Genomic DNA, 120,788 nt, shown 5'->3' on the forward strand with positions numbered 1-120,788 from the left:
CTGTGTAGTTGGTTTTCAGTCACTAATAGAAGGGATATTTATAACCCACAACTGGTTTAAATTACTCCATAACTTCTCCTTGATCTGTCTGCTTTGTGACTTCTTTGTGATGCGTTTGGTTGTTCAGTTGTCTCCAATAAACTCCCTAAGCCTTCACAGAACAGAAGGGTTAATACTTTAATTTAAATACTAGTTTAAATTACACAAATGAACTCTGTAGAGATCTCTATTGATTTCAGAAGGGAATGTGTTACATATGTCATTTATTTAGGGGTGTCAAGGTAATGGCTGAATAGAAATTCAGGTTACAGATTTCAGAATTTTATTTGAAAACATCTTAAGTACATTGCATCATTTTATCTTCACAAGATATATCCCAGATATGCACTCCTTTGTTGTAATCTGTCACATAATCCCAATAAAATACACTGAAGTTCAAATGGCAAAAAGTGGTTAAAGAAGAGTAAAAAAAAAAATAATGGAAACTTTTGCAAGGTATCGTTGATAATTCAGCAAATAAAAACAGGAGAAAAATTAGTTCTTCTAAATTAAGTAGGTTTTGTCAGATCAGTGTTTAATTCAAAGTCTGTTCTCAGAAGTAATCAACTTCTTATATTGCACTTTCCAGAAACAAATGAGTGTGTTCAGTGAATTCTGAATTCACGGTGATGATTTTTATTCTACTTAGCCAACATATAGGCAGCCAGATATTTTGCCAGAGCAATGCCGTTTAGAAGAAACATCGTACCTGTCAATTTCCCTGCGAAACATCGTTCAGGGCTCAATTTAGCAACTGCACTTAGAAGAGAAACCACGTGGTTACCGCTCACGTGACCTAAGGTTTGGTCACGTGACTAACGCTCACAGTGAAAGGCATTTTAATCGCTCTGGTAGTACATTCCTTTAGTTGAAGCTGACATTTGCCTCGTTTCTTTAGAGACGGCGAGAGAATGAGGTGAGTGGTGACCAGCTCTCCTTTGGCCTACAGCAGGAAGCGTCATGGTTCCTCTGCGGTGGGACTCTGGTGAAATCCGACTCGGTGCGGCGTTTGAGACTCACAACGGAAAGAGGACGCGACGGTCTGGTATGAAATTGATATAAAGTCTCATATGAAACCTGTACCTGTTTTCAGGATGCTGAGGGAAACTCTGGCTCTCCTGTTCCTCTGGGCCTGCCTGGGCCCTGCAGCCGCCGCACGGAGCTGCTCGTCGTTTTTCTGCAGGAAATCTCACAGAGTCAGCGGTCTGAATGGAGTGGACCCCGGGGCTCCTCTGTTTATCACTCCCTATCTGGAGAAGGGCGCCATAGATGAAGGTAAGAGCAAGTTCTTACGTTGCATAAATGCATAGCACATAAACAACACGACGTTTTTCTGCGACATTAACTTTGTTTTTGCACTGATACGTCTTGTTAACAGCCAGGAAACTAAGTATGGTTGGAAAAATGCCTGGGGCGAATGTCAAGAGTTACTCTGGATACTTCACAGTCAACAAGACCTTCAACAGCAACCTCTTTTTCTGGTTCTTCCCTGCACAAATGGTGAGCTCAGCTGCTTCCTCTACAGCATGACACTCACTCATCCTGTTGTGCTCAACAGTTTCAAAAATATCGTGTTTTTTGTTGTTGTTGTTGTTGAGGAACTAAAGTCTTCTCCACACTATTCACCTTTAATCTTTCAGTCAACAGTGATCGTCAGGAATCCCTTTCATGACAATTACCGCTGCAAAACAAGTCGAGACCATTTTGAAAGCTCGCAGTGGTTGTCTGCTGCATCTAGTAATCAGTAACTTTTAGTTTTGATCAAAAACTTTACCAGTGCACTAAGAGTCACATGCCAACTCCTGACAGTCAATAAAAGACAAACTTCTTCAATTTGCAATTTCAGCTGCACTTTGTTTTACAAGAGCTATAATTGAGTCTGGTCAGACATTTGCACTCGCATGAGGACTCTGGCAGTTTAAATGTTGGTGAAAATAAATGCAAGTTACAATTGGAAAACTTAAAGAAGAACAAAATCACTTTAAGAAGCTCAAATATATTTGAGCAATATATATATTTTTACTGGTTCAAGTTTCCTTTTCTAACTTGAGGTGTGAGTTAGTCAACCCATGAACCGTCTGGATGATTTTCAGAATGTTATCTTCCACTTTCTGTGTGTAGTGAGAAGCATTAACTGTGTGTGTGTGTGAAGCATTTACACTATTCTGACATCCAGTTGTTACTGAATCGATCTTCTGCAAACTAAAATCAATAAGAAATGGGTTCACATGTTTGAATTTATTATGCAAGTTGCTTGTTTGTAAAATTATACAATCCAAAGAAAAATAAAGTTAAATAGTTGAAAGCTCTAATGAGATTCATGGCAATGAGGAATGCATAGAAACTTCAGACCTTAGTAATTCCACATATTTCCATGCAAAATTACTAACAAAAGTACTTTATGCTAATCATACTGTAAGAATCATACTAATATAATCTATAACTCTACCAGAGTGCAACAAAAAGATGTTCAACCTTTGGCTTCTACTTTTTAAAATTCACCTCACCACTAGGTGGTGCTGATTTATTAATTTTATGACCTGTCCTATCCCTGATTTCCAGACAAGGCAGAACAAAGCCCCAGTACTGCTCTGGCTGCAAGGTGGACCAGGCGGCACCTCCATGTTCGGTCTCTTTGTGGAACACGGACCTTATGTGGTGTACAAGAACATGACTGGTAATGCATGATCTGCCAGAGACGAGCAGCAGATGTGGTAATGCTCTGTTTGACACAGTTTTTGTTAGTCTCAGTCTTTCTCTGTCTTTGCAGTCGGTTTAAGGGATTACTCATGGACGAGCAGATATTCAGTTTTGTACATTGACAATCCGGTATTTATTTTCCTTCACTTCAAAAATTAAATAATGAAACGAATACATAATTGAAACAGATCTTTTACTATAGTGTATTAATTTTTTTTAGGTTGGAACAGGTTTCAGCTTTACTGATGATGACAGAGGCTTTGCTCAGAACCAAGATGATGTTGGCAGAGATCTGTACAGGTCTGCTTTCCTGCTCAGCTACTGATTCCCATTTCTTTGAGGTTTTTGTGCTTTATTTGCATCTAACTTATCACTTTCTCTTCCTTTTTAAAAGTGCTTTAACACAGTTCTTCCAACTCTTTCCTGAGTATCAGTCCAATGAGTTTTATGCAACTGGGGAGGTAAGTTTTTTTCTTTCAATCTTTTCACATTAAAACCCTTGAATTAGTTTTATTATGCAAATATCTATGAATCCAGATTGCAACTACCACTGTACAGTTTCAGTAAGCTGTAAATACACTCATTATTTTCAAACTAGAATATGCATTCATATATATATATATATATATATATATATATATATATATATATATATATATATATATATATATATATATATATATATATATATATATATATATATATATATATACAGAAAACACTTGAATATGTGTGCCTTACCAAGTTGCAGAAAACTTCTGGCATATTTCTAACTGGCTGTTTAAATACTTTTTTTGTTGTTGCTGCCTAAACTGGATTGGATAAAGCTGGCATAGTGTAAATACATAAGCGTCTCAGACTCTAAGGTTAGATGTGGTCTTCACTTTGTATTTTTGCTTTTATTTCTGCAGTCATACGCAGGAAAATATGTTCCTGCCATTTCCTATTACATCCACAAAAACAACCCCACGGCAAAGGTGAAGATCAACTTTAAGGGCATGGCTATTGGTGACGGACTCTGTGATCCAGAACTGGTTGGTATCATGCAAAAATTTAAATCTGTGATGTCCCTTCAGATGTGGCATGCTACGTTTTATTTCCCTGTAGCTACGTATTCCAGATGTATTGACGTTGTATGTTCGCTCTCAACTCTCTGTTCTCTCGCCATCAGATGCTGGGTGGTTATGGAGAGTTTCTGTATCAGACAGGAATGATAGACAAACTCCAAAAACAGTACGTGGACAAGCAGACGGACCTCGGCGTGGAACTCATCCAGCAGCAGAAATGGGTGGAGGCTTTTAAGGTAGAACCCAGGATACTTTATGTTGGTCGTCATTGATTTGGATTAACTATTAATCATCCCTTTATGGTAAACCATTTCCTTTTCTAACTTTAGGTTTTTGACTCTTTGCTGAATGGAGACGTGGATCCGTATCCGTCCTTTTTCCAAAATGCTACAGGCTGCACCAACTATTATAACTACATGACATGCCAGGTAGTCTGAAATCAGAGCTGCTGTCAGGTTTTTGAAAACTTTTCAATGCTTTCATACATCACTGCATTCTCCATGTTTTTTTTTTGGTTGGTTTTTTTTTCATAGGAACCTGAAGACCAGGAGTACTTCTCCCAGTTTGTGACTTTGCCTGATGTGCGGAAAGCCATCCATGTGGGTAACCTGACCTTCCATGACGGCTCCGAGGTGGAGAAGCACCTAGTGCAGGATGTCATGAAGAGCATCAAACCATGGTTGGGGATTCTGATGGACAACTATAGGGTAATACACAACAGAGATTTCATTCAAAAGAATTTAGCAATTTCTCAAATAAAATTTTTAATAAAAAAAAATACAAAAACAAATGTGGAACATTTGTACAGGTCCTAATCTACAGCGGTCAGCTGGATGTGATTGTAGCAGCTCCTCTGACCGAGAGGTTTCTACCAACTGTCAACTGGAGCGGAGCCGCCGAGTATAAAACCGCTCCCCGGTTCCACTGGAAGCTCCAGCCCGGCGACACGGAGGTGGCAGGTTATGTCAGACAAGTCGGAGAGTTTTTCCAGGTGAGCAGATGTGGAGGACAGACGCCACAAATGCTACATGCAGATGAGCCGACATTTTGAATAATCCTCTTAACCCGTCCAGGTCATCATCAGAGGAGGAGGCCACATCCTGCCTTACGACCAGCCGGCAAGGTCCTTTGATATGATCGACAGATTCTTGTCAACACAGGGATGGGTGTGAAATGGTGTTAATATATAGAACACACTGATTGACTTGTGTTGATTTTAAAGACCTTTGATTGTCAAAACAAATGTAAATGAACTGTTTCTGTATATAGTTTTGCAACAGTTTAAAAGAAAAGTATTTTATTTCTTTAAATTGGTCACCACTAATGAATTTATACAATTTCTCAATGACTTGAATTCAGTTGACAATTTTGTTTTTCTTATTTTTACACAGATCGATTTGAAATGGTTTTTGTGTGTGTTTTAAAAAGTGGCTTGTTTTATTAGTTTTCAATGTTTTGGTTTAGAATTTTACATGATCTTGCTTTTACAAGTATTGGTAATTTTGAAAATGCACACAAGGGGTCGCTGTAATTCAGTGAACTGCAACTGCAGACAAAAAAAAATAGATTCTGATCACATCATGGTCAATGATGGTGACATTTTGTGAAAACAGTTAAATCTTTGATTAATTTTAATTTGAGAGATTGTTGAATAAATCCCTAAAATATGTAACATGTTTGACAGATGAATCTGCTACATCATGAATATTTTCAGCCTGCCTTCTTTTCACAATTATTTGAAAAAGCAGTATGAATTTCTAATTTAAAACATAAAAGATTAGAAGATTCATTGTTCATTGAAACTTTAACTGATAACACTGAAAGAAAAACATGTCTATAATGGTTACAAATATCACACCATATCTGATGAGACAGATTTCCTTCTAAAGCATTCTTGTAGAAAACAAGTTGTGATATTTTTGGAGAGTTTGTGTTTCCAGCTTTTAGGCTTGCCAGATCTTAAACTTTTCATCCTTTTGAATTGGTACAAATTTATAGATGGATAGACTTTATTTTGGTTTGAAACATTCTTAACAGTTTTTCTTTCAAGAAAAATGTAAATATTTGGTAATCAAAATAAGCCTACACATCCAGGTTTGACCAACTCATTTGTGTTATTTTAAAAAAAAAAAAAACATTTTTTTTTTTACATTAATTATTCTTTGAGGTAAAGTAAACAAAATATTTCTAAATGAAGAGTCGGTTCAATTTAGAGAGTAGTGTATTTTCAAAAATTCAAAAATTGGTCATGGATGATTTTCTGAAACAAAGATATATTTAAGAGATTAAATTCATCCAGCGTTTTTAAAAATCAGCAACATAGCCTTTTATTTATTGCTGTAAATAGGATCAAATACCAACTTAAAGATCATGCAAATGGGATCTGCAATTTTGTTTTACAAAGCTTACATTGTGCACAACACAGTCGCTAAGTCTTCACATCCCCATAAGAAACAGACAAATAATTTCGACAAAACTTATTTTGCCTTTACTTGCTTCTGCCAGTCCTTAAGGGAACATGACTGTGGGTGGTGAGCCATATTGTCCTTATATATATATATATATATACTGCTCAAAAAAATAAAGGGAACACTTTAAGTGTTAAACACCTATTTAAGTGTTCCCTTTATTTTTTGAGCAGTGTATATAAAAACACCATAACTATTCATTTTCATTTGAGCCATTGCTTTCCAAACTTGTAGATGTAGAAGTGCTATTCAGATTTTCTACAATGCTAGTTTAAAAGTATTAAAAATTCCTGATATTTTTGAATAAGTTGTTTTGATTTGTTTAGTCGTTTGAATTAAATTTTATATATTTAAGAGGTTTATCCTCTGGTGATCGTATTTTTCTAAATGATACTTTTTTAAAGTGCAAAAGGAAGCCACCTGGAGCATTTCTTGAACAAATAAGTTCAAAAATGGAAACATTTCTGCAGGGATGTTAATGTGGTTGTATGTGATTGTAACTGGCAAACTGCATCTACTGTATCTGCATGAATCTGGCATGCATGCACTGACGTTAACTGCCATGTTATTTCATCAGGCATCTATCAAGCTGTCTAGACAGCTTAATAATTAATGAGCATTCTAAACCTTTAAAGCATCTAACTATTTAATGAGCTGTTATTTTTTTTCAAGGACAGTTGATCATATCACCTTTAACAGGATTACGTGCACACACACACACCAAAAATCCATTTCCACACAAGTGAATCTAAACCACAGAAAATACTAAATCGTATGTTACAGAACAAGTGCTTTATTTTCATACCGTAATGTAACTGCAATGATATTAAATGTCTGTACAAATGCAAAATAAAACAAAGGCAACATAATTACAGACACAAACACACAAAATGTTGTACAAAGTTATGCAGGCAAGAATGCATTCATCAGTTCATTTCATATAAACATGTTTTTAAGCGCTGGAACGAGTCTCCATGTTTAGGCGTACAACAAAAGGCAACAAGTGCTATGAAAACATTATTTACAAACGTACCACACATTTTATACTCCCTTCAAAAAGAAAGGTGGTGTCAATACATGTACATGATTATAGAAATTAATGATATGTACAATATTTATATATTTAAATTTCAAATAATACAGTCACAACATCATCAATATGATGCTGCACACAGATATGCACACGTTGTACTTCCATCTGACCGTTTAGTTTGCCGAAAGAGTAACAAATGTTTTTCTCTGTAATAAATTCAAATTCAGAGCCAAAGAGAGTAAAGTTATATACAACTTCAAAGTCTTAATGATTCCAGTTAAAGTATTCTGAGGTCATTAACATTTTATTTTTCTTTTCATGCAAAAGATTACTTCGGAATGGTAATTCAGACATCATCTCCGTCATTAGTTTTACAAACTAAAAATAAGGCAAGCTTCCAGTCAGAGGGGTGGTACAACAAAGCCCTTTTTAAGAGAATTTCTCTCTCTCTTCATCACTCATACTGAGCTGCACATGCAGGCTCCGACATCAAGAGACTACATAAAAGCTACAATTCCCCAAACCCTTCAACAGCCTAGCATGAATGGGAAGAGAAACTTTTTGAAAACAAGAGCACAAGTTAAACGGTGTGACATCCATACCGATACTTTAGGTCTCCTTGTGATGCAAGGCAGGTATGGCCTCTCGGAAAAAAAAAAAAAAAGGCAAAACACGCTACGTTTTTCTCGCTGGTGTGTGAAGATGGGAGATCGCTGAGAATTACTCTGACCTTTTAATATGGCTATTCTACCCTCTGTCACATCAGAGGACAAAAGTGCATAGACAACTCTGTGATCACTCCACCTGCCAGTGGAATGTATTTCACCCATGTTGCTGCAAAACACAGTGCATCATGGTCTGCATGCAATTCAACTGACATTTCTGGTCATTCAGGAGAGGAGATAAAGACAAGATGTGGTTGATATGAGAAGATATGAGAAGTTTTGAGGACGCAGGGGGGGACAGAAAAGGGCAAAAATAGAGAATTGGAAACAACTATTTAACACATCAATGTTTTTCTCAGTACATAGATTTCTAGTGAGGCTACTGCCCTGAAATGAATGCCACATATCAGTCACAAACTAAGTAACATAAAAAAAAATCAAACAAATGTGTCACAGGAAATAAGTATTGAACACTTAAAAAGTATTTAAAAAGATCAAGAAAGAGAAGAACAACCACTAAAATCTGGCAGTATTTAGAAAAAACAAATCCTGCACCCCATTAGCTGACTAATAGTATTTAATTGTTGGGTTAAAAGAAATGTTTCTTATTAGCAGGAAATCACGCATTAAGTATCTTATGATGAGTAAAAGCAAAGAAATCTCTCATAACCGTCACAAAGTGATTGCAGCAAAAGATGCTGGTAGTTTTGGTTAAAGAGAGGTTTCTGGATTTCTGTGAGCACAGTCAGGGGAACAAACAGGTGTTCTGTTCTGTCAAAGTCTCTGACAGATGAGACAAGAAAAATTGCTTAAAAGAGCCTAGGACTACTTGCAGAGTTCTTAAGAAACACCTGGAATTAGGCTCTATGCATTCACTGCACAAGACTCCACTGCTGAAGTGAAATCAATATAAACACAGGGAAATATAGTCTGTTCAGCTTAAGAACAAAATAACACTGTTTGAGTGTCATTGTCCACACCATATTAGGGGAACGAATTAAGAATTATACTATCCCAAAACACAACACTAACATTGAGATTAGAAAGTAATTTAATACTGGCAGGCTTAATGCAATAGAAAGATGAGTAGAAATATGTAAAGGGACATATTTATAACTAATCTGAAGGTGAAATGAAGATAAGTTTTTAGACAAGACACTGATCCCAAACAAACAGCCAAGGAAACTGACTTAGTTTTAGAAAAAGAAAATACAGTGGAATGGCCCAGTCAATCATCTGACTGGAATCCAATTAACAATCTTTGGAAGGAACTAAAGCTCATAGTGCACGGAGGAAAGTTGCAGAGAAATCAAGAACTGGAACAGGTATGTAGACGGACAGATCAGGATCAAATCTAACCAACTAATGAACTCAATTTCCTTATGTCTGTTCTGAAACGGTTCAAAAAGGCTTTTTTTCCCTTTTCATATTAGATCACATACATTTTAGTAAGCATCTTCAATACTCATTCCCTGTGACATTCCACATCCTTACACAATATCTGGCATAACTTGGATTTATTTTCTCTATGTGTAGGTACTACCTGGGCAGTTACAGACATGCAGTATGACTGTCATGAGAAAAACATAAATATGCTCAATACTTATTTACCTATGGAAAAGTAAATCTCTAATATGCATCAAATATAAACAAAGTAGTAACACACTATAAAAAATTTTCAAAGTTGTTTTACGTAAGCAAACAAAGATAAAAAAAAAAAGATTCAGGCACATTGTGATAACTTGGAAAGTACATCAAGAAAGAAATGCTTAAATGTCTGTTCCCCAAAGGAAAGAAATTTCCCAAATTCTCCTGTTTTCTCACGAGCTTCTCTCTTTTTCTGCTCTAACTGAACTTTGTTCTGCACAGAAAAGAAGGAAAAAGATGACTATACAGTACTCACATGCATTCACACAATCAAACATAAATTTAATTTGGAATTTAAATCCAAACACTCGACACAGACAAATAAAAGTCTTCAACGATTAAAGCTTGAGTTGGTCCTGCAGAGCATAGGAGTTGGTCTCAACCCCTGAGCTGCCTCACCGGGATCACAGTGTTCAGTTCTGTAGCTGACACAACATCAAATGTTTTGGTCACTCTGATCATAATGCGGGGATACAGTAAAGACGATAATCAACACTGCTATGTATTGCTTCCGTTTGTTTGCAAGGTATCATCACTGTCATGCAGATTATTATAAAGCTCATTAAGACTTATAGTGACAGGGTGAATGCTAACAGTCATACCAGCTTTAAGTCTTTACAAAGGTATAGCGCCAGTTTGACTCGGATTCTGTGTCAAACACACGATACCGAAGTCCACCTGTCTGTCTTGCACAGGTAATGATTTGACTTCTTATTCAGTCCATTATGCATACAAAATCTAAGACATGATTCTGGTGAAGATAATCAGATGCTTTTTGGCTCCTTTCTCTGGTTCCATAGCCACCTTAGTCAGCTTTGTACCAGAACAAAATAGAAAAACTTCCAAAACTGCTGTTGGTGATCGGCAACAACCCTTCTCTCAGCCAATTGCACAAAAAAAGCAGAGAAAAAAACAAGACTGAGCAAACCACAGAGCTACTGCGCGTTAACAGGGTTGGTCTATAAAAATATACTGTAGCTACTGTATATAGAGCAGCCGCGCTGGTCTTTTCAGGTTTTTCTCCTAGTAGAGGGGGGCAGCGTGTGCAGCTGGTAACCCTCAGAAAAGAAGAGGGGGAGCTGAAAACATTATACTCTCCAGTACCTAGTGGATGGGGTTAATGTCTGTGCGGTGGTTAGCCTGTCCGTGCACAGTGCCGCCCCCTACAGTCGTGGTGGAGGTGGTGATGGTGTTGTGCTGGATGACTTGCTGCTGCTGGGAGCATGCTGGGGTTGGACTGCCTGCCGGACTGCTCTCTGGACCTGAGGACACAGCAGAGACATCACTAAGGATAGTTATATGTGTAAGTTTTACAACAAAAAACCTTGCTAAAACACAAAAATAAACACAAACCATTTCATAATAGTAAAGAAAGAAGCAATTTATTGGTAAAAAAAATAGCTTTTAATTTACAAATATTTCTTTAGTACACGTAACATTCCAAAAACAAAAATAGGACAGATACTGTAAATTGGATCAGTTAAGCCCGTAAACATGCTGATGAGTTGTAGACACATTGAAGATGACATCTGCACACAAGCTAGACTCATCAATGAAAGCCATTCCTGCCCTGTCTGGGATGCGGCTTTCGCCTGCATAAAAGAGCCATTCAGCCATTGGGGATGTGAGCCTTATTTTCCTCTGCTAGCACAGGGAGGTGCCTCATCCCATTTACATGAAAACGTCACTTGAGTCCGTATCAAAGGGTGGAGCTCTGATGTCATGTGAAGCTGAGCTGAAGCGCAATCCAAAAAGTCACAATGGTTGTGGGCATTGGTAAGATTTTGCCAATTTGTAGACTGTCAGGGTTTTCTCACGTTGACTCCCTGTGCAAAGTGCAGCTGTTGAATGGAAAATTTTGTCTCTCAGAAGATTTAGACGACCAACTCCCAATCCGGGCCGGCTACCAAAGTGTGCAACACCCTGGTGCGAAAGAAAGAGTCCTGCGGCGACCGTGGGACCTGGATACCAGCACATCAGAGCGAAGAGTCCTGGCAGACACCTTAGAGTTACGTCTGCAGGGCTAAGGCTCTTCAGGGAAGGTGTAGTTTTGGTCATATTCCAAAATGTGTGTGTGCATGGGGTTCATCTGTGTTTATGTTTTGGGCTACTCACTGAGGTAACCTTGGGACTCTTTCTGCATAGTGGTGATGGGGCAGTCCTTGTGTGTGAGCAGAAGCTGCTTGAGTTGGGTCACCTCATTCTTTAGCATGGTCACTTCATTCTGAAAAAAAAGGCAGTTTTTAGTAGTGGTAAACAAGGAATACAATTTACTACTATTTAGAGTGCCTTGCAAAAGTATTAATATGTATCTGACAGACCAACACAAAGTGCCTATCAGATAAGTTATCTATTAGCCATTAAATCATCAAGTCTGGGCTTAATGAAGGAGTGGCAAGAAAATGGAAATTCTTGCAAACAAAAAGTAATGTTCACTGTTTGGCACAAACCACACAAATAACATGCATAACAAGATTATCATATAAAATGAGATCTTTTTGACCTCAAAAAGTTACATTTGGCGCTGTGCATGTGTCATGGAATAACACTCCAAGTTACTCTGAACACACAATTTCCACTGTGGAACATGGAGGAGGCTGAATCATGCTGTGAGGATACTTTTCATCAACCGGCACATGAAATTCAGTGTGATGGTCAGAGTTACAACTTCAGAAGATGGATGGAGCTTATTACAAGGCAGCCCGGCGGAAAGAGCTTTAGAGACTACAAAGGATTTGGAACTGGTAGCAGGACAACAACCCCGATCATATAACCAGAGCTATGACGGACTGGTTTAGATCACAGCATGTTCATGTGTTTGAGTGACCTTACCACAACTTGAAAATTGCTTCCCGCAGATGCTCACCATCCAAGCTGACTGAGATTCAGTTGTTTAACAAAGAAGAATGCACACGTCTGTGTCTGTAAAGCTAGGTCCACAAGATGGTTCTACGAAGTGCAGATCTGCTGCATATCACACCTTTCAGGTCTTATTTAAACAAATTCATGGCTATGTACAGTTTTCCTTCCACTCCATGGTTGCATTTTACTTTGTGTTGGTCTTCCACATAAAATAACAAATGAATGAAATTAAGTTTGTGCTTGTATCATGAAAAATGTTTTAAAAAAAAGTTCAAGGGATGTGAATATTTTGCAAGGCACACAGCTTAGAATTTCACACTGCAACATGAATAAATGAAGAGTTTCATCTTTATACCTGAAGCTGCATGTTAGTCTGAGTGAGCTCTTCAGCCTTTTTCTCCAAGGACATCACCCACACTTTTCTCTTCTGCCTGCACCTAGTCGCAGCCGCTCTGTTTCGCTCTAGAAACTTTCGCCGCCGTTCATCCGGATCCTCGTCCACTACCCGTCTGCGCCGCCCGCCACTGGCTGGCGGGGACTGCAGCGTCTGCGTGGGCTGCATCTGCTGGGTTGCAGGTGACATCTGAAACAGACGGCACATAGGATGATCATTATTGGGATCTCCGGGATGACACAGCGTCTGTCTGCGTAATGTGCAACCTCTCTGGCATCTGGAAAACAGCCCGTAAGCTGTCTGCTGTCACCACTGCGCTGGCCTCAAAGCAGCTTGTGTGTAAACATCTATACATTATCTCCCCCTTGTTTTTTAATGCCTAGCACCTTCCCCAAAAACAACATCTGTTTGCAGCACGTGCCTCAGGAGCCGCGCTGCGTGCGTCAGAAGTGAAAGACTGAGTGGGTGACTGGGTTGATTCACCAGAGTTGCCCACCTTGTTAAAGAGGTGTCAGGAGGCAGTTTTCCAACGCCCACTTCCACTCAGACTAACACCAGCAGACATAGTGAAAAGGCCCGTTTCTAAAAACGTACGTGCTCTGACAGATCTTGACGTCTCCTTGGCAAAGTCAAGTGTTTTCAGTGTTCAGATCATTACCATTTTTATGAGAACCATGGAAAACACACAAGCTGCTTTAATGGCAGCTGTGCATACAGAACGGGTTGCTTTAATGCCTTAATGCTACATCTGGAACATACAATGAGTTGCAATTCTTCTAGTCTGACTGTGCTTTATCCAAAATGATTGACACTGCAAATAATGGCAACAATAAGAGGAGAAAGTCATAATGCTGTAAGCATCAGTTTTAAATTAAACCACATCCATTCACAGATAACAACGTCCAGGATTCTGATCAGTGGTTGCAGCGCAACATTGGGACTAACGTCTGTAGCACTCCTCTTGGACCAGAAGTTCTCATGTCGCCGCATGTCTACAGCTCATTGGTGCAAGATGAGGTGAGAGTAAATTTCCAAAAGACATTTGTGAGCATCTTTAATAACCACCACTTTATGACTTCCACTCTAAGCAATGCCCTCATGACAGGCATCAAGCTCTGACCTGCGGCTGACCAACCTGAGAAGAAAAGCGTTTTCTGAAAAGCGTGCCAGGAAACTAGCTGGCATTGAGGATGCAAGAGGGGGGGAAATGGGTTTGTCCACTAACCTTCTAATTTTAAGCATCATTTCAGCAATGCTTGAGCATTAAACCACTAATAGCTTCTTCCAAAACTACACAAAGGGCTACTGAAGCATAGCCCTCTATTAGTCAGTGACTTCTCACTGAGTGTGAGATTTAATGTGTTATGAAACATGCGGCTTTGCCTTGGAGCTCAAACCCTGGGAATTGGCTTCTCTTACCTGTGAGTGCATAGGAGGGTGCGGTGATGTCTGGTGTGGGTGCCCGGGCAGAAGGTGAGGATTGTGGGAGTTGTGATGAGGGTTGTGTCCCTGTGGGTGGTGGTGTGTGCCCTGCCCGTGGCCCTGGCTGTGGTGGTGGTGTCCGTGGTGCTGGTACGTGTGGGGAGGTGCTTGGAGGTGCTGGTGCGGGTGCGAGTGCATGTGATGATGGTTGCCCTGCTCCTGCCTTGTTGACATCATCTCCATCATGTGGCCCATGGAGTTCATGTTGCCGTTGGGGATGGCACCAGGGTGGTGGGAGAGGGCAGCTTTCAGCCTCTGCGTGGAGAAAAGAGATATACACAACATTTAATTTTGTGTTTTCAGTGTGGCTGAAAGGTGCCGCAGTGTTGCATTGTAGCAAGAAAATCTCAGATCTGAAAACCAGCTTGGGCCCTTTCTGCATTTTTTTTTTTTTTTTGCATTATTTTGTACAAATGCCTTCTGTCCACAGGGCAATTTGCAAACCCAGTTCTTGGTTGGACCTTTTTTTAAAACTAGAATTATGCTACCATCACAGATGCAAGTCTGGAGTATTTCTCTTCATTTTTACCCATTCTTCTTTGCAATACAGCTCACTATGACTGGGTGGAAAATTATTTGTAAATATACATTTTTCAATCCTTTGTCATAGATTCCTGGAATACTATTTTATAGCTTATAAAAATGTACAACCTTTCATGAGGTACAAATCTCTTTCTCAAGCACTGTTTTGTTGTGTATCTCCAGTGAGCTGATTAAGACGTGGAGAGCATTTGCTGAAGATGACAAGACAAGTGGCTTCATAAATCCATGTCAGGTGAACAAATCAAAACCACTTAGCCTGTCCTCGCTCTCCCCTTCACTCCTGTCATTCCTGCTCTGCACCTTTCCCAACTATCCTCATACCAATCCTTCCTCTTCATATTCCCAATAGACTATTTTTTCATGAGCCTGCATGCTGCCTGCTGAGATGAACCTGCTGGTGAGGTGTGAATGTCAGACTGTTGACCCAGCTAAAGGAAGGTTTGTTGCTTTAGCTGTGAGGTCTACTTAGCCCTGGCTGAGTCTGAGTCCTCTATGAGCGAGACCTGAGGGAGACTCAGTAAAGGTTCAGTTGTGTTCCTCATGTTTACCAAATGCCCCGTCTGCTCCGCTCTGTTTTTCTGGGCATCACATGAGGGAAAAAGCACAGATGCAGATATATATATATATACATACATATACACTGCTCAAAAAAATAAAGGGAACACTCAAATAACACATCCTAGATCTGAATGAAAGAAATATTCTCATTGAATACTTTGTTCTGTACAAAGTTCCATTTGCATAACAGCAGGTGAAATTGATTGTCAATCAGTGTTGCTTCCTAAGTGGACAGTTTGATTTCACAGAAGTTTGATTTACTTGGAGTGATATTGTGTTGTTTAAGTGTTCCCTTTATTTTTTTGAGCAGTATATATATATATATATATATATATATATATATATATATATATATATATATATATATATATGTAAAGTGACATATGTAGATTTGAATGGCATCTAAACTTTAAGAAATATTTATAATGATACACTATGTCCCAGTCACAATGTTACCAGCAAAAATGCAGCAAAAGACATTCCTTCCAAGGCTACTGTTATGAATTCCACTTTTTTTCTTCTTTTTTTTTAAAACTCTTTCCCAGTGCTCTCATTTCTTTCAGTGCTCCCTTCCCCCCGCCAACCAGCTGCTGCTAGTGAGTCCATGCTTGGTGCAAGGCTCCATATCTTTTAACAACCTTCACATTCATGATTCCCATCGGGAATGGCATCCAGCTGGCTCCGCTCACGATGCTAAGACATGGCCGAAGCAAAAACATCAGCTTTGCGCTCCTCGCTCACACCGCCTTATGACCAGAGGCAGAGTCAAGTAAATCACTTTTTAAAAGACAAAAAAAAAAGAAATAGCAAAGAAGAGCACATCTGTAGGGTTGCATTATCTTAAGTCCATTTATGTATTTTTAAGAACATGTACAATTAGTTTAGTTCTTATTACCTTGTTTCTGATGAAGGGAGAGATACAGAGGGTTGCACATGAAACCAGCAGAGTGAAATTATGACCTTGCAGAGCCTGTTTCAGCTAACTATAGTTTCTGTTTGGCATACCAGGAGATGTCACACATTGTGACACAAGTTTCATTTCTGCAGCTTTATCTTTTGCACCTTATAAGTGTTTGTTTTAAAAAGGGCTTATGCAGAGATAACAAATCCAAACCCTATCTCAGACTCACACTTTGTTAACTCCCGTCAACGCAGCCTTATGAGCCTTAAGTATCACGCGCCACAGCCCTTCCTTTTTGTGACCAATGAGATAGGTGTCAAAATAACACAAAAGCTAAACACACACGGGATGTACACAAAGCCTGCAGCTCGCTGCAGCAGTACAGTCATACTGAGAATCTCAGTGGTGTAGTAATAGAAAGACCTTCATCCCACACCCTACATGTGTTAATAGTGAGTAGTGATCCAAATATAAGATAAAAAAAAATACAGGAGAAACAGAAAGGAAGTTGAAATCCAACTTGAACAAAAGTTAAAAGGCTTCCATATCAGTTGAAGTCATCATCATTGTGACACATAATGAATTCACAGCTTGGACTAAACACCTTGTCGGTGTGCGTCCAAAAGTGGAAATGAACTCCCTGTGTTCAAAAAGAAAAACAATCAGGTTTATACAAAGTTTCGCCACTCAAAGAGCAGGAAACCAGTTCATTGCACATTGTCCTTATAGTCCACACAAAGTTACCCAGAAGATGCTCATTCAGGCAAGAGTAAAAGAGGGAAGTGAAATGCAACAGTGGAAGAGAAAGAGACCAGAGGTAAGGAGAGATTAGATGGGTTCCCATGTCTCTTCCTCGAACACGATCAGTCCGGGACAACGGGTTGCTCATTTATCAGCGTCTCCGGGAGGTTTCCAGCTGGCAGTGGAGCACTGTGTGCTTGTTAACTGAATTAGCCTAAATTCAGAGAGGCCAGCGGGTGTCAAAGTACAGAGGCGCGGCAGAGAACCGAGGGGCGGCTGCGGAAGTTTTAGGACGCATTACGAACACAAAGCACAAAACTGACCAAAAATATTGCTGAAAGTAAAATATTTATAGGGTGCAGTGAAATGAAGAAATAACTACTTCAAAATATAACTACATGAAATAAAATCATTCTTGTTTCATGGAAAGAGTAGGCGCTCTGGCAAAAAAAAAAAAAATTAAGTAAAAATTACAATCCTAGTAATCCTATGTTAAAACACAACTATTAAAGGGATAGTGCAAGATGTTTTTGAAGAAAGGTGATTTTAGAAGCAGTTAAAATCCTACTTGAAATAGATCATTCTCTTACTGTCTATATTTTAACATTAATACAAGTTAATTTCTGAAGCTTCACAGTTAGTTTGAGAAGGGTTAAGACCAATTATGTCCTAAACAACCACGGTCTCAAAAAACATGTTAAAAGTTGATCCGAAAGTTATTTTATTAAAATTTTAAGGGTTTGACTAGTTTGTATTGCATGACTTTTTTGCTGGGAAATGCTGATGGTTGGAGGTAGAACACCCCTATTTCTATGTGGAACACATACTGAGAATGTACAACAAACAAAACTGTGCTCATTTAATAAGATTTTAATGACAAAATAACCCTGTAAAGAAAAACACAGAGAATGCAAGCTAAAGGAAAATTTCTGACGCTGTGATGCTTTCATTCAGACCATTAGACCCAATGCCAACTCTAATATTATCATATTATCATATCAACCTTTTCTGTTTCAGGGCATATTTTTGCACAAATTATCAACGTGAGAAATTGAGTCGTGCAATCATCATTATTGTCATTTTTGAGGCAGACTTCACAGACTTCACTGTTAATGTAACATCTAACAACAGATAAGAAGTAGAATTTAAGAATAATGGCAAAGTCGCAAATTGAGCTAAAAGAAGAAGGCCTTACCGTGACAGCAAGTCTACTCCTGAAGCTATCTCTGCACAAGTGTCAGCTCTTCCTCCATCTGGAGTTAAGTCGTGTTCAGCCAAAATTTTAAGCCTTTGTATCCAGAACCACAGTGACGCAACTAAGGGACGTTAGCAGAGCGATGATGAGCAGGCTGTGACTCTCAAACACCTTCATCAGCTCCCTAATGACATTTTAACACAAGGTTGTATTTCCCCAGACTCTGCTGAGCACAGGAACTTAACCACTATGTGCATTTTACTTTAATAACACACACACTCGCACACACGCACACGCACCCCCACACGCATGCATACATTTACATTTCTCTTGCAGCAACATAGCCATCCCAGAAAACAGTCATTAAAAGAGTGCAGGTGTTAGCCTGTGGCAGCGCGGACTACTTGCAGGTAAGATGGCATGCAGTGCTTCCCACCACTGTCTGCCAAGCTGCTGCAGGAAAATGAAAAACAAAGCAAAAAGACAAAAATATGGCATTTAGGGGACATCATAAAGACTTGGTCGGCTCTTTTCCTCGTAATTCTATCAGACAGCAGCATAAATACATGTGTGTGACAGAACATTTCATGCATCTGAGTGTGATAAAAGTAGTGGCGGATATTGATTTTTTTTTTTTTTTTTTAATCCCTGATTCAGCTAGCTTTTTGCACAGAAGGAAGCTATCTCCTCGCAGACCTCTGCCCTCTGACCTCCCAGCTCCCACTCTGTTGTTTTAGGCTGCTCACATTTATGTGGTTTGGGTGATACCAGGTGATTGTCCATTAATGATATTTATTAATAGCTGCTTCCACTCTGACACGACAGGCCTCTGAGTGATGTCCCTGGGAGTGCTCTGGGCACCTCCTGAGAACACACCAGGGTTTCTCTTCCACCAGATGACTTCATATCTATTAACCCTCGGAGGAGAAAGCAGGAGCATGGAGCAGGTACAAATAGGGAGGGGACCACACCTATCTGGGGATGGGTAAATCAAAGCTAGTAAGGTCAGGGTGAGCACTTTTATTCCCCTTAAAAGTGGAGCGGTGTGCTATCTGGCGCCTTACAGAAGGTTGGAAAGATTTAACCAGTCTGTGGTGTCACAGTTTAATGACAAAGAGATCAAAGTTTTAAATGGAGATCTTACTCTTCCCATAAAAACAGCCCAGAGATAAATACTGAAGCTTCTGTATATCTCTGTTCGCTCTTTGTTAATGCAAGACTGGTTCAGAATGTGAGCACAAAGTATTTCCAATTGGTTTAGCGAAATCCCATCTATTTCTGATCCCTGAATGCATCATGAAACCTGGTAGCTAAGATCAACAGGTGCAATTTTACCTTCATGCAGCAGCTGTCTCAAGAGTTTTGGCCATGAACAACATACTCCTGGCTTTTATACCTTCGTCTGAGACAGAATTGAGGCGTTTCAGTTTTTAATTTAAACAGCAAGAGGTCCAGCAGAGAAAATCTATCATTGGTAGCAGAAGAATAGTGAACACTTCACCTACATCCCTAAAAATACAAACTTGAGTCTAAAAACAACAGGAAAGTGAAAAGCTTGTGTGAAACATCCTGAAACACTTCAAAGTTTTAATTGAAAATCAGGGATTATTGCACCAAATATTAACCTTTCAACTCTTCTAAGTTCTAAATTACGAAAATAAATATTATGAACATTTTAATTGCATAATATTAAAAACAGAAATAGTATTTCTGTTGTTTTTAAAAAATATATATTTCTGCAATGAAACACTCATAATGTCAACATAATTACTTAAAATTTGGGATTAATAGCAAAAGTACTTATTTCACTCATACCTACAAATAGGGAAATAAGAGGAACTAAAAATGTTGCTGTGGTCTTCTGATTTGCTCCAGAGATGTGTCACATTACGGTTCTCCAAGTCGTAATCTAAACTAAACATGCTATATTCAAACTCAGGGGTTTGGTTTAAGGCTCCTGCTCCATCCTCTTTGCTTTCACCACCATTTACTCACCAGTGCCTGCCAGCAAATCCCACTTTCTATCCCCTAAAATTCCACAACCCCATTAGTTCAATTTTATTAGATTTCCCTCTCGCCCAGAAAGCCAGTAACACCTCCCCTCCCCTGCTCTCCTCTGTCTTTCTCACACACACACATGCACCTCTTCCCTGTTTTGAACCCCCCCTCTGCAGCCTCCCACCCACCCTGTCTGCTTGCCAAGAGCTGGGGACTGTTAAACTGATTTCCTCGGGGAACGTCGAGGCAGACAGTCTGATGGGAGCGTCGGGCTGCACTGTCGCCCTTCCTCTCCTCGCTCAGGGTACTGGGCCAAGCCGAACCGAACAGAGCCTCCTTGTGGTTCCAGACACAGACAGGGGAGATGGACATAGCCTGGCAACCCTGCCAGGGTCAGACGCTCTGGTGGTGCTCTGAGAAACCGGGGCGGTACGGGGCGCGCTGAGACACACACACGCCCTCAGAGGAGGCATGCTCCAAAGCATGCGCTCAACTCCTGGCAGCTTCTGCACCCTGTCAAGTTAATGGATGGGCCTCTGACTCCAGTCTGCATTTCCCCACTGTTCCCTCTCATGTAAAGGCCCTGCGCCAGTGCAGCCCACATGGTTATCACTACACCTCGCTGTCACGCTGCTGAATACAAAGAATGGCCCAAACTGACAGAAAAAGAAAAGCACAAACACATGTCTAAATACTAACATGCTGCGAGATCAGAGAGAATACATCACTCTTGTCACAACTGTCATCTGAAATGTGAAGACTTGAATGAGAGTAACTTCGATGTGCTTAAAGCAATTTTAAAGTTTTCAAGCTTTGTCTTAAAAAAAACTCTTGACGTGCCCTGGGTTCAGTTTTGAGCAATCTTAGATTTAAGAATTGGAATGAAACCCGCGGCTAAAAATACCTTGGTTTCACTTTGTATCCAACATTTTAAACAAAAACCTATAAACAATGACAATTATTTCTACGGCTAGATAATGGCTGAAAATCTTAATTATTGAAGAAATAATGCTTTTACAACTGTATTGTTATTTTTACATACAGACCTGAGAAATAGCACGTCAATTTAATCCTATCTTTCAGGTGCTTAATGCCTAGAACATCCAGGCCTTATATAGCAACATGAGATGGTATTAGGTGTTTAATTAGCTATAGTCTGTCTGCTTGCATTTTAGCTATAAAACTGTAGCTTACCTACTAAGAGGCATGTACTGTATATTGTAGTCAGTTTCCAAGATTTGACTGAAAGTGAAAATATTTCTAAACAGACAGATTTGTCATATATGGTATAAGTTAATTAGCCTTTTTTCAGTCATCTAACCAGGGAGTAAGCAGCAACACATGGGTGGATGCTCAGCACTTCAGTACTTTATGTGCCATACAGTATGGAGCATCTCAATAAAAAGATTTTCAATGGTAGAATCAGTATGTAGACAAACCTTTACATAGCTCTTTAAAACTGTGCTACTCTGCTATACCTTAAAAGAGGTATAGCAAATATTCCTTTAAAACAGAAAAAAGATACCTGAATTTTAAAAATTAATAAAAGTGTCAGATGCGATGGTTCTGCAAACTGACTCAAGTTTATCAGGTTTATATTCTTACACCGAATAGGCGGATCTCTAACAACCCAGGTATTATTCCTCCCATCTACTTTGGAGTCCTGTGAGTATTTTCTTCATTGTCTCCAAAAGAGGGAAGCTGATGTTGGCTGGACCAGTCCAGTCTGGCCTGTGTGTCCATTGCAGTTGGTTTACTCACGGCCATTGATGAGCCCTGAACCATGACGAAATGGCCTTCACATACACTCCTCCCCATCAGCACCCCTAAAACAACACGCGGTCATCCAAAGACAAACAGATGCAACTTTCTGCACCACCGCTGGCTGACTTGTGCTTACACCACAACCCACACACGAGCAGACGCACACACAAAAGGTCACATGTATCTGCTCAAATAAACAGACCCTCGTATAAACAGACCTTAGAAGATTTGAAATGTAGCAGATGTGGATTTGTCTCCAAAATCGCTTTGTGCCTTTTGAGGTGTCGAAGCAAAGGAAAGTAATTTCACCCATTAGTGTGTCAAGGAAGTTTTCTCAGGCTTTTTTTATACATCTATTGGAAAAATGGATTCAGAAAAATGAAGGAATTTCAGATTTTAGGTTGAGTATGTGGTTTAACTTTCAATAAGGCAACCTAAAGCTCCTCAGAAATAAAACAAGAAAACATAGTGACAGTGAAAAGCATCTCTGGGGAGATAAGAAAGACCTTAGCAGCCAATGTTTTCCGTCTTGTCTTGTGCCAGAATCTTTTAAGAAAAGTGATTCAGTGTTTCATAAGTTCTACTGTGCAGGATTACTTGTAACCTCTATTACTCCTAAACAATATGGAACATATGTATGTCCAAATATATTCAACAAATACATGAACACAGTTTAAAATAAACAGTGTTGTTTTCTATTTATTAAGTAAATAGGACACATTTGGGTGGTGGTTGCTCGGTCAGAATGTTGTGAGTTAAATCCCAATTTTCCATGCCGCCAACCAATCTTTATATATGTGTGTAAATGTGTGGCTCGGTGAATGAGATGAACGGTATGAACAAGTATGAACAGAAAAACTCTGCATAAGTACACACCATTTGACCTAAGATCGGGTCAGGAGGAAAACCTGGACGTTTCTTTCAGTCATCAGAACAAAATCAGAACAACCTGTCAATAGAAAACTTTGTGCTAACTCTCATTTTAACAGAGCACAGCAGAACCCATTCTGCTGCAGGCAAGGCCCAAATATGTCTGTGTTTCAAACCTTCTAGCCATCACTTGTCATGAAGTCAAGAACCAAGAATACTTGAGGCAACTCTGCCAAGCTGAGAGCCATGGCAGCAGACTTGAATGGGCTGACTTACACTTGTTATGAAAGGCTAAGAAATTAATCCGGATAGAGGATGGATAACTTGGGTATAAACATTCTTCATTGTAGTCCATAAAACTCCATCTGTATAACTTCTGTATACAGCGTTATTGTTACAGAATTTGACTTGGGAACATTGCGGAAGCATTATCAGTGGAGCTCCTTTATTGTTTATTTCCTGAGCTGAATAAACTTGTAGACATTTTCATCCAGCAGATTTATGACGCTAAGCCTACTTGACTCCATGGCAACAGAAAAAAAAGACATCTGTAAAAAATCCAAGTCAGCATTTTGCAGCTTATTCAACAACAATAAACATTCAACACAAATATGTGCAAAACAGATCTGTATCAAAAACCGATAAGCAAGCATAAGGGTTTGTCTTAAAGGTCTTTTCGCTGTTTGTGTTTTGACTAGCAGGACAATGAGTACCAACAGACGCTGCCAATCCACTGACAAGCATCCTTTTGAACACACAATGTGCATGCGTACAGACATATACAGTGTACATGTTCACTGAGGCAGCATGAAGACTCAGCTGTGGTCTTAGCTGGCACCATCTCTGCTCAGTGACATCACACCCCGACAATACCACCATTCACGCAGACATGGCTTGCAAAAGTTAGCCCGCAATTGTACAATTGTTTCTGATTCTCACAGCAAGACGCGCCGCGAAAGGTGCGGGAGAAAATGAATGGGAGGTGTGATTGGGTTATCATGTATGCTAATGGTTTAGCTACTGGCAAGAGATTTTATTGTAAGCTGAAATGAAACCTGACAGTCGTGATTATGTCACAGCTCACAGTTTTACTTTCTCGGTGCTTTAAGCAAACTGTCTTTACTTGCGCACTCTTTAGAGATTAAGATGATCTTTAATCTGAAGGCCAACTGTATCTGTTCAAATATAAAGAAATATTAGAACGGTAAATTGTTCACAAGTGACTAGATCAATAACCATCCTTTGATTATTGGTTCTCTTGTGTGCTATGAAATGTTTCTTTAAGAGCAGCTCCCTTTTTTTCCCTCCTTCAAGTAAAAAGGAGCATATTTAGAGCATGCCAGGAATTATGTCATCCACTATTCTGGTGCCAGCTCCACAGTGGAGCAGGCTGCACTGAAAGAACATATAGTATTGTTTACCACATAAAAATCTCAGCACCTAGACCAATGCTTAGTGACAAATTTATTGTCCTTAGTAACAATGTAAACAATAGATAATTGGGAGATAATAAATAACACATTTTCATACACCAGCACCAGGGCTGTTTCAAGGCTGCCTTGCCTGAAATTAGAAAGCGAGCCAGGATGTGTGCAAGCACGGCACTTTTTCAAAGGAGACAGAGGAACAATGGGAAAACTCCTCTCTTTGGAAAAAGGTCCTGCTGACATGAGCTGAGTCTGGTGCCATGATGAAGATATGCTTGGCTATTAAACAATACTGATGGTATAAACACAGGTTCACACACAAGCTTCACTTGTCAACAGATATCTATTTTTAAAGGGCTCTTTCTTTTTCTTCTGTTTTTGAAACAAAAACAAAAATCTATGGGCAATAATCAAGCTTTGATGTGTTGATTTATTCAAAGACAATATCTAAAAAACAGAATATACATTTCACAAAATTATTTTTAAAAATCCATGCTCTATCATATTTGTCTCCTTATATGTAAATACCTAAAAACTGAAAAACAAATGAACCTTTTCAGACTTTTCAAACTTGAAGAGTAACCCTGAAGATATCAAACCTTTTACGCATGAATAGAAGGCATGAAGAGAGAAAGAAAACAAGTTAATCAGTTTTTCATCACTTGTCCATGTTCATCACGAATGGGCATTGCTCCCTGCATGCTATTTTAATTTCCTGATTTCCTCCCTCTGTTTGTGTGTTAGTCTGTTGCCATTTAAGCGTCTGTCACTAAGCAAACGACAACAACACAGAGCTGAGGCATGAGATGTATGCGCGAGTGTGCGCGAGCGGTTTGCAAGGCCCCGTGGAGAACTGGCTCTGCGCAGTGATGTAATGCTTTGGCCGGCAAGCTGTGGAACTTGGCCTCGTCTCTACTGTGTTTCCTCCACGCTGCGAGGGTCAACTATCCCACAACCTCCAGCACACAACACGTACTGTTCAATTCCCTGGACCACAACAGAGCAGAATTCAACCACACCCGGCACCATGAGCACCCAGTCCTAAACAAGAAGGAAAAACACACTTGAAACAAGATTAATAAAACATTCCAACCCTTAGAAAGCGACTCGAAGCATTAAGGAAAGGCAGGCGTGTCGATTATTCCACCATCAGGCTGTGCTCTACCACTTAAACGACCGCACTTACAGGCTGAAATCTGGACAACAAAGAATCACAGTGATAGAGTCTTCAGCCCAAAGAGCGCAAACAGAGAGCTCAGAGCAAGATATGAGTCCCCCAGGGGCCACAGCAGTCCTTTGGCTCATTAACTATTTACACCAGAGACAGTCCTGCTCTGCTCTGGCCCACCACAAAATCAATTAGCCTTCATTAGCCCCATGCTCTGGGCATGCTTTCTCTGAGGGGAGGGATAGCCCTGCAACCAGTGCTTCCAGTTTCTGCAGAATATCAAACAGTCACACAGACATGTGTTGTGATGCTTTCACATAGAAAGGACAAAGGAAACTGAAGCAAGGTTTGTTTTAGAAACATAAATCTTTTAACTTTTCACTGTTGAGTGTCACCGAACATCAATACCGTCTCACCTTCCATCTCTTTTGCCTGTCCTGCCTGTGTGTGTATTGCTTACATGCCCGTCAGAATCCCACTCAATCCCTTTCTCCGCTCTCCCAGTGTTAGCGCTGGCAGGAAGAGTCCATCCAGGTCTGCGCCTCTGAGGTGTGGGGTTACAGTACGGAGATTTCCAATTGGCGGAAAGTCAACATGGTCGGGGTAATGTGATTAGAGCCGGATTGAGAACGTCGCAGGGGACACATGGGCCTGATCATGGCCCAGTTATCCGATAGCATGGCCGTATTTATTGACAGGGCCCGGCGAGGATATCATAGACATTAGAGACCCGGTCTATGCTTATGAAACCTGTGCTGGAGATTGCACCCAGATAACACAATTAGTCTCTCACTTTCTGCCCACAATCAGGGAATTCCATCAGTCGTGTTCAGACATCAGGGAGCAGAATCTCAATGGATCCAAATTTGGTTGCTGAACAGCCAACAAACCAGAAAGTTGCATGGTTAAAGGGGCCTGCAGCCATTTAGAGAGCACATGTTTATGGGAGAGCTAACCGAGCATTTACAATTCAATTACACAGATAGTAGGAGGAAAAAAGGGGTAAGATGTGTCTGGATGACGGCCAGAGGAGAGATAAGCCTAATACACTAATATTGTGTTACCTTAGTGTGTTACCATAGGAACGGTTGAGGAGATTCAAAAGACTACAAAGGCGATCAATCTTGAGAGAGCAGGAGGAAGAGGGAGAATTAAATGCCCTGGGACTGCTCTCGCTCTCCTCTATCAGAGCAATAACTCTTCTGATGACCCCTGCTACCTCCTCTTTCCTCTCTACAAGATGTTTCTCCCCTAAAAGACCTGCTATCTGCAAGAGTCTCCAAACATTACGAACTGGCCAAAGCTTTTCATCATAGCTTGGGGTTTTTTTGTTATCAAGGTCTTGACTATGCGCTTATTTATTAAGAAAACAAAGGTTTGCCGTTGGCTACGTTGCTACAGAAAAAAGCAGTTTTGTTCACCTCGAGAGCAACTTTTCAAATATTTAAAAGTGCAATGCAAAAGTCGTCAGACTTATATTTCACCGGCTGTCATATTACAAACAGGAACTTCAATGTATTGTATTAGGACTTGATTTTTTTAAAATTTCAGATCTACATGCAAACCACTATGTGTGATGAAAACTAATACAGCACATTGCCCTGAACCCACAGTTAAGCACATCCCCACAGTTCAGCGTAGTGGTGGCAGCATCATGCTGTTGGGATATTCCAAAAACTGGAGAGATGATTTGAGACTAGCACAGTGTTTCACTTTGCAGCAGAACAACAACCTTTAAAGCCGGACATGTATCAGACGATATAACTTAACCAGAGATTAGAGGTTCAAAGATGCTGTCCATCTAATTTGAAGTTGAGGTTTTGCAAAAAATCAACAATAGAGGCATCCTCCAAAAGACTAGTGGTGAACAGTACAAAGTGTTCCCTCATTGGGAATGACACATTGCACAATTTTGCTAACAATGTATAATTTCCTTCAGCCTCACAAATAAGCACTACTACTACCACATCATATATGCATAAAAAAAACTTTCATTTTACCCTCTTGTGGTAGAAAACCTTTCCAAGTGAATGCACATTAATCATCCAGTCAGTTAAAAGTGTATAAGGTGGTAGACTATGCAGACGAAAGAACAAAACGACACATCAACTTCCCACCAACTCTTTTGCCTTGTCATTTATTCTCCATGCCTCCTTAAACTACAAGCCCAATCATCTTTCAGCCTTTCTTCTTCTTCATACACATCCCATTCCCACTGCCGTAACTGCCTGCTTTGTGAGGGATGAGGTCATTTGATTTTTTTTCCCCACAGCGTTAAACTAGTGCTAACAAGTTGCAGGACCTACAGAACATGTTCTGTACATTAAGATATACATCAGGCAGTCGGTGGGCAAGCTACCCACAACCACATAAAGGGCCCATTATTCCAGCCAGAGTCGCCAGCGCTGCACTGGCAGGTTGAGACTCAGCTTTGATTACCCACCGAATGATGAAATCCACACAAGCCTGAGAGCACAGCGTTGCTGGCACAGCCCAGTGGAAAAGAAAGTTGCAACACTTGTGTGTCTGTGTGTGCAGAAATCAGTATGTATCCTTGTGGATACTTGCACATATACTCACCAGTTTGGCTTCTGAGTGCATTGAGGGAATGTGAGTGGAGCACGAGTTGCTGTGGGCGGGGCTCGGCATGCCCATCATGTTGGAACCCATGGACATTTGCCTCTCCATCTAAAGATAAAAAAAAATAAAATAAAGATACAGACACACTTAATGGTATTTTCCATCAAAACTACTCATACACCGCCAAACCTTTCACTTTCTTTTCGCTCTATAGTTCTATACTTTTATGCTTTTCATTGAGATTTTACGTGACACACCCACGTAAAGTAATGCAAAATTTTGAAGTGGAGGAAATTGCATGGTTGTAACAATTTTATTCAAGTAACAATCTGAAAAAAGTGGCATGCATTTGCTGAAATTATGTTTTTTTGTTTTTTTTAATGTTGGTAAAATACCTTGATTATGTCACAAAATCACCCTCAAGTGTGAGACTCTTACCAACCAGGCTACGTTGGATGAGATGAGAGAGCATGAGAGCCTGATTTCGCATGATGGGCTGACCCTGTTAACAGCTCTGTGTGATGATAACTGGAGCTGACCCAAAACAGGAAGCCAGAACGGAGGGACTTAACACAGGAAGCCAGTGCAAAAGGAGTGTGTGGTGCAAATATATATACATGTATGTATATGTGTGTGTATGTGCTTCTGATAGTGCTGTGACTTTCTGTCAGAGTAAAACATCAAAGCTTGGTCACTCTAGCTACAGTGTGCGTTAATGCAACAAACGGGGATTAAATCAGAATGATTAGTATTTAAGGCTTTCGGTGTGTATCAGTGTGTGATGATGTGCTCTGCCTCTGACTGATACCTGAAACCTGAATGTGAGGAAATCAGCTGGGTAAGCTGACAAGGGTGAAAGGTCACCTGTGCAAGGGCGATAATATGAGTAGCGTTTGCCATGAAATGTAAGCAGGAAAGAAGAAACCTTTGTTTCAGAGTCTAAAAGCATATATATGTATGTGTGGGAGTGAACAGTGCTCTGGCCTCTCAGCTCTCTGGCTGGTGTGGTGGTCTCAAAGAGAAATGACCCCCCCTCAATTTGCCGCAGCCCCTTCCTCCACCCTGTGTCCGCAGAGACTTAGGTCTAGAACCTGACACACAACCTTAATTGCAGTAAGTGTGTTTTGTGTAAAAATATCACCCAAACCTGCACCCCTTTCCTGAACCGTCAATCTTCCCCCAAATCACTTAGCTCCTAATTTAATAAACATGGGAGGGACATTTTCCGTACCATAAACACAGCTTGTCTTGAGTTACAAAGAGAACATATGTTATATCCTGATGCGAGGAGCTTTCTGCACATTGTTATTATTTCTGTTACACACTGTGGTTCTAAATCTCTTAAAGACAAGAGTTTAAAACCTAAACCCGCAGGACGAATCCTTCATTCCTGCAGGAGCTGATTTACTCTGCAGGGCAGTAATTTTAATAGTGATAGAAAACATCCCCAACAGCAAACCCACATGCAGTACACAGAGAGCGTACGGTGGCCTCAATGGGTGAACATGCACTGTAATCTGTTGTTACACTCACGGGCATCAACACAGCAGAGGAGCCAGGCATGGTTGGGTCTGGCAGGGTTCCAGGCATGGAGGCTGGCAGAGGCTGCCTCTGTCTGTTTCGTAGGTGCAATAGTGAGGACAGAGAGCCGGGGACTGGCCTGAAAATACACACAAACACACACACACACACACACACGCACACACACACACACACACACACACGCACACACACACCCACACACACACACACACACATCAAGTTGTACTCTGATACTGACTGTAATCTGGCAGTCTAACATCCTTAACACCAGCTCTGCATCAGCTCTCTGGGTCCCTTCCTATTTTCATTTTGTACCCACAACCAAAGGATTATGTATTTTTCTTTGCAGAGAAGTATTTTTGAGAAGTTTTATATTTTTATATGGAGATATTTAATCCTAAAAAAGTTTAAATCTCATTTATAATTGAATTTATTTGCAAATTGTGTGTTTAAAAATTTATATCACACCCTAATTTAATTTATTTGGGATCTGATCAATGGTTGGGCAGTAAATTCTAATGAAATATGACAGTTTGTGAGCACTGATCAAATCAAATAAACTCCAAGTTACTTCCTGCTGGTAGATAAAGTCAAAGAGATACATTTCCTTACACTACACAAAGAGTCAAATTGAGAAAATTACTTTAAGTAATCTCTTGTCAAAGTGGACACAACATGCCTCTTGTCAGGCAAAAACTGGTGCATGGTTGGTTCTGAAACACTGCACAAAAATTCAGATTTGGTTGACTATATGTATGAATAATTTTTTAAAAACTCCCCAAAAAGGTAATCTTAATATTTGACATTCTAGGATCCAAATTATAAAATCCAAAGGACTTATTTCTAAATGCAATGTTTTGATGAATAAATATAATTAGAAACATAAGCATAAACTTTCTATTCAAACTTTCAGGGTGCAGTTTTGGTTACAAAAAAAAAAAGTAACGGAAAAAAACAATTAGAACAACTACTTCCTCGATACTGTCTAAGTTAAACACACTTATTGGTTCTAATTCTTTTTACGTACATTGATGCACTCCATTGAAGAGTAAAATAAACTAAATGTTCGTAGATGGTGAGCCACAGGAAATAATAGTACTGAATACCACAAGAAAATACTAAAAAAGACATACATGATGAAGAAATAAATAAAAGAGAACATGTGGTGGTCTATATCTGAATTAGTGGTTCCTAATATGTAATCATCATGTAATCAATATGATGCAAGGTTTCATCTTTTAAAGGGGCTCATGTGCATCTAATCCCACTTCCCTAAAAGTTAACCAGCTACAGTTTTTAGCAAATATTACATATACAGCTAAATCATCCTACTTGCAATGGACAGCAGATTTACAAACGTCAAAAAGGGAACAAAAAATATAGAATATCCTCACAAATTACATGCAGTGTCACGTGAAGTTGAATTAAGCACAGAATCGTTAAGATTTCAAATAAAAGGTACACTTTGGCCCTTCATGCCTTTTCGGCACAATTTTAAAGAACTTTTGCTCTCAGCTTGCTCCTGCTGACATCTTTTGAATCCACTTTACACAGCCAATATATATATATATATATTCATGGAATAGATGAAAGTGGTCATCCTTAGTGAGTAATAATTTTTTTCTCAGCTACCACATGCCATCGCATGTGGAAGAGCTGTGGAGAAAATCCTCTTCAGTGACCACGAAAAAGTGCTCCGAACAACTGGCCAATGAATACTGGAGGCCACATCAATAAGTAATATGCAGAGAGGCCTGCGCTAAGCTTCAGCTAATGACAGCAGTCACGTCTCAATTGCATGGCTCAACCATGCTACCTACATTTGCACGCTGTCACATCACTTATACAACTGCCACTAAATCCCCACTTGTCAGAACATCAATTTCCAGCTGCAGGACGCATGCATGCGTAAAGTTACAACCTAAAAACGGCACTCTCTGCATGATTTTTTAATAACCCAGAGCAGTGAAATCAATAATTCTCCAGTTATCAGTAACATCAGGATGGATGCTGCTGCTCGAAGAGTCAATAAAGCTCAGTTTTCTTCAGCATTTAAAAAATAGAACTGGGTAGAAGCATTTAGGCAAGGCGTGTTGAATGAATTAGAGAAATCAATCGACAGCATCGCCTTTTTTTTCTACCGTAATAGTGAGCAGAGAAGGACTGATGTCAAAATAGAGGGGTGCAGTGGAACAGTCCCACACCTGAATAAATACCTGTATTTTTCCAGACCTAAAAATGAGCATTTATGCCTCAGACATTTTTGATTGCTACACACACACGTTCACATACAGGACTATTACCATCTGACTACATGTCAGTCCTGTCTAACATCCCAATTTATCACAATCACACCCATTTAGCAGCACTTATGACACCTGAGCAGCGTGGCGAATCCAAGCATTCCCACATGGGAAAAGTCATGAAAGTACAATGAGCTGTATAGCATGGCTCCACATTTACACTATTTTAACATGAACACTTTGGAAATGTTAGAGAAAAAAGCAACAGTTGAATGGAGAAAAAAACAAACTAGTTTGCATGTTTGTAAAATCTGCCTAATGATTTTTTTTAATACTTTGTAGACGTAAAGCAATAGCTTCAAGAGGTGATTTTTTTGTGCTTCAATTTGAATTTTATGACTGAACAAGTCTCTAAATCTAGAAGCACAATTTTTTATTTACAGTATTCTTATGTGTCCAGCTTTAAATATAATTTTTTCTTTAGCTTTATTGTCCTGCTAACTTGTCAAATTATAACTTTTTTTAAAGATAAGTACAAGTATTCATACCCCTTGAACTTTTCCGCATAACCCACGTCACAACCACAACCTTCAATGTATTTAATTGTAAATTTTGAATTGACCAATTCCAAAAGTGGAATAAAAAGAACTAAAAAAATAATAAATAAATACAATTTCCTTGGCTATACTTAAATAAAATTTGTTGTAGTTTGAATTACCACAGCAGCACTCTACTAAACTGAAAGGCTAGCAGTGCAGCCTGCTCCTGAGCTATCATAGGCCTATGATAGCTCAGGTCTATGATAGCTCAGGAGTACTCTGGCCTTTACAAATAAGGGGAAAGAAGAAAGTCATTGGTGAATGAAAGGAGGCTCAAAGAAAGTCCAGTTTCAACAGTTTTCCTCACCCATGTAGCAGACCTAGCAAATATGTGGGAAAGGTACTCTGTTCTTATTATACACTGAACTTTCTGGCCTAAATTTAAAACAATGTGTGGCAGTAATCTAACAACACACATCTATCTGAATAGCCACAACATGGTGGTGGCAGCATCATGATGCAGGACTGCTACTCCTCAGCAGGGACAGGAAGCTGGTCACAGTAAATAGGAAGATAGGTTGAGCTAAATATAAGGCTGGAAAACCTGCTTGGACTGTTGTCCTGTCCCAGCAGGACAGCAGCTACAAACATATAATCAGAGCTACAATGGAATGGAGGAGATCAGTGTTTCTCAACCCTGGTCCTCAGGGCCCACTGCCCTGCATGTTTTAGGTGTGTCCTTGCTGCCACACACTTTACTTCTGAGTAAAGTGTGTGAATGGGTGATTAACAGGCTTCTGCAGCACTTGATGGTATGCAGAGGAGAAAATGCAATAATTTGAATCAAGTGTGATGGAGCAGAGAGACATCAAAAACATGAAGGACCATCAGCCCTGTTCTGTTAAGAACCACTGGGGCAGATCAAAGCATACTCATGTGTTAGAATGGCCCAGTCAAAGCCCAAGCCTAAATAAAATTGAGAATCATATGCGAGGCCACAGGTGCTCTCCATCCAATCTGACTGACCTTGAGCTATTTTGCAAAGAAGAAGCAAAAATGTAAGTTTCCACATATGCGGCTGGAAGGGTGACACATCAACAGACTTGCAATAGCAGGAAGGACGTATACAAACACACATCACATTTTTATTTTCATTTTTTCTTCTTTAAACATTCTATAAAACAGTCTCTCATTTCCCTTCAACATCACAGTTATGCTCTACTTTGTGCCGGTCCGTCACGTAAACTTTCAACAACACACTGTTCTGTTGGGCTGCAATGTAACACAAGACAAAGGGGAATGAATACTTGCAGGACACTCTAGTTATGCATGAAAGAATATATGCTTCATAGATTATTGATCCTGACTTCAATTTCTTGTGACTCCAGAGAAAGAAAATCACAATAGCACAAATTAAAATGGAGCACAGCGCAGGTACAGTATGTAGCCTCTTGCTTTCTAAAAAAGAAGGTCCTTCTTTGAATTATTTACAAAGGACACACCTAGGAGTTAGCACGGCTAACACCAAGTCTGTGTTTGTCACCACCTCACACAAAAACAGTCTGTTAATTGAACAGAGGGAAAAACAACACTAGCATCTGACAGAACTTCCTCTGTGTATTAAACTCTGTGCTTTTTCAGTTTAAATAATTAGATGTCTCAGGGAGTATAACACATAAAACAATTTATGGCTTTTATTTACAAACCACTTCCTTACTGATCAGGAGATTGTATTTAATGCGATTTGTGGATTTGACTAATCATGCAATCATAAAAGTATTTTTTTAATGAAGTAAATATCCCAGACCCTGTTTTGTTTCTTACGTGGGTTAGCAGGTTCTTGTGCTCATAACACCCTTAAGATAACCAAAAAACAACAACAAAAATACCTTTAAGTTGCAGTCACGCCATACTTTACATTGTGGGAACATGTGTGTATGTATATGAGTGAATAATAACAGTCCCGGCTGAGGGGTTGATAATAGCCTGTGCCGTAGGGCCCTGGGGGGAGCAGGTAGACACTCCACAGTCCTGACCCTGCACTCTCACATTACTGAGTGCCTCGCTCTCCTTCTCAATCCCCGCCCAAGAACCACCACCATACCACCAACGCCGCCCACCTTCACTCCACCATGACATCATTACTGGATCTTCTTCCCTGCCTGAACCCCTCTACTGCTTTTTTGTTCTGCTCTCTCCTTTGACGGTCACTTTTCTGGTACTTTTTTTTCCTAAGTGGAAGAGAAAACTTTTTTTCTTTCGTTTTATTAGTTTGGTATAACTCTTTTCTGGGCCCCTCAGGGTGGTCATACTTGAGCTCAAGTCTCTCTGTTCTAATCAAACCTGCAGTGTGCGCACACCGCCCCAGTCCCCAACTCCAACTCAAGTGTTGGGACTTAAAACACAAGCGGCCTGGCCGTCATCCAAAGCGGCCGAAAGACGGAGAGAGGTTCACTCAGTCCACTGACTCACGTCCTTCCCTTTTTGACTCTGCTCCAGCAATGATGTAATGCTCTTGGCTTTTCTCCCTCCCCCCACCCAGTGCCTCCATACCCCTTGATTTTATCCCTCCCTCCTCTGCTTTCCTCTCTTCTCCTCTGCGCCTCACTTTCCCTCTCTTTCTCTCCTGGACCCTTCCAGCATCGCTGCACTGGCTCCTCGCTGGGTGAAGTCACTGTGAGCTCGGGATAGACGCAGCAGCTAAAAAGTTTTGTACGTAACCAAAACAGCCCAGGGCCAAGTTCCAGACATTTGGGAGATGGTGGTGCAGTCGCCATGGGAACAGCGATAAACAGAAAAAGAAACAAGGGCCTCAAACAGCTTGCAGCTGCCTGGCTCTTAGAGTAAACACTGCGCAGGACCTGCCCGTGATTTACTGCCTTTAATCACTGGTGGGAGGAGAGTGCCATGGGGTTTGGACTGAGGAAATAATACGAATCTGATCAAATAAATCAGCTGTAATGGGTTACAACACAGGCTGACTTTTATTAGCGTGCTAGAGATGAGATGGATGCAGCGAGGGAGCTTCACTGGGAAGGATCTTGGATGGGGTGTCCTCACTTTAGGGGGCCAGAGGCTGAGTCAACCCTTTCCAAAGCACAGTTGATGAACAGCTGTCAATAACACTTTTTACCAATAAGCTTCATTGTTCGGCGCCTTGTAAAAGTATTCCCACGCCTTGAACTTTTTTCAGATTTTGTGGTGTTACAAACAAAATCGTGTATTTTGTTTGATATTTCAATTGTGAAGTGGAAGGAAAAGAAAATAGGTTTCTAAAAAATTTTTTTACAAATAAACTTCGCAAAGGTGCAAATTTTAGTTTGCAGGCATTCAGTGTACTGGTTTAGATCGAAGTATAACTAAGTGTTAGAATGGCCCATTCAAAGTTCAGACCTAATCCAATTGATAATCTGTGGCAGGATGTGAAAATTGGTATTCACAGGCGCAGTCAATCCAGTGTGAATAGGCTTTTGCTATTTTGAAAAGAACAATACACATTCCCCAATAGACTTTCAGCTGTAATTATAACATTGGTTGGATGCACCTATATGACACCTTCCAGATTTTTATGAAAATGTCGAATGCTTTTGTTACAATCCTCTGCTTGCTCTAATCTATATTATAAAATCCTATTATAAAATATATCATAGTACATGCTTATGGGATCCTGTTTGAATTTATGAGCAAGTCACAGTATATCCAAAGTGGAGTTGTTTACATTTAGGCCAAGAAGAGAAAGGATAGGACGGGTTTTTTTTCTTCTTTTTTTTTACTATGAACAAAATTATGTCAGTACAGTTATACCATCAGTGAATCAGAAAAAGTACCCACCAGCCTAAGTCATCTCTGAACAAGTTAACCTGACACCTGTCGTCACTGGTTTTCCAACAGCTGGCAAACGCAGCTCCTTTCACTTTCTCACATTCCACCGCTGCCGCTTTTCATCGGACACAAACATGCAAATAAATCTGATTAGCATTCTGCATATTAGTCCTTCGCTGAACTTTTCTTCTTTTCATTCTGATTCATGTCTTCTCTTGTTGCCTATTATTTCCACCCTCACATTCTTTTTATAATCTTGAAATGTTATTTTCCACACCTTAATTCTTCAAATACTATTATATCCCTTCTTTCATCCAGACATGATGTGTCTTTTCCTTTCCTTGTACAGACATGTGTTCTGTCTGTCCCTCCACCCCCCAACAAGTGACCATCCTCCTGGTATAAAAATGCTGCTCTTCTTCTCTCAGTTTCCTCCACCCACCTGATCTTTCATTTCCCCTCCTCCATCCACCTCCTAATACCCCTCTTCCTCTTCTCCGTCTACCTCTGATCCCATTTTTCCTCCTCCCTGTCCACCTCTGATCCCTCGGTTTCCACACTTCCCCACGCTGTGATCCCTGCACTTACCCTGGGAGAAGCAAGGCACATCCCTATGTGTGAGTTGCATTTGCAGGAGCCTGCATGTGTGGTGGCCCCGGGGCAGAGATGACACAGGCCCGCTGGAATGAGAGGGGAACAGAGTCTGGGCGTTCCTCTACAAACGCACTATTAAACCCGCTGAAGTACACAATGAGCTCATCTTAATTCAGGTCAGATGTACATCCTGCTTTCTCGCTGTCTTTTAATTTTTGCAATTTATTACCCTAGATACATCTGTCTGTCTACTGCTTGACTAACGCTGCACTTTATATCCAACGTGCAAATGGAGCCCACATTTTAGATGTAAAGATTTTGTAAAGACCCTACACTTTCACAAAGGATGGGCCATCTTCCTTTACACAATTTTGTGAAACATATCTAATCAAAAACAAGAATGGAATGGTTTGGTTTGAATGGTGAACAACATTAAGTCAACGTTTTCTCTATGAGAAGCATTTCTTTTTACCTGCTATTGTATTTGCATAGGTGAGCTGATGCAGTTTATTTGCATGCATGTAGAAAAAGGGGACTCCAATGCACAAAATATTTAGTACAAGAAAAAAATCAACAAAAGGATCAACTCTATAAAGAATCTTACATTCAAATAACCATAGAAACAGCACAAGCTTAATCACTATAAAAAAAACAAAATGTGCCTTCCAAACCTTTCTTGTATAAATCACACACTTGACAGAAGTCGCTAACCGACAGCAAACCATGGTCCTAAATAATCAGTCGGCGTACCACCAAATCTCTCTGCAAAGGGCTTACAGCAAACCTATTTATCACCCAGGCCTTTGCATGAAGATGAGCATGTGTTTGTGCTACTTCCCTGAAAGGCAAAAAGAAGGACCACAAGTAGCTGGGCGACTAAGGTGTGAAAAATGGTGTGCATTTACAGCAGCATGGGAAACAAAACCACGATATGACTTCCTACAAAGCTCGACATGATGCATGCAGCGCACCCAGAGTGGAGCTAAGTTATAAATGTGACATCTAAAAGAAAGCTCAAAGGTTATCTGCAGAGATGAGGCAAACTCTAAATGAGCATCGTGGATGGCAAGTTCGTATTGATTTTAGATTTGCACATTTCTGCAAATCTAATACAACTATGCTATTTGAATAAAAGTACTAAACAAAATCTTCAAAACCTATTCTGGTTACATGGTCACAAACCAAAGCTGAATGACATATTAATTCAGTGGTTGGAGGATTGCAGCTTGAAATTTCACACACTGATGGTAAATCATGAATCACTGGCTCATACTGAAAAGTTTGGCACCTACTAGCCAACAGGGCCTTGCAAAACTATTCATGCATCTTTATTAGTATTATATCTAATTTAGCTAACTAGATTAATGTTTTAATCAGCATTTTATAAGACCAACACAAACCCTGAGACTAATTGTGAAATGGAAGAAAATCTGAAAAGCGTGGCATTTATTTATACAGAGGTCCTCTGAGGCAACATTTTGTAAAACAACTTTTTACAACAATTACAGTTGCAAATTTTCTGGGCTATCTCTCTACCGGCTTCGGTCATCTAGACACTGGTGTGTAGGTTCAATCTTTATAAAATACCTCAAGTGAATCCAGAGTATCTTTGAACATTAAATTTCATCTCCTGCATCACAGATTCTCAATTGCATTCATTTTCTCACATACTATGAAAACGCTAATTCAAATAGGTTCAGGTCTTTTGCATTTTCTAACAGATTTTACTGCTTTTTTTGCCATGTATTAACCAAGACCAACCCCTTCCCCATGATGATGGTGGCATGATGCTGCCACCATCATGTTCCTCTAGTACGTTTTGCTTGAGTGTCGTCTGACCAGAGAACCTTCTGCTACATGCAGTATTTGTTTCTCACATGACCTGAATTTGTGAAATTCCATTTAAAGAAAACTCAGAAACCATGCATCATTTCCACTTTATAATAATGTCCTTCTTTCTGCTGGTCTGTCAAATAAAATTCAAATAAAATATTAAAAGAACGTATGGTTATGGTGCTTGGTCAACTAAAGCCTTAATCTACATAATTGACATGTTTAGTTTTTTGCCATAGGAAAGCATTAGAAGGAAACACACTGCAGAAAATATTTAAAGATGTCTTTAAATATTGCATAAATAACTGATAGTTTCCCGCACGTGGATGGCAATTTTTTTAATTAAAGTGGCTGTGTTCATCTTGACTGTAATGTGTAATGGAAACAAACAACTGGACTAAATTATTCTGTTGAGCCAAAAAAAAAAAAAGAAGAATGTCACATTTAATAGTTTGTGCCCACACCCATCAATGTTCAGATCTCCACTTATTGTAAGTCAAAAAGTTGAGATTTCCACAAAACCCTGTATCTCACGTTGTTGTCCAGGACTGTCCAACATGGTTAACCGGGACATTACTCAGCACCAGCTGTGTGTGATCAAAAAGGCAGAGGGCATTCAGAGCACTTCCGTATGAACTGACACGAGCTACGACATCAGGATCTGTCGGCTGTTTCTTATGCCTGGTTTTAACACTGTTTTGTGTCAGCGCAGGTCCCCAAAGACCCAGCTTGAGGACTCGGAGCAGAGCAAAGGAGAGAAAAAGAGAAAGAGAGCAGTCCTCGGGTTTCACAGCTGCAGGCTCAACTCAGTCCTGAATTAAATGGTCTTGAGGAAAACCAATCCTAATTGATTCCAAGCCTCAAAGCTCTTTAGTAAACATTGTGAAGCAATGAAAATGACTTGTTATTCTAATTCATTGGATGCTTATTCTGTACGCAGCAAAATGAGGAAGTGGAGTGAAGTGAGATTAAATTTATATCGTTAGTCTCATTTAGTAACAAACAGCTGCTTAAAGTGTGACAGTATTTAAAGCTTTATGACAGAGGTATAGATACACCTCACCATTGTTGACAAGGGTGACTGCTATGTATTTCACAGTTTTTAAAAAATACTTTGGTTGATAAGGAAAAAAGTTCTTTTAAATTTTTGCAAAATCAGTAAAAAAGATAAATAACAATAGAGCAAACCTCATTCATTTTGCATTGTTAGTGGATAACTTGGATATTTAAGCTCATCACAGGGAATCACTGCTGGGATAACTGTTTCAGTTTTTGCAAAGCAACGTTTTTCATGTTGGGTGTCCTTGTAAAGAGATCCTGTGCACAAAGACTTTGGTAAGTCCAAATGTCTTCCTGTGGAAGCACTGATTTACATCCTGCTGATGTAAAACTTTCCAGCTCGCTTTTCTCCTGTGTAGGTCTACTCTTCCTATTCATGTGTCAGGATTCATTAGTCACTGTAAACAAACTGCACTTCCACAGATTCATCACATGGATGAGCAGCAAGGTTTTCTCCAAAATATGTCACAGAAGAAGTGATTTTTTTTGGTTGTCCTCTCTTGCTCCTAGAGCAAAAGTGTGCAAATTTCTCACCAAATTGTTTAAGATTCTGCGGTAACTGCAAGCTGTGATGACAGGTAGAGAAATTGTGCATCACAGAGGTAGGGAGTTCATACTGACAGGTGAACTCAGGTGAAGCAGCGCCTAGCAAGGTCTCTGTTACTGGCAGTGATTTGCTGCTCCTCTGAGGGGATGAAATTCCATCTCTGTGCTCAACAAAGAGCCTGACGAGGTGTCAGTCAGGCTTAGAGATGGGCCTCCCATCCAATATTCAGCAGCTCCTCGAGCTGTAAATCTACACAGGACAACTTGAACACAGGACCAGCTTAACACTGAGCCATCTCAATGTTTAACTAGGTAGCCACAGGCCTGGGGTTACAATGACAAAGCTCTGGCAAAAGTGTCAATGCAGCTGGAGCTACGGCATAAGGACTGGAGTAGGACAGTTAATGGTTGTCAAAGGGCAAATGTATGAAGTTTGAAACAGGATTAGGTGATAAAGCAAAACCCCAAGGTGTGCGCATCTCACAGAATACTGCTTGACCCAAAATCTAGAGAATGAAAAAGAAAAGCATTGCATGGTACGATATGGCATTTTACTAAGTTTACAGGCCACACAAGGAGAGCTTTAAGTAATTAGCAGCCAAGAGACACATGTTAGCGCTGGAGGAATTACGTAGATCCACAGTTCAGGAGTGCAGCTAAATAAAGGGCAAAACCGGATGGAAATTAGTTAGAGGCTGCAAAACCATATGCATGAGATATTCATCTGTTAGAATGGCTCAGTCACAGTCCAGACTGAGATTCTGTGGCGAGACTCGAAAATTTGTCTCCCCAGTTGCTCCACAGCTAACCTCACTGGTTGGACAAGATGGGGAAAACATCTAGGGGTATGAATACCGTTGTGATGTATTGTTAAAAAGACAGGGAAAATGTGGCAAACATTTTTACAAGGTCAGATTATGCCTATACAAAGATTAGCCTGTACTCTAAACAACCAGCTACACAATAAATCCTCAATTAATAATGATTTACTTTAAAGCTACCCTTCCCATTTGCAATTGTGTGATGGTGACCGAAATTCTCACGCAGATTAAAAAAAACCAAACTATATTTTCAAACATGAAATGTTTGACACTCACGACTGTGGCTTGAGAAATAACCTCATCTAATCCTCTGAGACCTTTTGCTCTGAGACAACTTCGAATGAACAGTAAAACATGATTTTCTGGCCCCACATACAGCGCCCGAAATGTAACTAAACACTAACATTACCTCACAGACGACAGAGGAATGACAGCTGGCACGAACACAAAGGCTCAGCCTAAAGCTGTCACTAAACAGGGCCACACTTGAGGTGAGAGGATACAATCTGCCACTTGTTAGATCATTTGTTTTATGGCAAACTTTCTTACTACGCCCTTGTCTGTTGTAGCAAAACATGCTCCACATAAATGCAACAACAACAAAAAAAGAAAGACAAAGAGACTAAATGTAGAGTCTGACTACTTGCTGTTCATGCTAATCTCTTCCTGGATTTTTTTTTTCTTTGGGTTTTGTGTTTCACTCACCCTATCTGTCTGTTGGTGGAGGGAGCCTGAGTGATAACTGAGCTGGACTGGGGAGAGGGAAGGGCCTGCTGGATCACTATGCTGGTATCATGGTTGGCCATCCGTGCGTGGGACTGCTGGTGCTGACCTTGACCTGCTTGTCCATGCAGTGCGATGTTCTGCAAAGAGGAAGCAAGAGAAAGAAAAAAAAAAGCAAAGTGTGCACATGAGGTTAAGAATGAATTTGAAGCACAAGTGTGCAGATTTGCAATCATTGAACTTTTCTTCCTCACACACCCATCTTCAAGCTGTAACAGAGAATTATGTAAACTATGCTCTACAAGGTTTTCCACGTTCCATTTGGGACACGCTGACAGTCTAATGAAGACCAGGTTCCTTGGAAACTCTCTGTAGGCTGAGACATGTATAATAACAGCCATTGCAAAATAACTCTGGGTTAACAACATTTTACATCTTATATGGTGTGTGTTTTTTTTCTCATGTGGTGGTCCCTTCAATGGGTTCGTAAAGTTTTGGAATGTTATGTACTTGCATCATTGGCACAAACGTCACTTTAATTTTTGGCTTTCAAATTCGAACCATTCTTAGAAAGTTACAGAGACACATTTTGGAGCCATTAGCAAGGCCTAGCCTTGCATGAACTCCCTGGCAAAAGCAAATTAATTGTGTCCTGGCATGGACCTATTTAAGCGTAATCCGTTTTCACCAAGTTTGAGGTCAGGGTCATTTTATTTAGAAGCTGTTTATCCTTCCAAAATCATTTTAAAAGTGTGTTTTCAGTCATTATCCGTCTGCTAATACCTGGTTGTCAAAGTATCACAGATCTGTAACATTAAACCTTTGAACTGATCCTGACTTCAACCCTATTGAAACTTCATGGATTATGCCTAAAAATTAGATCATCTCCTGGAATCATGTCAGAAGCTTGTTCATAACTACAAAAACGATGTGGTTTTCCTACAGCTTGCTTAGGGACATTTAAATAAACATGAGTATGTATGTAAACCTTTCAATTTGTTTGGATCAGAGTGAAACTCCTAAAATGAATTTTCAATCTGTTCGTGTTTATGAAACTGATGGACGTTGCTTTAAATCATGACAACCGTAGTTCTATACCACCCCAGCAAAGGAATCATTAAAACAAAGTAAAAGACCCACAATGATCTGTCAATGACACAATGACATTTATGTTATTAATAAATCTATTTAAGCTTCTGAGTGGCTCTATAGATCCAGTTTAATTTAATTATTAAACTAAACAAAAACATAAAACTACCAAAACCAAAAGTTGTTCCTTAGTTTTAGTGAAACGCATAAACAAACATAAGATAACTGTCATTTAAATATTAAAACATGAGAAGAAGAGTAAACTTATGAAACAAAAACACAATAAAATCACTTGCTTAATCAAAATGCACTGTTGCACAACACATACTCATGTGACCTTTTTTCCATTTTGCTGGTTAACTTCAGTGTTTCAGGTGTTTGAGAGCTTTCGCTGCTTATCTCTGCCTATTGTGCATTTTACTCCTACATCGTCTTGCTCCGACTCGCCTCCTGCTGACTTAGCAGAGCCTCCCGTCATAAACCACACAGGCTGGGCAGGCTAGACATGGCTGACCTGAACACAGACAGGCTCCTGAGCCAAACTCTCAGAAAACAGCTTAGCTGCAGCATGCTCCGCACATGTTCCCAGACGTTAAATAAGCAGTCTGTCTTCTGCTGATTTGACTAGTATCCATGTCCCAGGTGAAAATGCCACATTGCAGAGCTATAATGCATAAACAAAGATGTCCTCTGATGAATATAACATTTTGGACCTCTGCTTTCATGCAGGACAGTCAGGCCAGTTTGTCTGGTTTTGCTGTTACAGCCAAGATGTTGCCTCAGTGGTCTGACTTTATTTCTTGGAAGAAATATGACTCCCTCCCCTGAGAGGCAACTGAGGAGCTGCTTGAAGTTACAGGTGAAGAACCTGATCTGAGTTCTCTTCATCAGAGGTGGATGACAAATCTTTATCTGTTAGACCTCGTCTGTCACGACTGACTAATATGTACCTAAAACAACAAGGTGAGAATAGAGGACGGAATAAGATAGTGCACAAACAATTGTGGTCACCGGCTTCTTAAAAGGGAGCAGTGTGGTTAGGTGAGGTTTAGGGTGTTTTTAAAAATCTATTTGGGAGGCTTCATAAGCTCACATGGTGTAGGTATCTATTTGTGACAGATGATTGCACAGATAGTGGTTTAAAACTCAACCCCTGTGGAGGGTTGTGGCTTTGGGTTTTTCTGGGTTTTGGGTCTGAGGCTTTCTCCTCTATTTTGCAGTACCTGCTTACTGTCTTCTTCTTCTTGCGCTTTGCAGAAGTCCTGCTCAATGGAGCAGTCCAGGTCACTGAACAGTCCGACCTCTTCACAGTTCTTCAAGAATCGGGTCGGAGTGGGCGTCTGGTCTGGAAGTCAAAGAACATTTTGTCGAGCTTAAACACTCAACGTCTTAACAGTTGATAAAACTATTAATTTTGTCAGGCTACGAGTGCATACGTATTGGCAAGAAATTGCTCTCAAGCTTTGTCGTGAAGGAAACATTTAGCAATAAAACACGGTGTGTTCTGTGACGCGCCGCAGAACATCGTGTCTGCAAGAAAAGTAACATTCTTTTCAACATAAATGAAATGACGACAGAAACATATCCCAGCATACATGGAGTAATACTGAAATTAAGCTAATGGTCCCCCCTCAGGTTTACAGAATATATGGTGCTTTTCAAAGTATTCTCCCCCCAGAGGTTCTCCACATTTCCTCATGTTACAACCACAAACCTCAATTATTTTATTGGTATTTCATGTGACTAAACAACACAAAGAAGTGCGTTATTGTAAGATGAGAGGCAAAGAATACGTGGTTTAAATTTTTTTTTCGTTTTCAAATAAAAATCTATCAAAGTATTTTAGAATCATATTTCAGTAAAGTAACAGGTCCTGGTTACGGGGGGTATGTCTCAGATTTTTTGCTCAGTTTTGGATAAAATAGTTGAAGCTCATTTAGATTTGATGAAAAGCATCTGTTGTAATTTTTTAAGTCTTTCACATTCTCAATGAGGTTTGGCAAGGCAATTCCAACAAATGAATATAACTTGCTCTACACCTTCCATTGTAGGTCTGGCTGTACATTAAGGTTGTTATCAGGTTTGAAGGTGAACTTTGGCATCAGATTCAAGACTTTTGCAGCCTCTAATCGGTCTTCTTTCAGGATTGGTCTGTGTTAAGCTCAAAGCATCTTCATGTCAACTCTGACCAGCTTCTCTCTTCTTGCTGAAGTAAAGCATCCCCACAGCATGATAAGTTCAGGTTTATGTCCAGTGTTATTTTTCCTCCACACCTGTGTTTCTCTGAATGATGCTCTTCTTGCCAGGCCTGCTCTTTCAACAAGATGTAGGTCCATGTCTTAGTGGGTTTGCATTTGTACCTCGGTTTTTCTATTTTCAGATGATTTATTTATAACAAAATCTTCTTTTAAACGTTTCCACAACTTTATCCCGGATCTGTCTGCTGTGTTTTTTGGTCTTCATGAATCTGTTCGCCTTAGAAGTTTTCATTTTTATACTGAGATTAAACTAAGCACATGTCGATTACATTTACTAATTAAGCAACTTGAGGAATTTGTTGCAATAGATTTAATTAGGCAGACTAAGTAAAGGGGACTGACAAATAACAGACATTGTATCATAACAAGAAAAGGTTTCTATGGCTGGAAGGCACTCTAAGGTACCATCACCCATTTGGTTTTTAAAATAGCATTAGAGCCTTTAGTTGGTGAGAGGGAGATGCTCCCTTTACAGCACCATTTTTGCCGACAAAGAACAGATTCCTCCCGCTGAGAGGGGGGTCTCAGCCGAAAGCTGCAGCGTTCAGCTTGACATTCTGGGGGGGGTGCATACATATCAGGTTTCAGACAGTTGAAGGTGATTTTAGGATCACGGTTGTTTCAAAGGCTAAAAGCATGCTTCATGGTCTGTTTACTCATTCTGGCTAGACTGGGGATTGACACAAACTTTCAACATGACTTGTGAACCCAAAATACAGTTTTACCTAGAGTAACTTTTCAATCTTGTTTTAGTGAGATATTAATTCATTCTCTAACTAAAAAAAAAAGGAAGCTATTCATTTTTATCCAGGATGCTGCCCAGTGAAAAGCAAACACTGTTCACTTTATTTTAAAACTAAGGAGACTGTTTAGACACTTTACCATGTGTGACTAAGCTCTGGCTTATGGGTAATGGTAAACTGCTGACCATTTTCTCCTGAGTTTAGCATGTAATTCAGAGAATTTGTAACACAGACAGAAGACTATGAGACACTCGGCCTACAAAAGCTGATCCTGTAGTCCAAACAGTTTAATAATAAAGAAGAAAGAATCTGGTTTAGTTAGACAATAGCTGGGGAGGCATAGTCTACCTAACACATGACCTCAAGATAAGGTGAATATAATTGCATATACTTAAAAATTAAAACTCACCTAAAAAAATCTGAAGATGTAAATTACTCAAAGTGTTATCCAGGAAAAGAAGCACAATATGGTGACCACAAACGGTAGGAACAGCATGTTCCTGAGCCATAGGCTAACAAACCATATAATTTACATTACTTTAAACAGCTTGTATAGGACTAGCCATAAAGGTTTGTGATGACAGATGAGTATGTCTGTGGTTGAGTCACTTGTAGCACGCCCCTGCATCAGAAACTTGCTGGGCTGCAGAAGCAAATCGGTCTGCATTGATGCCGATGTAACTCACCTGATAGCATGTTGTCGTTCTTTATGGAGGGGAACTTAAGGGTCATCTCATGTTTGTGACGATGAATCATCAGATGATCCTCCGTGGGAAAACGCTGTTTGATTTTAAGACCAGGAGGTATGTAGAAGAAAAAGCAAGAACAGTAAATAGAAAGGAAAAAATGATACTTTAGACAATTGCCTTTAGTTTAGACCAAAGGCAAAAATAAGTTGGAGAAACCTCTTAAACTAGAAAATAGATGCTAGATAACTGGTGTAGTTCTAAATACTGTACACTGGCTGTTTACTTTGTAATTAGATTTGCTCTTTGCTCTGTGTGCTGTTAGGTAGATATGTGCACGTAGACATCCTGTGTGAATCTCCCCAGATATGCATTTATAGATATACACTAACCTGAGAGCAGCCAGGAGCATTGCACACGAATGGCCTTTCCTGGTCCGAGTTCATCCCTCTGGCCAGCGTCTCATAAAACTGCAAGAGAAGACATATAAATTAATCAAAAGGGGAACCTGACTGACTCTAGATCTCCTATCGGCACTTTAAGGAACAAGTACACTGCTACTGTCAATGCAAAATGCTTACGCACAAGTAAAGGGGTGGGGAAATTATATAAAAAGTTAATATTATTTAAGAAATACAGAGAGTAAATTGAGAAAAGTATTTGCAAATGATGTCCTCATCTTAAAATAAAAACATGAATATCACAACAGCAGCATTTTCCTTTTATCATATTACCCTGTAAAATAATATGCATGCAGTATCTAACTAAAATGTACAATTACCGATAAACACAAAAGCTTTACATTTTCTCTATCACAAAAGAGACATAAATTGGCTTTACTGTAACGTTAGAGAAATGATGTAATAAAACATGTCTTAAATATGTAATTGATCATTAATCTTAAGATAAAAAAACTGTTCGTTTTTCAGATATAACTCCAAAAATTTCTCTATCTTTAACACTCGTCTGTATTTTACAGTTAAATGACAAAATAAATCTTCAGTGGAAAATATTTTTAATGGAGTCACTTTATATCTTCCACTTTTTTGTAATTTCTTGAGATATTATTGAACTTAGTCGGTACACTTCTCTGTGGAAAAATAAGAAAGGGAAGTGGTGTCACAGTAGACACATATAATTAGATGTCAGAAGTCCATTTGGTCTATGACAAACAACCTTAAAAATTAGACTGCACTCACGCTAACAGTGTGCATGAGCTCCAACTTGTCAAAAGTAAATGACTTCAGCTGTTATTTTAGGTTCTACGAGACAAATCGAGGACAAAACATCTTAGAAAAATATATCCCTTGACTCTGTGATTTACTGATTTTTTTTTTTTTTTTATATATATAAAAAAACTATAAAATGGAACCCTGGCATAATAAAAAAAGGGAAAAAATTCACATTTTAAAAATGAAATCGTGATCTTCATATATGTGTGAAATATAAATTGTTGACAGCAGAATAAAGCATTCAATCAACATTCAAAGTTTGGGACGTAACCAATAACTGACACATGAACGACAGGTAGACGTGGTTTTTACCAGCTAATCTAAACAAAAACAGTAAAATAAAAAAAGTTATAATAAAAAAAGATGATTAGCAGATCAGATCAGTATTTTGTATGCATTCATAAAAAATTTTATATAAACAAAAAGAATTGTTTCATCCTAAACCTAAGAAAAATCTGTGGTGATGTTTGCCATTTTTTGTTTATAGCAAATAAAACAGTAACTTTTTGTGGAGTAACTGTAGAGTCTCTCCACTTTCTAAATGTTGGCAGTGCCTCAGACGAGCAAAACCATCAAAAGGGTGAACCTCACAGTTAAATGACATGCAACATTTGTTTATGAGTGGTGTATCATTTTAAATTATTCACAGATACACCAGTTGTTGCCTTTGTTAAACTTTTAAAACTGCACAACATAATTCATTTCTATGAGCTCTTCGCATGACCAAGAGCATTGTTATACTCTACAAAAGATAAAAACACTTAAAACCCTCTTCAAGTAGTGCATTATATTTTAATATCAGATATTAACATTTTCCACAATGATAATGGTTCATGGAGAGATACAGAAGAGCAGCCCATCAAGATTATAATGCCAGATGTTAACGCAATTCTGGAATTAAACCTTCAAACCTTTTTTACCTTTAGTACTTTATGATAAACAAGTAGATCTGTTGGTGTGGAGAATGAGTAGAAACATTATTAAACTGAAACGTCAGTAATTAAATTACTGTTTTGTTACGACACTGAAATAAAATTAAAAAAATCCCCATTGATATCGGAACATTATCAAAAGCTTGCGACTTTGTTACATCACCTGTCATATTACTGATCTGGAAAACATTAATTAATTACATTCTTGATTTACTTATTTTTTTCTTGTTTGCTGTAAGCCGTTTTACAGCGGTGTGATTCACACATTCCACAGTCACATTTATCACTTTTTTCTCTTTCGTGTTCGCCTGTCATGCGTGCAAGAACTGCAACACACCTGTGATTTAGCCAGAGCCACCCTTCAAACGACAAACATGAATACTTTCACACACTATTTAGGTGTCCCTTTTTTTCATGGGTACAGGCTATTTCCTGAAGCGCCGTCAAAACACTCCAATATTGTGTTATGTCAAGCAGCGGTGTTTGCCTAACAAGTTGTGTTTCATGACCAAGCCTGCAAAACAGGGTCTGGACAGGGTCTTTCTGTCAAGAGAGCAAAGTGATCAGGTCTAACTTTCCTTCCCCCTGGTGCACTCAGGCTCCCCTAAATGGGCTCTAAACACTCACCTGGTCTCCTTTGCCACAACAAAAACACAACCAACGCTGCTGATCTGAGCTCCAAGTTCAAACTAAAACAGAGGATGACAGCCTGTTGGACCAGAGCCTGCGGACCTGTCATTAAGAGTTATTCCAATTCTGAATCATTTCTGCCACTTTTTTGTTAACTCAAATGTTTGACTTTTCCACTGTTTCTGCCACTTTTGTCACTCTATTTATTTTCTCACGATCTATTTATACAGGTTTAAATGGAGTGATCATATCATTGCTTGCAGAGTAAACGATGCACACAATTATCACTGGAAATTATTATTTAGAACCAGATAAGTCCTTAGTATGAGACTTAATATAATGCCCAAAAAACCCGTACTTCCGGTTCCTGAAATTGGGTTTGATTATTTCAGCACAGTTAGCAGGAAATTTAAACCATATGATGCATAAAACTCAACTGTTAATTCCAAAAATGCCTTTGCGAATTCCCCAGCACCTCTCACCCTTTAGATTATCAGTACTCAACGCCCCTCTCTTGGAAAGAGCACTTGGCCCACATTTTATATTGATGTTTTAGTTTAGCGGAGGAAATTTGGTTACACTATATAACATTAACTAAACCCTGATGTGAGCGAGCTGAAGGATTAGGGTCAAGCGTTTGGTTTCAAGAGGAACTGGGGAGGAATTCTCCAGGTAGACCACGCATTAGAATTTAAACAATATGGTGAGGAAAAGAGGGGTTGAGGTGCAAAGAGGTTAAAGCAAGCATGAACACGCAGCGCAATTCAAATCTGCACGTTCTTATAGCCTTGGCTTTTGACAGCACAAGTTCAAGGCAGGATTACGGCGATCCCTGCGGCAGAGTTTCTGGCCTTTTCAAGACAGTTTCTTCAACTTCTGCTGCAGATCCACTCATGTAACAAATTCAGCTCTAATCTAAACTTGATTTTATTGCAACTGTATTGCACAACAGAAGAGGTTACGATTGCAATAAAACCCCTAAACTGGAGAAACACTTTGATATCAATGCAAGAAATCAGAAATAAACCTGAGCGTTAAAAGTGCTGCTCTGGAACAAAAGCTGTGGGGCCAGATTGAACTGTCACTTTACCTCTTTTCTTTTCTTTTTCCTTTTTTTTTTTTTACATTAGCTCAATCATTACAAATGAACCCTGAGCACTGGAAGCAGTCATCAACAAATAAACTCAGTTTGGGTCACATTTCACCAGTGCAATCAGCCCCAAGACTGCAATCAAGCCTGTGTAAAATATGGAAGGAATCTGTAGCAAGGCACAAATTAAAACAAGCTCCTCTTCCTGCAGTTGCAGGTCGCAATTGTTAATGCAGTTGTTAATATTTTTGTCACCTTTTGCCTATTTTTCCTCAAAAGTAAAATTTAGTTACAAATAAAGCCCTAATTTAATGTATTTAATTATTTCAATGAAATTTTGCAGTCTGAGTAGTTCCCTTGAAATTTAAACCATTTACAACTTTTTGTTTTTTTGCATTTGTAAGGTTCTCCTTTATCCCCACAACGAAACAAAAACACGCCTTACCTACCTTAAACGTACTTATGTTTCGTTTGCTGCTAACAATGACAAGTTCAATTGGAGTTTCAATAAGCTATTTTCGTAGATAACCTCTCTACTAGACAAAAAAAACAACAAAACATTTTGTTTCTACCAAGCAAACAAAAGCCAGCCTTGTGCCTAATCTCATTTACGGAGCCAGTTAATTAATGTTATTAATTCAAGAAATCACGAGGTAAAACGGTAAAGCCGGAAGCATAATTTAGAGTGTACATGAAAGAAAAGTGGTTATTGGCAGCGCTGTCACATAAACATAATGACAGCGGCCGAGGAGCAATCATATAATTAAAGCGTGTTTCTTCCCTTCACGCCGTATAGCAACAAAGCGCGCCTCGTCAGCACAACCTTCCTGAAAGTAGCCCTCAACATCTCAGCGGTTGATCAAATATCGACGAGCCTGCAGGATGACGTAATGTTGCTCACGTTATGCTTTTCGGGAAAAAAAAAATAAAAATAAAAAAAGAAATAACAAACGAAAACTTCCATTTAACAAAAACAGACGCGTCGTTTGTTTCTCTTTAACTGGCTTGACAGCAGCAGAAGCGTTTTCCAGACGATCGTTGGTGAAGCCGCAGCACGCAGAGTCCGGGACGGTCGCCGGCTGCGCGCTTTATCCCTGGACGGGACAGGCGTGACAATGATGTAGCGATGCAGCTCGGAGCAGAGACTAAACTTGGTAGAAGCGTCAAGGGGTGGAAGTGAAATTAGCCCGCTGCATTAACCTGCGTGGAAGTTGCAAGCTGGATGAAGTGGAGTGGAGTCCATGCAGACTACATGAACCGAGAGCTGCGGCGGCACTTGACTCCGTGTCAACTTCAACAACAATAAATACAGGCCCAATACATTGGCAATGAAGTGAGATGACAAGCCGTTAAATCTAACAAAACTCGCGGGAGACAGTGGTTGTTTTAGCTGCACGCCTGGATCTTTGCAAAAAAAAAAAAAAAAAAAAAAAACAGGAAGAAAATCAACATCATCCAAACTGCTGGAGCGACCAACAAAACAAGCTGTTGCATTTTAGGGGGGAGGGAAAAAGTCACCAAAAGAATCGCTTTAAACGAAGTCAACAAACCTGCAGAGGCTCGTGCAAGAGGGTCTGCATGGTGGCAGGGCTTTCAACTTACCAAACAAGTGTAGAAAATGTGAAGCAGCCTCTGAGAAGAAACCACGTTGGACTGAGAAAGGATTACAATGCGATCTATTTAGAGAAGCATAACGTCACCCCGGGGTGACGTCACGTGGGATTCCTGAACTTCTAAATCATAGCGGGCCCTGCACGAGGGGGGCGGCGCGGGCGGAGTGGGGTTAGTGGAGGAACGCCCAGAAGCATGGACGGGACACCGGCTGGTCTTGGAGTGGGTGTGGTGCGACACAGCAGGATGACCACTGCTGACCAGTCAGACAGGCGGGCGAACTGACAGCTCGGAACTGGGCTCAGGACGCAGCAGCTCGATGCTGGAGGAGGCTACATCCAGAACTGACATTCGGCTGTAAAAGAATTTAGTTTATTAATTTTGCCATTTTAAATTTCACTAAATAACTCTTCTATTTCCTGCGCATGCGCTTTTGATATATCCACAGAACGGGACGGGAGAAGATATTTGGTTAAATTTAAAATAGGTTTTATCTCTCTCTTTCTTTCTCTCTCTCTCTCTCCTCTAATATATATATAGAGGAGATATATATATAATTCTATATAATAATAATGAACCTTAATTTTAAGTTTTGAACTCATAGAAGTTGGACTCAATATTCTTTATTGCACTAAAGATGTAGCTGTGTTTTTAACATGTTTTGGCTTCAAATATGAAGCCATAACATGCAAATATATCAAATATATCCTAGATGGATAAACCAGCATTCCTGTTTCCTCACCTAGTCCTGTGCACTACCTGTCAGCAGGCTGAAAAGAAGTCCCCTACACTTTTCCCATGTCTACAACAAAACCAAGCTGTTTGAAGAAAGTTTCTAGAAACAGAAAACACAATCATGATGTAGAATTTAAAAAGTCCCATCCTTGATTTTATTTAAGTTGACCCTATTTTAAAACCGCAGTTGACAAGCCCAGAACTGCATGGCTGTCAGAGAGCTGGCTGCAGGTTCCACCTGAACACACAGCTCGACTAATTATCCCGTCAATAACTATCTGGTTGGTTATTGTTGTTTTAAAAGGCAAAATAGCAACAACAAAAAAAATATTCTGATAAATAACTCCGTAAAAACACCATAAAATGTAATTACTTCTTATTATTTATTTTTACTTACATTATCTTTACAGATAACCTTGCTATAACTATAATAAAACTTACTATAACAATAATAATAAATGTGATATTATTTAGCCACATTGGGGAAAATTATGCATTTTCTGTTTCAGACAAAAACAAGTGGTTTTCTTAAAAAAGTAACCCTAATAATGATAACCTTTCTGATTGAACATGTGGCATCAACAACCACTAAAAACCTTCCAGTTAATTTTCTGAAATGTGTGCCTTAGCTCCAGCACATTAGTAGAGATTTAGACATCTGCGTATAACACTTTAGAGTTGCAGCTCCGCGGTGACCTGCTGGTGCCAACTGGCTGTGATTTCTCGGACCACAGACAGTGGTAGTAGTGAAGCCATCCTCCACTCCAGGGATTAATGACTCCTCACACGTTGAGAAATGTTTACCACTGGCCTGCGACCACTCCACTAGACACACTAAGAGCTCTGTCACCGAAACAATAACGCAGTCTGAAAGGCCCTCATAACTCAGGGCCTCTCCGCCTCTGTCTTTTAACCAGAGCTTTAATCAACATTTATGACATCCCTTTGTCTCTTTATTGCCTATATATTTCCCAACCAATCCAAACATTATGCTTCTAGAAGAACAGACTATTAAGGCTGGAAAGAGCCGATACAGTTTGGGTCAGTGACCCACACTAAAGGAGATTTGATCTATATTATACTAACCCTTTTATGATTATGCCTTTGTGCGATGCTTTTGGGTAAGATCACCTTGAAGAGCCAGTGAGGATGATTGCACCAGATGTGTAAAGGGGGCATAACAAAAGTGTCTTAACGTCTTTCTGTTTCTAAATAGAAATACTGAAACTTACACTGATGGGAGCATCTGACACCTGATTCTGAATATTCTGTTCATTTGTCAAGCTTAGAGTTGCATCACTGCTTTGTGATTTGCAAGTTTTAAATTGTCCGGTTATCTGTGCCTCGCATGCACAAGTATAGTCACAAAGCCTCACCATTTTAGCTGTCTTAATAAAATATACAGGATTAATTTTAACTATACCATATTGTATTCCTCTAGAATCCTGACAATAGGTTTTGGATCGGAAAGGGCAGGAAACATCTTCAGCTAATCAAATTCTTGACATCACACAGCCCCTCATTAGGATGGCAGAGTGGGGAAGACTAGAGCAATCAAGCTCTACAGCTGATATCTGATATCTCTGGGTAAAATGATGTCTGGCAACAACACTTATATACAAGATAGATAATAGCTGTTGGTGCAGAGTTATTTGGGTAGGTTTTAGAGGCAACACTGAACTTAGAAAATATTCAACTGAAAATAACACAGTTTTGGACAAATAAAGCTGAGCAATAGTGCAGGAAGAAAAGGAGGGACATAATGATATATTTTGAAACAAGAAGACTTGATCCTGATTGACTGTTGTTCTTATGTAAACTGCTTGTGGTTTCTACTGTTAAAAAAAGTAGTTGGTAGTCAGTGGTGAGACATGTTGAATGACTGTCTGGTTATTTGTCACAATAGCTGTAAGTCAGCAAAAACTTTGAACAGAGTAGAGTTAAGCTTTAATGTAAACATACAAAACTCAGTTTGCACTGCTGATCATACAATAAAACTGAAACTGCTTGTGTACAGTGCAACACACAAAATGCAAAGGTAAACAATCTCTCTTTTGGAGACTAAGAAATGTAAAACTGCTAAGCCTTCAGGTGGAATTACAAACTCATTTCATTGTAATTTGCACGTTGGAAGTCTAAAGGTAGAAAATTGTAGGGATTTTTCTGTATTCAAAAAGTAAACCCTATAACTACTAAGAGTAGTATTAGGAGGCAGTTCAATGAGATGACTCCTTAAAATTAAAGAGTACCATCCTGTATGCCAGAAAATGGATTCTGCATGTTTAGATGAATTTATTGTGAATATAACAACCCTGCATAGAAAAGGATTAGATGAAATGATGGTCTTATTTGTGTTAATTTTATAATGCCATGGCTCTTAAACTTCTTATGACAATATGCTTTCTGCTTTATGCTTTCACCATAACAAGAATTAAAATATGGTAGTACAAAACTCACAAACTTGCAATCATATCTGACACAAAGCAAGAAACTGCTTAAATTTGTTCAATTATCCAATTCAGATGTACAAAAGGGACAGATTATCTCATCTCTGGCAAATAAACAGAGTTGTGCATCAACGCAGAACTGAATGCAGGATTTGTTTCTAACAAATTAAAGTGTTTAATCTATTAGCTCTACATGTCTGGTTGAAGGGTGCAGTTTAAAAATGTGATGACTCATACATGTGTTGCTGAGAAGTGAACCACATACCACATGCTGTGATCTTTGTTCTTCTGCTGTCTCACACCAGCTGCACAAAAAATGGAGATAACCTGAATTAAATTTCCTCTTTTGCTTCTTTTTGGTGCAACGAGATACCGTAGAAAGTTCTATCTGCAATTTCTTTAGTTGCTAGAAACACTTTTTGTTAACTCAGTTTCGTAGACGTCAGTTTCCACAATGGGGTTTTTTTTATAATGTTCTCTTCAGCACTTGTGCATTTAGCAACAAGACTGTATTTTTTTCTTCCTTTGAATCACTTGCGTACTTGTCAAACCATACTTTTTAGCTTTACATCACAGGGTATTTTACATCTTCAACTTGAAAATTGTTGATGGCAAATTATTTTCTGAGCACCACTTAGTAGTGTCTAAATAATGACGTAAGTTGCTAGATTTGGTAACTTTTTCTTTTTGCCTTCTTTCGCATATTTCATCATCTTCACAAGTTTCATAGCCAAAGAAAACAAAGGTTACCAAGGTAACAATGACAGAAAATTACAGAAAATTGTTTCAAGATGGCACCCCTCTCCCAGCACACAGCACTGTTTGATGTCCACATCATTTAAAGTTGAATGAAAGTATTGTTGGTTGTCTTTATTATTTACTTACAACTCATACTTCCTTGCTTAGGTGTGTTTAACAATGCTAAGTAGTTATTCATAAATAAATAAAGATGATTTGGTAAGCACATGGATGAGTAATTCTTAGTAAGTTGATATTAATCTTTGTTCTGTAAGAAACTGAAAAGGGAAAAGGTGCCTTTCCTAACTGAAAACTTAAAGTAGTGAGGGAATCATTTTACTCATGAGCTCATCATTCTTAGTTGGATTACAGGAAGTTTGTTGAATGCAACGCTTGATTTAAAAGTACCCTCTAATTAAAAAAATATATAAAAAAAAAAAAATCTCTGGTACATCTGTTCCATCTATTTATGGGGTGCAACAAGTTGAAGAGCAGTAATTAGTTATAACTATACCCATCAAGTAAAATGGTAAATAAATAACTGGAACAGGCAGAGCCAGCATTTGTAATTGAAAACATCAATTTCTTTGAAAAACGACAGCAATGAAATATTTCCGGTAATAACGACAACATTTTCCAGTAATAACAAGAAAAACTATTTTACTTAGGCTTCAAGTGTGAAAGGCATGGAGGCATGGAGTCTGTGAATATAATGGAATAAATAAAATGAATGAATGAATGTTTGCATTTTTAAAATGGCACCTCAAATCAATGAATATTGTAAAAATACTCTCATTTCCTGGCAAATTCATATTATTATTATTTTAAAAAGCCCACTTTAAGGAATTAAAGCAAAATTCTAAGTATTAATTCTTACATGGTCAATGTGGAGAGGTTGATATTATCCTTGTAAATATTTGCATCATTTCCACCACAACAATAAAACAGACAATGATAAAGACAGTCAGTTTTAGTTGGTTTTATGGTAAGCTGTCATAAAACCTACATGCTTTTCACTGTATGAATAACTCTAACCTACATACAGTTTAAGAATAAAAATGAACTATCTTACAGTTTATGTAGATCTCAAATATCCAAATTAATTTAACAGTATTTTGATACCATTAACATGAACTTACCATGGCATAAGATAATAGAGGAGCACTGAGGGTTTAAATCACTAGACTAACTTAATTACCTCCTGCACATGATTTTAATTCTGATTACCTTAAGGTTGTGAACTTTACTAAAAGTAAATGAACTGATGTAAATCACATTTATCCCCAAGCTAACACTGCCACTCTGTGGCTATTAGTTGTTTTTGAGCTGCTTGTTGATCCATAACGGCTGCACTAATTGCTGAAAATGTTTTAATCTTGGATGGAGAATAGTATCTGGAGTCATTTCTAGAAGTGATTGAAATTAAACTGTGAGTTAGTCAAAGTTGGTGCAGTTTTAATGAAGACTGGACAGTTATTTAAAAAGAGATAGATGTATATGTATTTAATGACTTCAGGCTGTCTATCTTTGAGCAGGCAGTAAAAAATACATTCATTAACGTTAATACCGCTTAATTTTTTTTAAAATCCTTTTGAAATTCAAATACAAATATTTAAAACAATCCTTTTGGCATGTAAGTAACCAAGATTTTCACTGGAAAACCAGGGCTTAGATAATAAATGTATAATATTATTTCGAACAGCAAAATGTAGCTCCCATAACTAAATAAATCCCCTCAACCATACCCTGAATATAATTTAGTACATACGTATGTTTAGGGATATCTTATAATATATTATAAATACTCTGTGGCATCTTGGATAAATCCATAATCATGTCTTTATCATTATTATTTCTACAGATTTCTCTTGTCATGGTCATATTAAGGTGAAGTTGTGTTTGTGGATACTTAGGGCCCCCTGCTGGCCGCATGTGAATCTGGATTCCAGCAGGACAAACTGAGCTTTTTACACACTCATTTTAGGATCAGTGTATAACAATTATCCTGGAACAAGAGAACAACACTTAAGTTAAGCTAAAAGAGTCATGACTTTAAGGTACATTAACAAAATCTTTTGTTTGTTTCTAAGCTGGGCATATATTTCAGGCAAATTCTGCATGCCTACTCAAAGTTTGGAGTAAAATCCAGTTGAGATGCTGTGGCATGGCCTCAAACTGCCAATGCTGGTAAATGTAAAAACAATTCTGCAAAGAGTTTAAGAACTTTTAATTGTAATTGTTGCTACTTAAGCTAACACAACCAATTATTAGGTTAGGAAGACAATTAGTTTTTCCAGGAAGGTAAGGCTAGCTTTTTCTCTTAATAATTTAAACAACAATTTGAAAACCTCTTTTTGTATTTCGTCAGATTATCTTTGTCTGGTACGAGAAGTTGTTTGACAATCTAAAAAGGCAAAATCACAAGAAAGGGGACAAATGCTTTTCTCACAGGACTAGATAATGGATTAGTTTTTTTTATTTGGTTTTTAGGATGAGTGTGTAACAACTATCCTGGAACAAGAGATTTAAAATGACCTCCTGGCTGGCTTCTGCACATTTCAGCAGGGCCTGCTGTCTCTCGCACATTTAGTACTTTACTGTTTATTCATATGTACTGACTGACCCTGCTAAACAAATTAACAAGCTAAACATAACAGCCGAGGCCAGGAGGAATTATAAACAAAGTAATTGTAATAATCATTATTAACTTGTGCAACTCGTTTGACTAAATTATCAATTATTTTGACATTAAGAAGATAAACGACTAAACAAAATACTTGCATGCCTATGTAAAGCTAATTTCTGTAAATGTGCGGCTTCAACCACATCCGTGCTTGCAGTTTATCTGACAACTATTGTGCTTTTCAAATGAAAGTCTGCAGCTTTACATCCGGTGCTGCTGTCGCTCTCCAGCTGGGTTTGACGCAGCTCGGTGGAGTCGCAGCTCCGCTCCAGCTGTTCTCGCCGCTGCTTCGCCTCGCTGCCTCTGCTCCGATGCTGCCTGCCTTCGTTTCAAATGTCACGGCGACCATGACAGGCATCGCGGCCGTTTCCTTCTTCTCCAACACTTGCAGGTTCGCCGGCTGCGGGCTCCACTTTGACTCCCTGACCGAGCTCATCGTGCACATCGAGGATAACCACATCGGTAAGAGCCGCACGGCGCCTAGCGACCCGCCACGGTCGAAGCTAGCAGACGTGGCTACTAGAGGCTACAGCTAACAAGTTACTTCCTGCGTCCTGGCAACCCGGTTGCTAGGTGTGGTGACTGTTGATGTTCCGGTGGGTCCTGTTCGTTTCTGTCTAAAGAGCTGCGTTGCTTTCTACACAGCAGTAACACCGACAGAGTTGGAGAAGTGAAATAAAGTCGGTAAGAGAAAACGGAGACAATTTGTGTGTTGGCAAGTCGCTCGTGCAGCATCTGAGGCAAGGCCGCGCGCAGAGATCAAAGCCCCGCTCATGAATTTGATTCATTAGGTTGCATTGAATAATTACCTGCGTTTTGATGTTTGCCTAGCAGCACTCAGCACGTCATTGTGTAAAAATCCTAAAACACGTTTGTGTTGGTGGTGTTACTTTATCTATCACTTCATAAAGTTTCAGCGTGGAGAAAACAAACTTCTTTCAGAATAAATGAAGTATTTTTGACAAACATTATTATTGATTTGCATTTTTTTTTTTTTTGTCAGGCTGTCGAAGATAATCATTATATTGTTCTTCCCTTTTCTGTAATTCACTAGATTTTACCGTCAGCTTGTAGTAGAGAATATATAAGTTCATACTGTATATTCTATATCTCTTGGCTAAGTTATATAATGAAAAATGTTATTATCATTACTATTGATATTGTTTTGGTATTAAATACTAATCTTATTTGAAAATTCTGCTTAGAAGTAATTTGTAATGGGGATGCTGACCAAATTTAAACGTATTGACCAAAATGTTAACCTTACTTAATCCATCCATCCATCCATTTTCTGTTCACCCTTGTCCCTAATGGGGTCGGGAGGGTTGCTGGTGCCCATCTCCAGCTACGTTCCAGGCGAGAGGCGGGGTACACCCTGGACAGGTCGCCAGTCTGTCGCAGGGCAACACAGAGACATACAGGACAAACAACCATACACACACACACTCACACCTTACTTAATATTACCATCATTTACATTTTACACAGAAATAGTAAAACAAGGTCAAATTACTTTTACTTAAAAGAGAAAAAGCAACTTTTCTTATTGCTGATAAAATATTGATTATTACACTAATGATATTTATCTAGAACTTCTTGTATCTGTTTTTATTCTGACACCTGGACTTTACCAAAAATGTAGATTAAACACTTGCAAAATAGTGGAGAAGCTTTTCAAGTAGATATGATTATTATGCAGCATATAATTCCTGGTTGCTGCTTTGATCTTTATGGGGTACACTGGTAGTCTAACAGCCAATATTAGCACATTAATTAGTCAAGCTCAACTACGCAGTCTGCAGTCAGCTACTTAGCAGACATGCTGCTGATAGCTTGTCAAAAATAACAATCTATTGTCTATACTTGCATGTCTGTACCAGGTCGTGGATCTCCAGCAGTTTTGGGGTGAGAGGAATGGTGCACCTATTAACCCTTTGAGGGTTGAAAAGTTCCATATAAGTCTGATGTCATTTCATTACAGCAACAGGTGGGGAAGGTGGAGAACTCTGTTACTATGCTCCATAAAGCTTGAGAAAACTTCAGCCACTGCAGCACTTTGTCTGGCATCTCACTATAATATGACAGATAAATTTTAGAGGCTTTGACAGCACAACTTTGTAAAAACTTGGCATGCCTTCAAACAGCTAGGCAGCCCACGCCTTGTTGATTTAAAATTGTTATCTGCTGAAGATGTACTTTTGCAGTCATTAAATTAATAAAAACTGACATTTTAGTCTGTAAACACATGAACAAAAGGCATGACCTTTGACGTAGGTTGTTTTAAGTAGCAAGAAACAGATAAGGATTTGGAAGATATGCTCTGATGCATAAGATAATCTTCTCATGCTTTCATTTTCTGTTGCTTTTAAAACAACTTTCTCTGTCAAGGAATCTGCAGCACATGTTTTTTCCTTTATGGTCAATCTCTGCCACACTTAATTACTGAAATAAACAACTTTTACAGAATTTTGTTTGCCTGTGTTACAGTACTAAAAAAAGAAGTTAAACTTGGTGAAAAAAAAAAAGAAGAAAAAATAGGGATTGGTGTTGGCTAGTAAAACTCCTGACTGTCTTTAACAAGAAGTGTAACAATGCATATAAAAGAGGCCAGTTTAATGTCCTATCAGTTTTGGCTGGGATTGCAAGCAGCTCAACAACACTGCTGCTGCAGATAAAATTGGCTCACAGATGTTGTCAAATTTACAGGCCATCCCACTTCAATCATAGCCCCTCCTTAGTTAAGTGTTATGCAATAAATGAAGCAGAACTAATATCAGGGTATGCTCAAGAAATCATTTTGAACTAATTCATTTATTTTTCAAGCTTTTGGGGATTTTTGGGTTTTTTTTATCCATTTGGGGGGCTTTTAACAACATTTAATTAATGAAGGTCATTTGTTGACCAAGTTCACTGGAGCCTCACTAATTTTTTACATCCCTTGCTTCCCACTCTGTCAGTTAATCAGCTGTTTTTGATCATACTATCTATGATGATGGGACTATTTGTGAATAAATACATGCAACAAGGTTTTTTTTTTTAACTTTTAGATTCCAACAGGTGTAATGTAGTGCACAAGGTTTTATGTATAGATGTATCCAAATTCCATGAGCATGGGATCAGCACTCTTAGTATGTATGGGCAGGTTTAGTGTATCAAAAATTTTAAGTGTAAGGTTTAATTAAAGGCCTTTTACACATGTTCACCAGCAAGGAGCTGTAGGTTTTATTCATGAAACCTTCCCAGACATAGGAAAGAGTGCTGTTTTGGTTGTAATGTCAGCACTGCCATACTTATTGTTCTGCATAAACATGATGTAACACAGTAAAATTGCCAGACGTAACTATTAGGGAGCCGTAGCACATTTTTAAGTGTGAGATTATGTCTTTGAAATAAAAGATCAAGTTTTAAAGGCAATATTTGTGGAGGATATGTATAACATTTTTCCCTTTGACTCCTCCACATTATGTCAATCTCTGTTTTTCTACCTTTTATTGCTAATGTTCTCCATTTTCATAAATATTCTTTAATTGCATGACTCGGATTGGTGATTGGCAGGTCAACATCTCAGACCACCCACCATTTTGCATCTATAAATGCACTGTTAAAATCGCAATTTCTTTCTTGCTGATATATTTCAAACTGCTTGGTCAGTCAAGGACAACATTTTATTTGTTGTGTGTTATACCCTTTAGAAAAATAAAACTGAAAAAAAAACAACAAAAAAAAACTGGAATCAATCTTTGTCTGAATCAGCAAGTCAGACCTCAAAGAAAGACGGAAATTGGAACCAGTCAAGAAATGCCTGATTGATGCATCTCTAGTACCAGGGTGGCAAAATAGGCTCAGAATCACTGATGAATCTGGAAGTGGGAGTCAACATTTTGAAATGAATAGAACGTGTCATCTATTTTTATTCTTTTAAAGACTTTGTACTTTTTCAAAATGATAGCATTTGAGAACCAAAGGTTATGCGTTTTTTTAGGTTAAGCTGCATCAAATGGTGCCATTACATTTTTTTAGCGTTTACATACTTTTTGTTAGTATGGCAAAAATGCAACTTCCCTTCCCCACAGCGTGACCCTTCGCTCCAACATCTGCTCCCCTGATCCGATATTTCAGGCCCTTATTATTGAAGGTGACAGGGCTCGGCTGCCTCTGTTGTTCTTGTTTGTTGCTTGACTGGCTTTAATATCCTCGGCTTTCAGACTGGTGCTGCATGTGCATGTGTCAGAGGTGTTAGCTTTAGTTTAAAAAAAAAAAAAAAAAGCAAGGCCTTCAAATAACTTGTTAGGGAATAATGAAGCAATTAGTTGGCTCAAAGTGGAAAAACTCCCTCCCTCTAACCCCTACCCACCTCTATCCTCTCCCCTCTCTGCCGGCCTGCATACACTCAGAGAAGTGCGAAATCTTGCGCGTTGTGCCAAGTGCCTGTGATGCATAATTACAGAGGGGTGCTTGATTTGGCATGTCTTCCTCCTCATCTGGTGGCCTGCTGCTTGAGGCACATTCCCCCATTGTAATTAGGCGCCTGATAATAAGCATACATTCTTGTACATGAGCTTTGTGGGCAGACTGCTGAATGGGTCTGTGAACAAGAGAGGGCGCTGCTCGTCTGTTGATTGGGAGATATCCCCCTGAATGCACTATATAAAAGCTTTTTGTGAAACGTCCTTTATAATAATTGTGATAGACAGATAGTAGATTAGAGATAGTTAGATTGATCCCTTTATATATGATGACTTTCTGCTAGGATTAAAAATATTTTAATACTTGCTTAAAAGTTGGTATTTTTAAAAGGTACGTTTAATCTTACAAAGTAGCCTTATGTTTTAATATAATGGAATGTAAACTATGCCTATGTCCCCATGTGCTCAGTCGACCAGAAGGATGCTGCAGATGTGTTTTTTGACCTGTGAGCAGGTAGCCAGGGTCAGGAATAGCAGAAGCTTGAAATTTGCAGTAAGCTTAGGAACACAACAAGTCTGTTTGTTGCCAGTCCTGTTGGAGGCTTATTGAGCTTTTTTTATTTCCCCAACAACTTGCAGTCATTCAAAAAAACAAAAAAAAAAGTGCGGAAGTAATAAATTTGTTAGACAGTAACTAGTTCCCTGATCTGTGCACCTGGTGGAGCTAATTACATTTCCCCAGTCCCCCACTGTTGCCTCTCTGTGGGGGGGAATCCACTACCCCAAAAAACCATTGTGCAGCTTAGAAATTCAGTGTGATTATATTTATGCCATTGGTTTTGTTGCCATAAGCATTTCTTTTGTTGCTGCCTGGTTTTACTGGAGAATCTTTACTGGTGTTGATCACCACAGTTGCATAGATTCATTGCAACAGTAAACACCTGTTTCCTAATCTACATGTTTTCACATATTGTTTTTGCTTACAAGGCCAAACAATACTTTGGTTTCCATAAAACCAAGCTAATTTGCTTTTATAGAGAATATGCTTTGTTGCAGACACTGTGCAGACATCTATTGTGATAGATCTGCAGTGATATTCAATTTCAAAATTTTGAATGGAATTTTTAATTATTGTCTCCTTTAATATTTTTCTTTTTATGCTTGTCAATGTTAATGTCGGACTCATAAGACTTTTCTAATGTTCGTAATATGACGTTTTAAAAATGGCACACAACAAAACAGCTATAATTACGTGGTTGATAAAGCACTTCGAAAAATCCAACGGTGAGGGATTCTGCATTTACGCCTGGGTTGTATAGGTTGCTGTGTGTGTCAAACTTATAATGAATCATTTTATTCCCTCCATGTTTCCTCAGAAACCACCGAAGAGTGGCTTTCACATGGAGCTTGTCTCCGTTTCATTTCCTTCTCAGAGGTCACATTGTAATGAATTACCTGTGCCACCACTCCTGGTAATGTTCCCTGCAGCTCACAGTCGCCATAAACATGTCACCATAATGCTCACCACTCACCTCTGCCCCACGGTGCATTTGACTGTCAGGGGTGGAGCAGCCAGATGCTGGTGGAAATGAGAGAGGGGACTGTGCGTCTGGTGTGCACACAAGAATGAGGACGCTGGTCTGGTGGAGGATGTATCTAATGAGAGGCTAGCAGGCGTCACTTCCGCCGCTGCCTGAGGAAGGTGTGCTGTGTGATCATTCTGTAGACCACCACAGAGACCCTTTTTGTTAAGTGGTACTGGATCATTTGGCCTGCACTTACACCCTACAGCTACAAATCCAAGCACAGCTAGTATGGAGTAATTTACATTTCACTGTTGTATGAAACTGAAAAATCACACAATATACACACACACACAGTGAAACAAATGTAAAAGTCCTACCTTCAATTTGTGGACATTTATTCAGTATTTAAAAACTTCCAAAAATGCACTTGACTTATGCTTATGCATGGGACCTTTTTTTAAAGCATTTAGTAACTTTTTATTAATGACTTGTGACCTCCTGTTTGTCTGGTGTGGAGTACATATGACTTGACAAGCAGGATTATTTCCTTTAACCTCTTCTCAAAATGGGAAAGACATGAAAACCTTCCATTCAAATACCACATTTATTATTAAAAGGCCAAAAGAAAAGAACGGATCTCCTCAGCTCACTCTGAGCAATTTACTTCAAGGCTTTTGCATGCGTATTTGCAAAGGGTGACAATAATTGTTAAGGTGAGGTGATGCCATCAGATAGAACAGAAAACACAAACGGAAAGTCATTGAAGTGGTGCAAAAAGGACCAATCAAAATTGAGATAAAACTGGGACAATTATGGTTGAGGCCAGGTAGAAACAATCATTAATATTGCTTCATTAAGCCCTCATGCATGAATTGATTGTCAAGTGCGAATGGCCCATCCGTAGCATAAATAAATGTTTGCAATAAATAATGAAAATCTGCTTTAGATTAAAATAGCTGCTCTGTTGGGTGTCATTATATCTTTTCTTTATGTAAGCCCTATAACATCAGCACATATGTGTAGGCATAAATACAAATTACACTGACTTACACTAACTCTTTGTTTCCCAGAAGCCTTCTAATAGGTGCCCACCATGGTGGACCACCTGTGTAGTTTGATTAGAGGGGTTCCCATCTCCAATTGAGGCACCTTCCTCCTGATCCTTGACTCATGGTGGCCCTATAAGAACACTAGAGGCTGTGGGGGGATGTGGTCCCCGCAGGCCTTCTTTTGCAGTCCCCACCTGAGGCTTTTGTGATTTACAGTGTGTGGGAACGGACCGATCCACTGCTGTTTGAGCTGGCCGCCAATCCACAGCTTGAGACTCATTAGGGATTTTTGGAGGGATTTCTTGTGCACTCTTGCACACACGCATGCCATTACTGCAAAGCTCTGAGCAGTCTCAGGGTTGCCTCTGGCTTTTGGCATGGGACTAGTGTCATAATGAATGCGTGCCTCCAACTCTTTGTTTTCATGACATCGTTGGAAAGTAGAGTAAAATGTGCTGTCCTTCACACCAGGGATAAATCCTCTATTAATGAAACGCTTGCACATGGCCTTCAGAGAACCATCTGTAGTCTTAGGTTAAGACCTGTATAGTTTCAAGAAACTGCAATTACAAATTTGAAAGTTCTTCAACCCCAGCACTAACATTACCTTAATAATGGCCTCAAAAAACTTGTGCCATGCTAATAGACAGATGCAGTTTTTTTTTTCTCCCAAAGCTGGGTACAATCCCAGTCGCTAAACCCTGGCAGGATTCCTATTTTACCTGGTATTATCAAGAAATCACTTAAATAGCATATGCTAAAACATCTCAAAAAACAACACCACATGTTCCAATTTGGAAAAAAAAATGCAGGAACAGATGGGAAGCAAAGTCTGGAAGGGGTTACAAAACCATTTCTAAGTCTTTGGGACTCAAACCCACAGTGAGAGCCATTATCCACAAATGCAACAATGGTGGATCATCCCAAGGACACACACCAGCAGGTCACAAAAAAAACACAATACAGGGCAAAAAAGGATTTCCATTGAAGAGCTCAAAGGCAAAAAACTACTGCTAACCAAAAATAATGCAAAGGCCCTTCTCACACTTTCTCTAAAAAAAAATCTTAATGAAGCCTAATATTCTGTGAACTGGCGATACACTAATGGAAACTTTTTGAAAGGTATGAATCCCATTAAATCTGGTGAGAAACTAGCAAAATTTCAGAAAAAGAGCATCTTACTGACAACTGGACACGTGGTTGTCCAGTTGTGATGGTCTGTGATTGCTTTGCTGCTTCAGCTTCTTGTGACTTGTTATAATTGGTCAAAGCATGATTACATTTGCGGCCAGAAGAACCTGAAGAAGAGCGTTCATCAGTCAGACCATTACATTAAGCTCAAGCATGGATAATGATCCAAAACAATACCAATAAGTCCAAAATGTAATGCCTCATAGAAAAAAAAACTAGATGGTTTATTGAGTGTCCTAGTAAGTATTAAAATTTCAATCCAATTGATATTATGTAATATGATTTTCAGCGTGCTAGCTGAGGGTTTGAAAAAAAATTTCAATTTGGCATAGTTAAAGCAATTCTGCCGAAAAGAGGGATTTAATTATAACCTCTTAAAACAAAACCTTTAATTAGTTGGTTTTTTTCTCATTGCAACTGTCATTACATTGAAAGAAAATGATGCTAACAGTAAACAGAAATTGCAGTGTTATTAATGTTATAATTTCTTCTTAAATGAAGCTCATAATAGTTTAAAAAATCAATGGCCTAATAAATGAGCTGGATAAAACCAAGCAATGCACTGAACCCCATGGGGCTGAGCAATCTTTCACAACACTGTCAGAGACGCAAGCAGCGAGGCTCAGCTGGGAAGTGGTACAAAGTGTTGCTTTATGGGCTGTCTCTCTTCTCCCATAACAGAGGGAAGAGTGATTGAAGTCAGTCACGCTTCACCTCAGGGTGTGGAGATTGGCTATTGTTGTACATCTAGCACCACTGAGCAGGACGAATGTGTGGAGCTGAGAAAGCGAAAACATACAATGTGTGGAGTGTGGTCATATGTGTGCAATTTGGTTTCTGCAGGGCTGCACTTTAAGAACCTAGAAATAGTGAGATGTCATTTACTTGATGTTCTATAATAAAACTGTGTGCTACAAGGGGGACAGAGAAGACTTTATAGTTGGGCCATGAAATCTGTCGCTTTAAAAATTGGTGGATTGTGTTTCTAAATGTTCTGAAAACACCTCAATATGCATTATTTTATGTGCTCAACAGTCTGTCAATCCATAGAGGCTGGGTTCTCTCACTAATACTTTAAATACAATTATACCGAGGAAATATAGTGAGTTTGCTTTATACTTGGAAATCTGAGTTTACAAGGTAGAAGTCAGGAAAAAAAATAAATAAATATTCATTATGGTCATGGTCTTGACTGGGAAAGTCGGAGTTTGCCTATTAGTCCTGTATTGAGTATTCACTCCGACTGCCATTCTTAATGTTTCTGTTTAAACTATTTGTTAGCACTTCTGATGGTTTATATATTACTCCAGTCTCACGCTTATGGCTGCACACATATAGAACTAAGTGAAAGCTGCTGGCAAAAGCTATAAACAAAGCACTTCTGATGAATTGCATCTCATTAAACAAATGACACTGTGAAATATCTTAAAATGGAGAGATATACTGTCATTACCTTGCATTGGTTATAGTAGTTTATACCAAAACAAATCGGCCCTCATATTGATTTCAGGCATGTTAATGTGGTGTGTTATCTTTGTATCTCAAAATTGAATTTCATATAGATTGTAGGGGATTTACTGAAGTGATGCCCCACATAGAGCTGTACATTCTACCTAGTTATTTATGTATTTTTCTGTGTTTGAACACAGAAAGTGGAGAGAATTTTACTTTTATCACCTGGTGTTGATAATTGTAGTCAATACAAAAATGATTAGCAATCCATCTGTTTTGTAACTTCGAGATTTGAGCTGTGAATGTCGTCACATGAGCTGGGAGCATTTTGATAAAAGGTCAGAAAGCTGACTTCGGGTCAGAATAGTTTTAATTCTAAATGCTACTCCCAATACAAACCAATATCATATTTCTCTCTGTTCTATGCTTTCATACATAAAAACAAAACATGATTACACATACTAGTTCAACAAAGGTCTTAGTTTAGAGTATATACTACTTTCTATATGCTTGCAACCGTTGTAGACACTGACGTCAGGGTTGCTCAGCAATCTCTGATTTTTCTCCTCAGAATTTGGACTTCAGGATGATTTTTTTTGTTGGTGTCCCAATTGGAAACTCAGAAAATCTGACAGCTGAGTACAAAGAGAACACACTGTTTTCAATTTAGACAGTGAAACTGATTGAGATAAATGTTAAACATTTATTTCTGTCACTTTTTACGATCATGGTTTACAGATATATATAAAAAAAAGTTTTTCAGAAGATTAAAATAAAATGTAGGACCAATAGAGTCTAATGTAGTATTTACGTACATAGTGTGGAGTACTTGGTTGGGGCTCCTTTTACATAAATTACGACATCTGAGTGGTGTGGCATAAAATTAATCAGAGACTTTGTTACTTTAATAGGATCCCTCAGCTTGTTTGCAGTTTTTTGGGGGGGTCTGATGCCTCTCATTTTTATGTGTTTATGCCAGGCCAGGTTGCTGTCCACACAATCACAGTGATGGCATGGTCATTGAACCAGCCTGCCTTTGACAGTGGAAGAAGGTTCAAAGTCCAGCTAGTTCATTCCTACACAGGGTGCAGTTTTAAACTGCTGCCTGTGCACATATTTCTTCACACATTTTCCTTCCATGCAACTTTCCAATGATTGTTCAAAGATCCCAGATCAACCAATCAGCTTATTTTGCAATTATCTTTTGTGGGGAACAAGGCTGTATAGGAAAGACTGCCTTTCCTGTGATTGGTTACGCCATTACATAATGTCTTCTATTTAAAATTTGTTAAATGCTGTAGTGTGAAACCTTAATCATTCATGTATTAAATTTATGCGGACTAGGAAACAAAGAATAAAGATTGTTCCTCTAGATAAAAATGCTTTAACACTCTACAAGATCAACAAGATCAATTACTTTTAGCACAGGACCACCTTGTTCAGGTTTGTGGAACACTTCATTTGTGAATGTACTTTTTTAATATGATTAGATAATATTTTATTATATTATTTTATTGGTTTTTATGAGATACATCAACCTTAAAAGGAGAAGCTGTTAAAGCATTAAAGGCTAAGAAAAAGAAAAAGGCAAAATAAAAATGTTTGATTTCAAATATGTATGTTAGCATAAATTGAAGGCCTACAGAATTTGGTGAATATTTAGTTCATTTTGCTCAACTCCTTCCAATGTTTCTGTTTCTCTATCTGCCTAGAAACAGACCCCTGTTTCTTGGAGAAGCAGGAACAGCAGCAGCCGACATATATTGCTCTCAGCTACATCAATAGGTAAGGGCAATTTTTTTTAACCTTCAAAACCTGCTTCTTAAAATTCATGAATTGATCTGATTTAACCTCAGATTAATTTTATGACGAGACTTCTTCTGAATCAGCTGCTTCTGTTTTATATTATGCGGGAGACTCATTAAGTGTTGCTGACAGTTTCATTTGTCATCTGGAGGACAGCTTAGATTAATTTCTGTGGCGTTGTGTTTTTTTTTACTGCTCTGAGATCATCCCAGCTGCCTTTGATATGGGGCTCAAACAGAGCTTTTATTGGCCTTCCACAGTACGCCAGAGTACGACAAAGTGTCCCACTGTCTCCCTGCTTTTACAAACGCATCTTCATGTGGCTGTTACTTAATTTTCTAATTCCACTTTTCCTTCACCAGTGTCTGTGTTAATGCTTCTATCTTATTATACCAATTTACCAAAGACTTTACTACTCCAATAAAATGTTTTTTTCATGGAAATGTGGCCAGTGGTGTTTTTTCCAACCATGCGTTCTACAACTGAAGGGCTCCAAGTTAATTAGTGAAGAAAGTGTGAAATTACATTCTTTTCCTAATTTTTTTTTTTTTCTCTTTCTTTTTAACAAACACTAAGCAGCTTTGTGATCCACAATGCCAGGTTCATGACAGACGCTGCGAGGCGAGAACACGAGGCCCTGAAGAAAAAGGTGCAGCCTAAGCTCTCTCTGACGGCCACGTTGTCACGCACCAACGTCTCCACACCACCCCGTCACACCAGTGGAAACCTCACCCCTCCTGTCACCCCACCGATCACCCCTTCCTCTTCCTTCCGCAGCAGTACACCAACAGGTACCCGTCGTTCTCATTTCTAGTGAGATGAGCAGTTTCACCTCACAGCAGCAAATAAATATTGTCTTTTTCTTTTTTATTATTAAAGTAGAGGTGCACTGATCAGAATTTCTTGGTGGATTCTCAGATGCCTTTTTGTTTGTTTTCTGTCTTTAGGAATTATTACACAAGAATATACAGTATGAGAACAGAATTCATCTTTTTTTTTTCGAACTTTCACACATTATTGAGTACACATTCATTATTTATGTTAGAAACAGAGGCAATGATGTGTGAAAGTATTTGCTATAAATCAAAGATTTACCATTTTAAGTCTGACAAAATAATGTTAGAATTCACATTTAAGACTAGGTTTAGCATTTTCCCATAGCTATTAGCTCAGTTAGTGGGGGCTAGCATAAATACAACCTCAGTCTCTTTGTGTGTTCTCACCATCATCTATCTAGATCCTATCCTTAACTCTGGGGTTTCTTATATGCTGCCAACCTTTCCAAAGCTAGCATGTTCAACAGTAGACAGTGGCTGAAAGCTCAACAAGATAAAACAGTGCAACTTCCTGTTACCTGCTAAAAGTCTTGCTGTGTCTCACATTCTGAGTCTGATTGACATTCAGAAATGAGAGCTTCCTTTAATTAAGCTTTTTACACTGTGCATTTCCTCTACCTACACCTGACAGAGGACTGAATCAAATTGAACTCTTAACAATTCCCATGCAGACCACTTTCTGCTGTAAAATGATATCCTGCCATTGTGAGTTTTATAATGTAATGTAGAATGATGTGAGGGATGTTCTAATAAGGACTTTTTTTTAGTGACAGGCTTAGCAACGAGAGCATTAAGCAGAGCAGTACACATGAGAGTATTCTGGAGGAGATGGGAAAGAAGGTGATGTGCTCAGATGGGACTAAAACTGAACTTTTTTGGTCTGCCTACAGAATGCGAGGCAATAGGTTTTTGCAGGTTGTAAAAGACTTGAGACTGAGTGGGAGGTTTATTTTCTAGCAGCACAACGACAAAACAAAGATCCAGAGCTGCAAAGAAATGGGTTGAATTTGCATGGTCCTGTATTTGAATGGCCAAGATTTGAATCTAACTGAGAAGTTTTTACATTTTGTTCACATGCGCTCTCTGTTCAATCTCGCTCAGCAGGTATTGGCGTACTTCAAAAAACACCTGTCTCTACAAACATTTTAAAACACGGGGGCTGAACACATATGTGAGCCACACTTTTCAGAGTTATTTTTGTCAAAGAAAAATTTAAAACCATTTATGTTTTTCCTTCAACATTTACAGAAAACTTTTTTTTTTTCAAACAGCTTTGTAGCATTTTCCCACATACTCAAAGAGACAACAACATTAATGAATACATAAAACAAATAGACGTTTCTCAACCCAAGATTTTTTCCCATAATTGGCTGATTTCAGTGCTTCTTAAAATGTGGGTATTGTAATTCAGGAAGAGACGAGTATGGGAACTGCTGCTGAGAAAGGTCTGTGTTTGCCAGACGGAAAGCCCAAGGGCTAAGATCTGATTGCCACAAGGAAGTCAAAAGCCACGAATCAGAGCATTTTCGTTTAGATGCTGTGGATCTGAAGTAAATCTTTGTACTTTCTGTTGTTTTTCTTCCCACAGGTAGTGAGTGTGACGATGAGGATGTAGAGTTTGAGGCGTCTGACAGTGACGAGTCGTGGACCACAGAGAGCGCCATCAGCTCTGAGTCTATCTTAAGCTCCATGTGCATGAACGGAGGAGATGAGAAGCCTTTCGCCTGTCCTGTTCCCGGCTGTAAGAAAAGATACAAGGTGCGTTTCATCCGTGATTTATCAGATCTTAAAATTGCTGTAGTCGTTTCAGTTTTAGTCTGATTTTTGTCTACTAAATCTTACAACATTCTGTCTTATGTCCTTTTACGTGCACAGAAAAAAATTGTTACATGCAAGGGAATTATTTATCCTATTGAAAAAAAACCTTTTCCTGTTTTCTCACATGGCTAAATTGAGATCTGACTGGATTTCATCTCCCTATAACATTTCTTTATTTTGGCATGACAGTCATTTTTGTCATTGCTAGTATCATTCAGCTGACGTTTCTTGTAGTAAATAAAAGGTTGTTGAGTAAATATTGTCATCGTAGTTTCAGTCGTTGAAAGGAGCGCTGCTTTGTAACTAATTTGGCTGCATGATTGGGATTGTTGTCTGAGTGGAAAACACCTTTGTGCCCCAACTTACCCTGGTGAAAAACAGCCCTTTGTTTTACGCTTTGGCTTCGTAACGACGATCTGGACACTCAGCTATTGAGAAACAATTGCTTGCTGGGGGCGTGGACTCTGTTGAAGTTTTAAGTTTTACCCAGTCGCTAACACTGGCCGTGACATGCAATGCGCCAGCTTGTTGAAGATTACTGGCAATTGCATGCGCTGTAAACAACCCCATGGAGAGTCGGACCACAACATCTTCGGCCAGCAATAAAATGTCTTAAACATTCCTCTTGCTCTGACTTTAATTGCTCAATACTTAGAATTGTATCCGACACGAACTGGATGACTCTGTTCACTTCTTCCATTGCCAAACTACAACCCTATATGAGCGGATTACAATTCTAAAACAGAACATAAACTAAACCTCATCATTTATAACTCTCTCTCTTCAGTGATTGGCTCAGTGGGAGAAATTCCAAATGGAACACTGAAGGGAGATGAGAATCGAATGAAATTGCTTAGGAAGGCAATTGCCACGCTAGTCCAAGTTTTATCTTCTTGGTGGATGTCTTGAGTTGTTGCTTTAATATTTTGAGAACATTTCTTCCTCATGTGAAGTACAACAGTCCCTCCTGAAGCAAAACACTCCACAGCATGATGGTGCCACTCCCATACTGCACAGCAGGGATAGATGGGATTTCAGGCTCGCAGGTTTCATCCTATAGATATATAGATATATATATATATACATATAAGTGTGTGTGTATGTATATGTATATTTGTATGTATGTGAGAAAGCGAGACCTGGAGAGTGGAAAATGGGTTCTTTGTTGGGCAGTACAACAACTTAAAGGCATACATCCAGTCCACCTCAGTGATATGGAGTTTTATAGGATTTTCCGCCCACATCTGGTGTGTGTGGTTGGGATAAATTCTGCACAGCCTGAGAAAATTGCTTTGCTGACGTGAATGACAGAGTTATAGGCAATGACTAAGGCTTAAGGCAGCAGCAGGGATCTGTTTAGGAGCAGAACAAGCCTTCTGTTGACTGCAAACTTTTGTTTGTCTGGAAATTATGCAACATCATACACAATACCTCATATGTTACATATTTGTGGATAATATCTGTTTTTGCCCACATTAGGCCTATAATTAGATGTCTGGGTTAACTATGCCTATTTTAGACAGTTTAGCTTAATTGTTATTTTAGTTTCTTACAGAGATTTTCTATCTCCAGTCAAATAAAATTGGTATGAAGCTCTGGAGGCAGATCTCTGGTCCCAACATACTACAATGCCAAAAGTAGCCAAACCTCTAGAAGTTGGTCATATTTTGTGCCACTACAGCCACAAGTTTGAACGTGACACATAATCGTGCATCTTTGTGAAGTGGAAGGAAAATAATCCGTGTTTTTCATGCTTTATCTACAATTAAAACTTTAAATAAAGTCAGCAAGCATTTATATTCAGGTGCCTTAAATCTTGCAAAAAAACAGAAAGGCAGAGTCCGAGGATGTGAATTGGTCTCTTCATCTACTGTAGTTGTAATAGTTCCAGAATGCAGTCTGTCATGTATAATGTTTAATGTAAACTATTGTCTTTTTCAAATTTCTTGTCTCGCAACAGAACGTGAACGGCATCAAGTATCATGCCAAGAACGGACACCGGACCCAGATCAGGGTGCGCAAACCTTTTAAATGCCGCTGCGGGAAGAGTTACAAGACATCTCAGGGTCTCCGGCACCACACCATCAACTTTCATCCACCCATCTCTACTGACAGCTTCCGTAAGAAGCAGCTGTAGAGGTGGAGTCAATGACCAGCACTTTCCCTCGGGCCATATAAACATCCATCTAAAGTTCACATCACCAGCAGCTCCGCTTGCTGCCTCCAGTTTCATTTTCCCTTCTTTTCACTTTGCTATAACACTAGACTATGTTTTATTTGCACAGTATATATGTAATATTCAACCTTTATCCCCATGCAAATTGCCATATTTATGTCATTCACATTTTGTATTTTTGCACATTTCAGATATTTTCTATCCCACCTTTGTTCCCTTGACTTATGGTGCTTGTTGATCATGTAGACTTGAGAAGTAGCCAGGAGATGATTAGTTTTACAAATGCATTGTCCTTTATATACTGAATACATGGACAGATTCCTGTGTTTTCTGTTGAAAGGAAACACCATTACTCACTCTGTCGTAGCCTTTGAGCTTCAAATGGGAAAGATGCAAATGAAGAAACTGAATGTAGCCTGACTGGGAAAAATGAGTCGTTTGTCTTAAACACAGTTACTTTTCCATTCATAGGACATGCATAACATCTCTTTTGTGGGAACACCAAAGGATAATCTCAGGTGATTTTTCTGCAAGCATTTCAGCTTCGCTTTTGCCTGATCGTTTTAAATGAGTCCATGCTGCTCAGAGGGATCATGAGAACATTTTTTGAGTAGCAGTTCTTCGTGTCTTGGGTAACTTTCTTTAAGACTAAGCAGCTGACCTTCCTAATTTCACAGTAAGGTATTGAAGCACTTTTAAAAAAAACGAGTAAACAAGTCCAATTCTTCAGGCCTCAGTATTGTGACATTTCTGAATGTATAGCAGTTGCCTTGAATCGTATCCCATTCCAAAAACACCCAAACAGCATGTCTATGAATGTCTTCAGTTTGAGAGTCACTGAGCAGTTTAGCTTTATGCCCAACCACTTCTGTTTAGTTTTCACTGCCTGAGTGAAAGCAGTTTCTTCCACTGTTTAATAGGAAGAAACAGTGAAATGGCTCTGTGGCTGTGCATTCAGCTCCTATTTTGTGCCATAATAAGTATGAAGTATTTCAGAACAATCTGCCAAAGTACCAACAATAGCAGTCAGCTGCAAAAACAAAGGAATTAAATAGACACTGATGTTATCTACCTTTAGGATTGTTATGGTTTATTTTACCAGATCTTTTTTTTTTATTTTTTTTTTTTGTAAGAGCACAATGATGCAAAAACTGACATCATACTGTGACTATTAAAAACCGGGGCCTGCAAAATAATTTTCTCATGCATGCAGGTCCAGTCCATGTCTCTCAGCAAGTTGCAACTCAACCGCATAAATCTGGCTGGGTATTCAATCACTACTCTTGCAGATTTTCTTGAGTTCATTTAAATTTGTCGGTTTCCAGGCATGAAGTCGAAGTTACAGTCGAGTTGAGGTCGAAGGCCAAAAAGCTTAATTTTAGTTTACTTCTCTGTTATATTTTTCCCCTCTAATAGCACTTGGGTGTTCGCCTATTAAATGCCTGCAAAATTTGTTTCTCTTTAGCATTTTCTTTGGTACACAACTAAATAAACTGGAGCATTCCTGTTTTATTGATTAGCTGCAAGAAAATCCTTAAAGATTAGCATCAAATGTTGTGTGGAGAACACTGTGTAATTTCTTGCGCTAAATGCTCCTTTGAAATTATATGGTTTTTAAAAAGGAAAACAAATCTCTACAAATAATCAGAAACAAGGTCAAGACTGAAACAAAAAAATAACTTAAGCAATTGCTTTGAACCATTTTGAAAGAGTAAAAGAAAAATTAATCTCAGAAGAAAAGTATGAATAAATGAGGGGTTGACTTTTGTTTAGTGTAGCCTAACTTTGCCGTCAGAGTGAACTAACGAACCCTCCGCCACTGGCGTTTGAGCTGTGCTCTTCTAACAAGCTCAGAAGGTCTCCTTCCTTTATGCCTTTCATTTCCAGGACAGTTCATTACTTCAGCGCTCTCCTTCCTAAATGAGCTCGGCCTCAAAGGAGCTGCCATTTCTGGAAAGTGTTTGTGTTTTCCTCGTTTTTGAGGTGAAAGTATTTGTTCGTGCTGCTGAACTGTCCGCCGACAGTCATCGTACGTGTTCATCCAACCATGCTGTCGTTTCTACACATTTCTATTTTCGTATAGGGCAGAGTGTGAATAAATTGCCATTCAGTTTGTGCTGTGCCTCCAAACCTTCTTGGTGCCACTGGATTAAAACCTGCACATCCTAAATAAGAATGAGAGATCCGTAACTTTTGAAAGAACTGCGGCTGTGCTGTACCATCAATATATAAATAGTATACAGTGGATGTATCATCACCCTTTAAAGTGTTAAATTTATTTTTGTGTTTTTGTAAAGCAAACAAAGAAAGCATATGTACTGTATTTCTGCTGCTTCATGAAAACTTGGTATATTTTACAATAAAAGTTCACCTGTTCCTCCGACTCCTGCTCATTAATTATCAGACGGTGCAATTTCAAAGTAATTTTATTAGTTTATTTAGATACATGAAACTCACTAAACTAATGAAACATCTTAATGAATGAAATAACTTAATAGCTTCAAAGAGAAAGAAGGAAAATTAACAAAAGCTGAGCATGCACTGATTAGCTGTTGATATGAAAATAAGAGACAATCAGAATAACAAAAAAAAAGGAAACCTAGCTAAATAAAATCTACATATTACACAATGTATTAAGGCGGTCACAATATTGCCTTAAATTTTTCTAAAATAGATGATCTGATGATATACTGTATATTCTTGTATGGGTATAATTACTTAAGATTTCTCCCTGACTGAATATAGTGCACCGAGGCTGCTTTCTATGACAGCTGACCGATGACCTGTACAGCAATGATGAAGGAAGGGAAGCATATGTTCGCATGTGTTAAATGTAAGTTTGGTAAACACGTCTCTTTTTCCCTGACTCGTTACATCCTGCAGCGTTACAGATCTGAGAAAACCCATGTCCATTCGAAATCAGTAAGAAGAATTATAGGGTAAAACAGTCTTCTCTTTCCAAATCCTAAAAGAAGGGAAACATTTAAAACGGTAATTCAAAAAAAAGATTAATTCGCAACTGATTTTAAAGCCCTGTGATACACGCTAAATAATAACATTGTCTTTTTTTCTTTTTTCAAACGTCACCTCAGAGTGGATCTCCAAGTTAAAAGAAAGCAAAAGTTAGGATAGCTCTACAGAGAGGAGCCGAACACCACTACATGCAGAAGAGAGCTTAAAGTGATTCTTTTTCAGAGGATGGCAGAAAGTCTGCAGACTCCATTGGTTTTCAGTTTCTTTAGTCGAAGTTGAGCGGGTGCCCGTCGAAGTGAGTGAGCACGTGGTTCTCGAACACCTTCTGGTCGCAGTCCAGGGGGAACTGCTCGCTGCACATGGGGCAGATCTTCCAGTGGCTCTCCACGTGTTCCTCGAACTTGCTCTGGTCGTAGTTGGGTGGGAAGATAACCTCGCAGAGCGGACAGCGTTTCATATCCATGCTGTGGGCGGCGGGGGAGAGGGGGAGGAAAATAAAAAGACAGCGGAAGAAGAGAGCGCTCGCATTAATGGAAGTCGAGCAACAAACAGGAGCACCGGCTAATGAGGAACGTGTGTTTGATGCAGGGTGGGTGGCCTGCTCATCGACAACGGTAACACAAAGGGCGGCTATGTTACAGAAGCCGAGTGAGGCAAGGGTATGGCAAACACTAAAACTTAGCGGGAGAAGGTTTGTTACCTGGAGTCAAAGCAGAAGGGGGTTTGTCCATCATTCACAAATGAGCTGCGTGTTTCTGTTCCTAGCGGCTGTTCGTTGGTGTTAACCTTGAAGGGGGAAAAAAAAAAAACATAAATATGAAAAGAGAATCAACAGCAATAAATAAAATGCCTACAAAATAACTGCTGGACACTACAGTCACTTCCAACGTTGCCAACTTGTTAACTTTGCGTCATGTTGCAGCCACAAACTACTGCGTCTTGTTAGGATGTTTTACAAGAAACCAACATGGAGCAGTTCACATTTCTGAAGTTAAAAGAAAAAAGACATGTTTTTCAGTCAGTCCAGTCTAGCCAGTAAAATCAATTTTCCCCAAAATCGCCATTTCAAGTTTTTTTAAGGAATGTCTCAAGTTTTTGTGAATTCCTCTTTGCAAAATGGTTCAAACTTGGAGCCTGAGTTCTGCCAAGAGGCCAGCTGTGAACGTTGTTTTTCAACTTTTGCCAAACATTCTCAGACAAATTTAGATCTGAACTTTTATTAAGTTACCCTCAACTCAATAATAACCAGAACATCATTAACTGTAGTCCATATTCCAACTTTTCATTAATTTCCTTTATTCTGCTTCTACAATGTTGTGTTTTCATCATCTAAAGCTCTTTGAATTGCCTTGTTGCTAACATATGCTACACATTTAAACTTGTCTTGCATGTAGGCAAATATGTTTTGTCTTTTGGTCTCATCTGACCAAACTCCATCAGTTTGCCGAGACTCTTCCACAACTTGTGCCAAACTACAACTGGGACATCATCTTCTGGCGGATTTCTTTCAACAACTGGAAAGAAACCAACACTGTACCACTTTCCTTCCTCTTTCACAGTCATTTATCATTTTGGCTCAGTTTATTAAATAAAATCCTATAACACATATTGAGGTTTGTAGCTGTAATGAGTATGGTAGGCAACTACTGGGATGAAATATGAATTAGGTTTTTGACCTAAAGTGCCATGCAGAGGACTTGGACCTCTGCTTTTCATGCAAATCCAGACAAACGGTATGGCGTGGCTAAAACAGACGAGAAGCTCACATTGTTGTTTTCCTCTGTCTCTTCGTGTCCTTCTGGCCGGCTGAGGTTGCGGGAGGGCTGGATGCAGACCACGTTGCTGTCCCAGGAGGGTGGGCCTACGGGGGGCAGCTTCAGAGGCTGATCATCTGAGAACTCCTCCTCTGTCTCATCTGCAGACATAATTCAACCACTTTAAAAAATAAAATCCCACATACTTTCCTAAAAAAAAAAGAAATATTCACCTTTTGAGTCTGAGATGGAATAAGGGTTCCCAAAGTGTAGTTTGCTTGGACTCTGAGAGACCAGCAGTGGGGTCGGGGTGTCCTGGGCGTAAGGGACGGGGTACTGAAGAATTAAAGGCACACTGGTCTGGAGGTTCTCCAAACTGGTTTTCTCACTGGCCCCTTGATCGCCCTTCTTGCTGCTGCTCTTCTGGAGCTCCTAGGGAAAACAAAAGCAGAATTTAAACTATTTTGCACCAAAAAAAAACAATTGTGATGTGTCATTTTTATTTTCTGCCCAGTTTTGGGAATATGATGCAAGGGACCTTTTTTTTTTTTACTTCAAAGCAAAGCTTAGTTAGCAGCTTTATTAAAGAAAAGAAAATCAATTTTTTTATGATTAGAAACGTTTTGTAATTAATGAGGTCAAGCTAATTGACAGTCTAAACCTCAAATGGGGGGATCCCACCTCTTTGAACAGCATTAGCAGTATTAGGCCTGCCTTACTGTGGAGCAAAGCAATGAAACAGACAACATTTAATTTGCTTCTACAATTAGTGGTATTTTATACCCAGACGAAATGGCAGAGAGAAAATGCTATATTTTAGGGAATGTTTGGAGTGGCAGGAGTCTATAAAAGAGAAAATGAAAGCTGTTACTAACCCCCTCCAGTTTTTCCTTCTCCTTCACAACGAGTGCAAACGAGTCCCTCAGCTCCTTCAGCTCCCGACCCTTCTCAGCTACTTGACTCTGAGGTAAACAATGGACACAAAACCAAAAGGAATGAAAAGACCATCTTTTCTTACACTTAATGCGCTCCTGACTGAAAAATGTCTCGCTGAAATACAGGCAGGCTTCGGCATGTGACATTAATTGATCACAAGCATAAACGGCTTCCTTTGGCCACGGCCTGATTTACGTTCGATACTCCTCAAAGCAAAACAACCTGCTTGGATTCTCCTGAGACACTAAGCAAATATCCGCCTGACCCCAGCCAAACACAGCATTAGCAGTGCGACTAAAAAGGATTCCTCCGAGCCAAACCTCGCTTGTCTCCAGAGCCTGACATAAACAGCAGTAAAACGCCGTCTAACAGATAGGCCGGCTCATAAACAACACTGTCAGAACAACTATGTTCAGGGGGGGAAGAAAGTATCAAAGTCTCGATCCTTGAGCAAGACCAGCCATGGACGCCGATAAAAACAGTCGAGTCTGAAGACCGAACTGCTTTGAAGGCACCAGCGCCGCGCTCGGAGCCTGACCTTATAACGGTCCTCTGCGGCAGCCAGCTGCAACTTTAGACTCTCGTTGGTCTTCAGCTGCTCCTTTAATTTCAGCTCCGTCTTGGCCAGCTCGTCTGCAAACAAGCTGCTGCGCTCCTTTTCCTCCTAAAAGGCAACAGACACTCATCACCCTTTTTTGTTTTTGTCACACTTTGTCCTCTCAGGATTAGAGAACCGTTGCATATTTTGCGCAGAATGCAGACGCATTGCTTACTATCAGCATCTGCTTGCATTTTCTGTATTTGTCATTTCTGTCGGAAGCTTCTCTGCTGATGCCTTTGAGCTTCTCTTGGATGATGGCCTCCAACATGGGGTCAGCAGAACCTGGGCTGCCTGTAGAGACGAGAACACAACCAAAATATGTAGATCTCTTCATTTATCACGGTTTAAAATAAAATGATTGCTTTTATGATTGAAAAGGCTGGGGGGAGAAAAATCAAAGGACATAAACTAAGACAGTAAACTACTGTGGCCTTTTCTAAGACATTTTACAGTTTCTATGATAAAACCATCTACTTCTTCCATACAACCAGACAGAACTGGACATAAATACCCGGCACCGATGTGTCTGGACTCCCTGATGCAGGGATTGCGGCGACCTCTTGTGCTGTGCTTTTCCTCACTTCCTATGAACAGCAACACAAATGAATGTTAAAAGAAGGCAGAGCGTAACATAACATCTTTAAACCGTCTTTAACCCGTAAACCGAACCCATGTTCGGTTTACGGATAAAGCTTGGCGGCTGGTGTCTGCTGGAACCTACCCCCTGCTGTTCAGATAGTTTGAGGACTTGTTTTTGCAGTCGCTGGCATTCCTTGTACTTCTCCTTGTAGTGCTCTGCAGCCATGAGCAGCCGCAGCTTCAGGTCCTCCACCTCTCTCTGCAGCTCTGCTACAACAGCTGGGTCTGTGCTCGCTTCCTCCTCCAATTTGGCCTGTTTTTACAAAGACGGGAGAAGAATAAGAAGAAGAGTACCATTAAAACGACTGCATGAAAATAGGGTAGGAGTCGAAACTGGTCAGGAAAAGCCTGATCGGCTAATTACTGAACGAAAGTCATTGTCTAAAATAATTTAAATGAAGGCCTGTGACGGAAACATTCATCCTCACCGCCTCCTTTTTGGCGTCTGCCTTCATCTGTTCGACTACGAGTTCCAGGTGGACACACTGGGCCTGAGCTTCGGCCTTGGCCTGGCGCAGGGCGTCCGCCTCGAGCTTCATGTGGTAGAGCTCAGACATGGTGCGATCTCGGGCGCTGGAGGCATCCCTCAGTTCGGCAGCCAGCAGAGAGGACTGCTGCTGGTTGGCCTGGAGCTGATCCTCTTTCTGCCGCAGCTGCTCCTTCAGGGCCTTCATGTCACCCTGGTACAACCACATGTTATTGTCACATTAGACTTTTAGGTCTAGCAGAGGTCTTAAAGTCACTATATAGTAGTTAAATATTAAAGGCATCATCTTCTACCGTTGATGCCTATTTAAAACTTCGTAAAAAAAAAAAAACAGTCTAGTAATTCATACCAAAGGAGAAACTTTGGCCAGGATTTCTTTGTACTGTTTTTCCTTCTCTGTGAGGCATGCCTGCAGGCGTCCCACCTCTTCTTTGAACTGGGCAATGGTGTTTTCCTTGTTTACATCCACGGACTTTAGCATCTGCAGCTCCGCACTCAGCTTAGTGTTTTCCAGCTCCCGGTTTTTCAGGTGAATCTGATGCGAGCACAATGAGAAATATAAAGAAACAGAACACACACAGTTTTTTTTTTTTACAACTTTTTAACCTTTTGCCTCGTTTATAAAAACAGAAAAATTTAACATTTAAAAATTTCATGCTTTTCCAGACTGAAATTTCTGCAATTTTATTGTAGCTTTTCTAATATACAGAACAAAAACTTTAAACGGTTGGGTTTTATTACCTGAGTTCAACAAATTACTAAACAACACAATGCCTAACTAGGCTTCTGATTCACACCTTGTGAGTCTTTTTCAAACTCATGAATTTGCTTTGCTTTCCCATTCTCTCTATGCTGTGGTTATCACAGCTGCTAGCACACTTTTTTCTACCACATTTTCTTTCCACTAAATATCTCATAAAGACGCTTGCTTGAAGGACTCTTGGGGTGCTTTCACAACGACCCTATTCAATCAAACTCTGATCCATCGGCCGGTTAGTATGTGGAGGTGGGAATGCATAATCGAACGCTGATGCAGACCAGAAAAAAGTGAAGTCTGAGCCGCCTAAAAGTCTCGGTTTGGTTCGGTTGAAGTGAATTCTGGTGCGGTTTGAAGGCACATGTGAGACTGCGCGTGCAGACTGCAAGTGAGCATCTGCTTCACTGCGCCCCGTTGTTGTGTAGATCAAAATGGAAAATGTCTTTACTGGGATTAATGTTTTTATTGCTCTTAGGTAATATTGTAATTTCATGAGCAACTTAAATTTTGAAGCTTCTTATGAGTTTCAAATGCTAAACACCCTAATCCTCAAAATTAGCATAAAAACCGCTAGAATAAATAACTGAATTACTGAAATTAATTAACATGGACTATAATCTAATTTTAGACATTTTGTCTCGTAAAATCTTGATTGGATTATCCTACTCCAAGTTAAGATTCTTTAACGGTACAGTTTGTGATTTGCTTGGCACCTACGCCAGGCCCAGTCTAATGGCCACAGTGCTAATTTAAACTCATGTATTTAAGATCATTCCAGAGTCCTTTCCCAAAAAGAATTAAGGAATAAAAATGCTGAATTGGTCTTCTTTTTATTTTTCAATAAGTGCCCATTTATCTGTGTTCTACTAAGATTAACTAAAATCGGAGTGAAAAGCCTTTTATTTCTTTTTTATTTTCAGAAATTCAAGGTTTTAGATTAAATATCGGACACTCAGAGACTTCTTCCACGCTCTACTTTCTTCTGGTTAGACCTATTTGGGTTTTTCAAGACTGCATCAAACCCCTGCTAATAAATCAAATGTTGTGTGACCTCATTAAAAAGAAACAGAGATTAAGATAGCTTTTAAAATTGTCCTTCGGCAACATCCTCTGTGTGATGGTGCAAGCTAAATTAGATATGGGGGTTTTGGGCTCCATTTCTGTGGCGACACTACAGTATGTGGCCCTCCCACTTCCTGTGGAGCACCCACCACAACACAGGACGCACAAACACCAGACGGACCGGGAGACAGAATAAGGCATGCCCCGTTTAGACTCAAATGTTCCACTACACAAAATTATTCAAAGAGCACAAAGTGGAAAAACAGGAAAGAATTGGGAAAAAAAACAAAAGCTAACGAAGGATGCCTCCAAGTCTGGCATGTCTCAAATTACACAGCAAATGATTTAGAAGGTAAAGCTGTCACCAAGTGTTTTTTTAAACAAACCAGTAGGGTGATACAGATATATCTGGCTGAAAAGTTACTTAAGCTCATTTTATGTAAATTTTGATATTGTTATTTCTAAAGTTCAACTTTTAAAATAATTAAACATCACCTTGTAGAGTTCCTTCTCATCTCTCTCATTCTTTACGTGAGATTCAAGAGCCTCTTTCTCTAGAGCGACTTTCTTCAATCGATCTTTAAGGCTAGATGAAAAAAAAAAGACATAAAAAAATTAGTACATATTAATGAATAATGGAAAATTTTGGGGTGTATCCATTCCAAAAATCTGAATTCGTCTTTAACAAGTCACCTGTCCAGCTCGGTTTCCTTTTGAAGTCCCTTCTGTGTGACTCCAATCAGATCCTCTTCTAACTGTACGATCCTGGCCGTGGCATCCTCCAGTCGCCTCTTGACCTCTTCCTTCTCCTCCTGAAGGGCCTGAGACGAGTGCAGCACCTCCTGGGAAACAAACCACCAAATAAAAAAGAGGTTGGACACTTGAACTTGTTGATTTGCACAATGGCTAATTGAAATCGTACTTATAAAAGCTACGGTGGGTTTTGTGCCAAGAGATAGAGGATCTAAATGGGTTAAAATCTGAAATAACAGAGTCCGTTCCATGTCTGGCTTTGTCTCAAAAGGTTTGGAAAATGCTTGTACGGCATTAAAATTTACTGTCGTTGAAGTCTAAATCATAAAGAAAGTCACAGCTCCACGTAGAGTTTTTTGAACTCTGAAGATGAATTAAAAAAAAGCAAAATAAATTTTTTACAATTTGCTTATGAGAAGAGTTTTGGGATCTTTAAATTCGCACCATATAAAAATTTCATATAAAAGTAAAGCAATAAAATTAACAACCACAAAATCTGTAATCATATTTACATCTGTAAAACCTTTAAAACCAGCAGATTTATGACACACAGCGGTACACCAGATTATTACTGACAATGCTCTTAAGACTTAATGTTATGCTATAAAAAGTGGAATGACAACCTTGATAATGCAGGCATTTCTATTTGTCAGAGTGTGATTTACTACTTTAGTGTATTGCTGGTTCGAGTTACTCTGCATGTTTGGGCTGCTTCACTAGGGGGTGCTAGCAGACTGTTTGGCCATAAATTAAAAAAAGGTTAAAACAAGAAAAATCGTTTTATAAATTATGTGGTTTAGAATCTGTAATTACTTCAAAGCAAACTCCCAGTTCAGATCAAAGCTAAAAGTGAAGATTTGGTTTCATTAAACTGATGGGAGTATTAAAAATACCGATTTGCATGGAGCTGGCAGGCCTAATCAGAATAAACTTACTTGGATCTCTCTTCTCAGCTGGGCACAGGTCTCTTTTTCTTGCTCAAACTCCTTCTGCAGACTCTCCTTCTCTGCGTCAAGCTGCTCCTTCTCCTGCTGGATGAGGGCCATGCTTTTCAGCAGCTCATCTTTCTCTCTCTGAGCTTCTTCCACTTTTTGCTGCTCAAACAAGAAAAATTTTGAAAATTTTGTCGCTTTTACAGCAACCAGATTGAAAGTCTGCGCAGTTTAAATGAGCGGTTTTATGTGATCCTGTACCTCAAGCAAGCCAGCCTTGGTGGTGACAACCAGAATGTCAGAATTGCATTCGTCTTCAACAGTCAGCAGCTCATCCTCAGAAGGGCTGTTTGCACGAAACTGGAAAGGCGTGCTCGCCCCCCGGATCTCCCCTTTGTGGGTCACATAGCAAAACTGGTAGAACTCCCCATCGTCATTGGGGACATAGTAACCTAGGGAAGTATTGCAAACAGTGATTAAAGAAGGATGCAAAGAAATGTAGATTTAGTAAAGTAAAAGCAGGTAGGAATTTGCTGCACTTAGCCATTTAGAATAGAAATGTGTATCAAGATGTTACTTTAAATCTAAAATCCCAATTAAGCATGTGTAGTTATATTTATTCTACCTCATATCTGAAGGATTGTTTTACATAAGAGGAAAAATGTGCTGGCACTCTTGGAAAAGAAGCCAAGAGGTTTAAAACTTTCATTTATTTTATTAAAATAACATAATTATATGCAAAAATAGAAAATGTTCCTTTATTTTTTTCCTTTATTGGTGCCTATACTGTCTGTGCTTTGCTCTACTGGCATTCTGACAGCAAGACAACACTTCATTTTGTCTTCTCCTGAAATGTTTCATAACATTTTTCTTTAAACCATATCGAGATCATTCCAGAATCTATTTCCTCCGAGTGTGATGCCAAATAAAGAGACAAACGCCAACAAAGTTCCCAGGGTGTTTGGACCAGGAACAGCCCACAGCCCCACAGAGTCTCCACCCTACCCAACAGCAGGACGAAAAGCAGGTGTAGAGTGACAACGTCAACACTTCCAGTAACATTTAAGGAAGTCTCCCCAAACTGTTCTTTCCTAAGCAATAATAGCTTAAATTATACAGGTAACCTTCCTAATCTTCTTCTCAGAAATTTCTTGTTTATGCTGTAAATTCTGATGCTGACTGGTTGCACAAACAACAACCTATGAAGTCGGCTAGTCCCGATAATAGTCAGCCAATGAGGGACTGTGACTACCTAGCTTAGCAAGTCAGAGGCAGACTGAGCTCTATCCCCACTACCATCTGTCCTTTCACAAGATGTCATCAGCCCAACGCACATGGTTCCGGCCCAAATCCCAGAAGAGTTTAGTGAACTTTTTGTTTTTAAGTTTGTGTTGGTGGGGCAGTAAACGAGGACTTGATGAAACATTAAAGCTTTAAAGATTTTTATCCTCCCTTGAGGACAACATACTGTACATACACCCTTGTTTTCATTACATAATCCAAACTAGTGCTTATATACTCCAACAGGAGTTTATTAATACCTAGAGACCCTGATCTACTTGAATAAGTACAGATAAATCAAAAATTCAGCTACATTTATTCTGAAGGAATTTTTAGAAATAATATTTGATCCACCAGTTATTTTATGAAAAATTATGATTTTTAACAGAGGAAATCGGTCTTTGCTATATAACAAATGTACACAACTTAAAGCATTACTTAAAGCTAAGTAGTGTGAAATTTTTCTACAATAAGGACTGATTAATATGACTTGTAGTCATCTCTGCCAGCCAGGTGTGTAACATTCTTTCTACATCTGTAGATCTGTGGAGATAGACTGTAATTTTAGTGCACTTAATGGTTCTGTCCTGAACCCGTACAATCCTCTGACCAGCTCCTTCATATATCTTCATTAAAATGCGTCAGAATTACAGAAAGCTACAGCACGACCTTACCCTGAAAGATCACGGTTCTGTTGACTGCTGTGCCTTCCACGTAGTTCTCTGGGAGAGGCGACCACAAGAATGTGTAATAATCCCTCGCTGTGCTCCAACCAACCTGTGACACATTGAGGGGAATCCATTTAACCAGACGCTCCAACCACATCAGTGCATTATAATAACAATGGGGAACCAACAGTAGAGATTTTTTTACATGAATCTACAGGCACTTCCAAATTATCTCAAGCTGGTATATTGAAGTAATGGAGGGGCTTTTAAATCTATGTTACCATGGCAGCTAGGAACATGTCTACAATTGCAATTTGGTTTCAAGATGCTTATCGTGAAAAAGCCCGAGTGCGGAACTGAAGTAACAACTCACTGTTAACAGGAAGAGGAAAATAGGTGAAAATTTTATACATAGGCAACTTGAAAATGAAAACCAAAATGTAATTATATGTATTTTATGTCTTGTTAACTGATGTCTGCTGAGGAGGGGGGAGGCGGGAGAGCAGAAAATACATCCACGACTTCAGACTGGTGCCATAAAAGTGTCAAACTGAATCAGTGTCACATTGAGAGGGCTGCTTTTAGGCGTGCACACATGCATCCGCAACAAATCCAGTAAAACCAGACTGCGACACCAGCCTTTGCAACAAAACCAAGGTCAGTCATTTGATGCAAACTTTGCCAAAATTTATAATTCATGCAAGCTGACATAACAGCAGATTTCGATTTTAACTTTCTTTTCCTGACTGGCCAGTTTATCTTCTCAGCTGTGTACAAACAGCCCGCAGCTACAGTGCAGTGTGTTCACGTGAGTCACGGATAGAAGGGCTCTGGAGTTCCCCAAAAAAATAAAAGAGAGAGAAACCCCAATTGTTGCCTGTGCAGCTCCAGCCTCCAGCAGTTAAGAACAGGAAGCAATTAAAACATGTGCCTTGTTAGTGAGTGTCATTACTGAGGGGCTAGCTCTAACCGGTCCACTCATTAGAGCTGCAGAGGTGGTATTTGGGGAAAACTGAGAGGAACTTAAAGCATTCTGGTTAGAATATAAATAAGCAAAAACAGAGACATGGTGTTGAGCTATCTTAAACATGTTTAAATTAGTGACTGGGGGTAAAACCCAGTGAAGAGAACAAGCTTTATATTATAGATGACTTTTTACTTTAAAAACTTTTTGCATTAAACCCGAGAGGATAATGCTGAAGGAGGTGAAAAATTGTCAATGCGCCAGTAAGGCTGCATAGAACCAGGAGTGAGCTGTTAATGAATCACACAAAGAGGTCGTCCTTAGAGACAGTTTAATTATAAAGCTGAGTTTGCTTTCTCTGACGCCTTTCCTCAACAACAATCCTTTATGAACCACAGAACCACCAGCAAGTTGCAGTGTGGTTAATGTTCACAGAGTCAAGAGTCAAAGTCTTTGTTTGTCTATAGGCAGACAAGATAAAGCAGGCCATTTACTCACTACTAATAATATATTTAGTTTTTGTTTTTTTTATCTATTTAGTAAACTTTTAAAACTGTACAAAAACTGTATTTCTTGTTAAAATCCAGGAGGGCGTATTACACAGAATTTTTTTTTAAATCCTCCATTTATTACAATCCTATATAATTACAGGAAACAAGCTAGAAAACGTTAAAATACAATGAAAAATTGATCTAGTTGACAGTGACAAAACACTAACAAATCAATAGATTGAATTTTCAACAAAAACAACAGAGAAAGAGACCGCCACCAAATGACTCGCACGTCAATCGCAGGATTTAAAGGTTTACAAACCTGTGCTCAGCATTCTGAACAGCTATTGGCTTAAAGATCAAACCTTGAACCTAGACTGAAACAGATTCAACCTAACATAACCCTTTTTCCTGATCTTTGCATTTGGTTGTATACAAAAGCCTACATGACTTTTGTAAAATGATTTGACAAAAAATACATTCATCATGAGAGTTTCCATCCTTTTTCTCACTACTTTGAACAAGTAGTTCAAAGTACTTGTCCAAGTACTTTGAAGTAGTTTGAACTACTTGTACGAACAAGTAGTTTGAACAAGTAGCGAACTACTTGTTTGATACTTTGAACAAGTAGGTCAAAGTAGCAAACTACTACTTTGAACTACTACCAAGTAAATTTTGCATACTCAAAGATACATCTTTAAGTATGCTAAATAGGCAACTGCACAAAATAAGATCATTTCCAACGTCCGACCTTTAAGCATGGAGAAATAGAAGGCCTGCTAAAGTCCTTATAGGACAAGACTTTCAAGCCAGACCAGATGCAAAATCTAAAGAACTGTTTGTGGACTTGAGAATGACCCCTGCTGACATTCAAAGGGTCACAGTAGACAGGGTGGAGGAGTATAAGTACTTGGGAGTGTACTTGGACAATAAAGTAGACTGGTCAAAAAAATCCAAATCCAGAAGGGCCTCTGTTGTTTCTGAGAAGACTCAATGTCCGACTCAACATCTGCCGGAAGTTGTTACGGACATTGTGTGAGTCTATGGTGGCTAGCGCCATCATGTTCGCTGTTGTCAGCTGATGCAGCCTGAGGGTTAAGGACATCAACAGGAAGGCCAGTCACGTCACAGGGGACGAACTAAACTCTCTGGACATGGTGTTCAAGAGGAGAACATTATCCAAACTTGGGACGATGTTAAGCTAGTCTTCACATCCTCTCTATTATTTGCTGAACAGTTATAGGAGCTTGTTTAGCAACAGACTCAGACTGCCATGATGTAAAACAGGGCAACATAGGAAATCATTCCTGGCTGTCACAGTGAAACTATACATGTTCAGCCTATGACAAAAGTCATTTATACCAACAGGTTACCTTAAAGATAATTTAATTCTTACTGTCTTACATGACTAACTTTACATCAGGTGTCTGGTGTTCCAATGTCGAGTAATTTCCCCTTTGGGATTAGTAAAGTATTTCTGATTATCAAAGGGAAAAGCAGAGGACGGAAAATATGGCAAGGATTCACATCTGACCTGGCAGCAGAAGTGGTTCAATGACAAACGGACATTTGTTGCATTTGCAAGTGGAAAGTATATCAACAACACTTCTGTCAGTCTGCTAATCCTCAAATGCCAGCTTGAGATATGAAAGAACATAATGATAGCACACTGAGCTACCTGTAGCTGATCTCTGAAAATTAGTAAAAAGTAGCATCTTAAGAAGGAGAGCTTGTATGTGTCAATAATTTCAACTAATGTTCCAGAAGACCTAAATGTGTTAGCTACACATTTAGCTCTCTTTATTTGTACTTTATTCTCTGCTGTGATAAACCATTTAAAAAGGTATACATACATGAAAAGATAAATCAACTTGGTTTATTACTCGAGTTCCTTTCAAAGACAAACACTTCAAACAGGAAGAGAAGTTCAGCAGGAAGCAAACTAAACAGAGCTGTTAGTTTGTGTTTTTTAACTTGTTGTCAAGTTGTCTAAACTTTCATCTCATCCCTGGTAGATAAAAAGCAAGTTAGTTGAGAAGACGATCACTAAACTTCAGACAAAACTCAGATAAATTACTGCCACTGTACTGGATTTAATGTGTTCCTATAATGAGATCCATGTGGGACACTTAAGTTTGTGGTGAGGGCCAAGAAGCTTCACTCCCTCTGAACAAGCTCATCTTTGAAGTACATGTGAATGGCTACACTTGCAATATTTTAGTTTTGTGAGGCCTGACTTAATACTTTGTTTCTACGTTTTAGGTAAATCAAAAATCCCTCCCTTTCCGCAGTGTAAAATTAAGTCATACTCTAAAGGGTAAAACATTGTCTCCAAAATCAGACTTTATTCTTTCTCCCTGGGTTGCAAGAACAAAACTATGTGATTCTTGTAGCCCTGGTTTGAAAGACACATGTAGAATGTTTTTTTTTATTATTATTATTTTGCTGTGTCTGAGAAATATGAAATATAAGTGATGTTGTGTGTCAGCCCTATGAAGACTTTTGGGAAATTCTGCACATTAACTAACTCTTGTGAAGTATGAAATGTAGGCCAGCAAGAACTTTATTATTGCAGCCTTGACTGCAAGGGTGACTTTCTCCATTCTTGTGGAGTGTGCATTGGCCTTAACATGTAATTAGATACCCAAGATGTCAGCAAGTTCCAGATTTACGATGCACTAGAAAAGCCTTCAGCAAAGCCAAACTCTGCAACAATAATGTTTATTTGCATCTTATACTCAGTTTTAATGCTTTCATAAAGCAGTGTCGATGGTCCCTCACCTTAAATATACCAACCCAGTCCTTTGGATGTGGTTTGATGAACTGTGTCAGGGTATAGTGACAATCGAGCGCAGCATGGGGCAGGTAACTCTTCCCCACATTCTGGAAGATGACGTGGGCAAAATTTGATGTGTCCATGTTTCTGCTCAGTAAGGTCCCATCCAGGAACAAAGCCATATATCATTCAGCAGTGGCTGCACAGGAAAGGACATAAAAAAAGGATTAGCCAAAGGAAAAACTTACCCCAGTGTTGGTGTTTACTGTGACCAGGAGCAGTAAAAAAAAAGCAAACTGGAACAGAATAAAACTGAATAAAATGTGAGGCGCTAGTGGTTTAGGAAATTGGTTGGACACTATAATGCAACAAACAAGAAAGTTATAAAAGAGGAAGGCAGATTTCATTACGTACATTTATTGTAATTAAAAGGTTTAATACAACACAAACATTTTATCTTAAAAAGATTTATGCTTTTGTTAACTCAGCAAGGAGATTAACCACTGTTACTCTGAACTAACCTTTGCGAGATTAAAAGATCCCAATGATCAGCCAATAGCTGATGACATGCTGGACACCTCTGTTACTTTCTATCAGGTTTATGAGCTAAATATAGCCAAACAGCTGCTATAAAGTAACTACTAGCAAAACTCATGTAATAACTGACTTATATTTAACATCACAACCCGAGTAAAATTCAGACATTTTACTCGGGCAAACACATACTGAGTCGATACATGTAAAGCTATAGATTAAAAAAAGGGAATTCAGATGTATTGTTTGTTTTTAATAACCCTTAGAGCTACACAAGAAATAAAACAAAACTTGAAAAAGCCTGGCTTTTCATGATTTCACAAAAATTGGTGCTAGTTCATTATTCTCAGGAAATTTAATTATCTACCAAATTAAATGTCATTGGGCTTAAAACTGTTTTTAAGAAAAGTAGAAGTTGCTTCAATTGTTTTTTTATTTGTTCTTCCGATGTTCGTCATTCATTCCACATGGTTAAAAGCACTCCTATCTCAGCCCCCATTTCCTAGCGAAAACCAGCTGCTGTTTGTGCTTAATGCGTTCAGTTTCTATGTAAATGAAAGGCTTTTACACTGCATATAAAAAGCAGAAACATCAACTAACATTTGGCTTTTCCTACCATGAAAAGCCAAATGTTAGTTGATGTTCCAGAGAAAAAGTACAATTAACACAAAAAGCTGTTGCTATACATTGACTTCTATTCTGATAGAATAGGATGTGAAAAAGTGTTGTTAAGTCCATTGGTCCAATCCAAATCTATATGGTAGCGGATCAATTTTAAAAGTCCCTAATCTCTTTGAAGTAACTGAATATCACAACTTCCTGTCTGAATAAGTTTAAAGGGTTCCAAAAAGAAAGAAAGAAACCAGCAGGGTTGGGATTTTGATGGCATGCATACCTCTGTTTAAGCAATCCCCAAATGGCAACAAAAAGGCCTTCAGTAATTTACATGTCTTAAGTTTTTGCAAATTTTCTTCAAAACTGCCTTAAGAATAGTCAACTTGCTTTCAAACCATAGTCTGAATTGGGCAATATGTATGTAACCATATATATTTGGTGAAGGGTGTATGTGTTTCAGGAGCATATGCAGTTTTTGTTTAGTTATGCAGTGTATATAAATCTTACAAGCCAAAGCAAGAGAGCAATAAATTAACATTTTGCAAAAGAAGTGGATGATCTGCTAATCACAGTTTCTGACTGGTTAGACATTTTTGTTCCTACTGTATGAGTTGTTTGCATTTGGGCCTTGGTTGATGGCGCCAATTTCATATTGGTGCCACTTAATGATTTCAAACTAAATAATTTACTTTATCTGCACATTTCTAGATTAATTAATGTAGGATTCGATACGGAAATGTTTCCTATTTTAAAATGAATATTCATTTGTTAGGTAAGATACTTAAAACTAGGCGTGCACCGAGAAATCAACAAGCTGATAAATCTACCCTGATTTCCTTAATTTTGGAAGATTGTTGATCGCCCAATACTTACATGTGAAGCCGATCTGATCTACCTCAGCGAAGGTCTAAAAATCACTGACTGTTTTCTTTTGATCTGCTGTAACAGAGGTTTGACTGACAGACCCGCCCACCACGTCATGTCTGCTGGTTGGTTTATTGGTGCACCGCTAGTTTTAAGTTTGCCATTAGTGATAGGAATGATAGTCATCCCTCTGTTGCCAACTGAGCGACTTTCTTGCTATATTTGCACTGTTTCAGACAAAAAAACAATTAGTTACGCACAAATTAAGAATCGCCAGGTCAGGCTTTTTAAAGATTAGTAATCGTGATCGACCAGAAAACTGTAATTGGTGCACCCCTACTTCAAACTAGCAGTGCACAATTTCAGAATCAATATTTAATTTCAATCCTATTGCCATTATTGGCAATAATGTAACTGATAATAAACCCTCTCAGTCTTTTTAGCTATAAAGAAGAAGAAAAAATGTCCATAGCTCACTAACATCACTTGTGGTTAGTTTTTTAAAATAAAACATGCATCAAATTTATAAGTACTTCATTAAATTAGAAAAATAAACCGCTTATCTTTAAATCATCACAACTGCAATCCGCAAACGTTACGATTATCCCAAACCAAAGATGAATGAATTGTATATGTTTTACATTGTAAATCTTTATTTTATTTGATCAGTTCATCAATTCCAATGTGTGTATTTCATAAATTGCTGTCCGTAGGAATGATTCATTATGTTTCAGCTTACTTTAAATGGTAAAAAATAGTTATGTAAATTTGACATCTGAAAAGGTTTTACATGGGATGTTCTGAACTTACAATTACATAAATTACAGGGGACTGAGCCACTTGACGTTTCTCATCATTACAAAATACAATAAAAATGGCAAATATGTCTTTCAATGTTCAAATAAAGGTTGTTGTTTTTTTCGTCTTTGCAATTGAACCTGGCTTGTATCCTTGTGGCACAACTTATATTTAAGTGATGCCCTTTGTCATCACTTAAATACAGCCATAGAAATGTCACCAGTCGGGAATCCAAGGTCTTGGTGCAACATGAAACCTCATTCAGGAATCAAGAAATGTATCTACACTTGCTTAAATCCAGTTTTCATATATATTTCTTTGTACTCGATATAGGCAGAGCTACAGCTTGCCGTTGTATCACAAACATAATCGAGTAACAAAACACATTTAAACGTGCATCGAATTTGCTTATTTTAAACTCTACCATTAAAATCAACACATGACTAGCGAGAACGAAGGCTAAAGCCTTAGGGGGAGTTTCCATTTGGGCCTCGGTATTTTTTTTCGACGTAGTTTGGCCTGGGACGGAGAATTGACAAAAACAGATCGCAACTATCATTCAGAGTAATCACATAATTTCTAGCGTTACAATAAAACCAAATGCTAGAGGAAAATAAACATTAAAATGACCAGTTTGTAAGCAAGTTTCGGACAAGGCCTACACAAAATAGTATTCATATCTGGTTAGCTTAGCAATGTAGCTAGCTAGCAGCCAGTTGGCCTTAGCGACATACTTTATGAGACATTTTAACCATTCATCCACAGGCACGTAGTCTTTAACATCTCAGCAAAACATTTACGTAGTGTGTTAAATATTACGTTTTTACATAACGTCTTTGACAAATAAAAAGCAGACATGTCAAGAAAAAAAGAGCACAGCTATCAGTTGAGTACAAGGTTATAGCTAATGTAAACAGTTAGCAACTTTAGTGGTACCAAGCTACTTTCGAAACGCACTTCGAAAAGCTCACAAAGTTAACACTCGTATCCTTATTCTATTCATAAAATACACACCAAACATACCTTGTGGACATGTTAAACATCAGCCAACATCCAAATGTATCATAAAAACGCAGTTGACGCAGTTCAGGGCTTTCCCGTGTCCTTTTCCTGGAATAATAATAACATAACGTCACTTCCGCAAAGTGTCAGAGATAAAACGTGTTACACACCCGACCTACCTACACATCATTTAACTGTTTTCTTACCTCGAAAGCATTGTTTTACACTACATGACATTTGTCATTTGAACTGAATATTAATAATTCGCCAAAATCTGTAATTTTCTGAACTTCTAAGAACTTTTATTGTTCAAATAAACTGGCAACATAATAAGCTGATTTCCTATTTCATTCATTTTTTAAGTTGTCATGTTTGTTTTTTGTTGCTGTTCTTGTTCTTATTTTTCTTTCTTTCTTTTTTATGTGTTTATATCTCAGCCAATTTTAAAGAAAACATTTCTTGTTACAATCAACAAGGGAAAATCCAAAATTTAGGGGCTTTCCTACCTTTCAAAAAGCCAAGCATTTTGAGTCAAAGAGAAGGTCTTTCACAGCACCTATATTTAAATACAAAGGCACAGTTGCCTCGAAAAAAATTTATTCTTGAATAGAAAAACTGCCTGCGACAGACTGACGACCTGTTCAGGGTGTACCCTGCCTCTCGCCCAAAACGTTCGCTGGAAATAGGCAACAGCACCCCTCTGACCCGATAGGGACAAGGTTGTTAGAAAATGGATGGATGGATGGATGGATGGATGGTGTAATCTGTAATGAAGGCTGTCAGCATTTATTTATTTATTTATTTAAACTTATGAGTAAAATTTTTTGCTTAGGAATTTATCAATATACAATTCTCACCTGCATCTTCTATACAGAAATTGCTTACAAAATATAACAGATCATTAAAGCTTGTTAAAATCAAATTAGCAAAGAATTACAGTTCAGTATGCATGTGATATATTCCCCTTTATTTTCACAGGGTTTTCACACAAAAATGAAATTTAAACCTGGAAAGTGAATGGTGAGAAGGGTGAAGGTCTAATGATGATACACACCACTCTTTTCAGAAATGCGTATCTAAAATATCTGTAATTTTATCTGTAAATTAAACAAATTCCTCCCACCTTGCTCTGTGATGGTTTATCACATTAGATTCCCCAAAAATACATCGAAATTTGTGTTTGTGATGTAACGAACAGGAGAAAAAGTTAAAGCGGGTTAACCAGAACCAAAGCCTCCAAGATTGGTATCTCACGACTCCTCTTCTCCCTTTACACAAATGACTGTACCTCAGTCTGTGAACTTCTGAAATTGTGAGGTGACACCATTGCTGATCTGATACAAGGCTATGAGAGGCCATGGGCCAAAACTATCAAACTCTCTCACACATACGATCAAACTCTCTAACAGAGTTTGATCGTATGTGCAAGAGGGTTTGGTAGTATGTGTAAGACGGTTTGATTGTATGTGTAAGGGTTTGATAGGACAAGTGAGAGAGTTTGATAGTACATGTGAGAGTGTTTGTAAGTTTTGGCCCATGGGGCCTCTCATACAAGGCAGTGATGAGCCTGCACACAGACAGGAGGTGCATTGGCTAGTCCTCTGGTGTGGTCAGAACCACCTGGAGTTTAACCTGCTCAAGACAGTTGAGATGATGGTGGACTCCCAGCCCTCACTATCCTCAATAACCCTGTGTTTACTTCAAATCCCCTCTGGCCACTATAGGAACCACCCTTTCTTGCAAAGTAACTAAGATGGACCATACACAAAGACAAAGTTCAGAAGAAGGCCCAGCAAAAAACTATATACTTGTTGGAGCAACCCAAGTAGTACAACCTCCCATGAGCTGGTGGTCATCACCATTATTCAATCTGTCCTGAGCACATCCATCATGGTGTGGTTTGGCTTGTCCACAAAACAGGAAAGATCCAAACTGCAACAAACAAGAAGGTCAAGAGGATCATCAGGACTGACCTTCCCTCCATCAACTACTTGTACAGGTCTAGGTTTAGCAAAAGGGGAGCCGAAATCCCTGTGGACTCCAAGCATCCAGAAACTGTATATATACTGTATGTAAAAAACAAGCAACAAACATTTGTGATCATGATAGATATTAACCCACTTTGTTGTGGAGAACTGGATATCTCTAAAATGTATTTTACATATTTTTCTTGCAGAAATTCAGAGTAGTTGTCTGGTGTGTGTGACAGTTGCAGAAATTTTGAATTGTACTTTTGCTGTCATTTAATAGAAATCCAACTAAGGACAGGGTTTGCAAATTAGCCTGTGACTAGAAAACCTTTGCTGCAACAGACTAGTGACCTGTCCAGGGTGTATCCCGCCTCTCGCCTGGAACGTTAGCTGGAGATAGGCACCAGCATCCCTCCCGACCCCACTAGGGACAAGGGTGTACAGAAAATGGATGGATGGATAGATAGAAAACCTTTGCACAAAATAACAGTTGCTCTGTTTTTCACATGTAATATTATTTAATGTGCTGTTCTTATTTAAATAAATTTGAATTGAATTGAGAGCAAAGCGGAACCAAAGTGAAACAAAGTAAAACAGAATACGAATTCAGCGGGTCCCTATTCTGATTATTAATTTGATCTCAGCGAAACGATGCTCAGCAAAACACACACTCCCACCATGGCGTCAGACGAAACCGAATTTATGTTAAAACGGCTTGCCATACTCCCACCACCTACAGGAAAGAAACATTGTAGTTACGTAGTACGTCCTAAACCCTCTCCTGGTGCTCATTGGCTGAAACTGTAGGGCCGTGCTGCGTAATCCTGTTATCTGATTGGATAGACCAGCTGTCACTTATGAGCGTACGTTTACGTCCCCCTTAAGGTCAAGAGGAAAGAAGCATGGCCGCTGTGCTCAGAGGTTCTCTGTGCCTAGTAGGAAGGTGTTGGAAACATGTTGACATTGCGTGCGGTACGGAAAGTTAATTAAGACTTTGTACATTTGTGCTGTCCTTTGCTACTTTTTTAAAAAGCAGAGCAGTTAAATGAAGGCTATTTGCGACACAACAGTGGTTTACCTTGACATGTTTTGGGTAAAGTTCGGGATATTTTCCGCTGAAATGATTGTATCTGCTATTCTACGGCCTTGTTTTACAAATTAAATATCGCGTTTTTGTTCATTTTTACCTATTAGACTGTTCAGGGAGGTTAGTACTAGTATTTCTTGGTTTTAAAAGCCTATGTGATAGAAATCGTCTGCATTCCATCATGTTGTCCTACTGTTAGATCATTTCTTAGAATATTTTGTCAGTAGCATAATTCGTAATTCTGTACATAAAGTATCAAACATGCGCGGTCTAAATTAGCATAATATGGGATTTTATGCATCTTAATATTTACCCATTTCATAATTTTGTTACAGTTTTCACACGGTCCATGGCCTCAAAAACACAAGTGGGGTTTGTTGGTCTGGGAAATATGGGAAACCCAATGGCAAAAAATCTGCTGAAGCATGGCTATCCTGTTATTGCAACAGATGTATTCCCAGAAACCTGTAAAGAGGTGCAAGAGCTGGGTGCTCAGGTAGTGTATACTGATTATAGACTCACATTTATATTTCTGTATATATATATATATTTCTGTGACATGTTTTGTAACATTAAAAGATGTTACTTTTGTTGTACAGATTGTAGACAATCCTGCAGAGGTTGCAGAAAAAGCAGATCGTATTATTACCATGCTTCCCTCTAGTCCTAATGTCATTGATGTGTACACGGGACCTAATGGCATTCTCAAGTACAATTTAATTTCTCTTTAAATGTTTGCACTAAAGATCACTTGGTCTTAAAATGAATTAATCTAATTTATTTATTTTTTCTCCACAGAAAAGTAAAGAAAGGATCCCTCCTGATTGACTCCAGCACCATTGATCCATCTGTTTCTAAAGAAATGGCTACGGCTGCTGAGAACTTGGGGGCAGTCTTTATGGACGCACCTGTATCAGGAGGTATATTTTAATCAGATTTTTCTTATTTGTGTTGTGTATAAAATATTAAAGTCATTGTCCAGTTGTTAGTACTAGTTAGTACCAGTTAGTAAAAGTTAGTACTAGTATTTCTGGTACTAGCTAGAAATACTAGTACATTTTAAAACAAGATTCACACTTGTTTAAAAAAATACAAGCACTGAAACATTTCCCCCAATGTGATGCAGAACATATAGCCAAATATGTCCAGAAGCGAGTGAGGCTACTAATAGTACTACTAGAAATACCGGTATTTCTAATACTAGCTAGAAATACCAGTATTTCTAGTACTAGCTAGAAATACTAGTACTAGAAGCTGAGTAAGGCCAGGTATTTCACACAAGCGATTTGCACACAAGCTCCTTGAAATAAATGAAGTGGTCTTGATCCAGACACAATTATTAGGTTAAGAGGCTGGTAGGATATGTCATTTTTTGTTTTTGCATTTAAAGAAGAAACTGTCCAGTCTGATAAACATTTCAGTTTAATTATATTATTTATTTTTCATATAGAATTGTTATTTTACCATGATTTCTTTTAAATCTTTTTAATCAGTTAGAATGGAACTGAATTTTTAGTGCTGTAATTTGTCAAGTCTCTGTTATTTGAAGGAGACCAAGACTGACAAAGCACACTGTAAAACATAGGAAGATACTAAATGAAATATGTGTTGTGAAAAAACAGACAGACACCTGTTTGGGCATAGATGCTTATTAGGTTGATCTAATTCTCCTGCAGTCTACAAATGGGCATAACAGAAATTTGGCTTCAAAAACCCCTTCTTCACACACCTGGTATTGTTCTTCAGCCCCAGTCAGCTTCATCTTCATTTGCATATCCTGTGTAGTTCGTCCCTGTTTTTTTTTTGGAACCGCCTCAGTGGTGGTGGAAGCTGAGTCAGGCCAGGTATTTCACACAAGCGATTTGATTGGCACCATTTGTTATTTGGTCCCTTGGATTTACGTCACTGGATGAGCAAAGGCTGTATTTGTGGAAGAATGCGTACAGCACCAACTGGATGGGGCAACCTGCAGCAAACAAATATACCAAGAGATTTTTAAGAAACTGGCAGGCCCACGGTAAACGCATAAAATTAAGTTCTTGGACCACCGACCACAGCACCTGCACTCTCGTAGCTTGCACATGTTTCCACATTTCATGCTTACATGTTGCCAACAGAGACACACCCATCTTGGCTAGAATCAAACCAGACATAAACCTGCTAGAGTGAGACTTGATTATGTAGAAAGTGCCAAATATTCTTTTTTTGGTTGCTACCTGCAGGTTAGATACCTGCAGCTATCTAGGTCATGTAACATTTGAATTTTCATCAGTGTTTGTCAGTTTTTTTTAACCATAATGTTATTCTTTTGTTTGTGATTGTGATGTTTTTATTTTATTTTATTTATTTATTTTTTATGTGGAATGATACCACTTCTGCACAAAAATGTGTTTCTGATACTTTTGGGAGACAATAGAGGGAAATAAGTCCTCAGTGAGTCTCCAAAATTAGGTGATAATGTTGTGTCAAAGAACTTTGAGTGATTCACAAATTTAGAAAATGTTATGTTCTTAGTGCCTTACAAAACTGTTGGTATTCCTTTAAACATGTACATGCTCTCACTTTACAACCACAAATTTTAATTTCTTTCACTTTGATCTTATGTGACAGACAAACAAAAAGTGGTACATTGCTAATTGAAGTTGAAGGAAAATGATACATGGTTGTAAGCCTTTCAAAGAAATGTGTGAAATGGATGTGCATTTAGCCCGCTTAAGTCTTGCACTTCAAACAAAATATAGAACAGCCACTTCAGAAGTTATCTAATGAAGACATATAGTCCACCTGTGTGTAATTCTGTCTGAGTAAATCGAACAATTATATTAGGTCCTTGGAGATTTTGTAGAGAACATTAGTGAAGTAACACCATCAAATCAAGGAACACTCCAATCAGGTCTGGGATAAAGTTGTATGGAATGTTAGTTTGGAACTATATTATGAAATAACTTCTTACACAGTCTTGTTCAGTCAACTATTATACATAGAAAGGGGTTTGGTACGGCTGCAAACCGACCAAGTCTTGACGTCCCACCTAAACTGACAGGCATGGATAAGGAGAACATTAGTCACAGAAGCATTCAAGAGCTTTGGAGAGCATGTTAACAGGACAACTACTTGTTCTGCACTCCAAAAATCTAACCTTTATCAAAGAGTGGCAAGAAGGAAGCCATTTTGATAGAAATTGAAGAAGACATGCAGGCAGTTTGGAGAAACCGTGTAAGGGACACAGCAATTACTTGGTTGTAAAAGTGTTGAAGGCTATTAAAGCCCTTTGAATTGTCTTGTTGCTGAGGATGTGCTATACAAATAAAGTTCCCTTACTTTGCTTTGATGTTACTGATAACAGAGGTTACAGTGGAGCCACACTGAAGCTGACAATTTGAGCAGAAACAAGAAGAACCTAAACTGCAACTGTAGTTGATTCAGCTCCTGCTGAATATATTTACATGGACTATATCCTTGTTCACACTGTAGAAAATGTTTTGTCTTTGTCAGATCCATATTTCCAACCAATTTATCTGTAAACCATTTTCATAAACAGCAAATGATTGTTTCAAGGCGACCTATTTTAGAGTAGAATGACCTTTAATTGCCAATTTCCATTTTTTTTATTTTTGTACCTGCAACAAATTGAAAAGCAAATGAAAGCACAAAGTGGCACTCCAGCATTTCCCCTGTCATTATCCAGGGATGTTACCCGATTGCAATTTTCTGGCCAATTACCGATACCTAAAAAGCCTGGCTGACTTTAGCCTACACCGATTTGTTTAAATATATAAATGTATAAATATAGCAACATAGTTGCAAATTTGGCCATTGTAAACTGAGTATTGATAATTGCAGCCCTCTCTCAGTCTCTTGTTGTTGTAGAAAAGATTGGTGGATAAGATTGGCTTCACATGCATGTACTGGCTGATTGCCAATGACCCAGAATTAAAGAAATTGGAGCAGATTAATCTTCTCACCCCTAAAAGTCTATCCGCTGCAGTATTCCTTTTTGGGAAACACTGCACTGGTTACAAACATAGTTTCTTGGAGCCAAACTAAATCAAAGGTACCAACATCCATAAAGGATATTGACATTTATATCGTTATCTTGTCTACTGTTTTTCCAAATACGGATGTCACACTTTTATATATTCCTTTTTTTCTAAATGAGGGCTGAGTTGTCTTCTACTCACTGGTTGCCCAAATTAAATAAAATATGATCATATTGTGATTTAAGTTTTGCTCTAAATTAGAAAGTATCCCATGCCTTCAAAAAAATTGCAGTATCAAAAAAATAATATTAGTATCTCTGACAAGATTGAAATTTTATTATTGTGACAGCCTTGCTGTACATACATTTTAATCAGGGTAGACGGCACAGTATTTTTATGTCCTGACATAAATCTCTGGTTCCCATGGCTGCTTTGTCTTGTCAGAGTAGTCTCTTTATGTTCAGTTGAGGTTGGTCTGTTTTATGGTTGGCCCCTGAAGATTAGTAAAAATTTATATCCTTCCTTCCCATGATGGCCCACATGAATTGGCATTTGTCCTGCAAATGTCTGTTTGTGGTGGTAGTGATTTAACCACTGGAAACTAAAATGCATGTCATACTTGCATCAATCCCAAGGTTTTGGTCCTTTTTAATAAAAATGTTTGAACAACTCAGTTTGTCACTCAGCAATTAAAAGAAATACAGTGGCAGTGGTTAAAGCTTAGACATAAAAGTACATGTGGAAAGAAGAGACTGCTATAATTAAATCAACATGTGTCTTAAAGATGTTTTTGTTTCATGTTTAGTAGGCAGCTGTCTCTTTCTGTCGTTGAACACAGCTGGTAAAATAAGTTTTGAACACAGCACCAATTTTCTAAGTAAATAAATTTCCAAAGGTGCATTTGACATAAAAATCTCAGCACATGTTGGTAACCACCCATTCAGCCCACACATGCAGACGAATACACCACAGATTCCCACAGATTATGATTAAGAAACTGGAATGACAGGAAAAGATTGAGCACATGAAGAAAAATGGGTGGAAAATGGCATTGATAGTCATTACCCAAGCTGAAATATCTCAGTAATCAGAAATCCTGCCACTTAGTGCAAATTAATATAATTTAATATGAGTGGGGCCGTAATCTGGAAGTGGAAAGAATATCATAACACCATAAACTGCCCACTACCAGGTGCTCCCCACGAGATTTTAAGAGAGGGGTGAAAAGAACCATTTAAAGAGTTGAGTGAGAGAGAAGTATCATTTGTGGAAAACTCTAGAAATAGCTGAAATTAGTAGGTACAATAGTTTCAAAGGAAAATGAGCAATGCACTCAACCACCATGGCCTGTATGCATGATCTCTGCAGACTTCACTGGGGAGGACAGAGTCTGGTCAGAGAAGATAAACAAACTCTTTGGATATTAAAATACACACCATGTATGTTTGGAGGTCAAAATGCACTGCAAACTATCCCAAAAACACAATACCAACAGTAAAGTTTGGAAGTGGCATTATTATAGTATGGGTCTGTTTTTTGGCACACTGCACTGGGAGAGAGTTCATATAATTGAAGAACATCTGTGGTACGACTTATTTGCATTTATGGACTCAGTAGGTTGTTACTGGTGATGATTTCATGTTTGTTGCACTTTAGGAATATTTTAGGGGAGGTTATGAGAGGTATTGATCATGTGTTAAATACTTATCCTACCTTCTGTGTCTACTTTACAACATGTAGTTGCTATAAAATGACAGAGGCTAATGATGGTAAAAGGGATCATATTATTCATTTTGTTCTGCCAAACATATACATTCATATATGTTTGAGAGACAGTCATGTTGAATGTACTTTCTTGAAAACTCTAATAATTAATACAATTGACTAAATTACTTATTTTAACAAGACCACCAAACAGGTTAGCAGTTTTCCATCACTCCGTTATAGCTTCTCTATTTATCAATCCACCAGACTTCTAACATTTACATCATTACATGAGAAAAATATTTTATTAAGAAATATCTCTAGTGTATGCAGTGTAAATATTTTACCCTTAGACTGTGTCTCTGATTTAAATGAAGGTGGCAATTTAAAAAACTAAAATACTTACATCCATGTCAGTCCCTTTCCTTGAAGTTAGTCCATTTTATAGTAGGACTCCACAACTATAATAAAGATTTATATGCATATTAACCCATGATTGTGCACACTGGATTTAAGTTTTCCTGTTTCTGTCTTGAACTGCTGTGTGCTGCAGCAGGAGTTTAATGTCAGCAAACCATACGTTGATAGTCCTTTCAATCACAAGGTTATACATCTTCTAGATAAAACAACACATTAAGCCTTTTCCAGGAGATCTGGTGCAAACCAATGGCATCTGAGTGCCTTTTGGACTTGCTGTTACTACTTTGTCTTTTTTTCCCCCTTAAAGGAACTAATTCCTTTAAGGAAAGATAAGAAAATAAGATTAATTTGACCAAAAGACAAATTGTGTAATTGTTTTTTTTTTTTTTTCAGGTGCTTTTGAGCCCAGAAACATAATCTATGATACTTTGCTTTTAAGGCTAAGCCTTTCTGGAATTTAAATCAAGGATGTCTTCATAATTTATTTCCCCCCCCCCCTATTACCAATTAGAGTGAATCAAGATTGTTTTCTCATGACTCATTGACCATTTGGAAACTAAACTTACTGATTTAATTGTAATTTCTTTTCCAGATTTATTCCGTGGAACTATTGTATCAGAAATCTGATTTATTCCAACTAATTGTAGTTTCTCTTGTATAAGAAAATTTTTTTAGTGCGGGTTCCATGCCTGCTAGGTTTGACAGGGTGAAATGTTCCAAGTCTCTTCATTTATTGTTGTGTTACTGACTGGACTCTTGCATTTAGATATATCTTGATTCATTTGTAGAATCTGATGTTCTTTGTTAAATGTAGATGTTGAGGATAAACTCTGAAGCTGCAGTTGATCCTTCTCCTTTTATCTGCGTTGCCTTCTGCAACACTTAGCTCATTGTTTCTGTCCATTAATGCAAAAATGCTTCGAGCAGTCTTTGTCTGAGGATTAGGGAAGGGGAAACTTTTAACACTCACCTTGGCACTTCTCCACTGGCTTCCTGTAAACTTAAGGATTAATTATAAGACTGTGCTGGCTAACTCTTTGGCACCCATATGTTTTGCACCTGGTTATTGTATAGTGTCAAGATTTTAACCCTGTATGAACCTGAACCAGAACCAGCTGTTCCTACATCTAAATGAAAAGCAGCGTGAGAACAGACAGTCAGATTTTCTTTTCATGCATCAGTTTTTTCAGGGCTTCCACCGACTGCACAACTGCTTAAAAAATGGTTTGAGTCACTGAGTCAAACCCTTTATCTAGTGTGTGTGTGTGTGTGTGTTTTATTGGCAATGTCTACATCTAAACTCAATAATTGAGATTGAATTTGGATCACAATCTTTAACTTCAATTCATGCATATATGTGTATCTGTGCTTGCAAATGCTACAAAAATGTTTTTCAATTACTGGCATGCTTAGACTTATTAGCAACATGTGGTTATTATTTTACTAGCATTATAAATGTAAAAGTATTTCTGTTTTTAAAATGAAAGCAATGCTTAAAGTAAAATTGTGTTAATTTTGCTGAAGGTTTTGTTGTAAGATTCTCTTACACCTTTGTTTTTTAATAGACAATTATTTTATTCTGAAAAAGCCACTGTCAGGAAGAGACATGTTGTTTTCTCTTTTTAGATTAAGACATTTTTGCACAGTTTGTTTTTCTCTGTTTTCTGTAATGTATATTTTCTTTTTTCTTTCTCTAGTACATTACAAAATTGTTGGATATGACTATAACGTTCTAATAGATTAAATTACATCAAATTAATCTGAAGGATTAAAAGCATGAAGAAAGAGAGAGAAAATATGGTCTGTGAGTTAATTCGAACCGCTTTGGTGGTTTTTATGAAATGTAAACTTTTATATAAATTAAATAACCATGCAACATACGAGACTTGGAACTGCTCCTTTAAAACTTTTATTAGCAATTTAAGTTTGACCTATTTAATGATGTGTGCTCCATTTTTCATTCAATGTGAATTTTGGCTAATGAAACCTGGCTTTATCGTCATAGCAACGTGTGCAAGCATGCTTTATTTTTCTTCTCTAGGTGTGGGCGCTGCCAGTTCAGGTAAACTGACTTTCATGGTCGGAGGAGCGGAGGAAGAATTTACTGCAGCCAAGGAGCTTCTCAGCTGTATGGGAGCTAATGTGGTTTACTGCGGTCAAGTTGGAACGGGACAGGTGTGATTACCTTTATAGCGTTGGTCCAGTTTCATGGCGTTTTCCTGTTCACATAACAACCTTTTAGTAAGATAAATATGTAAAGTATGTGTGTGATAGTCAGTTATTGAACAAGAATATTTTCTCACAAACACCAATAATCTGAGTATTTTGGTTTCTGAATGCTTTTATGTGCTCATGTAATTACAGGCTGCAAAAATTTGTAACAACATGCTTTTAGCCATAGGAATGATTGGGACCTCAGAGACAATGAACTTGGGAATCAGGTAGATAATAATGATAAACATCGAAATGGATAATTAAGTATGTTCATAAGTAGCTGAAATATAATCCCTGAAGCCCATTCTCTTCACCCACAGACTTGGACTAGATCCAAAGCTTTTGGCCAAAATATTAAACATGAGTTCAGGCCGCTGCTGGTCCAGTGACACCTACAACCCTGTGCCAGGAGTCATGGAGGGAGTCCCATCTGGAAACAACTACCAGGGAGGTTTTGGCACACAGCTGATGGCTAAGGTCAGATTATTCACCACGCATTCACAAGTAGGAGGGATGGGGCTGTTTTTGTGGTTGTTTTGGTAACCAAAAATAACCTCATCAGTCTGTGAACATAAAGATGCTGGGTTTGAGCTGTAGGGTAATATGTTAAATTTAAATTATTATTTTTTTGTTTGCATTCTCACAACTCTTTGCAACAAGTAGTCATACATCGTCTTTTTGTAATGATTTTTTTAAAGTCAGAAACTGAATGAAAACTGATCTGATGAGATGTAATTATGCAACAACTCCTATATTTTTATATTTTGAATCTTTCCACAGGTTCTGGTATTCCTAATTCTACACACAGGTTATTTTAAGATATTGTTTGATTAGAAACTTTTACCTAGCATCAAAGTTATAACTCAAGCCTGCTGTGTTAAAACAACCTGACTGAATCAGTGCATTTTTCACTACAGTCACTAGAATTATCTAGACGGGCTTATAGTTTTTTTTTTTTTTTTATAGTGTAGACATTTCTTTTCCATAAAAGTAAACATTCATTTGATGCATAGTCGATTTTTCATTTTAATATGTCTACTCTATTTTTCTACTAATAGTCTATTAAGAATTGAATTGAATTTGCTCTGGAAAAACACTTGAAGCCATCCAGTAAACTAGTTGAGCTACTTTCAGACAGAACATGCTGTGGCGTGTGTGTTACGGCTTGTGGTTTTGTTTTCTGAATGAAATTTTAAGTCCTGTTGGTTTTTCTAATGTATGTTTGCCTTACATTCTTTCTTTCTTGCTTTCCTTCTTTCTTAGGACTTGGGTCTGGCACAGAACACAGCCACCAACACGAGGACTCCTGTCCCCCTCGGCTCCTTGGCCCACCAGATCTACCGTATGATGTGTGCTCGTGGTTATGCCAATAAAGACTTCTCCTCCGTGTTCCAGTTCCTGCGCGAAGAGGAGGGCCAGTAACATCCGCTTCCACCACTCCGTCCACGACGTTGCCACGTGCCTCGCCCTGCACAGGACTAACATAGCGTGTAGATAGGGTGTATTGTGACACAGAGACTTTATTTTTGCCCAAACTTAGGAAATACATGAAGCCCTATAGAACTACGGCACAGTCTGATGGGTCACTTGAGCACTTCTGTAATGTTGGAAGTTAAACTTCAGCTGTGATTAAACTTTTTTTTTTCTATAAGACACTCCTTTCTGTTTAAATCCCATGTGAATTGTCACTTACACGAAGAGGAAAATCCCTGAAACTTTGATTATATTACTCTGTGAATCCTGAATAACTGCAATATGGCTTTATTCTCTACATTTTTATCATGTTTTTATTTCTTTACAATGGTCTTTCTGTTCACACTAGGTTTTTCTGTTGACAATGGAGTTGTTACTTTTAAATGTAATATGCTGTTGGAGAATAAACACAAAGTACTCATTGTCTTGAGCTTCCTACCAAATAATTTAGTCCCTGCCTTCTTCTATTAATGTTTTTTTCTTAAGGTGAACATGACGGAAATAAGTAAGATATTATTATTGTAATTATTATTTCCACAACTAAAATGAACTTAAAAGAATTTTGTTGTTGTTGCTACAAAATTTAAATGTTATTAGTTTATTGCCAAAAATAACTTCATTTTTAATTAGAATGAATTTAGCCTTTAGCTTGTCTGAAATGCGTGCAGTTTTGCAGTGAGAGGATATTTCATGCCCCTGGAGGCATCCTCACTCTACCACATTTGTCCACAAACTGAGTGACTGCTGAAACCGTTTGGACAATCTTTTGTAATGCTAGAAGCATAGCTGCTACATTGAAAATTGCATGTAATTTCCATGTTGCCTCCCACTGTAATCGGGCGCAGTATTGCATGCACACACACACACACACACACACACACACACACACACACACACACACACGTGTTGGCCAGAGAAGAACTGCAGCATGTTTCTGATCTGCTTTACCAATAACTGCTGAGGGGCCAAGGTGCCAAGGGTCATGCGATCACAAGACAGAGTCATAAAAAGTCCATTAAGCACTGTAGGCTAAGAGCTGTGCTGTCATCTGCTTAAACAGAGAAGTACTTTGGTCTCAAGCCTGCAGCAGATTGTGACACACGGATCATCTGCTGCCGCCATGGCACGTCAAGCCAAAACAACTTCCCTTTATAACAACCTAGTGCACTCAGTGGTATGTGTGGGATTTCAGATAAAAACTGCCCTTTTGTTGTGATATTTGGGACTTTTGCCATATGTATGAGATTATGCTCACAGACTGATGAGATTTAGGGAAATGAACATTAATGCAGCTAATTTCTCCCCCTGGTTTCTGTGCAGTTCCCTGCCATGTGTTAACTTGCTGTGGGGAAGTTGCTGAAATTGGCTTCATACACTGGGCTGTTTTTCTCCTATGTCCAATTCTCGCTCAACTGACTTCTAAAAAACAAAACAACTAAAGTATTTAAAACATTGTGGAAATAGTAGAGAATATACATACTTTTTTTTTTTGCAACTTGGTCAAAGACAAAGTAGGTCAAAATGCTCTGTATTTTTTTATGTGACTTTTATAGATATCCCAATGTTGTAGAACCCCCTAAGTCGAATTTGTTTTGGGAGCCCCGTTGTGGTTTACATCATACATATATTTAAATAAAAAAAAAAACAGCATTGAATAAATTGCAGACACACACACTGTTATTTCTCTGACCTTGTCCGAGTTTAATACGAGTTGTATGGTTTTGTGCCGAAAGCAGCAAGATCCTGGGGGCGCATCAGTGTATTAAAACACAAACCTCTTTGCATCTTGAAGAAATTTTCTGTTACTTATTAACACATCCAGGAATGAGAGGCATGCTAGTGTGGTGTGCTCACTGTAATTAAATATAGCTGTATGTGTTACTTACCAGATGACACCACCTGATGACCTGATGCTAGATTAAAGGGCTTTTTAGGTGTGTGTGACTGTGTGTTTCTTTTTTAAGGAGTTGCTACTTTCTTGTCAGACTTCATCACAGAAAATTGTGCAGTGTAGATAATAAAGAGAATAAATACAAGTAATTAGAAAACAAACTTAAATTCAACTTTCACGTAGTGCATTTGTCTGGAATAAAAATCCTAAAAAGAACATGTGATGAAACCTGGAGTGAATTATTTTACAGTGATTAAAGCCATCCAAAAATAACTACGATCACATCAAAAATATTTTAGCTTCTTATGTTTGTGACATATTTTTTGTTGTTTGTTTGTTTTTTGTTTTTCCAGAATAATGGTTTTTATTTGGGGGGGGGGGATTGGACAGGTTCGTCGAGGAAGTCATTTATTCAAGAACCGCCTCTGGAGTCCAGATTACAAAGTTTCACTGTAGAGTTGGAAAACTGGGGCAATTTCTATTTCTTCATTAGTCAATTTGCAGCTGCACTGTGACTGAAATGTGGCTCTAGCGCAGACAAAAAGCAGCAGCCAATGTTGAACATCAAAACATATCCATACTGTTAAGATTACAGTTATATTTAAAAATCAGAATCAAGTATGAATTTCAAATTTTGCCCTAATTAAATTTCTACTCAAAAGGTTTTAAAACAAATGTTAAAGTAGACTAATTTCTGACGAACGTAACAACAAATTAGGAGTTTTGCTGTTCTCTGTGAAGAGTCGAGCTCCTTTGAGATCCCCTCATGGTCTCGGAGCCCAAAACAACACTTTTGCACGTGTTTTGTGCAATCTGTAGTTCTGAAGTCCCAAAACGCGCCGGTTAGGTTATAAATTTAGCCTTTCTCACGAAACTAGACTGTTAAAAGCTCCATTAAATATTTTTTTTTTCTTCCAGTCTCATCTATTTACATTTTTATTCATAATCATACGGGTCTTTTTGTGCAGACAAATCTGCATTTTAACTTTTCGGTTTGCCTGGATATACATAACAACTTCTAAAAATAAAGAAAGAAAGAACTAGCGGAATTGGGACTTAAATGAAGTGGGTCAATTCAGAGCCAGCCCAAGGCACTTGAGAACTAAGCTGCAGCTTATAACCCCAAAAAGATGACTCAAAAGTGCTTAACACAGAATATCTTTAAAAAGGCTTAATTTGTACTTATACTGGCCTTTTGATAAGTCTGCTTTTGAGCTGGTTTCGAATGTTTAGTCTATTTAAAGTAGTTTTTAAATAATATTTAAAACTATTTAAATATCCATAAATGTTGAATACTTTTAAATCCAACAGTCATGTTGGATATAAACATAAGTCACAGTCATACGGAGAAAAATATTTATGGGAGATTTATATACACATTCGCAATTTTTTTCCACGCCAATTTAACACTGTCTGCTTCTTGCGTCTCCGTCGAAGTCACGTTTTACACTCACTGTTACTAATGAGTAATAAGCTGCAGTTTTCGGTGGCTGTTCGAACGCGCAACCAATTAAATACCAAATCAGATAGGTCAGAAACTAGAGATGTATTCGATTTAAATTTATGCTGCTAAAACATGAAACCAGGGGTGTTCATTTTAATTCTCTTCTTAGGATCCCGTTCAGCGGGCCAGATGCAGATCAATTCATTTTCCTTCCTTTTTTATGTTCTGAACATTTTATGCATGCAACAACTACATTTTAAAACTGTGAAATAATATCTTTATCTTTTAATCAGTTTAAGTGGCAGCTCAAATAACAGTTTTCAGTAGCTGCTTCGTTCATTTTTAGCTGAACGGTATATATATATATTTATGAACGTGGACCCAGCACTATTCCTCGACTGCTTTTCAAGCTTAGATATATATTTAAAAAAAAAAAAACAAGAAAAAAAAAACGTGCGACTTTTTTTAAAATTCCAAAATGAAGCGTTTAGGTTGTTAAACAAAAAGAAGCAGGTTCAGGGCCATTATCGCAGTGCAATCAAAATCAGACATAAATCGATAAAGAAAAGAGTATTTAAAAAGTTTCGCCTCTTTCGCCCCTCATTCCCTGAAATGTGGGCAACGCCTTCCGGCCTACAAGCTATGAACTTGAGCCATAAAGATTTACAGCCTCAAAAGGTGGGAAAACTCCATTAAAATAAAAATGGGTGCTCACATTTATTTGGTTCTGCGTTCCCCTGCTTGTGTGCTCTCGGGAGAAAATTAACTTTGAGGGGACAAAGTTAATTTGTCCCTTCAAATTAACAGAGCAAAGATCTCTGCCAGATCTTTGCTTCACGTCTCCTGATATTCATTTTTCCTCCTCTCACCCCCCCCCCCCCTATTATGTTAACTTTGCAGATTCACCCCCAAATGAAGAAAAGACAGGAGTCACTGGCTTTATTTTAGTGTCGATCTGAGTCACTTCTTTTCACTTGCGCGTTTTCACGACTCACTCCTAAATCTGTGTTGGAAAAAAAAAGAATAGGGGCTGCATTAAAAGGAGCCTAACCTGTTGCTCTAATCGCCTCCTCGGTCCTTCCTGATTGGTCTGCAACTTTCAACTTGACCTTGGCCTCCGGTCGCGTCTCTGACTTGCGGGGGGGGGGCGACCATTTGTGTAATGTCTTGCATACACTCTTCCTAATCCCAGAGCCACAATAGCGGATAGTATTATTATATTTAAAGAAGTATTTTATTGACGTATAAAATCTCCCAGGCTCTGCCCCCCCGCCGCCGCCCCCTCTGAATAATGTAATTAAAGAAACACAAAAATTGGCCAGAGAAGCTGTAACCAGAGGAGACTGTAAGATCCCACACAGGAAAAACGCCTTTGGGGATATTTAGAAGACCGTACCCATATAACTGAGAAACAGCACATCGTATAAACAGTTCTCTGGAGGTTTTTTGTTTAGCTATTTAGTGGATGTCGAGCATTTTATTACTATTATTATTATTATTATTATTATGAAATTTTGCAAGTCCAGCAAATCCTGTCATGTTACATCTATTTTTCGTCAGATGACAGTTTGTTTATGTGCTTAAAGCAGCTTAAGCAAGTGTGCACTGTGGCACACTTGCTGTACATATATTTACATATACATACTGTATCTGCATTTTTTTTTAATCTTTGCAAGGACTGCTCTAAGTTGCTTTTTATATTGACAGCATGTTATATTTTATTTTTATTTTTATTTTGTCTACAATTGCTACTCAGTGGCGGTTGTTGTGTGTCTTGTCTCTATGCTGCTGTAACTGCGAAATAATTTCCCTGCTGGGATGAATAAAGTAATTCTATTTTATTCTATTCTATTAAATCTGGGACAAATGTCCATGACCCTTTTGAAGAAAACACTAAAAATATGGATGAAATTTTGATGCAAAAATTTGGCCATAATTAAGTGGATAAGTTAAGTGGGAAACTGATATTTTACTTTTTTTAACGTACGTAACTGTTCTCGTTTTTCATATATTTTCATGTACAGTAGATTTTTTTGTGTTTGTGGAACAAAGATAACAAAGCCATACCAGCAAAGTAAATGTTTGCATTTAAAAGAATGTTTAAATTATTTATATATGTAAAAGAAAAAAAAAAAGACAAAAACAAGCCCACATTTTTTCTTCTGTTTAGATCGTGTGAAACAGTGTGGCTGTATATCTATTTAAAGCTGCATTCAACCTATCACTGCTGCACCCAAACAAATTGTACATTTCCTTCTGTAAAAGTTGTCTGCAAACTAAAATTGCGTGTTTGGTGGTCAAACTGGAAACGTGCCGATATACGCCTAGAGCATCGCACTATTTTTTTTTTATTTGTATTTTTATTTTTGCTACAAAACCGTATTTAAAATTGATTTGAGACCGTTGCTTTTGATGTAAGGCACGAGCAAATGGTCGATAGCACCAAACAACTAAACCCATGATATCACATCTTGATGGTTCGCTCCTTAAAATAAGAAGATGCCAAACTGCTCATATCAGTGCGCACCGATTCCACCGAGCACCACACATCTGTGCGCAACACCAAAAATGGAACGAGTTTGATACAACGCATCATTTTTATTGTATATGTATATATATATATATATTTAAATCGGTCTTAAAAATTGACTTTAAATCTAATATATACAGTAATGTTCAACGAAACCAAAATCAATTAAACACATGGCCTATTTGGTGTTTGAAATAAGGAGATACCAAGTGAAAAAAGAATGAAAAAAAACGAAAAACATAATTTTCGGTCTTGGCACACACAAAATAAACTGAATCTCAGTCAATAATCATTTATGTGATTAAATAGCAAACAAATTAAAACCTGTCGATCGGCATGAGATTTCAAAATCAATTTCAGATCCTAATAAATAAAAAAACATAGTGTCTTGGCATACGGATTGAAGAAGTCAGTGTCTGTAGAGCCCTATCGGCATTATCAGATGTCGAGACGTTTATCATCTCCTTTGCATATCACGTGTTTGGCCTTGGCCAATAACCTCCCGATCTCGGAGCACTCTGGTGTGCTGGTATCGTTACTCAGCCCTGGGTCCCTGTCTCGGCTCAGTTGAGGGGATTTATGAAAAAGAGCTGCTCCTCTCCTCCCATGTAGGACATGCTATGACCGCCTCGTTACTCCTCGGCTCGCCCTGGATCGACCCGGTCATGTTCCTTTACGACGGCGGCTCACAAGAGGAGAGAAGCAAGAACATGGAAGGCTTCACAGGTGGGAACTTCGCAGCGAACCAGTGCAGGAATCTGTTGGCGCATCCAACCTCGCTGGCTCCCAGCACCACCTACGCTGCAAGCGATGTGCCAGTCTCTGGGGTGGGGGAGCCTGGCAAGCAGTGCAGCCCCTGCTCTGCCACTCAGAGCTCGCCCAACGCTTCTCTGCCCTACGGATACTTTGGCAGCGGGTACTACCCGTGCAGGGTGTCACACGGCGGCGTCAAGGCGTGCGCGCAGCCCTCCGGTTACGGAGAGAAATACGCGGACTCTTCAGTCTCCGGTGAGGCAAAGGAGTTTGCGTTCTACCAGGGATATTCCTCCAGCCCCTACCAGACCAGCTACCTGGATGTGCCGGTGGTACCTGCGCTAAGTGCGCCACCCGAACCAAGAGAGTCTCTGCTGCCCATGGAGCCCTATCAGCCCTGGGCCATCACTAACGGGTGGAGTGGTCAGGTTTACTGCACCAAGGAGCAATCGCAGGCAAATTCTCTGTGGAAATCCTCATTACAAGGTATATTACTAGGTAAAGATTCAGTTCAAATCAATTGCATGGGTTGATGCAAAAATTTTATTTTCAAGCAAAAAACAAAAACAATAAAGCCCCCAAACAAACAAAAAGACATTTGTTAGTTTTACATTTAATTCTGCAGTCGTATGTTTTCTGGAGTATAATGCTGCATTTCTTTTCACCCACAGACTCCTTATCTGGTGGTATGGACAGCTCGGTCCGTCGTGGGCGAAAGAAACGCGTGCCATACACTAAGGTGCAACTCAAAGAACTGGAGAGGGAGTACGCCACCAACAAATTCATCACCAAGGACAAAAGGAGACGGATATCCGCGCAGACGAACCTGACAGAGAGACAAGTGACGATCTGGTTCCAGAACAGGCGGGTAAAGGAGAAAAAAGTTGTCAATAAGTTCAAGAGCTCTAGTTAGCTCTGGAGACATTCCCAAGACGTGAAAGGCGGACATGGGCGCGCTTTCAGCAGTGGAAGAAAAAAAAAAAGAGAGAAAAAGATAGAAATCTCTGCTATAATTTATTCCATTTATGAACTGTTACACACTGTCGCCGGAACGGCTCTGGTTTGAACTATAACGTTTCCTTCCTCGTTTTAATTGGAACCAGTCCGTGGGGCCTGTTGGCAGAAGGTCGGAAGAGATCTAGAGTTTGAGGCGATTTTGCGGGACGTTTCTGTAGTCACCATCCTGACGAGCATTCTGACAAATATTCTGCATTGAGATGGGTGAGCCACCAGCAAATCGTGCGCATTTTCCTTTTAAAAAGAAAATATAAGGCTGAAGCGCACGAATGAAAAAAACAAACAAACAAAAAAAAAAAAACAACTTTTGGTTTCAGACTGTGGTAAAGAGTAACAAAAGCAGGTTATTATCATGAAATTATTAAAACACATTTGTATCCGAATATTTAGCTTCATCCCCAATTTGAGAAAAGAATTTTCCTATAAAATCAGCTTTCGTCACATCTTTCATTCTCAGCGGGTTACCTATGAAACTTTACCAAGCGTTTCATTAGGATTTCCAATGTTTCAATCACAGGCGCCTTCGGAACCTTTGCAGAGGGGTGGCCAGATGGTCTCCGCTGATAAACTTGGCCTGGGACACTGAAACCAAAAGCTTCAACTGAATTTTCTTTTTATTGTGCAATCGTTAGAAATCGGGGAGTGGGAAGGGGGGAAAGGGGTAATAATCAAAGATGGCACACAATGAAACACCAGAACGGACATAAAAAGTAAATTATTTATAAAAATAAACAAATAAAAATATGTTTTGCTTTTTCTCTCTTGTGCGGAATTCATTTTCAAATAATGGGGGGCGGGTTACCCGCAGACATGTAAAGAAGGCCTCTGGCACCTTTGCCTCCACTCCTTGGTGGCGCCACTGATTTTAAGAGTTTGTCAGTTTGCCTGAAAAAGGCATGTACTTGACTTTTTTTTCCTATTGCTCTCGCATTTACATTTTGTCCTCCTGCTTACTTTTCAAGAAGAAAAAAAAAACAACCTCTACATGAATGGATGAACTACAACAAAACATGTGTAAATATTTTATGCGCAGCCGAGTCAGTTTCCTGTTTCTTATTCATAAACCAACGGGTTTTTTTTTTTTTTTTTTTGACAATATATGTTTGACAGACACTATAAGTGCACTGCTGTCGCAGGAGTTTCATTTATCTTTCTGTTTCATGAGAAAATTCGAATAAAGTGATTGACTGCGGTTTCAATTGAAAATATGATTTATATTGCCTAGTATGACGATGGACGTGTTAACAGGCCAACAAGTTTGATTCAGGTCCCAGTATTTATCACAGAGACTTTATGTCGCCATCTAGCGGCGAATCTTTGTCAGCGCAGTTTTCCTGCCTACGGGCTGCGGTTCTACAATCTGTAGCTGTTTTTGTTGGGCGCTCCTCAATTTGCCACTTCTTACTCCACTTAAGGTCTTTCCTATAATGGGGAGGTTTCGCAAGTTGGTTTACTGCATTGAAATGTAGTTACGTGACCTCAATAAATAATATATATCAGCAATAAGTTGCTGGGATTTATTGTGGTTTGACCAGGGTTTACAATGCAACACTTAAGCGTCGACCATTTTACACGACTCTTGCAACGTAACCAAACATCAAAGGTACGAATATACAAATGACGAAATGACATTGCAACACCTGAACTACAGTCATATTGAATAAATTGCAATGTTATTGGAAAGTTCATTTTTTTCAGTGACTCGATTCACACATTACAACAATTACACACAGACCGGTGACGTCTATGACGATTTTCTTCTTACGGTTAATAAAACACAACATTTAAGATTAGAAGATTACATTAGACTGATACAAATATATTTTATTCATAAATGTGGGCTTTATGGAAGGCATGCTTGAGTTGTGCTTGAGGGTTGTTATTTTCAAAAATGTAGGCTACTTGCAATCTGACAAACTACGTCGTCGGAACATATTCAAAAAAAAATTATAAATGCATTCATGTATCCTATAATTGAGATTTCTTTTAGCACTATGATTCAACACACTATAACCAGCCATGAGCGACACACGGAGGTTTGGAACATGGGTGTGAAACGATTGTTTTACAAGCTACATAATGGAAGCAGAAAGAAAATGGCAACATGCAAGCATGAACTCTAAATAAAATCTGTAAAGAGAGAAATTGATTGAGTCACTCATGTTATTTTTGGAAATTACATTTACACTTTTTCTTCAGTGGCAACAGTATTACTAAGATTTATTTTATTCTGCTGCTTAACCAACTGTATGTGTATTCTAACATATATTTAGGCTAAGAAAACCGCCATTAAGAAATACAATGAACAAAACTCTGTCACAAACATTCATTCTTCGGGTATAGTGAAAATAAAAGAAATCTTAGATCAAATATGGCTCATCTCACTTTATATAAAAACATGTTTGATAAGGGCACATTGCCGTTCATCTAAACTCAGAAGAATGGCCTTGGACAGTGACACGGATCGCTTTTATCACAGTGTGGCGCTCAATTATAAACACACTGGTAGGGTGTTTTATATTCGTCCTTCTTATCAGAAAACCTCTACATAAATACTACATCTTAACTGCTTTCACTTAAATCTTGATGTGACAACGTTCCTCTTTGACCTTGCTGCTACGTTATTGTTTTGTGTCATTGCTCCCCCTACTGGCAAATCAGGTAATTGAATCTCATACCCAAACGTGTAGGCCTTAACTCTCCAAGCACTGGACGCCCATGAACATGCTTTTATGGCCATTTCAGGTTGGTCAGTAGCTCTCTCGATGTAGCCCAGAAAAACATTCTGAAAATCTGACTTTTTAAGCTGTACACACATTGTTCAAATTAGGCCTCAATACAGATGTCGAACGCGAGACTTGAACAGCCCATTTGACCACGTCCTTAACTAAGTTTAATGATCGGTTAATGCCATTAACTTTCATAGTAACTTCATCTTTTCTATGTCTGTCCAACGTCTTGAGCCTTAAAACCAGAATTGATCATTATTAGGATACAGCAGCAACAGAAACGTGTCTAAAGATAAGAACCAGTAAAATGCTTCAATGTAACTTTTTTTTTTTCCTCCTGTTGGAGAAACAGGACACATTTTTATTCCATTCTGTAACCAAGACATTTGTTAATGTTTTGCGTTTTTTGTTGGTGATTCTGAGAGGACCAAAAGGCTGATCTCTTCAAAATACAAAAAAAAAGCGTACCTAAAATTAGTCACACTGTTTAGAGAAAAGTGCGGTTTATTTATTTTTTCATTTTTTACTTATACAGTGCTCGGGAATAAATCGCATCTTCAGTATTTTTCAGCTCGTTTCCCTGCGTTTTTCTTCTTTATAACACCTCCCATTCAGCTTTTGTTTCCCTTCACTAGTTTCTATAAAATTATACAACCAATTAGCCTCTAAGATTTTAGACAATGTGGTTAGAGCATAACAAAAAGGCGATAGTTGACAAAATAAAAACTAAGTCATCTAAAACTAAAAAGATTTCAGCCTGTACTTAATTTAATTTAATTTAATTTAATTTAATTTAATTTAATTTAATTTAATTTAATTTAATTTAATTTAATTTAATTTAATTTAATTTTCAATTATTTACTTAGCAATGGGCTTGGTTGCCCATAAAGTGCATTTGATTTGTTTTGAAATATTTCTGACAAGAACACTTGCCATTTACTTCTCAAGTGGGGCGAAGACCCAACAAAAGCAAAGGAGGCGCACAACTTTTCGGAAGGTTAAACTGAAATAAAGCGATGACTAGTAAACCAGCAACCTGTCTTAAAATCTAATTTCAGCGGCTCCCGAACAGCAAGTCGGAGCTTTGGTACTGTTTTTGTCCCCTTTATCCTTATTTTAATAATCACACTGGGTTCATAAGAAGGCATGATTTTGCTCCTTTTTCATTTAGCACGCATATTTGACTTAATGTAGTTAAATATAAATAACTAACTAACTAACTAACTAAATACATAAATAAATAAATGTGGCTTTGTGCCTTTACTTTGCTACCATAAATTTTCTATCTCATAACTTTAAGGGAATCAGAGCTTTTCTTTCTTTCTTTCTTTCTTTCTTTTTTTAAAGTTTTACCCATAAATGTCAAAATATTGTAAATTACAATAATAAATGCTTAGCAGCACACCAAAAATGAAGTTACGCTATTTTTTTCCCTATACAGATCTGACAGACATCCGTGCTCAAAAAGTGACCCTGCACGCGCAAAGAGACGCAGTGTGACGCATGCGCCTATTACGGCTCTGCGTGTGATGACAAATAAAAATGGATTTGTTTGAGGCAAATAGGCCGTGTCCAAGGGTTTATATCGGGGCGTTGCAAACAGAGAGAGCGTGGCAGCCTCCTCTCTGGTTATTCATAGCTCATGACCGTCTGCATTGAACATGAAGCTCAAGTTTTGTCGTGACCGTGTAAATAATCCTCGTGCAGTTTTTCCCAGACGTTCACATAAAA

General features: G+C 38.7%; 6 protein-coding genes across 11 annotated transcripts; 4 read left to right on the plus strand and 2 right to left on the minus strand.

The window, feature by feature from the left end:
• Window positions 1-840: 840 nt before the first annotated feature.
• Window positions 841-5,710, plus strand: cpvl (carboxypeptidase, vitellogenic like). The gene is made up of 13 exons (XM_005804635.3): window positions 841-955; window positions 1,133-1,314; window positions 1,418-1,539; window positions 2,602-2,716; window positions 2,810-2,868; window positions 2,960-3,039; window positions 3,134-3,200; window positions 3,651-3,773; window positions 3,911-4,042; window positions 4,136-4,234; window positions 4,340-4,513; window positions 4,615-4,797; window positions 4,880-5,710. The coding sequence occupies exons 1-13, from the start codon at window positions 951-953 to the stop codon at window positions 4,976-4,978; spliced, it is 1,440 nt and encodes a 479-aa protein (XP_005804692.1). The 5' UTR covers window positions 841-950; the 3' UTR covers window positions 4,979-5,710.
• A 1,337-nt stretch (window positions 5,711-7,047) lies between these two features.
• On the minus strand, window positions 7,048-52,583 carry creb5 (cAMP responsive element binding protein 5). Of its 4 annotated transcripts, none has more exons than XM_005804636.3 (11): window positions 52,087-52,583; window positions 46,993-47,070; window positions 46,601-46,694; window positions 44,137-44,258; window positions 41,807-41,964; window positions 29,636-29,762; window positions 28,103-28,210; window positions 14,295-14,612; window positions 12,837-13,064; window positions 11,735-11,843; window positions 7,048-10,881 (listed from the first exon to the last, which is right to left on the minus strand). In XM_005804636.3, exons 2-11 carry the CDS (start codon window positions 47,044-47,046, stop codon window positions 10,724-10,726), a joined length of 1,476 nt encoding a protein of 491 aa, XP_005804693.1. In that variant the 5' UTR covers window positions 47,047-47,070; window positions 52,087-52,583; the 3' UTR covers window positions 7,048-10,723. The 4 variants fall into 4 exon arrangements, with proteins under 4 accessions (XP_005804693.1, XP_023186245.1, XP_023186246.1 ...); XM_023330477.1 differs by having other exon boundaries at window positions 52,035-52,583; XM_023330478.1 differs by lacking the exon at window positions 52,087-52,583 and adding an exon at window positions 51,308-51,880.
• A 5,989-nt stretch (window positions 52,584-58,572) lies between these two features.
• On the plus strand, window positions 58,573-77,551 carry LOC102234787 (juxtaposed with another zinc finger protein 1). Of its 2 annotated transcripts, none has more exons than XM_023330382.1 (5): window positions 58,573-59,160; window positions 70,035-70,107; window positions 70,708-70,919; window positions 72,553-72,722; window positions 74,743-77,551. In XM_023330382.1, exons 1-5 carry the CDS (start codon window positions 58,824-58,826, stop codon window positions 74,917-74,919), a joined length of 969 nt encoding a protein of 322 aa, XP_023186150.1. In that variant the 5' UTR covers window positions 58,573-58,823; the 3' UTR covers window positions 74,920-77,551. The 2 variants fall into 2 exon arrangements, with proteins under 2 accessions (XP_023186150.1, XP_005804733.2); XM_005804676.2 differs by having other exon boundaries at window positions 58,576-59,160; window positions 70,729-70,919.
• tax1bp1 (Tax1 binding protein 1) lies at window positions 77,380-95,975 on the minus strand. The gene is made up of 18 exons (XM_005804637.3): window positions 95,867-95,975; window positions 92,038-92,231; window positions 87,808-87,910; window positions 86,114-86,304; window positions 85,856-86,014; window positions 84,861-85,009; window positions 84,663-84,753; window positions 82,698-82,883; window positions 82,290-82,541; window positions 81,944-82,114; window positions 81,734-81,806; window positions 81,395-81,513; window positions 81,160-81,285; window positions 80,561-80,647; window positions 79,919-80,117; window positions 79,698-79,846; window positions 78,632-78,717; window positions 77,380-78,395 (listed from the first exon to the last, which is right to left on the minus strand). The coding sequence occupies exons 2-18, from the start codon at window positions 92,212-92,214 to the stop codon at window positions 78,197-78,199; spliced, it is 2,517 nt and encodes an 838-aa protein (XP_005804694.1). The 5' UTR covers window positions 92,215-92,231; window positions 95,867-95,975; the 3' UTR covers window positions 77,380-78,196.
• A 2,703-nt stretch (window positions 95,976-98,678) lies between these two features.
• On the plus strand, window positions 98,679-109,136 carry LOC102224840 (3-hydroxyisobutyrate dehydrogenase, mitochondrial). Its single transcript, XM_005804638.2, has 8 exons — window positions 98,679-98,787; window positions 99,238-99,398; window positions 99,502-99,611; window positions 99,701-99,822; window positions 107,048-107,181; window positions 107,371-107,447; window positions 107,541-107,697; window positions 108,484-109,136. Exons 1-8 carry the CDS (start codon window positions 98,718-98,720, stop codon window positions 108,640-108,642), a joined length of 990 nt encoding a protein of 329 aa, XP_005804695.1. The 5' UTR covers window positions 98,679-98,717; the 3' UTR covers window positions 108,643-109,136.
• A 5,944-nt stretch (window positions 109,137-115,080) lies between these two features.
• LOC102225106 (homeobox protein Hox-A13b-like) lies at window positions 115,081-116,962 on the plus strand. Of its 2 annotated transcripts, none has more exons than XM_023330470.1 (2): window positions 115,081-115,809; window positions 115,983-116,962. In XM_023330470.1, exons 1-2 carry the CDS (start codon window positions 115,179-115,181, stop codon window positions 116,222-116,224), a joined length of 873 nt encoding a protein of 290 aa, XP_023186238.1. In that variant the 5' UTR covers window positions 115,081-115,178; the 3' UTR covers window positions 116,225-116,962. The 2 variants fall into 2 exon arrangements, with proteins under 2 accessions (XP_023186238.1, XP_005804696.1); XM_005804639.2 differs by having other exon boundaries at window positions 115,081-115,797.
• Window positions 116,963-120,788: the final 3,826 nt, after the last annotated feature.

This window comes from Xiphophorus maculatus, chromosome 3 (genome assembly GCF_002775205.1).
Source record: "Xiphophorus maculatus strain JP 163 A chromosome 3, X_maculatus-5.0-male, whole genome shotgun sequence".
Lineage (NCBI taxonomy): Eukaryota > Metazoa > Chordata > Actinopteri > Cyprinodontiformes > Poeciliidae > Xiphophorus > Xiphophorus maculatus.

Coding starts and splice junctions, on each gene's coding strand:
- cpvl (XM_005804635.3), top strand. Junction 2,869..2,959: donor TTTTGTACATTGACAATCCG/GTATTTATTTTC, acceptor AATTTTTTTTAG/GTTGGAACAGGTTTCAGCTT. Junction 3,774..3,910: donor GACTCTGTGATCCAGAACTG/GTTGGTATCATG, acceptor TCTCGCCATCAG/ATGCTGGGTGGTTATGGAGA.
- tax1bp1 (XM_005804637.3), bottom strand. CDS start 92,214: ATGGCTTTGTTCCTGGATGGGACCTTACTGAGCAGAAACATGGACACA. Junction 82,884..84,662: donor ATGAGAAGGAACTCTACAAG/GTGATGTTTAAT, acceptor TGCTCGCATCAG/ATTCACCTGAAAAACCGGGA. Junction 79,847..79,918: donor TTCCATCTCAGACTCAAAAG/GTGAATATTTCT, acceptor TTATGTCTGCAG/ATGAGACAGAGGAGGAGTTC.
- LOC102224840 (XM_005804638.2), top strand. CDS start 98,718: ATGGCCGCTGTGCTCAGAGGTTCTCTGTGCCTAGTAGGAAGGTGTTGG. Junction 107,448..107,540: donor ACAATGAACTTGGGAATCAG/GTAGATAATAAT, acceptor CTTCACCCACAG/ACTTGGACTAGATCCAAAGC. Junction 107,698..108,483: donor GCACACAGCTGATGGCTAAG/GTCAGATTATTC, acceptor CTTCTTTCTTAG/GACTTGGGTCTGGCACAGAA.
- creb5 (XM_023330477.1), bottom strand. CDS start 52,064: ATGCAGACCCTCTTGCACGAGCCTCTGCAG. Junction 29,763..41,806: donor TCCACCAACAGACAGATAGG/GTGAGTGAAACA, acceptor GTGTATTTTCAG/GCCAGTCCCCGGCTCTCTGT. Junction 13,065..14,294: donor ACCCTCCTATGCACTCACAG/GTAAGAGAAGCC, acceptor CGTCTGTTTCAG/ATGTCACCTGCAACCCAGCA.
- LOC102225106 (XM_023330470.1), top strand. CDS start 115,179: ATGACCGCCTCGTTACTCCTCGGCTCGCCCTGGATCGACCCGGTCATG. Junction 115,810..115,982: donor ATTACAAGGTATATTACTAG/GTAAAGATTCAG, acceptor TTTCACCCACAG/ACTCCTTATCTGGTGGTATG.
- LOC102234787 (XM_023330382.1), top strand. CDS start 58,824: ATGTGCGGCTTCAACCACATCCGTGCTTGCAGTTTATCTGACAACTAT. Junction 70,108..70,707: donor GCTCTCAGCTACATCAATAG/GTAAGGGCAATT, acceptor AACACTAAGCAG/CTTTGTGATCCACAATGCCA. Junction 72,723..74,742: donor GCTGTAAGAAAAGATACAAG/GTGCGTTTCATC, acceptor GTCTCGCAACAG/AACGTGAACGGCATCAAGTA.